Source organism: Cololabis saira, chromosome 11, assembly GCF_033807715.1.
Source record: "Cololabis saira isolate AMF1-May2022 chromosome 11, fColSai1.1, whole genome shotgun sequence".
NCBI classification, from domain to species: domain Eukaryota; kingdom Metazoa; phylum Chordata; class Actinopteri; order Beloniformes; family Belonidae; genus Cololabis; species Cololabis saira.
Genome location: NC_084597.1, coordinates 37,645,750 through 37,789,928, shown reverse-complemented (window position 1 = coordinate 37,789,928; position 144,179 = coordinate 37,645,750). Strand labels below are relative to the sequence as shown.

At 41.2% G+C, this 144,179-nt stretch overlaps 3 protein-coding genes and 2 long non-coding RNA genes across 7 annotated transcripts in view; all 5 read left to right on the top strand.

Annotated features, from left to right (window-relative positions):
* Nucleotides 1-2,012, top strand: part of LOC133454748 (uncharacterized) — a 2,257-nt gene extending 245 nt beyond the window's left edge. The window contains exons 1-3 of one of the 2 annotated variants that reach the window (XR_009783437.1): nt 1-123; nt 478-565; nt 1,397-2,012. The exon at nt 1-123 is cut by the window's left edge and continues 245 nt beyond it. This is a non-coding gene — a long non-coding RNA (uncharacterized LOC133454748). Of the gene's footprint in view, nt 124-477; nt 580-1,396 lie in introns of both variants that reach the window. The other variant, XR_009783438.1, reaches the window with a different exon arrangement.
* A 17,657-nt stretch (nt 2,013-19,669) lies between these two features.
* On the top strand, nt 19,670-20,209 carry LOC133454747 (uncharacterized). Its single transcript, XR_009783436.1, has 3 exons — nt 19,670-19,747; nt 19,846-19,993; nt 20,082-20,209. It is a non-coding gene; the product is annotated as an uncharacterized LOC133454747 (long non-coding RNA).
* Nucleotides 20,210-53,525: 33,316 nt separating this feature from the next.
* On the top strand, nt 53,526-65,503 carry LOC133455412 (serine/threonine-protein phosphatase 2A 55 kDa regulatory subunit B alpha isoform-like). The gene is made up of 10 exons (XM_061734444.1): nt 53,526-53,735; nt 55,371-55,439; nt 57,647-57,744; nt 57,958-58,123; nt 59,667-59,779; nt 60,795-60,972; nt 61,185-61,349; nt 61,501-61,670; nt 63,098-63,189; nt 64,033-65,503. Exons 1-10 carry the CDS (start codon nt 53,729-53,731, stop codon nt 64,310-64,312), a joined length of 1,338 nt encoding a protein of 445 aa, XP_061590428.1. The 5' UTR covers nt 53,526-53,728; the 3' UTR covers nt 64,313-65,503.
* A 1,976-nt stretch (nt 65,504-67,479) lies between these two features.
* Nucleotides 67,480-80,471, top strand: bnip3lb (BCL2 interacting protein 3 like b). The gene is made up of 6 exons (XM_061734443.1): nt 67,480-67,757; nt 71,490-71,718; nt 75,342-75,420; nt 75,791-75,894; nt 76,387-76,536; nt 78,161-80,471. The coding sequence occupies exons 1-6, from the start codon at nt 67,691-67,693 to the stop codon at nt 78,207-78,209; spliced, it is 678 nt and encodes a 225-aa protein (XP_061590427.1). The 5' UTR covers nt 67,480-67,690; the 3' UTR covers nt 78,210-80,471.
* An 11,224-nt stretch (nt 80,472-91,695) lies between these two features.
* On the top strand, nt 91,696-133,292 carry dpysl2b (dihydropyrimidinase like 2b). Of its 2 annotated transcripts, XM_061734441.1 has the most exons (15): nt 91,696-91,803; nt 92,073-92,449; nt 111,519-111,607; nt 112,987-113,171; nt 117,510-117,674; nt 118,798-118,859; nt 120,862-120,942; nt 121,314-121,382; nt 123,226-123,346; nt 123,463-123,619; nt 123,726-123,867; nt 125,113-125,283; nt 127,717-127,896; nt 128,049-128,214; nt 130,255-133,292. In XM_061734441.1, exons 2-15 carry the CDS (start codon nt 92,183-92,185, stop codon nt 130,344-130,346), a joined length of 1,947 nt encoding a protein of 648 aa, XP_061590425.1. In that variant the 5' UTR covers nt 91,696-91,803; nt 92,073-92,182; the 3' UTR covers nt 130,347-133,292. The 2 variants fall into 2 exon arrangements, with proteins under 2 accessions (XP_061590425.1, XP_061590426.1); XM_061734442.1 differs by lacking the exons at nt 91,696-91,803; nt 92,073-92,449 and adding an exon at nt 99,437-99,741.
* Nucleotides 133,293-144,179: the final 10,887 nt, after the last annotated feature.

The window sequence follows — 144,179 nt, the reverse complement described above, 5'->3', positions numbered from 1 at the left end:
CGTCACAGCCCCCGTCTGATGAAGAGGACGCCGCCGTGTCTCCTTGTCCTCCACTTGTCCTCCACAAACAACACAAACCAAGTTGTCCTACAGACCAAATCACTGAACAAGGAGCAAGACTAGGTGAGTGAGACATAATAAATTATTATAGTTTGACTGTCTTTGTATCACGTGAACCCCAGTATCCACATTTTTTGGGTGTTCTGTTGATTGATTGTTTGAATAATGTTTTAGAAGAAATTGCATAGGAACAGACCAGTTTCATGACAGTACAGATTCACTGGTACAAAGTCAATTAAAAAGCTTTACTCTATGCATTACACTTGGTTACATTTTGTTTACATTGAGGAGGGAAAGGCTTTTGCAGAAAATAGCAGCTTGAAAAGCTCTGTGATGTATTGAAAGCTTGTCAAGCTGCTAGCTATAGTTATTAATTATTGTAAACTTGTAGATAAGCTATTTTCTTCTTGTAACCAGGAGCTGCTGAAGAGGACACCATCCGTGTCCGCCTCCCCTCCACTTGTCGTCCAACCACAACCATCAAGACAAACTACTGAACCAGGAGGTGAGGCCGCATAAGTGAGTTATGGTTTAACTCAGTAACTTTAACCACTTGAACCCCAGCATCCACATTTTTTTCTGGGAAAGGCTTTTGCAGAAAATAGCTGCTTGACAAGCCCTGTGTATTGTAAGCTTGACAAGCTGCTAGCTATGTTTATTAATTAACTGATGGGCCATAATGACTAATAAAACAGAATCTCTCAACTGCAATGTCTGTGCCTATCTGCGCTCAACAATGACTGAGAGTCGTCTCTCAGATCTCGCAATGCTTTATGTTGAGAGAGAGGTTACTGCCTCCATTACATTGGATAATGCTATTGAAACATTTGCCAGGATGAAGAAAAGAAAAACTAAGTTCTGAATAGTTTTTCTTCTGAGAGCAATGCTCAAATATTGGCAGTTGGCATAAAATATGCATCTTCTCCTTTTCTCCAATAGCCCTTTTTGATACTGCACTTTAATGTTCATCAATAAGTATCTTATTTTTGGCATCCAGATTTATTATTGTTGGGATTGTAATGGCGCCTTAAGTTGTTTTATTGTAATTTTATTGAGTATGTCTTTGTATTGGGACTGAGTTGGGAATGTTTAATGTGAATTTTATTTATATGCTGCTATGTTGGTCAGTCATGTGTTTTTTCTTATTTATTGTATTTATTTATTTTGCCATTTTGTATAAAATACCAGTCTGAGATGGTGTTACATCCCTTTAAATTTGCTATTTTTATTTACTATTTTTGTTTATTATTTATGAGGATCTGCTACTGGGGTGCAGAGGTTTGGTTGGGCGAGTCTGTTTACTGTTGGAGGTGGCCTTTACTAAATCACCTGTCAGCTCAGGTCCACTGGTGTGGGAGGAGTTGGAGCTGCTGCAGGTGTGCTGATGGAGAGCGACGCCCACCTCTACCGGGAGCCAACCAGAGGAAACTTCTCCCCTACAAAACTGCTGCTGGAGCAGTGCTCTTTGGCAGTCGTCTCACACCACCTCATGTGTAAAGACGTGCTGTCCGTTCTGTGTGATGTTGTGAGAGCTTTGGGGCCAAATGTTTGGTTTCCCTCAGCCTATCTGCCCAAGCAGTTTGTGGCCCTGCTAAATCTTGTTGGTTGATTAACTTGTGAAAGTAATGGAAGCAGTAAGGTAAATATTAGATGGCTCCAACGCCTGAGTGATGTAAAAGCCTACTTTGATGAGGATTGGTTTAGAGTAGTTAGTATAGTTAATATTATTGTAATTTTGTTTTGGTTAAATGTTAGGTTTAGTTAGTGGATTTATTATTTTAAGGTTAGGGTCCAGTTCCTTATGCTTATTTCTTTGGTTTACGTTGGAGTCATTTTCTTTATATAAACTTTAGTTTTGGGGTATAATTTGTAAACTGCTTTCCTTACTGTTGTAAGCAATCAACTGTATTTCAACTTGAACAAAAGAACCATTGGGTCAAATAAAAACATTTTTACTCGCAAAACCTGCCTTTCATTTGCGTATTCTGTGATCCCTAGTAGCAGAGTACGTAATAGATGATGTTTGTTTAGCCCTATATGATGCAGTGAGTTGGAACTTGGAGGTCATTGGTATTTTGCTGAATGCAGCAATAAAATGAGGATAATAATTATAATTGTTGTCATGACACTTTCTTTGGCTTTCTCGTTTCTCATTCAGTTTTTACTCCTTATATTGTCTAAAATTGAATAGGGGAATACACAGAGCTTTGCCCTGTTGCACTATTCACCACCCTGCAGTTATTATTATCCTGTGCTATGCATTCATCTGCTGATCTGGAATGGTCTTTTTTGTTATAATCATTGAAGCTGCTTGTGGCTGTCAATCTGTTTCTAAACGACTTAAAGTCATGCAAAGTTAACCGATCCGACCCGTAAGATCCCAAAAATTTCAGTTTAGGCCTCCGCATAGCGGAGGCCTACGCGGGCGCCCGGTGTGGCTCCGGGGCGCATCGCCCGTTACCGGTGATCAAACCGACAGATTTCGCTGAAAATCTCGGAGGGTGAAGCTGGTCCAGCCTGGGACGTACCCCAGAAATCCCTGCTCCCAAAACAATTTAGTTGGACGGACCCCGCTTTGGAAACCAGGAAGTAGGCTGGAGCAGCGTGCATCACCGCGGCTTTAACCAGGGAATCTGACCGGTTCCGACCGGCCGGGACCGCAGGAACCCGTCTGGACTGGTAGCAGGGACTCCCGGGGACCGACCAACGGAATTTCAGCCGGATCTGCCCGGCGGATGCTGTGCGACGGGCGCCCGGCGCACAGATCGGCTCCGGGGCGCATCCTATGCGCATCGACCGTTACCGGTGATCAAACCGACAGATTTGGCTGAAAATCTCGGAGGGTGAAGCTGGTCCGACCTGGGACGGACCTCCGAGGACCCAGCTCCCAAACCACCCGGGAACCTGGATGATTTAACCTGGATCCGCGGCGCCGCGTCCGACTGGCTCAAGGAAGGACCGCTCCAGCCTGCGGAGAGAGCTGTTTGTGGGCGTGGTTTCAGCAGCGGAGGCTGAACCTATGGAAATGAGCGCCTATGGTGACGTCACCATAGGCGCAGATTCTCATCGGCTCAAAAAAAGGTCACGTGACACTGGAAGACTCAGTCAGGCGGGGGTCAGACACCTTGCAGAATTCCATGGTATTTTGTCTCCCCTGTGTTGGCAGGGTGAGGGGAGACCACTTTATGTTAAAACAGGAAAAAAACGTGTTTTTCATAATAGGTCCCCTTTAAAGCAAATGCACCCAGGTCTAAAGTTATATATCATGCATGTTGGTGATATTCCAATGTATAAAACCCACATGAATCATTTAGCTAAACATTAGCCTGTAGCATGCAGCTAGCCATGTTTTGTCAAAAAAGTAGCCATGGGGTAAGTTGAACCAAAGCCTTGGGGTAAATTGGGCCAGTGGTTCAACTTACCCCCAAATTATTAATAAAAATGTATAAATTATACATTTCTATTCTAACATAAATTTATGCAACATATTTATTTTCTCCATATTTCAAATATTGCAGAAGACCTACCATGGTAAGAACATATAAAAGAAAAACTGAGAGGGCCAAAGCACCCCGATGAGATACAGAGAGCAGCCACTGCAGTGATTGATGGAAGATCCATCAGATCAATGGCAGCCGAAACCGGCATTAACAGGAATACCCTGCAAAGGTGGGTTTTCAGACTCAATCCCGGCCTTCCTTTCTAAAAACTCACCACTTCAGACTTACTCAGTCCATAGCACTTATAGTACCAACCTAGGTATCCTAGATAGAATGTTTAAGTAGACTTAGATAGCAGTTACCTTTATAGTATTCATACTGTCATGTGTTTAGCTATATGTGCAGTATGATACACATTAACTACTTTATACGCATGATGTTTTACCAAGTTTTAGAATGTCTACATTGTGAACTAAATTAAGTAAATTCAACTTATCTGTATACAGTATACTGTATGAATTATGATGTATTGCCATGTTTTCATTTTGTTTATGCTTACTGTGAGTCTCTCTGGATTAAGAGTGTCAGATAAATGACTATGAATTGTAAATTTTAGGTAAATGCAGAGGAAGGAGAAGGGAATAACCACCATAGCGTATGGTGGAACAGCATTGGCGAAGAGGGTCTTCACACCCAAGATGGAGAAGGAGCTTGCTGACCACATAAAAAAGCTGTCTGACCAGTTCCACGGCCTTACAGCTGAGAAATGCTGCAAACTGGCATGTGAATTTGCCAAAAGGAACAGCATCAGTGTCCCCATCAACTGGGAAAATGGCTTAGCAGGTAGGCTGTATAGGAAAAACAATTGTGTATGTTAGGCAAGTCTACCTGATCTTGTGCATCTAACTAGGCGACTTTATTTTAATCTAATTAAATATGTTATTTTAGGTAACGATTGGTTCAGTGCATTTCTAGCACGCCACCATCTTTCCTGCCGTATTCTGGAAGCAACTTCTCTTGGAAGATCTACGGCTTTTAACAGAACTACTGTTGGGGAATTCTTTGACAATCTGGCCAATGTGATGGACAGGTACAGTAAATGAACTCTCTAGAACTATAATGGATGACTACACAATAATGATGTTTAGTTTACCTAATGTTTACCGGTATGTATTATTCTGATTTGTCTTGTATGTCTTGTCTCTCTTGCAGGTATAAGTTTCCTCCAAACATGATCTATAATGTAGATGAAACAGGTGTCACACCAGTACAGACTCCGAAGCAAGTCATCACAGAGAAAGGGAAGAAGAGGGTGGGTGCTGTCGTTTTTGCAGAAAGAGGAGACCGTGACTCTGGTCTGTGCAATCAGCGCAACAGGACAAGCAATTCCACCAATGTTCATTTTCCCTAGAGTAAAGTACAGAGACTACTTTCTTACAGGGGCTCCAACAGGCTCAGTTGGCACAAGCACCAAATCCGGCTGGATTAATGAAGAAATCTTTGCAGATTACCTGGAGCATATGGTTAGGCACACCAAGTGCTCCACTGACGAACCCATGCTCCTCATCCTCGACAACCATGTGACCCACATCTCACTGAGGGCACTGGATTTTGCCAAGGAAAAGGGAATAGTTATGTTGACCATTCCACCCCACACGTCTCATAGATTGCAGCCATTGGACACGTGTGTTTATGGGCCATTTAAGACGTACTACAACAGATCTCTGGACGGTTGCCCAGGTAACCCAGGCAAAACAGCCAACATCTACCAGGTCCCTGCATGCGTGAACGAGGCTTTCTTGTCCGCAATGACACCCCGCAACATTTCCTCAGGATTCCGGAGCTCGGGAATCTTCCTTTACAACAGGGACATTTTCCCTGACTCAGAGTATGAGCCATCCATGGTAACAGACAGACCAGTCCCGGATGATGACCCGGTGGTAGCTTCAAGCTCCAGCACTGCTGATCTGCCTACTGCTGAGCACACGGTTGTTCCAAGCTCCAGCACTGCTGATCTGCCTACTGCGGATACAAATGCAGGTGTGTCATCAAGTGACATTGACTTGCCTTCCTGCCCTCCTGGATATGTGTCACTGTAGTCTACTGTACAGTATGTAGCACTTTTGTTTTGTGCTTGTTGTTTTGTTTGTTTTATTGTTACATTTAAAAGCTAAATGCTGAGCTATTTGTTTTTTGCACTTTTGAATTTGGTTACAAAGAACCAAGGATTTATTGCCATTGTTTGAAATGATAGTCTACCTGTATTTTTGTTTTTAGTGTACATTGCACTGTTTTATATAAAAAAAGGGGGGGGGGGGGGGGATTGGGAACATGGAACCAAGTAGACAAAATTATAAGATATTGGCTACATGCATTTTCGTTTTAGTTTGTTCTTCAGAAAGCTACCTCATTCTCTGAATGCATGGGGGAACAGTAATTGTGCCACTGTAGCCTACTGTATGTAGCACTTTTTTGTTTGAATTTGAAATTTTATCACTTGAATAATAAAATGTTTTAAAAATAAACGTCATTGTTTTGTACTGTTTAATCTGGCCTATTTTATATGGCTAAATGATGCCTCTATGAAATGCTATGCCTATTTCTAACAGCTAACATCTATTAGTAAACTATGTTTGATGAATTAATCAATTATATTAATAAACTATACTCTGGATTTAGCTTGGGAAATCCAGCTGACCCTATAGGTTCAACTTACCCCATTACATGGTTCAACTTACCCCGTGCTTGGGGCAAGTTGAACCACTTGGAAACTTTTTTTTGAGAACCTATATTTTCACAACCCTTTGTTATAAATGCACAATTATTGTTTCAACTGAAAGAAGACATCCTGAAATATCCGTAGATGTATTGATTTGACTTCTATCTCATTTTGCCTTGCCTTGAGGACAGCAGAAGTAAAAAGTGGTTCAACTTACCCCGTTCTCCCTTACTTCCGCTTCCGGTCTGTCCGCCGTCATATTCATACAAAAATTAAAAAAGGAATTTACAAAAACCAAATTTCGGCCATTATTTGATTTGGTTGTTTGGTTTTTAGTTTTTTTCAGAAAGTTTTCCCGTTTTGAATTTAAAAGGAAAAAACTAAAATGGGGGCGCTGTTTCCGTTTTTGGTTTTAATGGAAAAACGAATTATACTTTAATCCCCGGACCGAAAACCTGACAGATTTTAAATTTTCTAAATTTTGTCAATCTTCATATTTAAGTTGATATTTGGTGTTCCAGGGTCCCTAAAAAAATTTACAAGCTAAAACAAAGCCTTCAGTTCATTTAGAAAGTTGCGTCCCCATGTGCGTCCCCAGCCGTGGGCTTAATCGGGTCCCCACGGTTCGGTAAAAACAAGTGTGTGTGTGTGTGTGTGTGTGTGCGTGCGTGCGTGCGTACGTGTGTCTGTATGTTCGCGCGCGCGTTTGTCTGTATGTGGGCGCGCGCGTTTGTCTGTCTGTGCGCGCGTGTGTGTGAGAGATGAGGTGAGACAAGGTTAGTTCACTTTTTTAAATGCAAACTACCTGAGTTGTGGAACAATTCTCACAGCTAACTCACATCTCTTTTTTCTGTTGTAATATCTCAAAAGCATGCAGGTAAACAATATTTCTATATAGCCTAAATAATATGATAAAATTGATCACAGGAGATTAAACACAAGTAATGTAATAGCAAAGATGAATTGCCATGTGCTTATCATCATGCAATTCATAGTGTTTGGTTGCTATGCAATGAAATGCCATGGGTTTAAGAGTTTTATCATGCATTCAATATTTTCAAAATCTGCTTTTCAGCATTTGAAAACAACTGTTAAAGAAGAGTGGAGAGGTAAGTTGTTAATAGTAGCAAAGCATACCTTATTTAGTCTAAGTCAGGGGTATTCAACTAGATTCGGCCGGGGGCCACATCTGCAAAAGGACTGTATGAAGAGGGCCGCACAATTTGAAAATGTGGGGGTTTTCAAAATGTATTTTGCACTCAAAGACGAAGACTTATGTAAATATAATACATTTGTATTATACATTTGAATATATCTAGTTTACTTATGAATTATGTATTAATTGTCTCCAGATTTAGTAATTGTGAATGTTAAATATAATATTCAGATAAAGAAATATTTTGAATGCAAGTTAATTTTGAAACCATGCATTGTGCAAACTTAATGAAATTGATATTGACCTACTTTTAATAAAACACGCCATAATGACAAAGCACCACTTTCCACCAAGATTATCTTATTTGAATATTATATTAAGCATTGAGCACAAGCATTTTAGTCCATAGTAGCCAGTTTGATGTTATAAATAAGCAACCAAAATATTAACCATAAGCTCCTTTATTAATGACACATCTGTGCATTATATCAGCAAAACAAAACAATCACGAATTATAGGAGGCTTAGAAGTTCCATCTGAAATGCAAAGTCCTCACTTATTCAAATGAAAAAAATGTCAGGCCAATCCTAGAAGCCTAATGATGTAAACAAGTCCTCTATACAACGAAGGTTAATAATAATGTGACAAACATTCACACTGTGCAACACTGGCAAAAAATCCGAAGTAAAAAACATCTCCAACAGAGATTAACATGTACAAACACTATGCATCGTTAACCAACTAAAAAAAGGCTACCAAGCATCTTAAACTTAAATGCGATATGCATTCTCTGCACACATTACAAATAAAAATCTCACCTTGTGTGAACGCATTCCTGGCATGTCTGTCTGCCTGTGTGTCTGCCTGTATCTCAAGGCTGCTCGTCAGCCAGCGGTGTGCAGCGGGCCAACAAAATTACACGCAGCGCAGTTGGCACTCTCTCAAAATCAATTTAAATAAAAAGAAAACAGCTCGAGCTCGGAACTGAAGTACAGTAGTGCAAACTAATGTGTGCCATATTGTCATCTGCTTTTTCCCCACATCCAAGTAATGATCTGACATGCTGACAGGTTTGCTGCATTTAACACTGCTCCCTCACTCCAGCTGTTTTTAACTGTTCGGTTTTTTCCCCACTTATTCCACCGAACACCGAAAGTGTTTTTTTTTGCTATTTTCGTCCGAACATTCGGTGCATCACTATTATATAAAAAAAAAAAAAAAAAACATGTTTTTTTTTTTTTTCAACAAACACCCCCTTTTTTGAAATATGACCAGGGGCCACATAAAAGCTCCTCGCGGGCCGCCAATTGAATATCCCTGGTCTAAGTTGTAGATGTTAGGCTATTTGACTATAATCTCTGAACTTGCTGTCTGAGATTTTCATTGTGCTCATTCTGATTTTTTTTATTTTTATTCTTTTCTGTATGTTACAGAAATACTGTTGGAGCCACAGAATGCACATATGAAGGAGAAAAATAGGAGGACAGCAGGCCACACTTGAACCCAGATAGCCACCACCAGCTTGTTGGAAGAGCTTTGCCCTGTGAGCTACTGCTGCCCCCCATTATTAAGGTAACAGTGTATGGAATGGGAGTGCAAGCTCTGCAAATTTGTGGCATCATCAAAAGGGGGACTTCTTAAACACTATAGACTGAAACATGGACATTTTGGCCATGGAGATTTTCTGCCTTATATTAATTTGATTGACAAGAGTTCACAAATCAGAGGAAACCAAAAATCAACAAGAAGGGATAGCCTTTAAATGTAAAATCTGTGACTCATGCTTTCCAAATACCTAAGATTATTTTCACCACATTAATTCTCATCTTAAAGAACTAGAAACAATAGTGTGTGTGTTTGATGGCTGTGAGTTCAAAACAAATATGGCACTTATGCTACTCACAGAAGTCGAAAGCACAAATCTTACTCGTTTGATGACTTAAAGGCTGATGTGATTGTAAAACTTTCTACCAGTGCTCAACAGAATGAAAGCCATGTTTTATCACTGGAATCAAATGATGATGCTGAGTTGGATCGTACTGTAGATTTGGATTGTGAAGAACAAACCGGTGCATATGAAGAAATAATTGGTTCTCTGTTGTTAAAATTAGAAAGCATTTATAATGTCACAGGTAAATGTTTAGATGACTTGGTTGAGCAGCTCCAGTTTATATGTGCATCGTCGTCTCAATACATTCCAAATTTAGTGAGAAACATTTTGACAAAGAATAACTGCACTGTTGACGAAAGTGTTATCAGTGAGGCCACGTTTACACGTAGCCGGGTATTTACAAAAACTGATATTTTCCCCTCTACGTTTTCAAAAATATCCTCGTTTACACGGACTCGCATGAAAACGCTGGTAACGTCATGCCAGCCAATCAGAATCCTGGAAAAAACATCAACAAATGACACGAGTAACTTCCAGTTAAGGCTGATTTATGGCATCGGACTCTCTCTGTCCTGAAACACTGAACGCGTTATCGGCCCCACGTTCTACCACGTTCTTTTGATTGACAGCGGAGCCTCGCCTTTTAAAAGGCTGATTTATGGTTCCGCGTTACACCAACGCAGACCTTATGGCGTAGGTTACGCGGCGCACTCACCGAACGGTGCGTGTCGCCGCGTACCCTACGCAGTAGGCTACGCTGTCGATTTTACGCGGAACCATAAATCTGCCTTTATTCACCCGCCCGAGACTCGCCTTTTATTCGCCCCACCAACTGCCCTGCGCTCCTGAAAGAAACTCCTAAAAGAACTCCTAGACAAGGCGGCAGGAAGAAAATAGAAGCAGGTCTAACGTCCGACCAAAGTGGGGAAAAAAACGAACAAAATAACGGCGTGTGGTGACGCAATCAAATAGCGAACAGCGTGGAGTGACCGGCGTGTTCGTGGTGTTAAATGCAGCAAACATGTCAACATGTCAGATCATTACTGGGATGTGGGGAAAAAGCAGAGGACACGAGAAATGATCAAATAGGTACCAGATCTTGTTGGATCCGGCACAAATTAAGCCCTAATAAGATTAAGATAAGATTCTTATTATATCTTATTATCTTATCAGAACCTTCCAGCTCCCTGGCGATCTCCCTCCAGCCAGCTGCCACTTTATTGAGGTTCTTGTATTGAAATGACTGTTTCCTACAGCGCTTTCAACTTGTTTTTTCAACTTTCAACCGGCTTTCAACGCGAGCGACAGGAAGAAAATAGAAGCAGGGCATGCGACAAAAGTCCAGCTCAAAACGGCGCTGCGTCGCTCACAACCAGTGTAGACAGTGCAAATAAAAAATAAAGCAAAGGAACTGTTTTTGACGCTGACGCTCGCTCGCGTCGCATGCAGGGTGGACATGGTGACGGAACGAGAGTCTGAGAGAATTTAAAAGAGGTAAAATAAAAAAATATTGACGGTGGCCAAACAAATTGTAAACACAGGTCGCACTCATGACGCTGCTGGTGACGTTTCTGTCGCATAATGTGACGTAAATCTCTGTTTTCCTCCGTTTCCTCTGTTTAGACGCAAACGTGAAGACGGAGTTTTTGAAAATCTCCACTTTGGCCGGAGTTTTCAGAAATGATCGTTTTTGGGAGCTTTGACCTCCGTTTTCGTGTAAACGAACGGCCAAAACGCATGAAAACGCCTCAGTTTTTGCCCCGTGTAAACGGGGCCTGAGTTAGTTGAAAAATTACAACTCTGTAACCCTCTAACTAAAGCCTTTGCTCCTGACGGGCCTTTTCATTCTAAGTACAAGAGGGGGAAATACTTAAAAGAAAACTTCCACTTTATTGAGCCAGTTGAATATTTATTAAATCCACTTGATAGTGCTACTTTTCAATATTACGTACCCATCCTACAATCTTTTACAGCAACTGTTAAACAAAAAAGACATTGTAAGTAATATACTGACAAGACATTCAAGCAGTGAGTCACAGTTTTCATCCTTTAAAGACGGCAAATATTTTAAGTTAAATGAGTTTCATAGAGATGGGGAGCTAAGAATCTCACTTATACTTTATGTGGACGACTTCGAGATCTGCAACCCGCTTGGGACTTCCCGAAAAAAGCATAAAGTAAAAGCAGTATATTGGGTACTTGCAGATGTGCCATCAGAACAGAGGTCCCAATTAACATCAATAAATTTGGCACTTCTTTGCAAAGCTAATGAAATTTGGTTACAAAACTGTCCTTGAGCCTCTTTTGAGGGACCTTGTTACATTAGAGGAAGAAGGCATTTTTTTCCCTGCCAGTGGCAAAAATATCAGAGGAACAGTTTTTTGTATTTCTGCGGATAATCTCGGAGCCCATTCTTTGAGTGGCCTAGTGGAAAGTTTTAATGGGCATTACATTTGTAGATTTTGCATTGGGGACCATTCAGACTACCAAGAAAAAGAGGTGCATACTGGGTGTTTTCCTCCAAGAACTAAGGAGAATTATGCTTCACACGTTCAATCTGTAAAGGAAAACCCTGACCTGGTTCATTGTTATTAGGGGTGTAACAATATATCGTGCCACGAAATTTCGCGATACAAAAACGTCACGAAACGTGTCGTGGACGTGACAAAGTGTATCGCGATATTGGGACAAATTTATCCAGTCAACACAAGCAGACGCTGATTTCTTTTTCAATGTAGTGATTTTTTTTTAACACAAGAGGGCGCTCTGAGCTAGTGGGTGAGTAACGGCGCCCCCCTCTCCTTACATTACAATGTGGATTACAATGGAGGAGAATGTAGCAATAGAAGACGCCCCCGCAACCTTTAAGTCACCGGTATGGCAGCATTTTGGCTTCCCAATTGTGGATAAAAACGGCGACCGAGCGGCTGACAAGTCGCAGACAATATGCAAGCATTGCAAGAGAACCCTGCCCTACACCGCGGCCAACACAAGCAATATGCAAAGCCACGTGCAGCGCCATCACGCTGAATTACATTCAGCGGTGCCTGGGAAGAGGGTAACGTTACCTAAAGGTCAGGCAACGTTAACAAAGGCCTTTTTTCCGAAATTTGCACAATCTAGTGCACGAGCCACTGCAATAACCAAGGACATTGGCATTTTCATGGCAGTGGATATGAGACCATTTTCTATTGTGGAAAATGAGGGATTTAGGCGACTACTCCATACACTGGAGCCAAAATACACAATCCCGTCACGCGTCCATTTTAGTCGGACAGTAGTCCCTAAACTGTACGAAGAGTCAAAGGCTAATGTTGTACAGACCCTAAAAGAGGCAGAAACCGTCGCCATTACAACAGATGGTTGGAGTTCAAGGAATACCCAGAGCTACATCACGATCACAGCACACGTCATCAACAACGACTGGGAAATGCAAAATGTTGTTCTCCAAACGCGTCCACTTTTCGAGTCTCACACAGGCTTAAACATAGCTGAAGTTCTACTTGCAGCTGCTACTGAATGGGAGCTTCAAAATGAAAACCGTGTCATCGCTATTGTCACTGACAATGCTCACAATATGGATGTGGCTGTACGCGAGGCAGGCTTGGAGCTGCACATCAAGTGCTTTGCACATACGATCAATCTGGCTACTCAGGCTGGCCTTCGTGTTGTGCGCATCAGCCGTTTGCTCGGGAAGGTGAGGCGCGTGGCCGCTTTTTTCCATCACAGTACCACAGCTGCAGCAGTGTTTACTTCCAAACAGAAGCAGTTACAGCTGCCGCCACACAAGCTCATCATGGATGTTACAACTCGGTGGAACAGCAGCTTCGACATGCTTGAGCGTTATCTGGAGCAGCAAGCAGCCATCGCAGCAGCTCTCGCTAGCCCGCAGATCAAACGCAATGCGCGAGACATTGATACTCTGGACAGCTATGACATCAGAGTTGCAGAAGACCTGGTGAAACTCCTCAAACCATTAAAAACCGCCACCACAGTCTTGTGTGACGAGAAGACTCCCACTGTGTCTCTCATTGTGCCACTGAAGAGCATGATCCAACAGGTAGGCATATTTATAAATTATATTTATAATACCACTGCTTTGTTTATTGTTTGCTGCTTGTTTCCCCTATTGTTATTGCCCCATGCTTGTGTTGTCTGTTTGTGTTCTACTCTACATTCTACTGTAGGAGACTTTGGGTTATTGAAAAGCGCTATATTCATAAAATTAATAATTATTTTTAACAGAGCATGGCACCCGACCAAGATGATTCAGCTGCCATAGCCAACACAAAGAGCGCAATCCTCAATAACTTCTCAGACAGATACAGGGAGGATGTGTACGACTGTCTGCTGCAGTGCACAGCGCTGGACCCCAGGTTTCGGGCTCTACCCCAGCTAGACCATGACCAACGTGAGGCTGTCTTCCTCAAGGTGCAGGACAAGGCAAAAGAGTTGGAGCAAAATCAGGTAGGCCTGTATGGCTTTCTTCCTTTCATCTTCCACATAATAATTTAAACAATTCCTGTGTGTGTGTGTGTGTGTGTGTGTGTGTGTGTGTGTGTGTTGAGAAGGGGCCTTGTTGCTTGTTTAAAGGGTCATTCCACTTTATGTTGTTAGATCACAGATGAGGAGACTGGTGCCAGGGGAGTAGCAGGTGAAGATCCCACAGATAAAGAAAAGGGGGCTGCAAGAGCTGAGCTGCAAGTGGAAGACCCTCCTTCCAAGAGGACAGCACTTGAAGATCTACTTGGGGACTCATTTTCTGCTGAGCCAGCAGATCAGCCATTACAGGGAGTACAGAGAGAGATTGATATGTACAGAAGAGAGGCCTCTATTCCACTCACTAGTTGCCCTTTGAAGTGGTGGAGAGACAATCGTTCTCAGTATCCTTTGCTGTCTCAACTTGCCAAAGCATACCTCTCCATCCCTGCTACCTCAGTTCCAAGTGAACGTGTGTTTTCAACAGCAGGGGACATAGTTACTGCCCAAAGATCCCAACTGCTGCCAGAAAATGTGGATATGCTAATATTCCTGAAGAAGAATATGTCCATCTCTTAGGCTGGGAGCATGTGGCTGAAGCTAAATAACAGTCATGTTTCATTTTGAGTTTGGGACTTTTCACAGTTTATTTACTTTTATTTATTTATTTAATTTAAGTTGTTCAATTTCTGGAAAAGAAAAAAGTAAGTTCAAACATGAGAGAAACTTTCAGTTTGTGGCAAAATATTTTTATTTGTTTGAAAATGAAGATGCATAATGCATAACTGACATTTACTTTTAGTTCAGTTTGTTGAAAATGGTTGGCCTGGCTTTGTTCTTTAAAACAGTTATAAAGTGTACTGTAACAATAGCACAGCATTGTTTTGTGTCTTTCAAATAAAAGACAATTTTTTCCAGTCACATTTTCCTAATTCATGGTTAAAAAAAAATACTGCTATAATATCGTATCGTATCGTTATCGTGACCTCAATATCGTGTATCGTACCGTATCGTGAGATTAGTGTATCGTTACACCCCTAATTGTTATGGTGTAAAGAAGGTTCGTCCCTTAACAGAAAAATTGAAATATTTCCATTTTGTGACTGGCTACCCTCCAGACGTGCTCCATGATCTTTTTGAAGGTGTAATACCACTGGAGTTAGCGCTGTGTTTTAACCTGTTTGTAAAGAAGCAGTATTTCACTCTGTCACAACTGAACAGTTTAATTACAAAGTTTCCGTACAACAGTACTGACAAAACGGACCGCCCACAACCCGTCCCACTTAATCTTTCTTCTCGCAGATCTATTGGCGGAAATGCTCACGAGAATTGGACACTACTAAGATTATTACCATTTATAATTGGTACAAAGGTGCCACTCAGTAATGGCAAATCCTCTCGACCTTAAAAGATATCACTGAACTCGTGGTATCCTCTATTCATACCGAGGACAGTATTAGTTATCTTGATAAATTGATTTCTGAACATCGCCACAGACTGCTGGAAGTCTTTCCTGACTTTAAGTTAACTCCTAAGTTTCATTTTTTGGAACATTACCCTGACATGATCAAATGCTTTGGCCCTTTGGTTTCCCTTTGGACGATGCGCTTCGAGGGGAAGCATAATTCTTTCAAACGCATTGTCAGACACACAAATAGCTTCAGAAACATTCTGCTCTCTCTTACCACAAAGCACCAGCTGATGGTAGCATATCATTTACATGCTGATGCTTTGAAACCTGCATTGTGTGTGAGTAAAGTAACCAGTATTCCATTGGCATTGCTGCATGAGGAGATACAGGAGTCTTTTAAAAAACTATACCCAACACAAACCACAGTGGAACTGACAAATGCACTGTCATATCATGGAACCAGATATGCAGTTGGGATGATTCTGCCTTATGGGTCTACTGGTGGTCTGCCCAATTTTGTGGAGATTTCACAAATTGGGATTGTTGACAGTGATCTAGATTTCATTGTTAAATTGCTCAACAGCTGGTATTATGAGCACTTTAGGGGGTTTGTTTTGGAGCACTCTGGGAAAGTGACGCTGTTGAACATACAGCAACTTAGTGATACATACCCCCTGGCACCATACTGTGTGGGAGGGAAACGCATGTTTAAAACGGTTTCACAGTTTAAAACGACACATTATTTTCCAATATTAGGAGAGTTCAAAGACTAAACTATATTTGTTTTTGTACAGATGGACCCTATTGTTGTGAAAGTGATAATTGATCATCATAGTGAGAAGCTCACACTGTCATCAGGGATCCCACATACATATCATACACTCATATCATACTCATACACATCAATTGCATAAGACTGTGAAAGACACTTTTCAGATCCTTGAGGAATTCACCCTTCATTACTTGGACGAAGACTTCGGGGATTTCTTCACAATTCATTCTCCAAGCGACGTTAAACATAAGGGGACAATAAAAGTGGTCATGATCCCATCCATAGTGCTCACGTTGTCAACATCAGAGACTGAAAATGTGTTAGATGCAAGCGATGTGAGTGACACTTCCAGTTCCACTTCAACAATGTTGCCTTTACAGTCATCTTCTGGTTCTGCAGACTACCAGTCAGATGGCACATCATCACTGTCATCACAAGACACTATTTTGTTGAGCCCGAAAACTAGAGTATTGTGGCCAAGTGAAGTTGAGATTCCACTTATTTCAGTTGCAGCAGAGGCAGTACTTCGGAATGCGAATGAACAATTTTTGAAAGACGGCACTATCCTCAACAACACTCGGGTCAAGTCTGAAATAATGGAGAAGCTGGCAGATTACATGTACAGTTACACTGCCTATCCCACAAGCCTTCAGGTTTCACAGATTGCAGAAGCCTTGGTCCAAAAACACCCATGCCTAACGGAACCTGGAAGTCGCAACGGGTGGATTGGATGGATGTATTCCCTAAAATACAAAATGGGGAATTATAGGTCCAAGTTAAGAAGTCTTGGATTTCCTGAGGTCATGTGCAATTCTCTAAAAAACAAGCGTCCTGGTGAGAGGAAACCAGCTCAAAATGTTAAAAAAGCACGCGAAGGGGAAGTGATGTATCTTCCACATTATCCCTCAGGAGGAAGCAGTGAACAACAAGAGCAACAACGACTCAAAAGCCTGTCTGAATTAAAGAAGAGAGAGAGGGCGACTGTCGGTGAATTGATGTCCAACACTTTTGCTCATAGAAGACAAGATGTTGTCAGCCTTCAACTGAGCATCAAAGAGATCAGAGAAAGATGGCCTGCTTGTTTAAATTTAAGTATGTAAATTGGGCCCTGTCCCTGTTTGTCTTTTTCTGCTTTTTTCAGGTCAATGCTGAATTCCATCGAATTACCACTGTAAATCTTGAGGCCAAGTTCATGTCCATGTTGGACCACTACACCCCTAAACTGCTTAGTATCTTCCAAGCCAAGAAAGGTGCTGCTGGACAGAGGCATCATGCAGAGATGAATATTCTACTCCAGGTATTTTAGTTTGCTCCTCTGTTTATATACTGGTAATTCTTTTCCCCACCCGTGTTGTCACCACCACTTTTTTTTTTTTTTAACTATCTCTGTACTCTTGCATTCAACACAAGATTATATACTTTTGACTTTAAGGTTGCACTGACCACTACAGATAAGGGGCGAGGGTAACGTTACTCTATTTCAAAGTCATTAGGAGCATATAAACGCGAAGCCAACGTGTACGTGATTTAAACATGACTTTTTTTTATTCATCTTTACAGATCTCAAAAACACAGAGCCAGTGGGTTTGACCGACAGTGGCTGAACCTATTTACCTGGCTCAAGCATACTGATGAAGGTATGATCTGTCATTTATGCCAAAAGCACTCTGCCCCCACGCAGCAGGCACTTGCTGCTGGCCTTGTTAGACAGCCGTCTACCAACTACAGGCTGGACACATTAAAAAGGCATGAGATGACAGCCCTTCATAAGGCAGCAGAAGAGAAGGAGAAGTGCATTAAAGAAGGTAGCACCTGCTGTAAAAAAAAAAAAAAAAAAAAACATTCAACTATGAAAGTTACTACAAACTAAAATTAAAGTTTTTAAAACAAATAATTGGTTTGTGTTTTTAGGGAGGACACTGCACCGTGCTATTGCTGCACAGGTGGACATGGACCACAGAGCTCTTGAAGGCTGCTTCAAGATAATATATGAATGCCTCAAGCAAAAGTGACCCCACCACACAAGCTATGAGCCCATTATTCGCTTATGCAAGCGCTTGGGCTGTGCTTATTTTGATGGTTTGAATGTAAATTCTTATTTAATCACGTCACTGTACATTTTTCACATAATTCTTCTACTATAAAGTAGGCCAACCTTATTACTATTTTGCCCCCAGGTCAGTGCCAACACCAAATACACCAGCAGCCATATTATTGATGAGATGGTGGAGATCATCGGCCAGATTTTGGATGACCAGTTGGTGGCAGAGGTGTCAAAATCCCCAGTGTGGGGATTAATGGTTGATGAGACCACTGACATCTCTGTCACCAAGCAATTGGGTCTAGTTGTGAGGTGAGATTACTTTGTACAATTAAATAAAATTGATGTGTAATAAAATTATTTCAACCACATATACTTCAACTAAATATTTGTTTTTATGTTTAGCTTTTTAGGACCGAACCAAGTGGGAAGCACAGCAGTTCAAACCAAGGTGCTGCATTTGGGTGAAGTGTCTGCTGGGGATGCTGCAACTTTATATGACACCATACTGCGGGTCATCCATGATAAGACGCTGCCAACCAACAAGCTAGCCTCCTTCGCTAGTGACGGAGCTGCAGTAATGATTGGTGAGTTTTCTTTTTTGATTTTACCTTAGATTGACATAGTGATTATTTTTGAATTATTCTTTTAGGGAGAAAAGCTGGAGTTGGTAAGAGACTCCAAGACTCGTTCCCTGGCATGATAACAGTGCACTGTGTGGCCCATCGCCTCAATCTGGCAGTGTCAGACTGCATTAAGGGGCAGAGGGGAGTACCATACCTCACCAGATATGCCAGGACTGTTGGTACAATCTTCTGGTTCTACCAGGCCTCAAGTAATAATACCAACAGTCTAAAGGAAATGGAGAGGCTTTTTGAACTCCCCCAAATCAAACTGCAGGTTAGCAGTATTCAGCGCTAGATTATTCAGATTCATTTTTGCTTTTTTGTCATTTACTAAATTCAATGTATTTTGTAGGGAGGAAACACTACCAGATGGGAGTCGAATAAGGAAGCAACAGATGTGATGCGCCGGATTCTGCCTGCTCTCATCGCAGACCTCTCACTCCAAGCCCGGAATGAGCCAACAGCTCAAGGACTGTACTCCTTTGTAAAGGACCAGTTCTTTCCCCCTGCCCTGTGCCTCATGCAACTTGTGCATGAAAAGATCCACCGGCAGTTTTTGGTTTTTCAAAAAAGAAACCTTTTCTTCTCCCAGGTGGAGCAGGAGGTATGAGATCAATACCACAGTCCTTGGTTTTCCTGTTAATTGAAATGCTATTCCTAGCTGAGCTGTTATGTTTTATCTCAGGTCACAGTGCTGAAATCATCCCTCACACAGCTGAAGGAGAGCAACATGGTCAAAGACCGCTGGCAGGCATGGCTGCAGTCTGACGCTGGTCTGAAGCCTCTGCAGGAAGAGCTCCCTGCATATTTCCAAGAGCATGTGTGGGAGAGGTTCAAGAACACTGCAAGTATTAGCAATGTATTTGAGTAATGTGGACAGAAGGACTGTTTTTCCAAAATGTGTTTAATCTTCTACAGGTGATGGAGCCATTTTTGACTGCACTGACAGAAAACATTGAGAACAGATTCCCAAACAACAGCAGTTTGTCTGTCTTCGGTGTATTCTCTCCCAGACAAATTCAGACAAATGGTAGTGATTATGGGGATGCTGAGATGAGGACACTGGCAGAGCAGTTTCCAAGACTGGGGGAATCTGACCTGCTGTCTGAGTGGAGCTCCTACAGACTCAGAGTGAGGAGTCCTGATCTGAAGGTACGATATATCAGTTACATTAACTGTATTATTTACCACCATGACAGTCTGGTTTTACAGAATAATTTCATCTTTGTTTTCACTTTGCTCTTCTTCAGACCAAGTCCCTGGAGGAGGTGCTTCTGTGGCTTGTATCTCCAGAGTCCGCTGAGCTGTATCCCACCCTAAGCCTTGCAGCTGCAATCGCCCTCACAGCCCCTGTCCAGACCGCAGATGTGGAGGAGGCTGTTCTCTGCACTCAAAATTGTAATATATGATTGAAAACACTATCACTATTTATGTCTGCATCAAAATAAATACAAAAATATGTAATACATGAATTGTTTTGTTTAAGGTGAAGACACCTCTGCGCAACAGACTGAAGGAGAGGAATTTGGATGTGTGCTGTAAGGTGGCCATCGATGGACCAGACCAGGAGGCCTTGGACTACAAGGAGTGCATGAGGAGGTTCTACAGGATGAAAAATAGGAGGCTGAAATGTTCTCTGTCTGGTTGCGAGATTTGCCGGTAAAATTTTCACTTGTTCCATTTTTCTTTTGGGTAAGTTAGAATTTTCATATTTGTATATTTGTATTTTTTTTGTTAATAAAATAATGCTTTAAATAAACATGATCATTGTCGTATTTTTTATCATATTAGAACTCCCAAACTACAAAATATGTTGCTCGAAAAAAGTGTTTGCTTGAGCCAGTTGAAGGCACGGTATACCCGCACGCGTGTGGGCATGATCAGGATGGTGCCACCTCCGCCTCAATTTGAGCCAGGAAAAACCCTGTTTATGTTCAATTTTCAATAAAAAAGTGCTCTGAGAACGCATTATAAGGCCTTTGTATTTATGGGGTCAGAGGTGGGCCGCCAACATTTTTGAGACATAAAAGTGGGCCCTGAGTTGGAAAAGGTTGGGAACCACTGCTCTAGAACAACAGTACAAAGAGGAAGGCATAGCACTGTGGATAGCCCGTACAGGCCTTACCTCACGCATAGTGGATGATGAGGATTTTGCCATTATGATTGATAAGATGGATAGAAGAGTCACTGTACCAAAAAGAAAAAAAATTACAAACGCAGTGAACAAAATCTACATGGACGAAAAGGACAAATTCAAACAACGACTGTCCAAGGCACGCAAAATAAGCATTGGCTTAGATATTTGGACTAAAAAGGGTCTCACAGCGTCCTTTCTTGCCGTCAGTGCTCGTTATTTTCATTCAGAAGACAATAAGGCAGAACATATACTTCTGAACCTAAAGCAAATGGTTCACCCACACTGCTCAGGCTATTTCCACTCTTGTGCAGGAGTCAACAGAAGAATGGGGCATCCCAAAAGAAAAAATCCTCACCATCATCACAGATAATGGGAGCAACATGGTTGCTGCCTTCTGTGAATGTCGCGATGATGATGACAGTGACACCAGCTCTGACGAGGACGAAGTAGAGGGAGAAGTGGTCAAAGTCCTTGATGAAAGGTCAGGCTGTGTGCATGTTTGGTGCCATTAATTCTATAACTTATTTCAGTTTAGTTTTTAAAATGCAAGTCTTATTATGTCAGACCTGGTTTGTGTAAAACACTGCTGCAGCAGTAGATGGATGGATAAGATGTGTTTATATTCTAAAATTGAAATCGGCAATGAGCCGGTTTTATGTGCTGATAAGTGTGTGCTAATTCAATGGTTATGAAAAGCCTGTTCTGTGTTACACTTTCTTTCCATTAGGTACAGAACCTGGGAGAGGACCCCCTGCGTGGTTCACACCCTTCAGCTAGTTGTCAACATGGTCCAGAAGGAACCCACAATCAAGAAAGTTCTGGACAAACTCAGGCACCCGGTGAAACTGTTCCGCTAATCATCCATTGCTCTGTGTATAATATGACATGATGTGAACTAGTTTGCTACAGGACTGTCTCAGAAAATTAAAATACTGGATTTTCTGTAATGCAATTACAAAAACAAAAATGTCCTACATTCTGGATTCATTACAAATCAACTGAAATATTGCAAGCCTTTTATTTTAATATTGCTGATCATGGCTTACAGCTTAAGAAAACTCAAGTATCCTATCTCAAAAAATTAGAATATTCTGGGAATCTTAATCTTAAACTGTAAGCCATAATCAGCAATATTAAAATAATAAAAGGCTTACAATATTTCAGTTGATTTGTAATGAATCCAGAATGTATGACATTTTTGTTTTTATTTTTAATTGCATTACAGAAAATAAAGAACTTTATCACAATATTCTAATTTTCTGAGACAGTCCTGTATATATACTTTATTTGTGAGACAGACACACAGTGGGTGACGTGAGTGTTGAGCTCTGAATTAGAGGTCTGGCTCTTGGCTTGTAAGAATTGAACATAGGTCCTGCCGTAAGTGCCGTTTCTAGGAGAAAATATCAAAAACAAGAAATTGCCAAAATGCTGATGTTTACAGTAGGCTATTTTGTTTTATCCATGAGTTTGTTTTTATTTTCTTAACACTGACCTGAGATACATTTTGCTTGAATGTGAACTAGCCCATTAGGCACTTTATTTTATTTTTATCAAAAGGATGAGAGAAAATGCGATGGAAAATATTTTTCGATTTGATCTAATGACAAAAATAAATGTCTAAAATAATTGTCAGACTAAAACTAGACTAAAATGCCAATAGTTATTGTTGACTAAAACTAAACAAATAAATTCACGGTTTCATGGACTAAGACAAAGACTAAAATGCTCGACTTTTAGTCGACTGCAATGTGACTAAATAAAAAAAGGATGAGTTTGACTAAATATGACAAAAAATAACGGCTATTGAAACAGGACTAAGACTGAAACAAAATTTAAAAATAGCCGACAAGAACAACACTGTCATGCAGTAAACAAATCATTTTAGCTTGTCTAATTTATTCTGTCACCAGACACACAGCTTGCCATGAAGCATCAGGCATTTTTCAGGCATGTCCTGACAAACTGTGTGTCCAATAACAGAAGAAACCAAACAAGCTATAGTAAAGATAGATAATACGAACTTCATTGAACTTATATAACGTTTTGAAATTTAAGCTGAAATATCCAAAACACTGAACACTGGTTGTGCACGCGTGGGGGTGTGTATGAGTGTGTCTGTGTCCGTGTGTAACTGTCTGGCGATTCAATGATCTGCAGGTTTTGCCAGCACACAGTTGACTGGAGATGGAAGGATACATGCGAAAAAAGATCATGCAACAGCGACGTCTGTAGTAGGTGTAATAATCATAATTTTGTATTACAGTACGAGGCTCTCACATGGAGCGAGGTCCGTTTAGAGCGCAGGTGGATGTCTGTGTGAGTGGACATTAACGCATATGGCAGCATAAACACAGGCTCAAACAGCAAGTAATTTCCAGCCTTAACGTTCCTGCTCAGCCCGCTGTCTGACCTGGTGGTTCTGTATTTTCTGCACTGGTTTCTCCGGTGGCCGCTTCCACATGTTTGTTTTGTTCACGAGGGCAGCGGGGGCGGGAGGTGCAGAGAAACGCGCAGTGTCCCCGGCTCTTAGTGACCCCTCTTGCAGCATTTTCTCAAAAGAAAACTTAATTTAGTTTGAGTTTTAAAAACCAGCGCTTTGTTAACGCTACCGCTGCTCTTCGACGCCGTGTTCATTGTTTGATAGTTTCACACCATGCGCATATGTGAATTAAATGACGTGACTACTGGTTCCCCAGTCTCTGAGAAGTCAAGGCTGATTTATGGTTCCGCGTTACACTAACGCAGAGGCTATGGCGTAGGGTACGCGGCGACGCGCACCGTACGCCGTAGGCTCTGCGTCGATTTAACGCAGAACCAAAATTCAGGCTTTACAAGTCGGGTCTTAAGAGCAGGGGCGAACCCGCCCTCCTCTGTTTCTAATTGGCTAATACCAAGGCTCTGGCTAGCTTTATTGGTTTACAACAGTGTCAGTTTAATCCCCAACATGATTTCATTGGATAGTCTTAACTTAACTTTTTCCCCCCATTTTCCAACTGACGGAAATCCGTCTAGAGACGGAGAACTTTAATCCCTGTATATTTGAGTTCCATTGGGTAACTCAGGCTGAGTGCATAAGTCAGGCCAAATAGCATGGCACAAGCCGATGCAATGGAGGACAAGTGGTTGAGTACCTCAACACCATCGATGACAAGGCCAATGTCATTTGGAGGGGAGAGAGCGTCACCATTGTGGAGGACAAAGATGGCCATGGTGGCTTGTTCCAGTTCTTCCTCCGCCTCTTCCTTTTGGACCACCTGAAATCAGACAATTAAGTTAGTTTGGATAATTGTCCCCCAGGGAGGGGAGAGATTATTCATTCAATAATGATTACAATTATTGACACTCAGACAATTAATCATGCAAGTAGTACATAATATGTGCCCTCCTCTGATCACATTCTAATTTTAACCCTCCAGTGATATGCCTTAACATGAAATGTGTTGTCTAATTTCGACAGGACACTGGAATAGAGGTTTAACAGATTATGACAATGATTCAACTCATACCTCCTCTTCTTGAAACATCGCTGGCCATCGCTCCTGGAGTTCTTCCACCCTGGGCTGTTTTTCCACAATTTCTTGTCTACGGAGGGCAAATGTCTTGGCCATTTTTTCTCGGATGAGACTCCCGTTGTTCCGTTTCTTCACCTCCTTCAAAAGTACCTGCCTCTCCATCTCAAGATTATCTGCTGTCTCGCCAGCTGGATAGGACGGCACATGGTTGGCCTTACCGCGTTTAGGACGCTTGACATTTTTTGCTGGATGGGCGTCATCTGTAGCTTTGGTCTTTAGAGAATTGACAGCAAGCTCAGGGCATCCAAGTCCCTTTAGTTGAGTACGGAGGTTTCCCATCCTGGTTTTAAGTTTCTGTGTCCACCCATAACAGCCCTTCCAAGATCCTGGCTCTGCCAAGCAGGGGGGCTTCTTGATCAGTGCCTCTAAAACCTCACAAAAGTCTGAGGTTTTCGGGTAGGCTTTATACTTGTAGAACTGATCAGACACCTTTTCAAGAATGTCTGACTTCATCCTAGGACTGACTGTCAACCTTGTTCCGTTTGTCTAAAAGGCAGCATTTCCTCTCTCTAACTGGACTTCAGTGTCATACGCAGGGCTTAAAGTAAAAAAAAAAAAATCCTGAGCCTGAACTTTTTTCCGGGAGCGGGGGCACATGCCCTCTGCAATTTTTTTTTTTTTTTTTTTGGTCCTTTACCGAATTAAATGGTTGGTAATCAATACTTTTTTTTTTTTTAATTCTGGTGCTATGCCCATACCTGTCAAGTCTCCCGTTTTGGCCGGGAAGCTACCGTTTTTTTACCCCTCTTTCCCGCCGTCCCCCCGTATTAGTATTTTCCTGTAAATTTCCCATTTTATGATATAATAATTTATTTAAAGGGTTATTGTGCCTCTACAAACTGAATTGTCACTAACCTCGCGAGAGCTGCCCCATGCTGTAGCCTGGAGGGCAGTTCTCACAAGGTTAGTGGCAACAACGGGAAAAAAAACAACAAATCAGATGGATGGATGTAATGAGAAAGGACAAATTAAAAGAAAATGTTTCACTTGAAGACAATCTATTTGTATATAAACTGAAAATATTTAAAATAAATAAATGTGCTTTAATTCCCCTTTGTTTTCATTTAGACTCTTATAGGAACTACATACACAGCATTTCAGTGTCAACAAAGGTACATAAAGAGCACATAATTGTAGTTTGTAAGTGATTGACAGGTAGATAATTTAAATATTTTGTAAACCTGTCTTAACATGTACATGTAATACTGGACCTCGGTTGGGCTGGTTGGACAGCGGGTGGCGGAAAATTTCCCTTATTTTTAATATTTATATTTTAAATCCAAAACTTGACGGTATGTATGCCATGAGTATTCATATACAGAAATCCCTTGTTTTTCGTGGGGGTTACGTTCCAAAAAGAACCCGTGATAAGTGATATTCGCATAGTAGCAACCCTTTTTTTTTTTTTTTTTTTTTTTTTACAATTATACAAGGCTTCAAATTGCGGAGATCAGCACCGCGTCGCACGTATTTCGCTGCTCTTCTGATGCCGCTGCATCCTGACTCGTGCTGTAGCGTCTTTTTCTCCTAAAGCCGCGGTGCTATGGGCATTTTTTTGTTGCTCTTTTTTTCTTCTGGGCAAAAAGATTCTTATAAACCGACATTCATTCATTTTTTTTTTTCCATCTTGAAGTCGGTGATTCGTATTCCAGCAGGTTGAAACACCGCTCTGCGACCTGCTGCCGTCAAAGACGCTCTACTTCTGATTGGCTAGTGTTAGTTTGGTTGAGCGCCAGAGCTGCTTTCCTCTCATTCCATTGGTAGACGAACTTGGTTGACTCAAACTGACAATATCCCGTAGCCTATCAACACATACCGTTAAAGTTACTCATCTTTTCATTTTTTTAATTTTTTTTTTAAAGCAGTCAAATACACACGCCGAGAAAAAAACTCTGTACACCGGAGATCCGGCACGGTACCGGAATACTTTAAGCCCTGCATATGAAAAGCTTGGAATGGGAAACTCTCTTGGCCATTGCTCGGTCCTTGACGAATGACTAGAGGAGGGTGAGGGGAGAATCAACGTGTCATCAGTTTCACCGGAAATGGAAAAGGCGTCATCACTACTGAGGCTGACATTGACAGCTGTCTGTGTCTGTGCAGGAGCTGCGTCTTCATCAAGGGATTACTTTGATGGTGCATAGATCCTCAAGGTCTCCAGTAGATGTCAAATTTACAAATGTATCACCAAAGTCTTTGTCCTGAAGTTGCCCCTCAATCCACAAGCTCTCCTCACATCATCAACAAGCTCCTCCACGGACTCTGGAATCCCGTTTGGCAGCAACAACTTTCTTTGTCATCTTGACTCAGAAAAACCAGCAGCTTTGCAGACTTCTTTCCAGCCATGCTCAAGAGTCTGAGAGACAGAGAAAGAGAGCCAGAATAAGATAAGTTCATGTCATACTGGCTTTGAGTATAAACAGTATACACATCATTTTAGCAGTTTTCATGGAGCTACGTATAAAATTCTTTCCCTCCTCCTCGGGGTCCCTGGTACCCCCCCGCCCCCTCACCTCAGCTCCCCTCTCCCTTCCTCTCCTCCCTCCCCCCCCCCCCTCCTCCTCCTTTCCCCCCTCCCTTCTCCTGGAGGAGAAACAGAATAAGATGTTTCAAGTCATAAAAAAAAGCTTATTTTAGATAACTGATGCAATAATGCCAGTAATAAAATTAATTGTACAGTTGAGACAGTAATTTCCACAGTATAATCATGCACATTTTAGGCATAAAAAAGGCCATAATGTAACCTTAAATGTGGATATATCTTTTTGGAACCACCAGGCGCCTCCCCTGAATCGTGTAGTCAGCCAGTGGGTACCGGTCTGTAAGACTGTGGTGTTTCAAGAAGTAGAATTCCCCTAGCCGACATGGTGAGTATATAGGCTCTGTAATGTTCAGTGTACCACGCATCAAGCCGTTTGACAACAAAAAGTGGCTTCTCTCGGAGAATGATCATCTGAATGATCTCACAAAACTCTGGCAGACCTGCAAGCTCCCCGTGTGAAATGATCATGCCCTTCCTATAGTTATAGGCTTCATAAGTCACATCTTCCGCCATGCACACAAGAGAAGCTGTGCTTTGCCTCAAAACTAGGGCTGCTACGAATCGTCGACGTTGTCGACAAAAATCGATAGTCAAAATTGTCGACAATGAATTCCATTGTCGACAATTGTCGCCAGACGTGTTTTTCCAACGGAGTGAGGCGTCTCACTTCAATACAATCTCTGCCGAGAGTCGCGCGTGTACGATAGCGCCTCAGCGCAGCTGCGGGTAATAAAACTTCAAAAGTTTAGGAGCATTTTAGACTCGATACGGCGAATAAAAAGATGACTTGCAAAGTTTGCAAAGCCGACCTTGCTTTTCACGGGAGCACGTCAGTGATGCATTTGAAGCACATTGAGTCCATGCTCATAATATGAAATGTGCTTTATAAATAAATTTGACTTGACGAGAAAGCACGTCGGAGTGTTGAAACGAACTCGCCTTGGTAAGATATTAAGCCTATTTTCATTTGTAAAATTAATTTGTTTCATTCGTTAACTTTGTTTATTTCATGTTATTTATTAGTATTATTTGAGCCACTCACAGCTACTCTCGTTGCTATAAACTCAATCACATAAAAGTGAAAAAGCTTGTGTGATGACAATGATGGATTTGCATCTAACTTTCAGTCAGGTGACCTACGAACTGTCAATTATCCATCAGTCTAGGTTCAGTCTAGGGTGGCTTCTTGGCAAATGGCTCTTAAGGGCATTCCAGGTAGTAAAGGAACAAGGACAGGTTGAATATGTGCAAGGGTACCCACGGCGGAGTCCAAAATGGCTGCACTGAAGTTTGTAATGCTTCAGAAGTTCTGATCGTCGTGATTTGGTGACACCACAGTCTTTCCATTTCCACATTCAGCAGATGACTGAAAAGGGGAGGATGGGGGTGGTTGGAGCATAAGAAAGACCCAAATTACATTGGCATTGTTGGTAGAAGTGGAAGTGACACTTAAAACTCAATTTATAAATATATATTATGAAATAGATTATAATAAAAATATATATAAAAATGTAATAATCTTTCTGTGAGTCCTGAGTCCTCATGATTATACAGTAATATAGGGATACACTTCTCTCTTATATGGTAGGCAAATCCTCACAATTACCACTTGAACTGACAAAATGAAGAATGAAAATTATAATGACAACTTGAAATTTTGAGTTTTCTTTTACATCACGCAGGATATTACCATGTGGTATGATTTTACATGTGACTTAATGCATATGTTGAACATATGGAAGGATATACAAAAAGTCCTTTTGATTTTTTTTATTGCTTTTGACCATATAACCCTGTCTCTCCTCTATGGAGCCAAATCAAGGCCAAAAGATTTGCTAATATGAAAATAAAATTGTAATTGAAAAACTAAGATTGGAACCTGAAAATTCAAGTTTTGATCATGAACTTATTTTTTTTTACAGTTTCAATTATTTTTTTTCAGTTTCAGATCTTTTTTTTTTTAGTTTCAGATCTTTTTTTTCCAGTTTCAGATCTTTTTTTTTTTAGTTTCAGATCTTTTTTTACAGTTTCACATCATTTTTTCCAGTTTCACATCTTTTTTTTTTACAGTTTCACATCTTTTTTTTTTACAGTTTCACATCTTTTTTTTCAGTTTCAGACTTTTGGCCCTGATCTGGCGTAGGGGGCGTGGCATCAACTGAGAGGGGCGTGGCATCATGAGTGACAGCAAAACAGAGAAGGCTGGGGACGTTCCTCAGTCCTGTTGCCTTCAGGAAACGTAGGTTGCAGAAGATATCAGTAGAAGTATGATTCAACACTGTATATACAACATATTCACGTGATTGGAAAAGTGTGGAAAAAACTGATGTTAGTGACACATTTCTGTTTAAAAAGCTGTTTTAGACCGTACTTGGCACCAATCGCAGTATAAAAGCAATAAACTATGCCAGACTGTACAGTTCAACAGCCACACTTTAAAGTTTGACATTTCCCACTTCCACATACTACCGTGAACGCATCGCAGTATCGTTTGCGATTGGCGTCCGCTCCGCCAGGACAAGCCGCGGGCCCCAGCACTCATGTAAGAAATGTTAGCTACTTTTTCTAATATCAGTTTTTTTCCCACACTTTTCTAATCACGTGAATATGGTGTATATACAGTTTTGAATCATACTTCTACTGATAACTTCTGCAACCTACGTTTCCTGAAGGCAACATGACTGAGGAACGTCCCCCGCCTTCTCTGTTATGCTGTCACTCATGATTCCACGCCCCTGAGTTGATGCCACGCCCCCTACGCCAGATCAGGGTCAAAAGTCTGAAACTGATAAAAAAAACTGAAAACTGAAAAAAAGATCTGAAACTGAAAAAACAAAAAAAAAAAGATCTGGAACTGAAAAAAAGATCTGAAACTGAAATAAAAAGATCTGAAACTGAAAAAAAAATTTAAACTGTAAAAAAATAAGTTCATGATCAAAACTTGAATTTTCAGGTTCAAATCTTAGTTTTTCAATTACAATTTTATTTTCAAATTAGCAAAACTTTTGGCCTTGATTTGGCTCCATACTCCTCTCCTCCTTCTCCTCCTAAACTCCCTATCACAGGTGATGAACAAGAATAATACTTATCTCATAATAATCATGACCATAACCTTACACCTGATACTCAGCTGCATAACTCAAATGGCATTCAAATGTGACCACTTACCGATTAAACGTTGCTGCTTTTAACTAACGTTATATGAGATGATTGTAAGCCTAGAAGAAAGGAGACATTTGTTAATGAGAGCAAACAAGTGTTTTCCATTGGAACACATACAAATAGTCTTTCCCCTTTTGTTTACACAAAAAATAAGCTTCAACTCACTGAACATTTCGAGAATAAAGTTGAAATACATTTCGACTTTTTTCTCGAAATTTTACTTCAACATTATTCTCGACATTTCGACTTTTTTCTCGAAGTGCATAATGAGAAGAAGTGACTGAGTATTCTGTGGAAGTGGGTGTAGGGTTGCCACCTTTCAGAAATAGAAATAAGGGACGCCCTGATTTCAGCAGCGCAGGAGCCAAAAAAAAGCCCCAAAACTTCTAAACTGCATAAAAATGCGTTTATTTTATATGAAAAAACAAAATGCTTTGATTTAAAGTTTAAAGTGCTTTAATAACATTGAACCATACTAGCAACTGAAATAGCCTCCTATGCTATGTATGTCCACATCAGCCAAGATGTATAATATAGCCTTCAGGTGAAGAATATGGTGTAAAAGTTAATTTATTTCAATAATTCAACTTAAAAGGTTAAACTAATATATTACCTAGTCTTATTACATGCAAAGCAAGATATGTCAAACCTTTATTTGTTATAATTTTGATGATGGAATTGTTTATTGATTTCATAAAATATTCTCTAATTTATTTTTTATTTGGGGCATATAAAGATATGGGCACAAAGCGCTGCAGGTCCTGTTGTCCAGTACTCGAGTTGTAAAAAAGAAATCAGGGGGGATGGTGGATTTTATCATATGGGGACAGATAATTTGTGCTGATTACAAATAAATATATTACAAATAATAGCAGTGACCAAAACATCTGCAGAAATACTGCAGGAATGACATAGCAGCAGTTAAATGCAGCCTTCTGTAAGCTTTAAATATCCACTGGGCTTACATCAAATACATCAAAACACAACAATAAAAAACACTTTTCTGAACTTATCAATATGACTCTGTCCTTCACAGGATAAGTAAAATGGATCACTGCAAAAACTCACAATCTTAACAAGAATATTTGTCTTATTTCTAGTTAAAATGTCTCATTTTAGTAAAAAAAAAAATCTCATTACACTTAAAACAAGACTCATCACTGGGAAAAAAAAAAACACAATTTTCACCCGTTTCAAGTAGATTTTCACTTAAAATTAGCAGACAAATCTGCCAGTGGAACAAGATTTTTTTGCTTGGAATAAGAAGTTAAATCTTGTCCCACTGGCGGATTTTTCTACTTATTTCAAGTGAAAATTTACTTGAAACAGGTGAAAATTGTCAAATAAGTTATTTTTCTGGTGATGACTCTAAATGTTGAAATAGCAGTAAAACCACATTCATTGATGAAATGACATAAGGGATGGAAAGGGGGGATGGCAGTTTTACAGGGGGATGATTTTGACCGTTTTCATTTCGAGGGGGATGATTTTGACCTTTTTTATTTCAGGGGGGTTGATTTTGACCATTTTTATTTCGAGGGGGATGATTTTGACCGTTTTTATTTCGAGGGGGATGATTTTGACCGTTTTTATTTCAGGGGGGGTGATTTTGACCTTTTTTTATTTCAGGGGGGTTGATTTTGACCATTTTTATTTCAGGGGGGATGATTTTGACCGTTTTTTATATCGGGGGGGGGGGGTTTTGAGCATTTTTATTTCAGGGGAGGGTGCCATCCCCCCTCAACTCGAGTACTGCTGTTGTCCCGCCACAAAGATTTTGCTGGCCTTAATGTTTCCTGTGTTTTATTCTGTTCATTATTGATAAATGTAGTGTTGATGTGTGTGTGACAGACGTGTGTATGGGGCGTTAATGAAAATACGGGACAAATCGCGTCCCGTAGTTCAATACGGGACGCAACATTTTTTTCCTCAAATAAAGAACAGCTCTTTGACTGTGGTCACTGAAGCAGGAGCGCTAAAGCCTGAATTATGGTCTGCGTCAAATCGACGGCGTAGCCTACGGCGTAGGGGACGCGGGGACGCGCACCTACGCCGTAGGCTCTGCGTCGGTGTGACGCGGAACCATAAATCAGCCTTAAGACACGGGCGCGCTGCCGAGTTCACAAAGCGCGGCGTCTGCTAAACAGTCACGGCTAATCATCGACGTCGTGTGATAAAAGACAGCGTAAAGTTACCTTGTGTAAGAGTGGTGTATAAATGTATACACATATTCAAAGGTCATGCATATTTCTTACCGATCTTTTTCCTCCGTTCCCCCGCGGAGTCTTCCTGCGGCAGGAGAAAAATGGCGGAGAATTGGAAGTTGAAGTCTTATGTAGCGTGACGTCAGCACGTACGCACGTCACGTGACATGCAACGTTTATACTCGAATGTAAAATTGTTGCTTGATTATAAATCTGTCAACAACTTTGAACCAATGAGGCTTTGATCTACATTTAGTGAAAGTGATATGATACATTAAACCAAATAAAAGAAAGAAACTTAGCGATAATGGGTCAGTTCAAGTAGAAATCCCTCCTTTTTTCAGTGCTCGTGACGTCACACGCGCATGGCCTTTGTAATGAAGCACGTTCCTATATGACGTCAGAAACGCAAGGCATAAATACGCAACTCCACACAGGTTAATTCAGTTCATTTCAGAGAGAACGAGTCAGCAACATTCCAAACAAAGATCCTGAAAAGCACTGACGAGATGCAAGAACAAAACACTTATCCGGTCTCAGAGGAGGTCTTAACTCCTATCATCCAGAAATATCTGGACAAGCTGACACCAGCACAATGGACCATGACGACGGCCGATGAATGGGACCCGGACATGCAATCCATCATGGCTGAGATGGTAAGCGAAATAATTCAAACCGTGTCAGCAGACATCCTGAGGGTCTTATTACCCACGCTGCCACAGCTTCTAGCAGCGGCCCGCCCCCTGGAGTACATCAAGCCTCAGCTGGGAGACTCGCTACACAAAAGCTTTTCTCAGGTCCTCAGCGTCTCACTGGACCAACATGAAGCTACGCAAGAGCTGAAGGACCTGATGGAAAAAGAAATAGCGGAGAAGGTGACTTCTAGCATCACTGCAGCCATGAGTGAAGACACGGCGCCCCACTGTGATCTTTACGTGCCTGGCTTGCTCTCAAATGTGAAGCGTCTGGGCTGCATGGTGTTTCAAGCTGGCAGGTGCATGAGAGCCCACTTGGCTGAGCTGAATCTCAAGTGCAAACCAGCGCGGATCACTGGAAAAACTGCCATTGACGTCCCGTTGGCAGTTGAAGCAGTGACTGACATCCTGGTGAAAAGGTCTACGAACTACCATCCAGAGGATGAATGTTCTGTTATCCTTCCAGGCAGCTGTCTCTCAGAAACTAAGAAAGCAGCCACTAAGATTGTTAAGATCTTCAAGAAAAATCTCAAATGTCGTACAAGGAATGTTTGTCGCAGATCAAAGATCTCGTCCACCACTTTCAACATGGGCCTAGTGGTCGGAGAGGTGAAAAATTATTTCCTTTTACACACCGTATGTCGAGAGGATCGCGAAAAGCAGTTCCTGAACTTTGCCAGGAAACAATTTGATGTCATGTTTTCAGATCTGAACGATGGATTTGAAGCAAAACAGGAGAAATTTATCTTGAGCATCAAACGCACCTCCAGTCCCCCTCTGCTCGGAGATGACTGTTTACCAGGGAGTGTGCCTGAAACGGACAATTCAGAGGGTTTATTGTTCAAAACAACAAAGATCAGTGTCAAGAAGCAAAAATATTCTCATCTGAACTTTGACACAATTGAACTGGATGTCCTGAATTTGTTAAGATCTATCACAGAGTCGAGGGACTCTGTAGCTTTCTGCCTTGAGAACATCACGTCCTCCTACCAGATGAAGAGGTTAACCAAGGAGCTGACTGTCAAACTTTGCAAACACTGCATGCCTGACTGCAAGTATACGCTGCCCCTCGGTCAGGTGGGAAAAACCCTGTCAGACTCAATGGTCTTTAAAGTCAGAAGCACGCTGGCTGACGATGACATCTCTCCTGAGATGGTGTACGCCATCACAGAAGCTGCAGTGGGCCAGTTCCTCCAGCAAGTCGTGCTGTGGTTGATGACGGCGTTGGATCAGCCAACGGATAGTGAGAAACTAGCTGGAGCACTAATGGACATAGAGAGCTACTTTACGGTCATATTAAACCCACCAAAAAAAGTGGTTTCTGAAGATGTTACGACAGCATCCCAAACGGGTAGAACTGTCGACACGTCACCACGTCCCCATGGAGCTCCTGAAGTCACCGGCACAAATGAGGAACAGAATACTGAAGGACAAATTCAGAAGCTGACTGCTGATTCTGTGGCTCCAAAATTAGAAGAGACGGCGTCCTCAGAGGAATTGTTAACTTCTTTCTTCCAATTTATGGAAGAGTCATCACCTGATGTACTCGTTGGAGAGAAGTCAGATGATAGCCTGCCGTCCAAAGCTGACCGTTTGAGTTATTATCTGGTGACAGTGTTGGTATTAAGGCTTCTTAAGAAATATGAAAGGGAAAAAGGACCCCGAGTGCAGAATTTGAGAGTAGAGGACATCGATAATCGTCTGATGTGTCTTTTGACTCCTGAAGTGGAGGATCCAGACCACGCCATAGCCGACGAAAATATCGAAGATCTGGCACACGTTTTAGCGAAGGACCTCCTCAAAAAGTTTGGCTCCCCAACGAAACTATTTCAGGCCGCGATGGCGTCAGAGGATTCGTCTTTTGATGACGCTGTTCTTACCTGTTTACGGTACCAGCTGCTGATAAAAAGAAGACCGCGCAAGAAGAACTTCGTTGCCAGGTTCTTTTCAATGGTGCAGAAAGGTACGGAGAGGTTCATCAGCTCTCTGCTTAGAAAACCATTTTATTTTTTTTAAACTTGATTCCTACTGGATCAACGGAACCATATTTCAGGCTTTACTTTTGACAAAGTTGGGTTTTGAACTGGATGGGTATGAATTTAACTATATGAACAGAAAGAATAAGACGGGAGGAGGAGTGGCTGTGTATGTGGATAAAAACTTGAACTGTAAGGTGGTAGATAGTATGACAACTGTGATTGATAATGTATTAGTGCCAGTTCTCCCAATCAAACAAAGAACACAGTTGTGTGTCGTCTCTTATTATGTGTACCCAGTTATCCAGCTCTATATGATGGCTGCGCCTGTTATGTCTCGGTAGGCGTTGGGCTCAAGTGCACGACACAGGATGGCAGAGATTTGGTTTAATGCCCGGGAGGGCCTTTATTGCTGTTTGTGGGGGAAAAGGGTTAAGGCCTGGCGGGCTGGATCCAAGGCAGGCTGGGGTGACAGCAGGGTGAAGGAGTGGAGTAGGTGGGTAAGGGGTCAAGCCAGACTGCAGCACAACGGTGAGGGTAAAAACAGGCCATTCTTAGGGAAGATCTGGCGATGAGTGGCTGGAAAACCGGGGGTTTAAGTAGGCAGAGGGATCTGATGAGGAGTGGCTGCAGCTGTGCTGGACCTGGCTGGAAGCTCCTTCCCCAATCACCCACAACTCACATCACCTGCGGCGAAGAGCACGCTGTGCACGAGCTGTGGGGGTGGGGCAGGCTGGTTGTTGTGGAGGGTGAGTGTTAGGTGGAATGAGTGGAGGTGACACCGTAACAGGACAGGGTAAGTCCTTGCTCCAGGATGATGGGTGAAGGGAGGACATGCAACGAAGTGCCGATTCAAGGCTCTGGTTGGCCCTCTCAGCCTGCCCATTGGTCTGAGGATGGTACCCAGAGGAGAGGCTGACAGTGGCCCCAACCCCTGAGCAGAAGGCCTGCCACACCTTGGAAGTGAACTGGGGGCCACGGTCAGAAACGACATCCTGGGGGAGCCCATACAGCCGGAATACATGGGTGGTGAGGAGGTCTGCCGTCTCCGCAGCCGTCGGTAGCTTTGCCAGGGCCACCAACCGCACGGACTTAGAAAACCGGTCCACAATGGTGAGGATGACAGTGTTGCCCTGGGCTGGAGGGAGACCAGTAACAAAATCCACGGAGACGTGGGACCACGGCCGGCTGGGCACAGGGAGAGGCTGCAGCAGGCCAGACGGCGGTTGGTGGGATGCCTTGCTGCAAGCGCAGGTGGAACAGGCAGAAACAAACTCCCTGACGTCCTTGACCATGGTGGACCACCAAAATCGCCGACGTAGGAAGGACAGGGTACGTCGGATACCAGGGTGGCAGGCAAAGCGGCTGGAGTGACCCCATTGCATCACCTGGGTCCTGACGGAATCTGGGACGAAGAGACGGCCCTGTGGACCCGTCCGGGGGTCGGGCTGGGTAAGCTGGGCCCTTTTTACCACCGTCTCGAGGTCCATGGTGACCATGCCGATGACCCGGGAGGAAGGAAGGATGGTGTCGGGAGTGGTCACCTCCTCCCCTGCCGCATGAAGCCGCAACAGGGAATCAGCCTTGGCGTTCTGGGCCCCCGGGCGAAACGTGATGGAGAAGTCAAATCGCCCGAGGAACAGGGCCCAGCGTGCCTGCCGCGAGTTCAGCCGCCTGGCCGACCTGATGTACGTCAGGTTCTTGTGGTCTGACCAGACGGTGACGGGATGCTGGGCGCCTTCCAGCCAATGACGCCACTCCTGGAATGCCTCCACGACAGCCAGCAGCTCCCGGTTACCGATGTCATAGTTGGCCTCAGCGGGGGTATAGCGGCGGGAGAAGAAGGCACAGGGGTGCATACTCTCGTCCGCTGACCGCTGTGACAGGACGCCGCCAACGCCAGTGTCCGAGGCATCCACCTCGATGATGAAGGGCTTGGAAGGATCCGGGTTGACCAGGACTGGTGCCGAGGTGAAGCGCCTCTTCAACTCAGCGAAAGCAGCGCTGGCTGCAGATGTCCAGTGGAAGGGGCGCAGAGAGGAGGTGAGGGCAGTGAGTGGGGCAGCCACCCGACTGTAGTCCTGAATGAATCGCCGGTAAAAGTTAGCGAAGCCGAGGAAGGACTGCAGCTGTTTCCGGGTGGTGGGTTGGCTCCACTCGACGATGGCCTGGATCTTTCTAGGGTCAGGCCGAGTCTGCCCACCCTCCACGATGAACCCCAGGAACTCCACAGAGGGGGCATGGAAGGTGCACTTCTCAGCCTTGATGAATAGGAGGTTCACCAGGAGGCGCTGGATGACGAGTCGAACATGCTGGACGTGCTCCTTGGCATTCCTGGAGAACACCAAGATGTCATCCAGGTAGAGGACCACAAAGATATCCAACATGTCCCTAAGGACATCGTTCATTAGGGCCTGGAACACTGAAGGGGCGTTGGTGAGGCCGAAGGGCATGACCAGGTATTCATAGTGGCCACGGGGGGTCTTGAATGTCGTTTTCCACTCATCCCCCTCACGAATCCGGACCAGGTGGTAGGCGTTCCGGAGGTCCAACTTTGTGAAGATGGTGGCCCCAAGGAGGGGCTCGAAGTTGGAACTCATGAGGGGGAGAGGGTAGGTGTTCCAGATGGTGATGGCGTTGAGCCCACTGAAGTCAATGCAAGGCCGGAGAGACTCATCCTTCTTTTTCACGAAGAAAAACCCTGCTGCCACCGGGGAGTGTGAAGGACGGATGAGTCCCTCGGCCAGACAGTCAGAGATGTAATTGTCCATGGCCGCTTTCTCAGGGGGAGCAAGGTTGTAGAGGCGACTGACCGGGAGTTCGCTGCCAGGGCGAAGGTCAATGGCACAGTCGTAAGACCTGTGAGGAGGCAAGGTGCGGGCTCGCTCCTTGCTGAAAGCCTCTCCGAGGTCGTGGTAGACTTCAGGCACCAAGGAGAGATCAGGGGCAGCAGGAGGCGGATTGGGGGGTGACAATGGGACTGGTGCGGCACGGAGACACCGTGCGTAACAGGCCGTGCTCCAGCTCAGGATGCGTCCCTCACCATAGCTGACATGGGGAATGTGGAGTTCCAACCAAGGTCGACCCAGGATGAGAGGGGAGTGGGGGGACCTCAGGATGTAAAATCGAACCTCCTCCACATGGTTCCCAGACATGGTCATGGTGAGGGGGCTCGAGCGATGGGTGAGGGGTCCCAGATTGTGTCCATCCAGTGCTGACACAGCGAGCGGAGACTCCAGGGTGACAAGGGGAATTGCCGCTGAGTCAGCCAGTTGAGCGTCCAGAAAGTTGTCATCTGCCCCCGAGTCGATGATGGCCTCCAGAGGGAGAGTTCTGCCAGGCCACGAGAGGGTGACTTTAAACTTGGCTGGGTTGGTGGTTGGTGGGGAATGAGTAACACGGCTCACCCGGAATCCCCCCTCGGGTGGCAGTACAGGGCAGGTGTCACGGAGGTGTCCCTTCCTCCCACAGTAGAGACACAAGCCCTGAGCCCTTCTCCGTTCCTTCTCAGCCCCTGTGAGACGGGCCCGGCCTAGTTGCATGGGTTCTTCACCAGGGGAAAGAGTGGCGCTCAGCTCCGCTGCAGAAGGGGGATTAGCTCTGGGTGTGGACCGTGGGCCGAAATCCGGGAGGCGAGGTGAGGTTGTCTGGTGGCGTCCTCTTTCTCTCCGGCGCTCCCGGATGCGCCTGTCCACATCGATGGCCGTGGCCACAAGTTCATTAAGTGTGGTGGACTTGTCCCTGACGAGTTCGTCCTTGACAGCCTCACTCAGACCCTGGCGGAAAGCACACTTCAGCCCGGCATCATTCCACCCACTGCTGGCAGCCAGGGTGCGAAACTCGATGGAGTAGGCTGCAACTGTCCGACTTCCCTGGTGGAGGGACATCAGCCGTACCCCGACATCCTGTCCTGCAGTGGGGTGGTCAAAAACCCTCCTGAACTCAGTGAGGAAGGCAGCATAGTCATTGAACAAGTCGGGGCGGGTGGAGAGGATGGACTGCGCCCAGTCCAGGGCGTCACCGGTGGTGAGGTTGGTGACGAAGGCGACACGGGATGCAGGTGAGAAGAAGTTGCTGTTGCTGTTGCTGTTTGTGGGGGAAAAGGGTTGAGGCCTGGCGGGCTGGATCCAAGGCAGGCTGGGGTGACAGCAGGGTGAAGGAGTGGAGTAGGTGGGTAAGGGGTCAAGCCAGACTGCAGCACGACGGTGAGGGTAAAAACAGGCCATTCTTAGGGAAGATCTGGCGATGAGTGGCTGGAAAACCGGGGTTTAAGTAGGCAGAGGGATCTGATGAGGAGTGGCTGCAGCTGTGCTGGACCTGGCTGGAAGCTCCTTCCCCAATCACCCACAACTCACATCACCTGCGGCGAAGAGCACGCTGTGCACGAGCTGTAGGGGTGGGGCAGGCTGGTTATTGTGGAGGGTGAGTGTTAGGTGGAATGAGTGGAGGTGACACCGTAACAGCGCCAACAGGCTATGGGCCCAGGAAAGAGATTGGAAGTTGATGGAATCGTTTATGTTTTGATGGTGACGAGAAAAATTATGAGTTATGGGAAACTAAGTTCCTCGGCCATCTACGTTTGCTCGGACTCAAGAAAACCATCCTCCATGAGCAAGATGAGGGTGAGGATGGTGCAGAAGAAGATGCCGAGAAAAACGAAGAAGCGTATGCCGAGTTGATCCAGCTCTTGGACGACAAGAGTTTGTCTCTTGTGATGAGCGATGATTTCTACGATGTTTCTGTGATTAAATCTGCTTTTAGAATGAAGTCCAGGAAAGAACACCGTCCAGAGAAACATCCAGACCAGTGGAGAGAACAGCTGAACAGTCCAGACCAAGAGCTGAGTGTCTTTGTCCATGAAAATAAACATCTTTACCACTACAGCACACTTTGTTTTTCTGCAAATTTTATTGGTCTTTGTATATTTGACTTCTTATTTAACTATTCAATTTAACCAACACATTTAATTAAGATTTTCTGCAAAATGCAATAGCTTAAAACATTTATCTTTTTTGCTCTGTTTACATAGCAATGCTGACACCTATTGGTGATTTACTGGTACTAATACCTTAACAATGACACTCGCAACCGATAAGATAAGGATAATTTAATAGCATTTAATAGAGCGGTGTAATAACGTATAAATAATAAAAATCTAAAAATAGTCTGATAGACTGTTAATACACAACACATGACTTATTTTGGAAGACAAAGAACCAACTTGACTATGACTATGCTATGTAAAATGTAAATGAACTTTTATTAGTAACTTTGGTAAGTTTAAGATTTCAATTCATAAATAGCATCGATGGAGGGGGGCCAAAAATCACAGTCTGCGGCAGCAGCGAGCAGAGCCTCACCTCTGATTGCGCAATCCATCACAAACTGGGCTGATACGTGTGATTGGCGCGTGCTGGTTGCCGTATCTCTGCATGTTGCCAATATAATGTTTGCAGATACGTTTATTTCCCTGATTTTCCACAGTCTGGCTAATGTCTTTAACCATTAAAGTTTAATGTTTGTTAGTGAGATATTTAGTTTCGCTGATGGGAAATAAAACCGCAGTGAAAAAGGCACAGGGTGAGGCAGACAGTACTCTGCCTCACCTGAAGGGGGCGAACGTGAGTCAACGCCGTTCGCTCACGTACGAAAATAAGGAGGACTTTTACAGCAAAGTAACGGAGGTTTTTGTGGCGAAGGACAGGCGCATGGACTTCATTTACAAATAAAAGTAAGACCACAAACACTTTCAATCTTATAAAAAAGAGATTAGACTAAGAAAAATACAATAGAATATTTAAAAACTAAATTTTGGCCTTAAATAAAATATTCTTTGTTTTTATTTTCATGCTTTTTGTTGAGCAATCTGTATTAAATTGATTAAAGTATCAGAATTAAACGTTTTAAAAACAACTGAATATTTCACTAAAGGTCAAAATTTGAATCTGTGGTTTTGTACACCAGTCTATACTAGTACGTACACATGCAGCGATTCAACATGGTTGCAGATCTGATCAGATAATGACATGCAGAAGATTGGATCAACTTGTCTGATTACACATGCTGTTCTGAGATCAGACTGAATCAGATTGAATAAGCCACTGTAACCAGAGCATGGCTGACTCCGTGACGCTAGGTGGCGCTGTACCCGAGGTAACCATGGTAACCATTTCAACAAAGAGCCACTTCCGGTTGACCTCCGCTTAACAACAAGGAAAGGAAAAAGTGCATTCTAACTGCTTTCCTATTCATAATCTGTCTAAAACAGCCTTTCTCAACCTTTTTTCAGTCATGACACCTTTCAAAAGTGAATAAAATCTCACGACACCCCAGAGTAAAATATAATTAAAAACCGCACTGGATCGCTCTGACTGTAAATGCATAAGTCCCGTTTATTTTGTAGCAATAACTTGAACACGTTAACTGCACCAGAGTAGAAGTCATCGTTCACTGTTGTGATTGGTTGCCACGCTGATGGACAGAAACTATGGTGACTTTTAAAAGAAAAGACTGCCTAAAGAGACTTTTCCAGCCGGCTTCACGCCGGCCGTTCAAAGTGAAGCCTGATTTATGGTTCCGCGTTAAATCGACGCAGAGCTTACGCCGTAACGTACGCGGCGAAGCGTACCGTACGTGTGCGTCGCCGCATAACCTACGGCGTAATCTCTGCGTTGGTTAACGCAGAACCATAAATCAGCCTTAAGGCTGCAGCGGCGTGAGAGCGACGGATGACTGAGAGGGAGAAGAGTTTCTCCAGGAGTGGAAGGCATCGCCAGGCAAGTTATGCCACAGTTTGCAGATGGATTGTTGATGCGTGGGCTAACGTGTCTGCTGGGATTATTTTGCGAGCTTTTGCAAAAGCGTGCATTTCCGAGGCGCCGCACGGCACGGAACGTGACTCTGACAGCGAGGAATTCGGACTGGCACAGCTGATTTAGCGGAGCTCTTTAATGCAGAAACAGAGGATTAGGACTTCGATGGGTTTGATTAATGTAAAAACTGAAATAAAGTAGCCTACAATCAAACAAAGTTTTGCTCCCGCTGTATTTTTAAATACGCACACTCCTGTGCTTGTGCGTGTGTGTGTGTGTTCTTGTGTGTGTGCCGTTTCGGTCGGTGCGCCGTGTGTGTTTTAAATACAGAAATGACACAAGACTGAGGCTATGCCTTTCCACACGGCGCCCGTATGGTCGCGAAAATACAGTATTTATATATGAAATGTCAGAATAGGAAATATTTTGACGACACCCCTGAAGCAGTCACACGACACCCCAGGTGCTACTACTGAGCAGCATCGCGTCGTCTCCTTTCACTTCCGGGTGAATCCCCTCCCCCGGGGGAAAACCCCACCCGGGGGAAAATCTCCAGCATGCGCAGACTGTAATATCCATGTTATTAAATAAATGGTCTCTGGTCTTGACCACCGCTTAAGGCTCAGTTATGGTTCTGCGTCACACCAACGCAGAGCACACGCCGCAGCCGTGACGCCGTGACGCCGTGCTGAACCCTTCTGACTTCTCCGTCTCTCCGTTTGGTCGCGGTGCAGTACCCCCCGCGGCCACTAGTTAGCGATCTTTTTCTGAATGGTTTATCCGACTTTTTCCGGTCACAGTAAATCAAAGAAATAAGGACAACTATTGTGCAAAAAACAAAAACAAAAAAAAAATCACACATAAACGAAGAAAAGAGCCCTGGAAGTTCACTACTGATTCAAACCGGAAACCGGAAATGCTTCGCTTTCAAACGAACCAATCACAGCCCTCTCGGTCTGCGTCTGGTCTGCGTCTCCTCGACGCGTAGTTACAATTTTCAGGAGGTGCACGTCAGTGACGGCGCAGGTGACGGCGTGTCCTCTGCGTCGATCCAAACCACACGCCGTAGGCACGGCGCCATTTTGACGCAGAAGCATAACTGAGCCTTTACTGCGTTACACCGACGCAGAGCCTACGCCGTAGGGTACGCGGCGACGCGCATCCTACGGTGTAGAGCCCGCGGAGCCCGTGGTCGAAAACGCAGATCTTCGGTTATGTGTGGAAGGGTTTTTTTTTTAAAACGATGTAATGTGGATGCAAATTTTTTTATAAACGGAGGGGGGGAAATATTCGTTTTTAAAAATACCCGTCTACGTGTGGACGGGGTCTAATTTTGCTTGGCGGGCCGGATTTTACCAATTTTTTTCTCGCACACAAAAACGGTGCGAAAATTTTTTTTCTAATCCTTTTTTTTTTTTACTATTGTTATCTAATCCAATATCAGTTTAGTTAATTTTAAAGGAAATATGCACTTTGTTTGCACTCTAATTATGTAAAATATATTTCTTCAGGATCTTTTCTTGAAATCTCTCGTTTTTTTTTCATTTTACAAAGATAAACAGAAACAAGTATGTTTTTTTAATATTTCGCTTTTTTATAGGAAATTTAATTAAAAGCAAAATCTTTCTTATTACATCCGGGATTTTTTCTTTGTGATTTAGAGATTTTTCCAGTAAAATTAAGTGTATTTATTTTAAAAAATTGGCGCGGATATTTATGCCAGTGTACTGAAAAAAAAAAAAGCACTTCTCTTTTAACTGTTTTACTTTGTCACTATCCTCGTATTCAAAACTGACATTCTCCGAATAAATATCATCTTTTTTAGCAGTGATATTTTTCCTGCAAAAATATATAATAGTATTCAGTTAATAAAAATAAACGACCGTCTACAAAGAAATAAAATCGGCAAATGCATTCTAGAAAACTAAAAAAATGTCAAAAACTGCTCTCTTTGTGGAATAACGATGGATTTGTAGAAGAAATATATTATCGGATATGCTGTGATTCATGGCAATTATTTATGCCTTTATTAACATTTAGTTTTTTTGCGTTGGAAACTTCTCACGGGCCGCATGAAAATCTCTCTCGGGCCGCACATTTGACACCCCTGGTGTAGAGCAAATGCACGTTTTTTCTTACCTTTACGTATCTGTAATATGTACCGTGTGTGCGCGCGTGCGTGTGTGCCCGTGTGTTTTTTTGTGAAGAATGCTGATGAGAGATGAAATAACCAGTAGCCAATTGAATAAGCTACCCCTTTTGGTTTATATATTTGTAAATCTGACACTAAAGGAGTGAGTGCCTCACCAACCATGAACCTCGCCGCACGTCACTGGCTTGCCACATGTATTTAAGCCGTTTTCCATTTATGTGTATGACATCTGTGCGCAGTCTGATGCAGCTTGCAGTACAGCCTGGCTTAGAATTGCACCAGATGGATGTTAAAACTGCATACCTGCATGCTCCTATTGATTGTGAAGTGTACATGGAGCAGCCTGATGGTTTTGAAGTCAAGTCAGAGATGGGTGAGAAACTAGTCTGTAAACTTAATAGATCATTGTATGGTCTGAAGCAGTCGGGACGAAATTGGAACAAAATGCTTCATGATTTTCTATGTGAAAATGGTTACAGTCAAAACCCGGCTGACCATTGTGTTTATAGTAGACAGACTGCAAATCAGAGGGTTATATTGTTAATCTGGGTTGATGACCTTATCATTGCTGCTGATGACAATCAAACTGTGAAAAATGTAAAAGAAATGTTGGGAGCAAAATTTAAAATGAAAGATCTTGGTGAACTTAAACATTTCTTGGGTATTGATTTTGTGCAAAGAGGAGGTGAAATAAAAATCAGTCAAAAAAAGGTACATTACAAAGATTTTGGAGAGGTTTGAAATGATCAACTGTAAACCTAGATTTACTCCATGTGAAAACAAACTGAAATTTGACAACGAGGGTCAACCTGTTGATCAAAAGAAATATCGTGAGGTTGTTGGCAGTTTGCTTTACATCATGATATGTACAAGACCAGATCTAAGTTGGATTGTAAGCAAACTGTCACAATACCTGTCTGAACCAAAAGAACAACATTGGGTAACAGCGAAACATGTGTTGAGATATTTGAAGGGAACTGTAAATCAGGAATTGTGTTTCAAAAGAAGTGATGTAAAACTTAAACTTGTGGCATATAGTGATGCAGATTGGGCAGAAGACCAGAACGACAGGCAAAGTACAACTGGGTACTGTTTTAGTTTGTCTGAGACAGGGCCTGTTATTTCCTGGAAGTCAAAGAAACAGCCCACAGTTGCTTTATCCACATGTGAGGCAGAGTACATGGCCCTTGCAGCAACAACTCAGGAAAGCATGTATCTCGTACAGCTGTTGAATGGAATGGACTGTGGCAGTGAATATGCACCAGTGTTAGTTTTTGAGGACAATCAGGGTGCTATTGCTTTGTCAAAAAATCCTGTACTGCGTCAGAGATGTAAGCACGGTGCGTGATTGTGTGTCTGTGTCGGTGAGAATGCGGTATGGAAGGGGCCTGCCATGGAGGATTTGGGCCTCCATTGGCAGGACATCAAAACTTAATAATTTATCAATATTATATTATACAAAGATGGTTATTATTATTATTATTATTATTATTATTATTATTATTATTATTATTATTATTATTAGTATTAATAGTATTATTAGTATTATTATTATTATTAGTATATCATATTATTATTAGTATAGATATCGGATAGGTGAATGGATGAATGAATGGGATGCCTGGGTCTGGGGCCCTCCATTGTCGGGCCTGCACGGGTGTCGCCTTGTTGGGGGGTTCCCTCTCTCCGGGCCCGTCTCCGGTCCCCCCCGCTGCCTCTGCGGCGGGGCGCCCCTCTGGTCTTGGAGGGCCACTTTCGTGGGGGGCGGGTGTGCCTGCCCGCGTCGGCGGCCGGGGCGGCTCTGTCTCTCCGGGCAGGCTGGCCCCCTGCCGGGTGGGGGTCGTTGGCCTGAAGGGTGAGGGCCTCCTGGCCGCGTGTCCACACACACGCACACACACGCACACACACACACACACACACACACACACACACACACACACACACACACACACACACACACGCACACACACACACACACACACACACACACACACACACACACAGACACACACACAGCCACTTAGTCACATGCATATACACAAACATACACAGCCACACAAACGTATACACACACACACACACACACACACACACACACACACACACACACACACACACACACACACACACACACACACACACACACACACACACACACACATACACACACACATAGACATACACACTGGCTTGTTCACCTGCATGCTGGCTCTCTAGTTTTTGGGTTTAGGTAGCGGTAGCGATAGCTTAGCTCAGACTGCGATCAGATCTCAAGATTTAGGTCGATTGCTGTTGTTGTTTTGGTTGGCTCCGTGCCGGTTTCGTGTTTTGTTTGTGGTTTTTTTTGTTGCAGATTTCCAGTGCTTGACGTGTGTTTCCGTGTGTTCCTGCTTCCTGGATTGGCAGTGGATGCCGTCACCCCCTCCCCCCCTCCCCCCCACAAAAAAAAAAAAAAATCACTGGGTTTGTATGTGTATATTTATGTATGTGTACGCATATGTATGTGTATATATATGTATATATATTAATTATAGTAATAATGCACTTATATATGCTTTTGGTTTCTACCGTCATGGTATCAATCATTAATATGTGTGCAGACAAGGGAAAAGAAAAAAAAAGAAGAAAAAAAAAAAAAAAGAGATGTAAGCATGTCGACATCAAATATCATTTCGTTCGAACCGCTCTCAGTGATGGGAAAATCTGTATCGAATATTGCCCAACTGTTGACATGGTGGCAGATGTATTAACTAAACCTGTAACAAGAGTCAGTATGCATAAGTTTGTGTTTTTTATGTTTGGGATGAAGTGAAATGTATATGTTACTGTAGATCTTGTTGTCAGTATAAGATCAAGTGGGGGTGTTAAACTGTTGCAATGTCTTCTACTGCTCTTGAATGTGCCCCATGCTGACACCAGTGCACCAGGGGAAGCAAATCACAATAAATGACTGATGGCTTTCCTCTGTGCCAGTTCTCCCAGTCAAACAAAGAACACAGTTGTGTGTCGTCTCTTATTATGTGTACCCGGTTATCCAGCTCTATATGATGGCTGCGCCAACAGGTTGCAACTAGAGCCTCCAACATTGACCCAGTGGCGTGTCATCATTCAAGAAATTTACTGTATGGAGAGACTTACTTTTGTCTTAAGACTTCAGTTGGAAAAATGGATGGAATGCTGGGAAAATGGATGGCGTGTGCACCCTTGAATAGTGTGACATTAGGCTAGAATGCATGTGTAAAACATTATTTAGATTTGACCTGTATCACTCATGATGACGTCATGTTAGTTGTATATGTAAATAAAACGTTTTAAAAAAAAAAAAAGAAAAAAGAACTGGTATGTCATGGGCCATGGCAGACTGGCATGCAGTTTCCTGGTTGGACTCTGACTTTCATACACAGCTGTGCTGTCACCAGACAGCAAAGCCTGTGGGTTTTCAGATTACTATTGACGGGTAATTTACAATCATATAATCATCAGTATATAAAATAATAACAACTTAGAAAGAGTTGTAAATGAATAGTTTTTAATTATGTGCTAAATTTACATAGAATATCTGCAGCAATATGCTGATATTTAAAATATATACCCAAATAAACTGATCCAACTAACTGGTAGCAATTCAATTTGATGCTTGATCACCCTCTAGTGTCTCAAAGGGAGAAGAACAATGTTCATTTTTCATTCGACACTTTGTCACACGGAACCAGCATTCTCGCCCATATGGTTGACAAGACGTGACAATGGAGACTTGTTTTGTCAAGAATGTATACTAGGAATGTACATATATACCAAATATATATCAAACCTCAAATGCAAATCCCCTTTTTCTTTGCTTACACATCTTCAAATGTAGAAACTGTATGCTGTTATCAGGAGCATGTACAATTATGTATTCCAAACTGTTTAAGTTTTCAGTGTTTGCCCTTGATGCATTGCTAATAATATAATGGATATAAACAGCAGGAAAGCATTTTTATGTTCGGGACAAAAAATTCACATGTACCATCCGACGGATGCTGCATACTGAATTACTCTCACTGAGGTTCTCCAGTTTCTAAATTTAGGTGCTTTAATTCATGCACACACTGAAGGGCTCCAGTCATGGATGAAAACATCCCAACAAGAAAGTCTTGTTTTTGTGCAGTTCAGGATGGGAAAACATGCTGCCCTCAATTTCCATCAGCAGACAAAGCTGACATGTGGGGACATCGTGGCTGGACATGGCTTCGAGTAACAATCATATTAGATGTTTCCTAGCACCACCTGAAGCCAATTTTTTTTTTCTTGTCTTATGAACTATCTTCTTCATAGACTTGCACACATATCTTTTTTTCTTTCCTTTTAAAAAAAATAGACATTCACGCCTCTGAAGAGGATGAATTGTTTTAGTTCTGACTTCTCCTTTTCTTTTTCTCCACTACAAGGTTGATATTTTTAGGTGTATTGCTAAATATTTCCTAGTTGCTTTATGACCAAAATACCATAAAAACTAAAGTCAGTTCTGGGAGCATCTGCCATGTTCCCTTTTCTGATCTCATTAGTGACACACTGTACTATAATGAACACTAATATCTGCACATATATCAACTGTGTGCCATTTTCAGTGTTTTTTTTCAATATTCCAGTTTGCATTTCTAATAACTTCTGTCACACCAAAGAGGCCTTTGGCAAAAATTCATTCACCTAAATGTATTTGCTTTTGGTCCTTGCATTCGATGATCTCCCTCACATTCCTGCATCTATGAGCGAGGTGCAGTGTGGGAAAGCCATGTTATTCTTGTCTTCAGTGGGCATACTTCCCTTGTGGGAGATAAAGGATCTGACGTGTTAGTGTGGGTGGTGAAGCTATTGCTTGCCCAAGTCAAGGTCTTCATTTTTGTGCTGTTCAGGCAACATCTGGGAAGCTCTTCAGTCTCCAGATACCACCAACAGACAGAGGATCCTTCACAGCATGAAAATACTGGAAGAAGAAGAAGAATAGTGTGTTCAGAAACACTAAAACAGAATAAAAGACACAAAAAGTGCAAGTGCCTATAAATATAAATGTTGTAATCAAATCACTAATTAATTATTGATTTATTTGTAAGCTTAATTCATTTCAGCTTCTAGTTTTTATTTAGATTTAATTGTCCCTTTTTGTTGAATCAGCAAAAGTGTTTTTTGCTTATGTGCTTTTAAACGCATTGTTAATGTCCTTACTTGTTTTCACTTGCCTTTATGTGGTTCTGGTTGTGTTGTGTCTCCACTGATGTTTTATCAACTATTTTCATTCTTTTTTTTAAATGTCCATTCTTAATTGGGTTCTGAAAATCTTTCTTCTTTTTGTGACTGACCTCTTTCTTTTCATCGGTTTGTATATCATTTTGTAAGCTGCACTTGTTTGCCTGTTTTAATTCACTTACATGTTTTATGTCTTGATGTGGGTGTTGCTGCTTTTTTAATATACACATATACACATTATATACACATTATTATTATTATTATTATTATTATTATTATTATTATTATTATTATTATTATTATTATTATTATTATTATTATACACATTATTACCTGAAGTGGCAGGTATAATCATGGAGTACTATATACACTTATTTTTCTGTCCGTAATGATATAAGCACTTCTCAGTCCACAAAGATAAATTGAGAATAAATATAATAGAAACATGAAATAAAAAATACTCAACGAACTTGTGAGTGTTGCAGAGTCAGAGGCAGAGCTATTTGCTGCTGCCACTGTAAAGGACAGGAGCAGCTTCAGCGTATCATCCGCTCTGCAGAGAAGGTGATTGGCTGCAATCTTCCATCTCTCCAGGACCTGCAGCCTCCAGGACCCTGAAGCGTGCAGGAAAGATTGCAGCGGACCCCTCTCACCCTGGACACAAACTGTTCCAGACTCTTCCCTCTGGCAGGAGGCTGCGGCCCATCAGGACCAAAACCTCATGCCACAAAAACATTTTTTTCCCGTCTGCAGCTCCTCATCAACAAGGCCCCGGTCCCCCCTCTCCCCCGTCTACCACGGACGGCCCCCCCATCCCACTCTACGTTACATTAACGTAAAGATTCCAATCCTGACCTTATGCGTTACATTAACGCACATCCTAAGTCACTTTTGTACAGACTAATATCCGGCACTTTAAAAACCTCATATTGTACATTTCTGTTTATACATTTTATCTCTTATATATTTGCTTTTATATTTGTATTGTATTGCACCAATCACCACAACAAATTCCTTGTGTGTGTTTAACAAACTTGGCAATAAACCCTTTTCTGATTCTGATTCTGATTCTGATATTGTACATCCCTATACACTGGCCGCTTGTGGTGTCGGTACAAGAAAAGCAGCATGCAGAGGCTAAACTGTGGCTTATAATGACTGTATGAGGCTGCTTCTTAAAGTCCCAAGGAGCTGTAGTGCCAGTCATCTGTTTGCTGGTGTTGGAGTACCAACCTGTGCTGCTGTGCTACAGAATTTGATATATACATTTATATGTAGAGTATCTAACTCTTTAAATAGCATTATTACCTGCTTAATGAATCCTGCACTTTAGCTCAGTCAGGTTCATGTCTATGTTGTGGAACCACTGGCGTCCATGTACACTTGCGCTTGACACTGTTTTCTTTTTGTGTCACAGTTGTTTTTTATGTTCTCTGTATTGTGGTTGTTGTTGTCTTTTATATCGTGTATGTTCTATGTATAATTTGATGGTACTATGGATCTCTTCTCGAGATGTCTCTAGTTAATGTAAACTCTAGTGTGTTAGAGTCAGTAGTCATAGTTGCAGCTATAGAACAAGACTATAATAGTTAGTCTCAAATATAGCCTCGTGGTAGATATGCTGCTATAGGCTTATGCTGCAGGGGAGCACCGACATGATCCGCTGGGCGGTGCCTTTCACCCTTCTACTCTTCTCCTCTCATCTCCTCTTCCCTTCCTCTCCTCCTTTTCCATTTTTATTTATTATAAGTATCTCAAAGCCATCATTGTTGTCCATCGTTACTGTAGTTTCTTGTGCTGGCCCCCTTTTTTCTCTTTTGTGCACGTTTGCAGGCCGGAGCTTCAGGAGCTGCGTGCTGGCCTGCTGCAGGAGGGTCCCCCCTTATGAGCCTGGTCCTGCTCAAGGTTACTTCCTTCCTAAAGGGGAGTTTTTCCTTGCCACTGTTTGGCTTAAGGCTTTTCTCCAACTAGGGGAGTTTCTACCTGCCATTGTTTATGTAATAATTGCTCGGGGGTTTATTTTCTGGGTCTCTGGAAAGCGCCTAGAGACAACTTTCGTTGTATTAGACGCTATATAAATAAAATTGAATTGAATTGAATTGAAAATTGAATGAATGAATCCTGTACTTAGCTCAGTCAGGTTCACGTCTATGTTCTGGAACCACTGGCGTTCATGTCTGTACACTTGCGCTGGACACTGTTTTTTTTTGTGTCACTGTTGTTTTTTTAAGTCTTCTGTATTGTGGTTGTTGTTGTCTTTCATATCGTTTATGTTGTATGTATAATTTTATGGTACTATGGACCTCTTCTTGAAATGTCTCTAACCCTCTGATGCACAAAATAAGTACACCCCTTTTAATGCACAACATGGGTCAAAAATGACCCGCATTCATATCCCATGGTATCTCATCCAGGCTGAGTTTTTCTTTCCTGTATCTTTTTAGATCAATGTATTTTAGTATTCAATAATCCACATATTCTTTAGATATCTTGTTTTTGAGTACCATGCATCATTATTTATATGTTTCCAGCCTTATTTTTTTTTTATATACTTCATTTTTGTATTACTATATCAAGTTTACACACAGAAAGCTCTCACGTGATAAGTCCTCAGGTGCCTGCGCAAAGTCGACAAACTAACAACAATACCATCATTCATTCATTAATTTGTTTATTTGGAAGGGACAGATACAGAAAACATAGACATAAATGGCTATCTGATGCCTGTATCATAGAATTTATAGCGAATGCTAATTTGCAACACTCGTCCCTATATCTATATCTATCTATCTATCTATCTATATAACTTAAAGACAAGAGTATCTCCCAATGTTATTAAACTGCACAGGCGGAACATGTTTGCTTTCATGAAATCCAGCTCTCAAGTGAATGACAGCTTCGTGCAAGTTGTGAGGAATCTCGTTAATTCAGAAAAACAGAGCTGATTTTTTTTTTAATTAAAACTTTTCTTGGAATTCTGAGATAATTATCTCGTTAATTCAGAAAAACAGTGTTACGTTATTCTAAGTGTATCTATCTTAAAATAACGGGGTACAGAGGGAGTGACTTGCCGTTAAAACGTTTACGTCAGCGTCCATAGCAACAGTAACCATTGACAACCATTCCGGTTCCTACATACTAACAACCAGCCCTCTGATTGGCTGAAACATAACCAGGCTTATACTGTACTGTAAAGGGTTGGATTAACTTTACACAACATCTCCCCCTTTTAAGTAAGAAACGTTGAATTGAATTGAATTGAAGGCGTGTGCGCGTGCACCTCCGCATCAGGGGTGCAGATCCGATGTCAGGATTGGGGGGGGACACCAACGTGATTTTAATTTTTAATTTTTTGCCAATATGAGACTCATACCATGCCATAAATTAGTAAAGGCTCGCCAAAAAATACTGCACAGGGAATCATTTATTGTGCTTACCTTTCTTGTTTATTTGTCCTAAACAGCCAACAGTAGCTTACTTAAAGGATGCAGCGTCATGTGACGTCACATCCGCAAGACAGCGCGGGAAACTCGGCCCCAGCACTGCAGCACATTTTGCAGCACACAGCCTGTTCAAGGCAACGGAGAGATACACTAGAGGGCTCATTCGTTTTGGTTTGGAACGCTTCATCTGACCTTATTACTAGAAAACTTAAAACGTATACAAATTTTTTTCATAAATCCTGCCTCAAGCTCCTTTAACTGTTATATTCGTAAATCATAATTTTAAAGGAGCATGAGGCAGGATTGAGGCAGGATTTATATAAAAAATTCGTATACGTTTTAAGTTTTCTAGTAATAATGTCAGATGAAGCGTTCCAAACCAAAAAGAATAAGCCCTCTAGCGTATCTTTTCCGTTGCCTTGAACAGGCTGTGTGCTGCAAATGTGCTGCAATTGTGGGGCCGAATTTCCCGCGCTGTCCTGCGGAGGTGTCTGCAAATGACGCTGCATGTGCGTTCTCCCCGTTCTCCTGTGCCGGCTTCACTGTTGGCTGCAGTACCCCCGACGGCCGTCGTGGTGAAGGGTGGCGCTAATGAGTCTCATTTCTTAAAAGGAGCTCATGCTCCTTTAAGGGTTTGTTGACAAAAAGTCATTGTCGAGCTCGTCAAATATTTAAAAAATATTAATTCAGACTAAAAAAAAAAAATGTATGGAGTAGCAATACTTTCATTCTGTACGCCTCAAAACGCACCGTGGATGTATTATTTTTTTAGAAATAAACTTTTAATAAATATTCTACATATTCAACCTTTAAGTCTGATAATACATTTGTTCAAGTTTGAATAATTTAGGGTATTTTTATAGCGGGGGACAATTCATGTTTTTCAGAAATTGGGGGGGACATGCCCCCCCCCGGGATCTGCGCCCCTGCTCCGCATCATCCCGCTGGGCCACGTGTGCGCGCGCGCATTATAAAGAGCCCTCGGCTCACGTGCGGAAGATCTTCTCCCGGAGGGAGTGAGGTGAAGAGAAGTGAAGGGAAGTGAAAGGAAGTGAAGTGGACTGGACTGCCGGCCGGTGGCGGCAGCGGCTCACAAGGCAGGAGTCGGGGGGAAGAGCGGCTGTTGCTCCTCAAACACCCGGCAGGACGACGACACCTCCACACCAGGGGAGGTCGTGACTGCCCGAGGCGGAGCTCCGCGGTCTGGCCATGGCAGGTGAGGCAGTTATGAGCATTAAACTGAGCAGCCAGCAGCGACCGTGCTTTATTTCACACCACCGGGTCGGCTAAAGCCCGGCTAAAGCCCGGTTAAAGCCCTGCTAAAGCCCGGCATCCGCGCTGCCCTGCAGCACGGTTCACTGACGAGGTCTTATTAAGGCTGATTTATGGTTCCGCGTTAAAGCGACGCAGACCTACGGCGCAGGGTGCGCCGTATGCTCTGCGTCGTTTGAACGCGGAACCATAAATCGGGCTTATAGCGTGACCTGGTCCACATGCAGTGCTAGCAGGCCGGCAGCATCCGAGCTGCTAGATAAAAGAGGATTATTAAACAACTTGTGTTTAGGAGAGACACCGAGGTAGAAAGCTATGTAGTCGGTCTTGATTTGACAGCAGCCTGCTATGATATGACAGCAGGTGTAGTTGTAGTTGCGGTCAGAGGTGCCTGTTAACACTGATTTATATTTACAGGTAAAAACGAGAATCAAAATAAATATATATTTTGTATGAGTCTGGTCCATCTGGGTGGTGAAATAATGGTGCTCTTTCTTGTGTGTAAAATAAAGTAATTGATTAGACAATTTTCTCATAAAACACTACTTTGTTGTTTAGAATGTTATTATTCGGATTCAGATTCAGAAAACTTTATTCATCCCCGAGGGGCGCAAGACGTTGAAAATCTCAAATAGAACAAGACCTAAAATAGAATAAAAATGAACAGGGCATGTCTCATTATGTACAAAAAAATATATACGAATGTCAAACAAATCTACAACAGAGTGACTGTAGTGGTATAAGTATTATTTTTATACAGCGTAGTCATGATATACTACAGTATATCAGCCCTCTCTTGGGTTATTGTTTCAGATCATTATTGAATATAGATGTCATGGTTCTGTATGTGTTCCAGTGTGTAGGACATCATTATTGACAAGACACGTTTCTATTGTGTGAAAACACAAGATCATGTGTTTAAAGATGGCAGGGTTCAGTTCTCTCCTGCCATGAGCTATGTTGTGGTGAGTGGGTTTTATCAGATAGGGGACATGGTGTTTTATGTGTGATTGTGCTCAGGTGATGTCTTTTTATCACAAGAGCCTGGTTTCAAAGCATCTCCTTTTTTGTAATTTTACTAGACTTGACTGACTTCACTTATTGTTTCATCAGTCTGGAATTCATTTGGCATTATGGATATGATTTGTACTAGTCTTCCTGTAACATAACTGGTTTAGCAAGAATCACCTGTGTGTGGAATAACATCTCAATGTTTGTACTCAGAGAGTTGGAAATGTCAGTGTTCTACTTTGAGGGTAGAATTGCAGAAATTGTTAGAGGATGTTACCACATGTATAACTGCGTGCAATTTTGCAACAGGATTTTGACTTTAGTTTGAGAATCATTTGACTTATCCCTCACTGCCTGGAGGTACAGAATCAAAGGCTTTCTGTTTATTATTCTGAATAACTTGTATACAGTATAAAAGGGGGGATGCATATTTGGTGGTTTGATACATAACGTCATGAAAAATGTTAAGCATTCGGTTTAGTCTGTGTTTTTCTTAGCTTCATAAGCATGTAGGTAGGTCATGAGTGCAGTTGCATAAAGATGATTATTCTTATTATTTTTCCTGCAGGACTTGGAAGTGACATGCAGTGGTCTTTCTCTCAGGTGAAAGGAGCTATTGATGATGACGTTGCTGAAGGTATGAGCTCTGTTTAAAAAAAAAAACAAAATACACAAGTGTTAAACTTGGTAAGTAAGGTTCCAAAAATGCATTAGTGTATGATTTAATGTTCAGTGGGTTGAAGACATTGAGCAGGCAGCTGTTTAACATGCCTAATTTTCTTAATTTAACAAAACGTAATGCTTTTGCATTTTTATGATAAGATACCATTTGTGAGAAATATGAAGGCTTGTATTATTATAGGAAATCCACCCTGATCCTAAGGGCATTTTGTGTTCAGAGAAACCACTTGTAATATTAGTTGTGTTTAGCTATTTAATTTGTTTGTACATTTTGCCAATAAACCTAATTTGCAGTAGGGGTCGAATCATTTTGATTGCACTTAAAATGCAACCTGGAGGTACTGGTTACTTGTAATTTAAAAACATTTAGCCAGAACTAAGTTTCCACAAATGTGTTTTTTATATGCACTACTACAGTTTTGTTTAGATGGGGTTGCAGACATTTTTTGGATTACTTTGTTTCAAGGTGTCATCCCTTCACACGCCATCAAATATTTTGCAAATTGTTTGGACTGTCATTCTGGATGACCCAAATTTAAACGCTAAAACCAGGAAAATAGACCTTGTGATTGAAAACGGCTAAAATACACATGTGCACATAGTACAATATATGGGTTATTCCCCTACATCGTGGATCAACACAAAACATATTCTTCCACACTTTTACTTGAATGTTACTACATTTTTATAAATTATTCCTTCAGGTAGTTTCTTTGGCTAAGAGCTTTTAATAAATGTAGTATGTTCTTTTATTTTCTTTCTTGTTTTTTAAATTGGAGACGGTATTACAAAAGGAAACAACTCTGTGATCACTGTGTTTATAGTTGGGCCACCAAAGCTGTTTAAGGAGAAGGTGTTTCATGGACAAGGATGTGGACGAATGGCAGAAAGTAGAAAGCAATACAAATTGCACAAACGCACCAGTGGAGGATTAGGACGGCATGCTCTTGGGTTACGGATGGTGACAAGCTATCCGTGGGCTGTTTATTTGCGGGCTATGAAATCATGCAAAAAACGCCACCGTCATTTCCAAGGATCAGCCGGTGGGTTGTTAGATGAATGCATCACACACTGTACAAAAAATTAACAGTGTTTATAATACAAGAGGTGGTGCTTAAATTTGATAATATGTGAGAGAAAGTATTACCGTGTACAGTTCCTGCACGTGTTGAGCTGTATTTCTCACTGCTCTGTGTGTTGATCTCCAATGCTCGTAAACCGCAGTGTTGGCAGAGTTGTGACCTGACAGTATTTTGATTTCCACGTGTCATCTGGTACTTCATCAAATTACTGTGTCCTCCCGTCTTAAATAAGTGTGTGATTATATTTGTAAGTAATGAAGAATTGTGAAGTTCTGTCTCTTCACCTGCTCAAAGATGCATTCAGGCTGGAAAGCTAGCTTAGTGCCTAAATAAAGGTAGCTTGATTTCTTCTTTTTTTTTTTATTCCTCCTTTTGGTTGTTGAAGTAGTTTCTCATCAGTTTGGGAGTCGCTGACTTAAGATGCCTTTTGAGTGAGAAGTGAGCCATTTAATGACCAGGAAGAAAATTAAGAAATGCCGTCTCAATTATTTAATATATAGATGTCTCACCTAACCGCTGACCACCGTCTCGGTGTGTGGCAGCCAGTCTTTTTGAAATTCTGCAGGAGCTTCTGAGGGTCACTGCTTGTTCTGAGGAATTGCAGACACGGACACCGAGGGTCATGTCATCACCATGTCAGCGCTATGAAATCACGGTGCATTAGAAATCATTAACACATTGACAAATACATTCATCCGCATCATCAATCTACAATACAATTTCAACGTTATTTCTGCCCACTTGAAATCAAACTGTGATTGGTCAATTTGTCCATCACTCTCCACACCAAAACGCATAGCTTGGCCTTCCCCGGGATTCGTGAAGTCCTAACCAATGTTTTCTTTTGGGGGGGGGGGGGTTGAAAGTAAAAACTGTTACAGATCATTTTCAGGCTGCTCTACATACTGTGACATTAACTGAGTTGTTTGTCGGTGTACTCCATTATAAAAATCCTTGTTATTATCGTGCACCAGTTTCAAAGTATTGCCAAATGGAAGTTTCACCCTCTCATCCCTCATATTTCTATCACTATTTATTTATTTATTTATTTATTTATGTATTTATTTTCCTCTATCTGCAGCTGACATTATATCCACAGTTGAGTTTAACCACACAGGGGAGTTCCTGGCCACTGGAGACAAGGGTGGGCGTGTGGTCATTTTCCAGCAGGAAATAGAGGTACAGTTGTATGTTGGACTTCTTTAAATGAGTATATGGGGATTTAATTCAATAGGGGGTCACCCAATGATCATAGTCCTTCAGCTCCTTAAACAAAGGTTTTAACATAATCAAATGATGAACAGTTGTTTTTGCTTTTGAGAGTTGTTTGCATGATTTATTTTCATACTTGATTATTTTTCTGTTTTTTCCTTTTCGTCATGATCTTCACAGAATAAGAATCACCCTCAATTACGGAGCGAGTACAGTGTTTACAGCACCTTCCAGAGCCATGAGCCTGAGTTTGACTACTTGAAGAGTTTGGAAATTGAAGAGAAGATTAACAAAATTCGCTGGCTTCCTCAGAAGAATGCCGCTCAGTTCCTGTTGTCAACTAATGGTAAATCTGTCATTGGATACTTTTTCAGTGCAAAACTCCATGCTCACTTGGATTTTAAACAATTATTTTTATTAGGACCATTTATTCAGATAAATTTTCTTTATTGTCCTTTTAACTTCAAATATGAACAAGAACTTGACTTGATATGTAATAAAATAAAGTGCTGCAGTTGGCTCAGCACAACTGCATGTCTCATATTCAACTTAATGACATCATCAAATTGGTTTTGAGCTTCTTTTTTTTCCAACCACTGGCTTAATTTCTGGGACCATTGCGTATCACATTATTTTATACTGACATTTATAAATCCTTCAGTAGATGGGGTGTAACGATACACTAATCTCACAATACGGTACGATACACGATATTGAGGTCACGATAACGATACAAAACGATATTATAGCAGTATTTTTTTAAACAACCTTGAATGAGGAACATATGACTGGAAAAAATTGTCTTTTATTTGAAAGATACAAAACAATGCTGTGCATTTGCCCTATTGTTACAGTTTGTAATGCTTTATAACTGTTTAAGTTTTAAAGAGAAAGCCAGGCCAACCATTTTCCACAAACTGAACTAAAAGTAAATGTCAGGTTTGCATTATGCATCTTCAGTTTCATACAAGTACAAATATTTTGCCACAAACTGAATAGTTTCTCTCATGTATGATTCGACTTTTTTCTTTTCCAGAAATTTAACAACTAAAATTAAATAAATAAATAAAAGTAAATAAATACATACAATTTTACATCATAAAAAAGATTGATTCATGCTCACCTTATAAGTGTAAGAGGAGATTTATTTTTGTTAAGAAGGTTATTTCTGTAATTCAGGGTTCATTATTTTATAAATATATTCTGATGTAAATCAGGGACTATAATGACACTAGTCAGTTTATCTGTAGTGATTAGTCTGTTTTAGATTGGGCGGAGTGATACGCCACAGTACGGCACTAGCTGCTGTGTTGATGTTCTAAAATCCTACACTGTTGAGGGACATTAAAGTACACTGGAACTCAGCAGAAGTTGTCCCCGTGTTTATCCTACTCACGACCCGATAAAGGTTTAATTTAATAAGGTAAGGCTTAACTCTACACCAGACTTACATAAGTAAAAGTTTAGAGCTCAAAACGAGACCGCAAAACTGTACTAGTTTCTTCTGAGCGTAGTAAGATTTTGGTCCGCGTGTCGAGGCGTGGTCGGATGCGCGTTACTAGTCAACACAATAGATTAATATTAATAACCCAATATCGTGATACACTTTGTCACCTCCACGACACGTATCGTGACGTTTTTGTATAGCGAAATTTCGTGGCACGATATATTGTTACACCCCTATTCAGTAGTGTTCAAAAGGTTATTAGATATGAACATTGAAAATCAGTTTATGGAGGTCTCAAACCACTTAATAAAATCTGTGCTGTACATCAGCTACTGAAGAAAAAACAAATTATAAGGTCTCCACCTCCCAGAATAAAAAAAAAAAACAAAAACTGGAGTATTTAACTATTTGTCACTAATGCACTTTTGTTCTCTTTTAACAGATAAGACTATTAAATTGTGGAAAATCAGTGAACGAGACAGGAGACCGGAGGGATATAATCTCAAAGAAGAGGATGGACGAGACAAAGATCGCAACACTGTCACTTCACTGCGGGTCAGTCAAAATCACAAAACGTAAGGGTAGTATTTCAAGTATTTTCAAGGTAGTACATTAATACGTCTAGGCTTTTATATCACATTATATGCTTTCACAAGAAGTTTTACATAAGATGTAAGCAAAGACAATGTGATTGAAAGTCGATCCCCTGGCACATTCCAGAATGTCCCTTATGTAATTGCCCCGAACACTTACAGTACCGGTCCCAAACCTAGATCAATGAGGAGGGCATCCGATCCGACATGAAGGGCATCCGATGTAAGACCGAATACAATGACCCGCTATGGTAACAACTCCAAAAGGGAAAAAAAGATAAATCTGTATAGTTTTATGAGTTCTTTAACGTTGCTAGGTACCCAACAAATTCAGTACAAACTAATTTCACACCTTTATGCTTTTGTTTCTAACTTTTTCTAACTTTATCTTATTTATTTGAATATCCATTGCCGGTTAATGCCTGAAAAAGACTATTGAGAGACAACCAGGATTCAAAGGTTTCTTGTACCGTATTTTCGAGACCATTAGGCGCTTATAAACGTTTAGTTTTGTTTTTCAAAATGTGCAGCGCGCCCAATGACGCAGTGCGCCGAATGTGTGTTGTCGGGGGCTCTCACTGCGGCTCCCTCGGGAGCGCTTTGAGAAACACCGTGCGTTCCGGAGGAACCGCCGCCCGAGCGGCAGCCGATGCCTCCCCGCGGGCGAGGAGGTCGGCCTGCCCGGCGGCGAGCTCCGTCATTTACTGTTGATGGATTGTAGATGCGTGGGCTGACGTGTCTGCTGGGACTGTTGTTCAGCTTTCGCAAAAGCCGGAATCATTTCCAAGGTGCCGCACGGCACGGAAAGTGACTCGGTACTTGCTGCTTGTTCTTCACTTTAGGATGTTCAAAGACAGACTTGCTATTTGGTATGGTTAAGTCCATGAAGACAAAAAGAACAACTTTCAGCCACTCGAAACTCCTTTCTTTCATCGTGACGTGAGATTATGTTTCATTTTGTTTTTCTCTTAACTCAGGTACCAGTTTTAATACCTATGGACCTCATGGTGGAAGCCAGTCCTCGGAGGGTGTTCGCCAATGCTCACACTTACCATGTCAACTCCATCTCAGTCAACAGTGACAATGAAACGTACCTGTCTGCAGATGATCTAAGGATCAACCTCTGGAACCTTGAGATCACTGACCGCAGTTTCAGTATCCTTTAACACGTGAGGATGTTTGTCCGTTCACCTCCTTATTCCAGTAACTGTTTACGACATGTGAATGGGGTCATCTGAAGACAGATTTATCACCAGTAAAATAGATAAAGGATCATGAGTTTCATGAGCATGATGCTTATGTTCTTGTATGATAAAGATAGTTCAGAGCATGAGAGCTGTACCCATCCTAAACTACATGCTCCTCAGATATTGTTGATATCAAACCGGCCAACATGGAAGAGCTAACGGAGGTGATCACAGCAGCAGAGTTTCATCCTCTCCAGTGTAACACGTTCGTCTACAGCAGCAGCAAAGGAACAATTCGTCTGTGTGATATGAGAACTTCAGCACTATGCGACCAGCACTCCAAGTGTAAGTACTTACTGTGGAGTTTTTCCTACCACAATGGGTAGATAAAGTACTGCATTTGTTATGCTAAACTCTTAAATGTACATTCTCATACTAGATGTTAGGACAGTGCTGCAGTTCTGATGTGTCTATAATTCTGTTTTCTTTTGTTCAGTATTCGAGGAGCCAGAGGATCCTAGTAACCGCTCCTTCTTCTCTGAGATTATATCATCAATCTCGGATGTGAAATTTAGCCACAATGGACGCTACATAATGACCAGAGACTACTTGTCTGTGAAGATTTGGGACCTGAACATGGAAAACAGGCCAGTGGAGACCTATCAGGTGAATGATGGGCACATGCATAGTACTAGTGTGTTATGGTGGACCCATGAATAAAAACCGATGCATCAAGAACTATATGGACCAAACTCTAACAGGACCGTTTAATGATCCTGTTAACGGATAGACCACAAAGCATAGCAGCAGTTCCCCTGGTTTTCAGTGGCAGCCTCAGTTTCTGCTGCACCATATTTCAGATGGCATATTGTTTTGAGAGATTTCTATAAATTATTGAAGACAGAAGTTTTGTTTTTCTCAGCTTTGTTCATGTTTCCCTACATATGCAACAATTGATTAATTGCAGGCCATTAAACATGTAAAGGATAGGGGGTCAATAGGTCACACAAGAGTTAATTTTATTCCAATCTCTTCAAAATGCATCATGTGTGAAGCCGCAACAGTCCTTGCAGTGCCATAAAGTGACCACTAGGAGACACCACAAACATAGTTTGTGTTTTTGGCATTTGTGTAGAAGAAACTTGGATTCAATCACGTAGGTTTGCAAATATACTGCCTGTTCAGAAGAAAAAAGAATCCCCAGCTGGACTGAACTAAATAATAGGTTAGAGCGTCCGATTGAATAATTACTGCATGGATGATTGTTCCAGCTGGCAACAAGTTATTTAACTCTTAAAGGATACAGTGATTACAGAATTACTTAAGCAATCATGTCAGAAACCTCAAAACAAGCCTTAAGAAAACCACTTACCAGTGAGGCTAATTGGACAAAGTGGCTTCAGTTTGCTAGGAAGGATAAAGACTGGACTCTCGAGCAATGGAAGGTCATGTGGTTTGAGTCCAGATTTACCCAGAATTCCAGAGTGATGGGCGCATCAGGGTAAGAAGAGAAGTGGATGAAGTGGTGCAGCCATCATGCTTAGTGCCTACCGTACAAGCCTGTGGGGGCAGTGCTACAATCTGAGGCTGCAGCTGTTGGTCAGGTCCAGGTTCAGCAGCGTTATGAGCCCAAAGAAGGAGATCAGCTGACTACCTGAATATAATGAATGACCAGGTTTTTCCATCAATTTTTCCCTTCCCTGATGGCAAAGGCATATTCTAAGATCACACATGGATAGGCCATCAGAGTCCAGACCTTGACAACATTCAGATTCTGTGGGATGTGCTGGATAAGACTGTGCAGCGGGCCAACTTTGCCACCATAAATACAAAATCTTGATGGAAATAAATGTGGAGTTGCAGAAGCTTATCGGAAGGATGCCGGTGCAAATGTTTGCTGTAACTATAGCTACAGGCAGCCCAATGAATAGCCTGACTTTTTGGGGGGAGGGGTGAGGACAGGCACTGCATTACTTTAAATTTTTAAGTAGTGAGAGAGTACTCGCAGTGAAAAGCATTTTTTTTTGTTTTTTTTTTTCACCCAACTGGTTCTCATTATGTAATGAAATCATGATGTATCATTGTCGTTACAGGTTCATGATTACCTGAGGAACAAGCTGTGCTCGCTCTACGAGAACGACTGCATCTTTGATAAATTTGAATGTTGCTGGAATGGCAACGACAGGTACATGCACATCACCTTTTGAAAAATGCTTTGATCTCCAATAATGCCTTCCTTTTGACATCTACAAGTTGGAACCTAGTTGGATCTTTCAACTTTCGTTACTCTGGGTATCATTTAGATATACATGTGGGCAGGGCCGCCGCAAGGGGTGTGCGACCCGTGCGACCGCACGAGGCCTCGCGCCCCAAGGGGCCTCGCGCTATGGGCGTTTTATTTTTTTTTTCAATTTTTTTTTTCTTTTCGTTTTTTTTCCCTTTTTTCCCTTATAAATATCAACAGTCACGTTCCATTACAGACCTAAATGTACTAGTCTGTGCATATCAATAAATATATGTGCAATGATGCGCGTGTCTGTTGTTCAATACAACTGATCAGACCAAGCGCAGACACAAGCTGCTCTGATCCAGACGGGTGGAGTTGGAACAAACTGTCACACAATGTCGAGAGAACGAGACAGATTCAGGAAATTTCCATCGGGGGATGAAAAAAGAAAAAAAAACGAAAGAAAATGGAAGAGTTTAATGCCTCTCTGAAAGGCTCGTTTGATAAATTTGTTACAAAAATCACCGATCCGACCGGGTCTCAAGCAGCCGTGGGGCCCTGCGTCGAGGCAAGAGATGATGATGAGGCAGGGGAAGGTAGCCAGTATTTTGCTAATTGGAGAGTTAAAATTGCGCATATAGACACCCGATCCGACCCGAAAAACCCCAAAATTTTGCGAGGGCCCCCCCCCCCCGGCCATTTCGCACAGGGCCTCGCAAATCTCCCAGACGGCTCTGCATGTGGTATATTGTTTAGATTGTATAAACAATTCTAACACACACTTCCTGTCCCTTCTGCTAGTGTGGTACTGACCGGCTCATACAACAACTTCTTCCGGTTGTTTGAACGTGGCCAGAAGGGGGACGTTATGCTAGAAGCATCCCGCGAAAACAGCAAGCCCATGCAGATCCTAAAGCCCCGCAAGGTGTGTGTGGGCGGCAAGCGCAAGAAGGATGAATTCACCGTGGATAGTTTGGACTTAAACAAGAAAATCCTTCACAGTGCCTGGCATCCCCAGGACAAAATCATCGCAGTGGCGACGACAAACAACATCTATATATTTGAGGATCAAATAAACTAACAACTGAGTGGGTTCATGTGAAATCAGGCGCAGGAGTTTTCACCTGTACCATTTGCAGCTTCACCCAGAGGGATCTGTGGCGATGCTGACATCCTGCATCCCTGTCCGTTGCTACTGGGTCACCAGACTTTGCCACTTTGTTCTACATGTGGACGGAGGAATACTCCCTTGCCCATGATTAGTCAGTCTGGAGCAGAGATTCGTCTGCCTTGTCGTTCAAGTGATGTGCCAACTTTTTCCTTGTCTTTTCATGTTTGTTTTTTGTTTTTATTTTTGCTTTCCCACATACCCTTTACTTTTCTAATGTGTGTAAAACTAGTCTGAAATTAAACAGACATTTATTTTTATAACCCCCTACCAAATTGCTCTGTAATACAAAATAAAGACTTATTGTCCTGTACTGTTGAAGTGTTTATTTTTCTAAGAAGACTGACCTTTTTTGTGTGTTTTAGTCACTCATCCATTATACAGTCTGTTCTATTGAAGTTCTTATCGCCCTTGGTTATCCAAACAGTTTTTGACATTCACACATCAATGCGAAGCCGCCTTTTTTTTCCCCTCTTTTTTTAAGCACAAGTTACCTGTTCATACTGGACAGCCACGCCTCAACAGTACCTCCAAGATTTTTTATGAAGGTTTTCACAGCTTTTGACTTAATGAGTTCTGTTCATGCTCTGGTGTTGCCCAACCTGGCCCAAATTATGGAAGAAGAGCTGTTTTGTTGTTTTTCTTTTCTTTTCTTTCTTCTTTGAGATTGACTGTTTTGTCATTTGTGTGTTGGCTCCTTTCTGCCTTTGGTTTGATGTTCAATAATAGTCTGACATGAGAGATTACTTATACAAAGATTATTATGATTGTCATGTTTATATTTAAGGTGTTTAACCATCACCAGAGATGTTCCGTCCTATTTTGTGCAATAAACGGGTTGTAAGGATATCCTTTGTGATCAGTGATCTTAAGTATTTTCTTCCCATGGTGCACCATAACTCCCGAGCAGTACTTTAACAGCAGGGAAAACTGAATTTAACACTGAACTCACTCCACCAAAGTACATGGATGTCTGTATAAGGCTGCAATTATTTTTTTTTAAAAAGAGGGGGGGATTATTTGAGGCATTAAGGCAATCGAAGCATCTGTTTCAACTACTTGCTTGATGTGATGGTACAATAAAGCTGCACAACCATCTGCAGCCTTTTGTGACTATACACGGTATTTAAAAGGCTGAGAATTTAGAGATTTATGCCTCTGGTAATAACTACACTTTTACTCTTGAGATTGGGGTGGGTAAAATAAAGGACTTACTTTTGCATCCTTGTGATTGCCTTACTGATACTGAGCTTCTGTGTATACATTTTTCGTCCAATAGTAGCTTTTGTCATGATTAGTTAAGAGCTAAAGTCAATTTATAGAACACTAAGGTCATGGACAATGAAAATTAAGTTAATTAACATCAGATGATGTGGTGTCTCGTTGCAGAAAACGTCTGACTGTGACGTCTTCTGTGTGTACGTGGAGGCATCCACGCAAGCGGTCTCCGCTACATGCTCACCACCACGAACTACAGATGCCCGGGTGTTCTGCCAATCCATGCTCCCTGCCGAGAAATGCTACTTTGTGGTTCTGCGCATGCGCACAGTCTATTTTCCAAGTTTGCGTCATTTCTTGCATTTCTTGATGTAAAATGGATAATATGGGATGTTGAGTATTTGATCCTTCAAAATACACTACCCATGACATGAATTGCATTACACTTTGTGAACATTATACGATAAAGAGAAAAAGAACACTATTCTATCGCTTTATTTGATATTCATTCATGACAGTCATTCGCCTTTATTTAACCAGGCAGGTCATTAATAACACATTCTTATTTACAATAACGGCCTGGCAAGCGACAAGGACCACTTAGGGGGAAAGGAAGTGGGCTAGGGAGTAAAACACAGTAAAATTGTAGTTCTACAAAGGTAGAAAACCATTAGGTAGCATTTTTTGGCAAAGCAGCAGAAATTGGCAGAACACCGGCCCAACCTCGCCCCTCATTGCAATATATATATATTACCAATTATAATTCTAAATATTATTCTTGGCATTATCGTGATATATTTATTGATATAAATTCTTTATTCAGTCACTTCACTCTACAAACATTGAACACAACATTATCGAAAAAATAGTGACTGAAAAGGCACAGGCAGAAGCACAGTGCTTATATTAATGCCTGTCCTACATACAAACAAGCAAACAATAGCAAAACTAACCCAGAAAAAAACAGAAAAGGAGGACCAATAAGGTTAAAATATATACCGTAAGTTTACATATATAATAGCAAAGACTTTTTATATATATATATATATATATATATATATATATATATATATATATATATATATATATATATATATATATATACACACATATACATATATATCCTTCATACATATCCTTTTATATTCTTTCATATATATATTGCCATATATATTGTCATATGTATTGTACATATTGTTTTATAGTGTATTATATTATGTTATGAGATCTCATGGGATGTTATATTATAGTATTATTATATTGGTTTATATTATAGTATGGTGATATCATTTTGTTATGTTATATTATGTTATATTAGGATATATTATTGTATACTATTATAGTATTACATATATTACTTTATATTATATCGTGCTATATTACATCACTCTGTATGACAATTATCTATTTATTTATTTTTCAATTTTATTTACGTTCATTACATTATTTACACACACACACACACACACACACACACACACACACACACACACACACACACACACACACACACACACACACACACACACACACACACATCATTGAAACTCGACGTTGTCTTTTGTTGTTGTTTGTACTGTATGTCCACTGTCTGTATCTTGTATTTGTATTATGTCCACTTGGTGTAATAAAAACAGAACTAGAGCCATAGCTGCGCTACCATACGTCAGTGCTGATAATCGATCCGAGGGTTTGTTTTCAATTGCACTTCGTTACACAACTCCACTCCTCCCTCTGCTTGACTCTGGGCTGATTTATGGTTCCGCGTTACACCAACGCAGAGCCTACGCCGGACCCATGGCGTAGGCCCTGCGTCGATTTAACGCAGGACCATAATTCACGCGTATGACGTGCCGACGTCATCGCCGTCGAGGGGGCGTGTCCGGCTCCGTCTGCTTGTGTGTCAGTAACACACACAGGCGACCAATACCTGCTTTATTAAAACACAGCACCAGTGTACGTGCCTCGGACCAGCGGTTGCAGCGCACGCCTGAATGTGCGCAGACAAGGCAGTGTGCGTTTTGCACTGACTGGAGTCATTAATGCGAGCCGCCCTGCTCACCAGGAGACACAATGTCCGACGCTGCTAGCGCTGCTAGTGCCGCTAGCGCTGCTAACCACGGAGACGCGGGGCTGAACGGTGAGCAGCTGATGGCGACAACTGTCGCTTTTGTCTATATACGTCTGACATAGGATTTTTTTTTTTTTTTAGGGTTTAATTACTATGAGTAATTTTATTTTGCTAAAATGATGTTTTTTTCAGAGGAAAGCTCCAGCAGACTGGGAGGTTCAGAACGCTATGTTCCACGGGTTTATTGACAGTGATTGGACCAATGACGTGCCAGAAGACTTGATTGACAGGCAGCTCGACCAATCAGGGGAGGGGGTCGGCTTGTCAACAAGGGTAGAAACTGTAGATAAAATCTTTTTAAATCGGCGCAATTACATTTAGGAAAGCAGGCATAGTTATGTATTGTAATCTAGATAAAGTAATTTCTCCTCATCGTTATTTCAGATTTCAAAAATTATCGCCACGACAACGTTTTGAGTGTTGCTATTAAATAATAATAGATAAACAATTAATTCATCATTTAAGAAAGCGGCTTTATAGCTGGGTTGGTTGTGTTGGCTGTTGAATTGGTTTTATTTGAAAATCAATGAGCTGTATGTAAGCCCCTGTTTTGTTTTGAGGACTGAAGACGTAAACAAAGGGGTTTTATTTCATAGCTATACTGACTCAGCGCCTACAGAGCTTTCTAAGTTTACAAGACTGGGCAAAGGGGGGGGGGGGACATGACTCCACATACTATTTATGGTCACACAAGGACAGATGTTTGGACATGAGTATGAGGGAGGAGAGGTGTTGAAACACTCACCAAATTAAGGGTTAGGTAATCTAAAGCCAAAACTCTGGGGACTTTTAATAATGAGATTTAATGAGGTCTTTCCATTTCTATAAGGTAAAAGGGAACGTATGTTTTTTTTCACCATTTCCTGTTATGTTTAAGTATCTGTAGTCCTGATGTGTCACATCCAGACACCCATATTTTGTATGAATATTGCGTTTTGATGCCTGGAGATGGCTTGTAACCTTACTCTCTGGCACAGAGCATTAATTAAACAGTAGTTTTGATCAGTTCGCCCCTCCATTTGAATCATGAACTGTTCATTTCATTGGATCTGACAGAATCAAAATACCTTATGAGCAGTTCCAGAAGATTTTAACTCTTGCAAGTGGTCATGTTTTTCAAATTCTGACATCCTAAGACACAGCTTTAATGACAGCAAGCCCCACTCTTATCTGATGGGGAGGATTGCAGTTGCTGAAGCAGCAAGATGTTTTTTTTTTCTCATATTCAAATACATGGCGTCTTCAGGCGACAGGCAGCATTGGTCCACTCTCCACTTCGGTGTCAATACACGAAAAAGGCTGCATCATGTCTCCCTTCTCTAAGCCCAAACCACATCTGATAATGTCTCTGTGGCCAGAACGTTCGGAGGCACGGGTGCCGTGGCAGTGTGGTTTTAGTCCATGTAGAGAAAACAATGGGTTGTGGTCAGCAGCTTGGCTGGCGGTGCGCTGGGTAATCCGCAGGATGAGCGCTAGTGCTGAGTCGATGCCTGTTTTAGGTGGGGAGGAATTCACCATTTGGGTTGCAGGTACAACTGGCCTTTTGCCCCTTATTGTGATTGTTGCGTTGACTTACCCTTTAAGGGCTTTAAGGACGCCTTGGTTATTTTTTATTTTTGTGAGGAGAGAGGAGTGTTTTGATGCTGTACGATGACTTGATATTAAAGACTTTTCCCCACCCTGTAGCTAATCTGCCCCTCCTCCATATTTGTAACTCAACTCTGACGTGTTGTGCCTTTTTAGTTTCCCAGTTCATGCTAGAGCTCACGTACAAATGAGGAGAGCGTTATATATCCCAGTCAAGGTCTACAAGCACAGCAAACACACACACACATACACACACACACAAGTATTTGCTGCCCTCTCATCACACAGCAATAAATAGAACTTTACTCTTCAGCGTCTTTCACTGACTGTCTCAGACTTTCCATCAAGTCTTCCTCTCTTTCTCACCTCCTCTTTGTCCTTCTGAGTAAAGGCTTTTTTGCTCCATGTTGTGAAGGTGCTGTTATATATGTTTTGAACCAAAATATAAAAGAGTTCTTAGTGCCACTATTTTTTTCTGCTTTAGAACTAGAGGTCATCATTTCTTGGGATATTGCCAGTATCGTAAAATATCCATTATGGAAAACGAATGGAGGTACTCAATACTTCCTATTGAGACACTGAGTGACAGTTGTAAGGAAAGTCCTGGTCCTTGTGGATTTCTTTTTGTGTTGTTGTCTGAACAGGATATGAGGCCACTGGTTTATTGACACAAATGACAGTGTCTGTCTCTTATCAGAGCAAGCGGACACTTGTGTTTGGCCGTGTTTAAACAGAGTAGGCCTTTTCAGAAGTTATACAGAATTCTGTCTTGTGAGCGTAATGTTCAATTACTTGGAAAAAGTGCTCTCATGTCCTCTTGGACCAGGAGTCTAGACATAGTTTTTCATAAATACACTGGTAAAAAAAAAAAAAAAAAAAAGGTTTAAGCACAAAGAGCAGCACTGTTTAAGTCAACATTTCCAGCTATTTCACTTTTGTGTCTATCTGCATTGGATTATTCTTAAATTATTGTTTAATAAAAATATAATTTACAAGTGACCAAATTTGTTTTATTTTAAAGGAAAGATGAATGAACTAGTGTCTTAATAGGGATTAAAGGGTTATTTAGTTATATAGTGTCATAATAAATGAAGATGGCAAAATCATTTTTGCTTTTTCCTTTTTTCCTGTTGGATATTGTATTCTTTATGAAATAATGATTTTGGAAATGCACATCTAATAAATGTGAATAATAGTATTTATTTGGCTTTGGACTTGAGTTACTGGGATATTATATCTCTGTCTGTGATCTGCAGATGCGTTTCTATCAGTTTAATGTTTGAAATCGGTCATTGCAAGCTTTTTCTTTACATTATATTATTTATTTTTGTTATTTCAGTCTGTAGTTACAATTTAGCTTTTAGATGCTGTGCAATTTGTCAGTCCATCTTCCCAGTGTAGTTGTTTCTGTTGATCTGGCGCTTCATGAGTGATTGTTGTTTAAGGTTTTAAGTCAAAACTAGTTTTCCAACTAATTTTCAGCATCATCAACAGCTAAACAGGAAATACGTATTATGTATCCATCTGCTGACGCCTATTGCAGAGAGGCAGGAACAAGGGAGCCACGTAAACAGCGTCTTCAAATCTTTCCGCTCTGGAACCTGGTTTCAAATAGAATAGAATATAGAATAGAAGACTTTATTGATCTCCCAGAGGAGAAATTCAGTCGTGATGGTTTATAGACCCCACAAATGTGGTTTCGTATGGATGATATTCTGGTACTATAACATACTTCTGCGTTTAGGCCTGAGTTTGTCTTAGTGTGGATGGGGCTTAAGCCTCGTTAGAGATCTGAAGCCGTTACAGGAGGATCTGAAAAGACTTTGATTGTGAAAATTAACCGTTCCACTGTTTCCACCCTGTGCTGTAATGCTAACGATAAGCTTGTGTTAGTTCTCTTTCACACTCTCACAGGATCACTCATGACATACCTCATGATGTTTCAACAAATGTATAACGATAATCAAAACCACTGGTGCTATTTCCACACACGTTAAAAATTCTGCAGCACGGCATCAGTAACTGTCTGAACCTCTCTTTCTCATCAGAACCATTTCACATTTGCTAATTCAAACTGCACATTAAAATAACTCTGCCACCAAAGTTACTGAAAGAAATTCACATTAAAATGTATTCTCCTGCTTGTACCCACAGGGTCCTGGGTAGAGCTGGAGATGAACAGAGGCCATCAAGCCCAGGAACCGTCCTCAGCAGGTGATCCGGCTCCGGGAATGCTGCCGCTCCCTCAGGTGGAGGAAGAGGAGGCCATAGTGGGGGGGCTGGAGCATGTCCCTTCCTCGTCTTCAATCCACAATGGTGACATGCAGAAGATCCTGTTGGATGCTCAGCACGAGTCAAGCCGCAGCAACTCTTCCTGTGACAGGTAATGTTAAAGATGTGTAGCTGGCTCACGAGATGCCCTTTTAGCTCCACTGCTGCTGATATGTGTCCTCGAAAGAGAGAGGGTGTAAATAAAGACGTGAAAATGCAACAAGCTAATGTGTTTATAGTAGTAAAACAAGATTATCTCAAAAGATTACCAGATTTCCAAATCTGTGTAGCACTGAATATAAATGAGTACACAGGAGATACCTAGGCAGAAGTAAGTCTATATGGGTTTTTATAGAAACTTTAGTCCCTGTTGCTAATGACAGGTGTAATACTATTGATATGCTCTAATCTGGATCTGAGTTTGTGTTAATAAGAAGTTTAATAAAAAATTCAAATATCTTTTGTAACACTGATTTTTTTTTTTTTTTTTTTTTTTTTTTTTTTTTTTTTTAAACCAGGCATGTAGTTGATACCCTGTTTTATTCCATTTCTCTTTAACCCCTATATTATTTTGCATGCACTTAAAAGTAGTGTACTTTTTTAGAGAAAGCTGAGGTATTTCTTCTCAAAAAGGCTCTAACACGGACTCCCAGATGGCTCTTGATTGGGTAATCATGCATTAAGATCTCACTAAGAAGGAGTGCACAGGAGTGGACCATTTTTGGTATTGAATCACAGTGTGCAGTATAATTCTTTCCATAGATATAGCTGAGTTTGTATGATCTCATAATAAGTTGCGCATTTGTTCAAAGGCCAAATTTAAAAAAATGCCTTCATGTACTTTTTTTTTTTTTCATCCTGAAGGTTTGATCCTAAATGGTGTTTCTTATGAGGATCAGAGGTGTCAAAAGTATTCACATTCATTACTCAGGTAGAAGTATAGATACTAGAGTTTAAAAATACTCCTGTTGAAGTATCAACTCAAGTTTTTTACTCAAGTAAAAGTATAAACGTACTGGTTTCAAAACTACTCAAAGTATAAAAGTAAGAGTAATGTAAGGGGGAAAAAAGCCATTAAGGACAAAAGCCATTGAAAATGAATGCATCTTAGTATAATGCAAATATATTAAAGAACCATATATGTGTACTATTGAGCATTAACATGTGTTTCAGAGAGCAGGAGATATGATGACTAGTTGCCTATACGTATTGTAATGGTGCAAAAAGTCAAACTTCAGAGGCATGTTATCATTTATCCTAACCTTTATTGGAATGTACATCCAAGTTTAGTTGCAGGAATCTGAGGGAACGGATGTAAGAACAAAACTGGACAAGAACATCTGAAACAACCACAACCAAATTCACTCTATCCGGATGGAGCAATTTAACTGGATAGTTTTATTTTAAAGGCCGAAATGAAATATAGTAACAAGGCTGTTTTTAAAATGTAAGGAGTAAAAAGTACAGATAATTGTGTGAAAATGTAAGGAGCAAAGGTAAAAAGTCGTCTGAAAAATATTTACTCCAGTGAAGTATAGATAACCAAAATTTCTACTTAAGTAAGGTAACAAAGTATTTGTACTTTGTTACTTGACACTTCTGATGAGGATATTGGTTTGCCCATGGCAATTCTTTGTCCGCCATCTGCAGTCTTCTGTTTACAAAATAAGATAACATGCATGAGATGCGTGATGCTGTCCAGTTGTCACCACCATGGCTCATGTAAGATTTTATTCTGCTTCCACAAGTAAACTGACTCTTTATCAGCTTACTTCACATCTTATTCAGCACTTTACAACGATCCCGGCGCTCTAACCCAGAGCCACATCATGTGCTCATGTATGACTCTCAAGGCTGCGATAACACAAACCTTATCAGTGAGCTGAGCTGTCGCTGAGTAACCTGAGGATGTTTTCAAGTATTTGAGCAAAAAACATTGTTTCAGCAGGTTACTCTTAAATTCACATAAACATCAACAAAGAATCACCGTAGACATTTTAGAACAATGCAGACGTCACACTGCTCAAAGTTTTTTAAAGGTATTGTGACATCATTTTTAACATGCTTTTAACACTATTAAAAGTCTTGGCCAACATCCCTCAACTGTGTCTAAAAGAGTGTAACAAGAAAAACTTCACTCTAGTACTCTTTTCCTGGCTTCTTATTACAGTGTTTTTTTGCCCCGTGAAAAACGCTTCCTTTTTCCCCTTTCCTGTCAATCATTGCTCCGCTCCTCCTCCAAACCTCCTCCTCCTCCAGCCATACGCTCACAGCGGCGTCGGAGAGTTGGGAGCGACAGGCGAAGCATGCACGGAAAAGCAGGAGGGCGAACCACAGCAAACAATCATAAAAATAAAGGCATGCAAGCAGCACTGTCCCCTTATCTTAAGTCCAGTCAGTGGCCGCGGGTCTTCTTAGCAGTTTTCCTCCGGTGATTAGAACAAAAGACGCTCTAAACAGCTCCGTGTTAAGCCTCATTTATGGTTCCGCGTTAAATCGACGCAGAGCATACGCCGTAGGGTTCAGCGTATGGTGCGCGTAGGCTCTGCGTCGGTGTAACGCGGAACCATAAATCAGCCTTTATGGTGCGCTGGAGAGGAGAGGAGGCAGGGAGCTGGGTGGAGGGGGCGGTGATTTAGCGGATCGTTACGTAACGATCCGCCACCAAACCACATGCGCCGTTTTTGCATAGTTATGCGCAAAATCCCAGAAAGCACACAATACACTGAATGTTAAAAGTTTGTTGTTTTTTGGGTGTAATTGATGTCAAGACACCCAACAAAACACAAAAAATCAAGAAAAATTTGTTTTTCATGTCACAATCCCTTTAAGAAACAGTCTCTTTACTGATCCTTGTGAGACACGCTTCAGTACACATTTCATCAGAAGGGTCAGGGTACACAAGCTGCTGGACCTTTTCTGAGTGAAGGACTGCTCAAACGTTGAACTCAGCATGAGATTTGTAGGCATTACTAGATGATAACGCGGTTACAGTCTGCATTATTACTATGATGCAATATTTTTATTTTATTTTTGTATTGCTCAGTCCAACTTATTGTGAATTAAAGGCAGAACCATGATAATATCTCAGAGCCGTGTCAGGCAATTTTCAAATGCAGACTTTCCCCCATAATGCTTTGTTGTTATTTTTGCTGCACTTAAAGCACTCAAAATATAATAATAATAATTATAATAAATATATATAATTATAATAAATATACTAATTTCATGTTGTTTATGTAAGGTTATTTTTTTGTTTGTAGCAAAATTATTTTATAATCTGGTAACAATACCCAAATATGGTTCCCAATAGCCAAATATGGTTATTTTTTCTTCTTTTTTACAAAAATTGCCTTTTGCACTCATCTCTAGCACTAGTAAATGTTGTGTTGTGTTGTGTTGTATTTATTTATGTGAATCTTTTTAAGAATGTCTGTCTTTCTGTTGTGCCTGCGCACTTTATACGTTTATATGTTTCACCGTGGGAAGTGGGAAACGTCCTCTCGATTTCTTGTATGTCTTGACATGTCAAGAATCGACAATAAAGCTACTTTGACTTTGAACAATGGGTTGAAAGGGCTGTTTTTGAAAGCTGTGGATCTTTCAGGTTTGATACGATTTAACACATCATGTTAAAGGGGGGAAATAAACGCCACAAGTGGATTTCTCATGTATAGGAGAAATCAGGATTTTTGCTGACAACAAGGTGTCTGGTTCATTTGTTTGAAATTGCAGCCCCCCACGGCCCCACTCTCCACAGGATGAGGGACAGATCATCTTTGATGTGGACGTGACCAGCAGGAGAGACAGCCAAGTAAGATCTCATTTTGCTCCTCAGGTTCTCCATCATCTGTTACCATGGCAGCACTGCCTCTCGGCTACGTAGTGTGAGCATGTAAACGACAACTGCTGCCTGCCTGTAGTTTCTATGGAGATGGCTGGAAACACAGGGAATACTTTTGATAATGATTTGTGAGTTATAATTATTTTGAATAGTTTATGCTGCCATCTTTGCATTTTACCTCTCATTAGACTGAAAACTAATCTTATCAGGAGTTTAATGCTGATTTCTAACCGTCAAAGTCTTTTACAAATATTCAGAACATGTTTTTTTTATTCTGAACATATTCTTTGTTATGCACAAATTTATTTCGGTCGCTAAATAACTTGTTTGTTATTTTTAGTCTGAGGAGGAAGTCCTAGACAAGGAGAGGGACATGGACATCCTGATGAAGGACGCAGACTGGGTTGCTGACTGGTCCAGTAGACCAGAAAACATTCCCCCCAAGTAAGTCTCAACTCAGTAAACACCAGCCTGTATCCATGGCAACTGAATGCACTTACCTGCTTGTTTGCGTAGACAAAGTAGTCAGTCATTTTGGTGATGAAGGGGAAACCATCTGCCTCTAAACTGTCATGCTAACAAACAGTTGGAGTGTTCGTCATCGGTAACATTTTATATGAATGGATGTGCATAAAACTGACTGATGATTAATTTCAGCTGTGTTTAGTTATTCAGCCAATTATTTTTTCATTACAGATTTTAAATACAATGTCTTTAAATACCTTAAATATTTAGCCAGACCAGGGCAGATCATTGTAATTGTTCACAGTACATTGCCAAAGATATCAAACAAATTCTCTGAAGTGAGAAGCTTGAAATGTTTGACATCTTTGCTTGATCAACTGTAAACTTGTTAGAATGCATTTTTGCCTTTTACAGGTTCCCACCTGTCCAACACCTGTGCTGTATTTAAAGCTAGCGATTGTTATTTTTTAGGGAATTTCACTTTCGTCACCCTCGACGCTCAGTTTCACTCAGTATGAGGAAGACTGGGGCCATGAAGAAAGGAGGCATCTTCTCTGCAGAGTTCCTCAAAGTCTTCATCCCCTCGCTGCTGCTATCGCACATCCTCGCCTTGGGCCTGGGGTAAGGCTCAAAGGCCACATATCACCTTTCCAGGCACTTTCCAGGTTCTCGACGTGATACACAGACACTTGATCAGGGTTAGCCTACCAGCCTATGGTTTCTAAGTAAAATAGTTTTTTTTTTTTTTAATACATCGGAAACTTTTTAGCTGACATGAGGATCCACATTAAGGCCCCCTTCAGGCTTATTTCAATTAATTCAACTGTGTCCTGAAAGATCTGATTGCAAGAGGCCAGCGCTTAATGCATGCATGCCCAAATACTGTACATACCCAAATGCTTGACCTTCCAGCTTTATATACCGATGAACTAATCATTTTTGATTGCAGACAAAAAATATCTTGCTATTTTTAACTGCAACAGGCAGCAGATGGAAGTAATTAGGCTCAATTCGTATAGCAAAAAAACTAAAACCAACTAAAGTCCAGGAAGAAGCAGGGAACATGATTATCTACCACAAACCTTTTTTTTCCTCAATCATTATTCCATAAAGGAATTTCATATGTTCAGTATTAATCAGGTTGTATACGATACCAGGGAAGACAAAGATGAAAACAATAAATGACAAGTTATTTTATTGTGGTCATTCACTAGGGCTGTGCGATGAATCGATTTTAAATCTAAATTGGATTTATTAATCCAGATGATGTTAAAAAAAGGAAAAAAGGAAAATCGATTTTCCTCTCTCTTTTTCATATAGCTGGAAAAGAAGAAGAGAGCTGGCTGCATTACAGACAGAGCTCGTCTAGTTATCTTTGTTTGGTCAAGAAAATTGTAAATGTTGTCACTTTACTAAACTCAAGGAGGATTTACAGTATCTTTCAATTGCACTTCATTCCCAATAGGGAAATTGGTTTGCTATTTTTCTTTAAAAATAAAGATAAAATATTTGAAACAATCTTTCCATTGTCTTCTTTTGTAGTTTTACCAAAAAAATTGAAATCGAAATCGAAAATCGGGTTTTCCGAGAAAAAAATCGGGATTTTATTTCTTTCCAAAATCGCCCAGCCCTATCATTCACACACAAGATCAAGTCCAAATCAAGGCCAGCAAAGCCGATGATAGTTTATGGTCCAGGAGGCCTTCATCTGTACCTTGTGATCGGATCTCCTAGCATATATTTAACTTTCAAGTCCGAACTGAGTCTTAAAGACCAATGTGGTGATTTTTGTGTGATCTTCATCTGTTGAAGATGTGGTCAGTAAAAGTCACTCCAGTTGCCCAATGTTTTGTAATGGTGCCTTTTAACATTTCCCAGTTGTGCATGAATCCCAACAGGGGGCGGCGTACACCCACGACTGGGCCGTGTTTGCTCCTCGGAGCAGAGCAGCTGCTCCACACCTGCTGTGATCCCTGACACTCCCAGCACTCCTCTGTTTGCCATAACAGATGCTACAATAATAAGGACTCCTCAGTCGGATCATGTACAGCAGTCTTGTTAAACATGATAAGACACAGAGTGAATCATCAGTTATTGTGGTGTTCTTACCGAAGCCTAATTTCTATTTCTTGATTTTAATTCACAGATTAAGGGTTGTTTTCTGTTTGTTTTGTTTTTTCATTACTGAAATCATCACCAAATTTGAACCATTTTAACCTGCTTCTCGTGTTTGCCTCCCTCTCAGTGTCTACATTGGAAAGAGGCTGACCACGCCACCTGCAAGCTCTTTCTGAACCTGAAAATGAAGAAAAGTGCCTGAGAAGTAGCCGTGAGCTGCTGGAGAAAGTTTTGCTTTCGTGAGAAGAATACCCATCTCTCCCTGCCCTCCCTCTCAGTCCCGCCTGCCCCCGCTTCCCCTCCTTCACCCTGAGATATGACATGTTCTCAGGAGAAATGCATCTGCCTTTTCCCCCCGTCTTCCTTCCTTCTCCTCTCTATTTTTCTTGAACTGCTTGTTTTATGACTGTATGTAGATATCTTATGTCCTTCACTCATTTGTATGAGCTTTCAAGACTTAATAAGATAATACTCCTTTCCCCAATAATTGGGTGTAAAACTTTATAAGGGGTGGGTTTACAGAATGGGTTGCAGCAATAAACCAAACTCCTCTATCAAATGCTATTTCAGTGCCCTTTGATTACCTAGCAGTTGTCAACTGTTTTAAAGTGACCACAGATTGTGCCACCTGCACGAGTAGCCCAGCATTCGACCAAATTTAGAGTCGGCTACGCAGACTGCAAATGTGATCATGCCTTTTTTGGGGGGGGGAATGAGATATTTAGTTTTTTCTTCATAAGTTTATATCATCCTTTTTATTTATTTTACACCAGTGGTTGTTTATAAAGAAGGTCTGACAATGAAAGGAGTAAGCGTAGTGGCCAACCCAAACTATAAGCGTTGACGAGGCAGTGTCTGTGAAGGTCTTAGTTTCAGTTCTAAACTGAAAGTAAACTGTATTGCTAAGTGGCAGTGGCTGGAAACAGGGTGTTTTGTCGATATATTGATGTGAGTTGTACGGGCAGGAAGTGAGATCTGTTCTGTGAGAACTAACAGTATTCCCAAATTGGATCTTTGAAGTTTTTTTGTTCATTTTGTCCTTTAAAGTGAATCACCTGGGCTGTCTGCAGCTTTACCATCAACTCCTGAGTACTTTTACTTCAGATGGGCCTGAGTTTTTAGTATTTTGTAAGTGATTATCATTTGAAAAAGTCTAAAGTATTTATTGAAGTTAAAATGAATTTATAGAAATGTTATTCCAAGATATGAAACTTTTATTTGTAGCCAAACATATTAAGATTAAAACAATCTGTGGAGAAATGGAGCGTGACTCCAACAGGCAGGAAGCAGCAATACTCTCGTCTGTATTTGCTTCTGAACTGATGGAACTAAAGAGCAGCAGCTTCTAAGTGACTGAAGAGGGATTATAGATTCTTGACCTCACGCAGTGCTGCTCCAAAACTTATTATCTTACTGTGGCTTCAGTGTAGTATCTCTGACACTGGACTGTAGTAGAACAGAACCTGGGTCACTGTTTGTAGTGTAGAGGCTCACATTTAGGTTTATTCAGCATGGAATGCAAGGGTTGATCAAACTGGCTTTATGCAGAGCTGATTCCTGTAGATGACGTGTGCAGTGAGGTCTGAACCCACACGGTTCGGGGTGGCAGAGCACTGCGTTTACAGATGTGCAGACTTGGAAACGATGCACCGAGTTCTAGAGAAGGAGATCATTGCTGCCTTTCCCAGTGGCTTGTTGTCTTTTTATTATTTTTTTTTTGCATTAAGTTGAACATTGTTGCCTGCGATGGACTGGCGACCTGTCCAGGGTGAACCCCGGACTCTGGCCTGAAATTAGCTGAGATAGGCTCCAGCAGACCCCCGTGACCCTGCAGAGGATAAAGCGGGTATAGATAATGGATGGATGGATGGATGAACATTGTTGCGGAGCGATAAATCTCGGCATGGCGCCATTCTCTTGTCAAAACGCACCCGGTGTCAAATTTCCCAGTGCGAGAAAAGAAAAGGTAAAGAATTCTGGCTGGAACAAAAAAAAAGCACCTGACCAGCAGCGACCCAGCAAAACAAGCCTCCTCATTAAATCATATGTAGCACATACAAGTCGAAAAGGCTTTTTTCTCTGAGACTTCTACTAAACTCTCTCTTGGTGTCGCTCTCATGCTTCTGTACAGGTTTGAACATGCGGTTTTGGAAAATGGTATATTGGATCATTTTTGTCTTGTTCAGTTAATTTTGATCTTTTTCTTTTCTGATATTGAGTTATGAACGCACAGAACAGGAGTGTGGTTTGACACAGATCATGTTAAACACAACTCCTTCTGCAGGGGCTGCAGTGGAAATAGAGGGTGCACAAAGACGGTCCCCTCTGACCGCCATGCTCTCAAAGTAGTTAGTGTAATAATGCTTTCATTTGAAGTTTTTTCTCACTACATTGGAAAAATTGATAAACATTTTGTCATTAAAGATGACCTGAATGAAGACGTTTTTTATGACTTGTCTTTTATTGTGAAAGAATTCTTCAGTGTGAAACTTTTCTGGGGATTGAAGGATTAAACTTTTCTTCTGGTTATAAATTTCAATAGTGATGCACCGATTGTTCGGTAACCGAAATTGTTCGGCCGAAAATGGCAAAAAAACACTTTTGGTGTTCGGTGGAATAAGTGGGGAAAAAAACCAAACAATTAATAACGGCGTTGTAAAATAAGGAAATAGACTGGCCGCTCCCGTACCGGTTGCGCACCACAAACATAAATCGTTGGCCAACCAAAAAGTAACCACAAGAATTTTGCCTAACATTCACCAGGAGGTGGAACCAAAACAACATAATGCTGGGAAATTAAAACATTTTCATTTTTTTATTTTCAATAAATATTTTCTACCTTGTAATTTTGTAAACGATTTTATTCTTTGAAAAGCATGCCTAAATCAAATTTATTCAATTTATGCAATGGTGAAAAAATTGGCAAAATAAATGAAAAACTGCAAAGAACCATGTTCGGTATTGTTCGGTATTCGGCCAAGTGTTTATTATTAGTTTCGGTTTCGGCCACAAATTTTCATTTTGGTGCATCACTTAATTTCAATTATGTTTCAGGACAGTTAGAAATCTAACTGACAAGTAAATCTCACCCTTATCCAGTCAATAGTGCCACTGAAAATGTTAAAGTAGATGGAAAATTTATATTAAAAAAATCTGTCAGATTTCTTCTGCTGAGAAAGCTTTACAAAGTCAGAATGAAATGACAGCAGTTTATGTACAACTGTGTACAACCGCAGACATGAAACTTCTCAGAGTGACTTTTATTTCACTGTCAACAGAAAGGACCTAGTATCTTTTATGCTTCGTCTCATCTGTCGTGGCCTGTGGCCTGTCCTTAAAACACTTGGTAAAACAAAACAGACACTTTTTCTCACAATTCCAACGGTTCCAGCTCGGTGATGGATACTGTACCCCTGCTGTCACAGGAAGAAAAAAAAAAGATGGAAAATTCTGCCTATTTTTTTTGGAAGTCCATAACTTTGATGAAGCGACCCCAAGCCCACAGGCTTGCACGCTAGGTGCATGGCATGTGGATGCATTTGCTGCTCTTTTTTTCTCTAATGGGCTCATCCGTCTGGAAGAGGGTGAATCTAGACTCAGCAGAACACATGACCTTTTTTCTGTGCTCCACAGTGTAACCTTTTTTTTTTTGTTTTTTTTGCCTCTCTAAGTTGTTATGGCTATTCATCTGTTTAGTGTTTATTACCAGTACTGTGAGTTTTCTCCTTCCGTTTTAAACTCTAGCTCTGGGTTAGACATCCATTCTCACCTGATCAGGACCACTTTTTCTTCCTGCTTCACTGCTGTCCTGGTAGGCGTTAATACATTTGACAGTTCTCAAACTAGTTTCAGAAGTGTCATCCATCTTTTTAGTTCCATTTGCTAGTTCAGACCAATAACATGCTACATCGCCTGCTTGAAATGATGTCATACTTTAATATTATTCTGTAATTTTGACCTTTTTTGAAAGAATTTCTTCTGTCCTGATTTTTGCAAGCCTGAAATGGAATAATGGGTGTCAATTAAATACAAATGTAGTTCATAAGACAGGAAATACCTTCAGTTCATGTTTTCTATAGAGAATTAACTGTCAAAATGCACATTAGGACCAGTGCTTTTTTTTTTTTTTCATTTTTTCAAAACAAATATGATCAACATTTCACATAAATACATGCTCTTACAGTACTTTTTCTTCACACTCGGCAGCTGCCTTGGCCTTCAACTATTAATTCTGGCTGTAGTTCAGGTCCACAGCAGCAGATGTGACATGAAGGTCTGGTGAGCGAGCAGCATATCTGAGACCTGACGCTCCAGAGATTCTCAACGTGTCGTTGAATTCGTTTGAATGCTGCTGATGGCGTGAAAAGGCTCAGCTCATGTAAGGTAAGACCAGGTTCAAGAGAGGATCCTGGCTTTGATCAATGTGCTTAGAAGAAACTGAATATAACTTTTTTTAAACGGCACCAATATATACATTTGAATGGTTATTAATAAGACTGCACCTCATTTGAAAAGTAAAGAAAAAAAGTGTTAAATACCACTTTGAAAAGATCCCCATCATTCAAAGACTTGGATGTTTTAGTGGCTTGAAAGCAGCGTAGGAGGAGCTTCAGGACAACTCCACAGCTGTTTTCAGTTGCTTGAAGCTGCTCAAAGAGGCTCTTCATGAACAGACCTTTAAAAGTCCCAGAGAGCAGATCCAATCAGCGTTCAGAGGGGAAGTACTGCACTCCAGTGGCCGACACTCAGCACTTCATCCTGCTTAGTTCACATCCTCATCTCAAAAAATGCATACAGTAATAATCAATTTAGGCTTATCATCCACATTTTTATACTTCTTTTTTTTTTACACTGTCTACTTTTAAGGCATTGAAGAGTTTTAGGCTGACCTGCAGGTTCACAGAAATCTCTCCTCTAAATGTGCTGCAAAACCTTGTAACACTTTGCGAGGTGAGCACTTTCTCCCAGAATGTCAAACAATCCAGCTCAACTTTTGTTTTTAAACTTACATGAAAGTGCTCCTGTTGGTCGCAGTTAAACAATATGTGCCAGTGCCTTATAGACATTTGAGTTATCCCAACACTTGTCAGAGTGGGAAATAACTTCAGATGTATCAAGCATTTCAAGCTTTGAATAAAGTCTGCATTAGCACCAGTAAAGGAGATGAGATCTTAAAGTTACATCTGCTACATCTATGGCTCTTACTCGACAGTACTTCCGCCACTCCTGCTCCATCTTCCCTATAAGGATGCTCAGAACACCTGTTCCTGTCCAATCCAGAAGCTGTGAGATCAGCGTGGCTCCTCCCACTGCAGCTAATGGCGTTACCATGGGTTACAGGGTGGTGGCCAGATCTATCTCCATCCCCAACCTGCAGCAGCTGAAGACACTGAAACACAAAAGGAGAAGCAGTTTCCTGTGTTAGATGGTAGAATAAAGTCAATACGGTGCTCTGTTTGGTGTAAATGCTGCTCCCTGTGTGTTTGTATCCTGCAGCTCATTTGTTTCCTAGTCCCACTGAAATCTATTCATTTACTCATTTTTATTCTTTAAAGACATCTGTAAAGTGAAATGAGGTTGACTTGTTCTCAGCAAGACAAACATCCCTCATTGTATCTCATGTAAGTCAATGATTATTGGTGTATACAAAGGGAAATTGATCTTCTTACTGCAAATTATTTATTTGTCCATTAGGAGAAACAGCTGATTGAAAAAAAAAAAACCCAGAAAACCTCAGTTCATATAACAGCACAAAACATCACACTCAACATTTCTTATTACACAACAAGAAAACAGTAATCACATCTATATTTTATGAAACAGAAAACTCAAACACAGTTCTCACATGGAAATGAAAATGAAGCAATCAACATTTCAACACAAACACCACAACATTTGACACAATATACAAGAGCTTTTTAACAAACTACAAAACTCACAAAATATAAATAAAATGCAACTTATACAAACTAATGCTTTTAGAAAATACATCAAAACAAAAAAAAACAACAGAAAAAATAACTAAGAGACATGACATGAGCTTGGACATTTCTGTTAACAGAAAAAAAAAAAATATATATATATTATATATATGTATATATATATATATATATATCACTCACTCATCACTCACTCATCTTCTCCCGCTTTATCCGTTCCCGGGTCGCGGGGGCAGCAGTCTCAACAGAGATGCCCAGACTTCCCTCACCCCAGACACTTCCTCCAGCTCTTCCGGGGGGAGTCCGAGGCGTTCCCAGGCCAGCCGAGAGACATAGTCTCTCCAGCGTGTCCTGGGTCTTCCCCGGGGTCTCCTCCCGGTGGGACATGCCTGGAACACCTCCCTAGGGAGGAGGGACATGCCTGGAACACCTCCCTAGGGAGGCTTCCAGGAGGATCCGGTACAGATGCCCAAGCCACCTCAGCTGACTCCTCTCAATGTGAAGGAGCAGCGGCTCGACTCCGAGCTCCTCCCGAGTGACCGAACTCCTCACCCTATCTCTAAGGGAGCGTCCAGCCACCCTGCTGAGGAAACTCATCTCGGCCGCTTGTATCCGCGATCTTGTCCTTTCGGTCACTACCCAAAGTTCATGACCATAGGTGAGGGTAGGTGCGTAGATTGACCGGTAAATCGAGAGCTTCGCCTTTCGACTCAGCTCCCTCTTCACCACGACGGTCCGGTACATCGACCGCATAACTGCGGACGCTGCACCGATCCACCTGTCAATCTCACGCTCCATTGTTCCCTCACTCGTGAACAAGACCCCGAGATACTTGAACTCCTCCACCTGAGGCAGGACTTCTCCACCCACCCGGAGAAGGCATGCCACCCTTTCCCACTGGAGAACCATGGCCTCGGTTTTGGAGGTGCTGATTCTCATCCCTGCCGCGTCGCACTCGGCCTCAAACTGCCCCAGCACATGCTGGAGGTCCCGGTCTGATGAAGCCAACAGGACAACATCATCTGCAAAAAGCAGAGATGAAATCCTGAGGTTCCCAAACCGGATCCCCTCCGGCCCCTGGCTGCGCCTAGAAATCCTGTCCATAAAAATTATGAACAGGACCGGTGACAAAGGGCAGCCCTGCCGGAGTCCAACATGCACTGGGAACAAGTCTGACCTACTGCCGGCAATGCGAACCGGACTCCTGCTTCGATCATACAGAGACCGGACAGCCCTTAATAGAGGGCCCCGGACTCCATACTCACTGACCCCCACAGAATGGCACGAGGGACACGGTCAAATGCCTTCTCCAGATCCACAAAACACATGTAGACTGGTTGGGCAAATTCCCATGAACCCTCGAGCACCCTGCGGAGGGTGTAGAGCTGGTCCAGTGTTCCACGACCGGGACGAAAACCGCATTGTTCCTCCTGAATCCGAGGTTAGACTATATATATATATATATATATTATATATATTTGTGCTTTCTGAATATTGTTGCATCTTGGAGTTGTCTTGTTTGGTACCTCAGTTTCACTCTATCTTCATATTTTGTAGTGGAGGTATTTGGTCCTGACACAACACCCTGAATAAATATTATTTTGATCTCATGACTGCACGAAATAAAAAGTGTCCCTCAGTTATGGAAAGATTTGAATGTTTCTGCGTCCAGCGATGGAGCAGGCATGAAGAAGACCAGGAAACTGTATCTGTCCAGTCCACTGCTGGAAGAAACCCTGGGAGCAACACTGGAGCATACTAGTTAAGTCGCCACCTTGTATTTTAGCTTAAAGGGGATATGTTATGAAAAATAAGTATTTCCGTGTGTTTGCGCACGTGTTCCAATGTTTGATGTTACAACCTATTCAAAAATTCAGACTGTCACTGTTTGTGTGGCCCTTTAGATCTAAAGAAATGTGTCTTTCAGTGATCCATTCAGATTTGTTGAGTGCGGTGACATCACAGATCTAGGTAAAACTAGAATTAGCCACCCTTCCCTGATAACTCTCTAAAAGGAAACGTTTTAAGGTGAGAAAGCTGTGAGACTGAATTTACATGCTGGCTTGTGATTATGCTGCATTGGATACTGTATATGAATAGAAAGCCTTTTGATGACTTAAAACAGCCCAGCGGCTCAGAGCAGAGCAGTAAAGAGCTGTTGTTTTGTATCTCTGCTGTATTTTAGAAAACTGATTCATTATGGCTTTGTATTATTGTTTCAGATTGAAAAAGAAGAAGAAAGATCAAATCATGTCTCTTTTGTCACGGGATAAATGCAGCCTGTTTCTGCTTATTTGCTTGTGTTCTCATATCCACACACTTCCCTAACAAGTTACTGTAATACGGTCAGGGATTTCACTCTCAGGCTATAAACGTGTAAATTGGGACGAGACTAATAACTTAATGCAATCAAAAGGTCACCCATGTTTTCAGTGGGAGTAGCCGAATAGAAGATCCTCTCATATTTAGCTGATCTGGCCGTTTGTCCTACATCTGTTGTGGATGCCAGCGCCGTGCCCTTCCTGTCCAGAGACCACACACTCCCTCGGCCTCTTCCAACTATGTGTTGGGCATGATGCCAACTTTCCCCTCTAATTATCTAATGTCCTCCCCTGCTTCTGCTCTGAGGATTGTTTTTTGTTTTTTTGGGGGGGGCAACAGTTCAGCTAGAGAGATGAGGGTGCAGGGGTACGCTCGGGGCTTCTGGGCGTGGTCACATCCTCCACCCTTTTACATTTTACATTTCTGACTTTGTTGTCCCTTCCTGCAGGTATGACAACACACTCACTCACACACACACACACACACACACGCATGCCCGAGCAACAGCCCCCGCGTATAGTCCTCTGGGAGAGGGAACGATAGTGGCAAAGTCTTTTGCTATCCACCTCGTTGTTATGGTAACTGGACCGGAATGGGCTCAGTGGTGAAATGTTTTCCACGGCCTCTTGTGTGCAGCAGAGCTTTTGTCTGTTGTAATGCAAGTCAGGCTTCGACCATTAGTGGGTCTTTACTGGCTGTACTCATTGATTACCATGTAAGCCTATTCATTTCTACCTCACTGGAACACATATCTAAAATCTTGTTGATTTAAAAGTTTAAAAACATTAAAATATTATAATTTGACACCTGATTATTGACATTGACCCAGTTCCAACAAATATGGGACACTTGAAAACAAAAAAGGAATGCAAGGGTTTGCAAATATCAAACATCCATATTTTACAAAAAACGGAAAACCTATCAAATGTTGACAATGAAAAAGAAATGACCATTTGCTGAATAATATAAGGTGTATTTGAATTTTATGACAGCAACACATCTCAAAATTTGGGATGTGCTGGAGAAGTAGGAGGTGCTCGAAAGAAATGGGAACATTTTGCAATGGTAAGGTTAATTGTCAACAGCCCAGTGGCATGATTGGATATTTCAAACAAGTTTCCTGAAGAAGCTGGCTCTCCCAGAAGTAAAGATAGGCAGAAATGTACAAATATGCAGAAGAAAAAACATTCATAAACTATAAAACAAATTCCAAATATTTTGAATACCAGTATATAATAATACAATAAAAAAAAGAGAAAATATTTGGAGAAATGTCTGTGCATAAGGGACAAGGCCAAAAATGAAACCTAGATACCTGTCATCTTTGGGCCCTCAGGCAGCACTGCAGTAAAAACAGGCTCAATTCTGTAGTGGAAATCATTGCGTGAGCTCAGGAGCATTTCTGGAAATCTCCATATAAGAACACAATGTGCTGTGCTATCCACAAATTCAGGTTAAAGCTCTATCAAGCAATGAAAACGCCAAATGTGAACACGCTCCAGAAATGCCTCCATCTTCCTTAGGCTGACTTTCATTCAAAATGGTTCAAAAGCCGGCATTTCTGATGGTATGAGTGCATGAGTGGAATGGGCAGCTTGTACATGTTGAGACTGATGGTTGAGATAATCTCTAATCAACCGTCGATAATACCTACAATGATGACACAGAAAAATGCAGCAGTGTGTTGCTCTACATTTTGAACATTTTATTGAAAGTGCAGTGTGTTACAGAGATAATAATGTAATAGTCTGATTTTAATTAACTGCATTTTATTTAAATATGATTGGAATGAATGGACTTGTTTTGACTCAGTGCCCTGAGAGGATTTTTGATTTGAACTGATGCTATACAAATAAAACAAAAATAAATTAGACTAACGTGCAAACCGGGACATCTCTTGTCTGAACAACTGAGAGTGAGCGCGCCGGATGAATTATGAGTGAAGACAGTGTGAAGATGTGCACAGCCTGAAAACGCTTGCATAAGCAAAAGTATGCAGTGTGGGGCTTTGCAGGAGTTAATAATCAATACCAGGTTAAGACAAGGAACAACACGACTCTGAGGGAATTTTTAGAGATCTGAACATTTTCACATTTACAGTGGTAGTGCTTTTAGTCAAGTAATAAAACTATTTTTCTGTATAGCATAATGGACAAAGTGATGTCTGTGTGCCAACACCATGGACTTGGGTTGTAACTAAAGAATCAAAGTCAAGAAAAAATTCAAACTCACCAGCACCACCTCGTATCCCATAATGCAACTTTTGTCATCATTTCATGTAGAAGTCTTTGCTATATGTTCATGTGTTTTATCAAACACATCCCCCATGCAAGACAGAGCGAATGTTTTCTAGTTTCAGACTGCAATGGTACCTCAAATTAAGTGTTTAAACCAACTAAAGGCTAAATTACATTTTCCAAGTGGACTTTGTCAATGATTCACCACTTTACACATCTCTGTGAACTTCATGAATGCTGAGGCATGTCATGATCTGTGGAGAGCTGAAGGCTGATACCAGCTCAGCGTACTCTCTGCGTACTGGATAGAACTGTAGATAAGAAGCTGAAGGAAGTCAAAACCCATCTCAAATGTAAAGCGTTCTACACTAATGACTTTGTCATGGGTTTTATAAACAACTGTAATTTTCTTTTTCAATATACAGTACTTTCATATTTACATGTTGGGCCTTCAACACATTCCAGAAGATTTTAACTTGGTCACACAAATATGTTGGAAAATCACAGAATTTAAAAAGAAATAAATAATCCTCAAAGAAAGATTGGAAAGGTTTTGTATATTACTCCTTCTACAATGGACAAGATCAATACATTATTCCAGGAATCTGGAGAAATTTCAGGGCAAGGGTACAAGCTAGAGCTTCTGATCATTCAGAAGCCACTGCATGGAGAACGGTCATCAATATAAAAGATGATATAACTATATGACGAGTACTGACAAGAATTAGCAGGAGAGACCACGTCTCTCCAGTGTTAGCGTCGCTCCATTGGTTACCTGTAAAATTCAGAATCCAATTTAAAATTTTATTACTTGCGTATAAAGCCCAAAACGGCTTAGCTCCGCATTATTTGCAAGACCTGATAGTACCTTATGTTCCTGGCAGAGCTCTCCGTTCTCAGAGTGCAGGTTTACTCGTAGTTCCTAGAGTATCCAAATGTAGATTTGGAGGGCGGGCGTTCTGCTATCAGGCACCACTACTATGGAACCAACTTCCAATCTGGGTTAAGGAGGCTGACATCACCTCCACCTTTAAAACTAAACTTAAAACATTTCTGTTTAGTAAAGCCTATAGTTAGTGTTTAGTAATCTTCTAGCTGGTGTTGGTAAATCTCTAGGTAGTGTAAACTCTAGTGTGCCAGAGTCGTTCCTGTAGTTTCTTGTGCTGGCCCCCCCTTCTCCTCCCTTTTCTCTCTTTTGTACATGTTGCAGCATCCTTTGCCGGACACCGGAACCTGCAGCGTGGGAGTGAGAGGGGCAGGGTAACTGCCCCTTTTGGGCGGGGGAGAGGTTTGTCCGTCAAGACTCCTCTCCCTGGCCCTGCCCCTTCTCAAACCTTTCCCCGACCCTGCACCCCAACCTGGGACTTGATGATTGGGCCGGAGCTTCTGGAGCTGCGTGCTGGCCTGCGGTCCCCACCCCCGGTCGTCCCGCTGCTGCTTCCACCTGCCTGCGGTCCCCACCCCTGGTCATCCCGTTGCTGCTTCCACCTGCCTGCTGTGCTGCTGCCGTCCCTGACCCACCAGTCTGGCCCTCGGCAGGAGGGTCCCCCCTTATGAGCCTGATCCTGCTCAAGGTTTCTTCCCTCCTAAAGGGGAGTTTTTCCTTGCCACTGTTTGGCTTAAGGTTTTTCTCCCACTAGGGGAGTTTTTACCTGCCATTGTTTATGTAATAACTGCTCGGGGGTCATGTTCTGGGTATGGGTCTCTGGAAAGCGTCTAGAGACAACTTTTGTTGTATTAGACGCTACATAAATAAAATTGAAATTGAAATTGAAATTGAAAATGACGGAGGGATTTGTCTTTGAAACCTTTGCCTTAGAGCTACATTCACAAGTGCCACAAAACTTTCCCAGGCAACAGTTATGCCCCATATTAACCTTGTCTGGACATAACAGATACAGTGTCTTGCAAAAGTATTCACCTCCCTTCACTTTTTACGTATTTTGTTTCATTATATTCTATTTCATTATAGCCTTTAGTTAAAAATTTTTTTTAATCTGAATTTAATCTGAAACCAGCACAGCAAACTACAAGAACTGTGGACAACAATGATGGCTATGATGAGATAGTTGTAATTAATAAATGAAAATGGAAGAGACGAAGAGAAGAGAAGGAGGGTTGATGAGCTGAGGAGTAGAAGGGTTCAGATGCAATGACTTCCTACTGTTGCAGAGCTTTATTCATTATTGCAGAAAGGATAGGGTAACTGAAACACGTCATGGATTGGTACCCTCCATGTCTTTTAAGTACTGTAAGAAGGAATGACAACAGAGTGGAACTAAAACATTTGGTGATGCTGCTTTTAGCCACTATGCTCCAAAACTGTGGAACAGCCTGCCGGAGGATCTGAGAGGAGCTGGAAATGTGGACATTTTTAAACGTAGACTAAAAACTCATCTCTTTGGTCTGGCTTTTATGTAGCATCACATTTTATAGTTTTATTCTGTTTAACATTTTTTAAAGGTATCTGTTTTATTTATTTATCTATCTCTTATAATGTTTTTATTATTTTTTATTGTTGTGGACTGATTATTTTTTAGCCTTAATCCTTGAACTTTTATCTTTTTTTTTTTTTCATTTTAATTAACTATATTGTATGTCAGGGTGCATTGGTCTCCCAGTTTTTATTTTTTGGTCTCCCAGTTTTTATTTATTTGTTTTTTTATGCTTATTTTTCAGTCAAAATGTCAAAGCACCTTGTATTTCATGTACCTGGATGAAAGGTGCTATATAAATAACATTTGATTGATTGATTGAACAAAGTGATAAGAACTGTATTGTCAAAAGTATTTCATTTGAATGTGCGTAGGTCTGAAATGGAAAACATACCAAAGAAATAATCTAATAAGCGTTTTCCCTGCATTTTAGATATTTTTTTGAGGTTGCAAGAGCTTAATTGAACTTTAGAATATTAGCAATCAATCCCCTGCTCCCTTCTCATTTATGTTAATCCTGAAATGTTATTACTAATGGAGTGCTGAGTAAAATGAGCTAAAAGCAGCTGTCAGTAAAAGTTGACGGACAGCGCCTTCATGGTTGCACTGGGTGTGACTGTGAGGAACTCGCCGTGGTGCTGATCTTCACCTCCAACATCCGCCTGAGACGTTTGCAGAGAGTATGCCACACATTCCCCAGCTTTAAAGAGACCCTGCCAGACAGTAGCGGGGGTGGATTAGTGCTGTGGTGGACAGGTCGAGAAGGGACTCATCATTACACTCGGATCTACATTCTACTCCAGCAACAGTCTCTGGACGGGTTCCCGCAGGCTACAGGTAATCCATCATCAGGAAATATCCTCCTCCCACAGCTCATTGGATCGCTGTTTTGACAAAGCCAAGCTGTAAGTCTCCCCCTCATATGCTGACTTGTAAGTCGCGCATGGATATTGGGGTTTGTTTAGACACATGAGTAAGCAATTCAAGATTGTTGCATCGGGAGATTTTTTCCACATATCTCCCTCCTAATATCAGCCACGTAGACGTATGGTGCATTTCTCTCTGTAGTGTGGGGGCATCATCAGCTGTTCTGTCTTTTGTCACAGTGCGACCACCTGCGCTTGAAAACCCGGCAAAGGCGGTGGCTGCTGCCCAGAGAGGAGACGCACCGAGACAAGTTGAAGAAAAGCTGCGACACAGACAGACAGCAGCAGGCATGTCAGCCGCCGGGGAAGTGCCAGGCTTCTTTCAGAGCATGGGCTCGGACAGCCCGTCCAGGCCCAGGCAGAAATTCTGTGGCATGTTCTGCCCGGTGGAAGGCTCCTCGGACAGCAAGACGCTGGACTTTGACGCGCTGTCGGTGTGCAGGGGCAAGAGCGGCGGCCGCGTCATCGACCGGCAGACCGACATCTCCCAGCCCAAGAAGCTGGAGATCCGGCACAGCACGGGGAAGGAAGCCCTGCAGAACCTGGATGACAAACGGGTAATTTTATATTATATATATATATATATATATATATATATATATATATATATATATATATATATATATATATATATATATATATATATATATATATATATATATATACCTATATCTATATATTAGACAGTTCTATGTGTTTCAATCGTCCTCTCTTTTGCACCTAAACAAATATGCATGTTACAACCACTTGATTAATGTTAGATGAAGCTTACGCCGCCTGAGTAATTCAGACATGCCGCCACGACTACATTTCCCAGAAAGCATTGCGACGTAACGGAGTGAACGGCGGGCCCCATCGTGCAGATCAGCCAGAGGGAGTGGCTCTCCCAAAGCTTTATAATGTTTATTTTTCATTTTTGTGTCTGACAGTGAAGTGAACACCTGCAGGTGTGAAGATGAAGCATAGGTGCAAAGCTGATTATGTGTCCTCGTCTATGTTACATTGTCAATGAGCTGCACAGGCTGGAAAACACAATATTAGATTGTGTTTTCCATTTCTTGTGAGACATGGTCGCACCACTGCAGAATTAATGTCCTTGATGTTTTCTGTGTTCTTTTGGGCTCTTTGACAGCAGATCTAAGGGCGTGGAGCCGGTGCACCAGAGATGGCAGCTGCCTCTGGTGTGCATGACTTGCAGTAAAATTGGTCCACTTTTCTTTTGCCATTGCACATCCTTATTCAGGTTTAGTGTTGGCGGTAGACCATGGCACCAATAGAACATATCAGTACATCCTTTACTTAATTTTCAAGCACTCAGAGTCATGTTAAAAGCTTTTGGTGGTGTTGAACCTTAGTATCATGTTACATATTGATTGGTAACATTAGCAACACGACCCACTCTTTACTACCTCACCCCTTACATTTAGTCAAGTCATATGTGTATATCAAATTCACTCCTACTACCTGATTCATGAATAAACATGTGGAATTAACTGATCTGATCCTGCATATCGTACAAGAAAGATATGGAATGGCTTTGATGAGATGTTTAAAAGGAGGTTGATATCTCAGGTACTTGTTTGAGAAAATAAAACATGACACGACTGCAGTATCGGAAAATACTTCAGAAGATCCCTCTAGTTCTGTGTGTAAATATGGGATCCAGCTATTTGCAATTAAAATGACACTACTTTGGGAAAACTCACAATTCAGACAAAGTTAGTAAAAATCTTTACACATTATTAAAAAAACAATACCATGATAAGCATTTATGTGAAAAATAAAGCACACTCTTCTTCAGTCACAAGGTTTTCTGTATCAGGACATAATTAAAGAAAGAAATCATATGGTCTGAGGTCTTAAAATGAGATCAATAGGTTAAATTGCATAAAACTAAAAACTATATCCGAGTATGTCTGCTCCTAGGTTAGCATGTTAAATGTTTATGCTCAAGACAGGACGACTGAGAGAGTATGGCATTTATGGAACGGTTGCCAGAGGAAAATCACTTCTCCGTAAAAAGAACATGGAGATGTTTGGCCTTCACCGTATAAACACTTCATATAATATTTCAAACACAGTGCTGGCCCCTCCACCACTGGAGGACCTGGGCTTGTTTTGCAGCCACAGGACCCGAGCACCTTGTGGTTATTCATTTAACAATAGAATCCTCTGTATGTTAAAGTAAATCTGCATCAGAAAGTTGAAATAAAAAAGAATCAGGGTGTTTCCATCTCCCAAAGTCATGAGCCAGAGTGAAAAGCTGTGGTGGAGAGAGGTGTACATAAACAAAAGGCTGCAAATGGGTATAAAAAAGATTCCTCCTCAGTGATGTGAGAAAGTAATAACCTACTCCAGATAATAAAAATGTTATGTTATTGCTGCTAACAGTGGATCTGCAACCTTTTTCAACACATAGCATTTGTTTTTTGGATAAGTTTCTGTTTTATGAATAATGACAAAGTATAAAATGTTTTGTGTTGTTGCTTAGCTGAGCTTGTATTTGCATAATTTGAAGTTGTGTATAACCATTTTTTTTTATATGTGTAAAACCTTTGAATTAAGAGGGCGTACTTTTCTTTCTGACATGTCTGCCGGTTAGCTGCATTATGCTGAACTGGGCTGGGCCACTCCTCCCTTATCCAGTACAATAAGATAGACCTTGATTGTATTTTTTATTCAGGTATGGGTTGTTCTGCCTCTGTTTTTTTAATATGGACGTTTGATTTCAGATTCACTCAGACAAGTTGGTGTAGAAAAGCAACAGTAAGAGTAATAACATATCATTTTAACAAATTAAGAGTCAAGCTGAGAAATACAACGTCCCTCTCTGAGGAGAAAACACACTTGTTTCTATTCACTTTTTTCACTGCTCCACTTGTTTCACTGCTACCACTTTTTAATATTTCACAGATCAGTGAAACAAGAGATAAGCAAACAAAAACTTCAAATAGGAATAAAAACAATATCTGCAAAGTATTGGGGTATTTCTTTGGTACATCCTGGAGTAAAATCCTCTCTGCTTTCTTTCAGTTTATCTTCATCCATGTTTCATTTGCTGTTTATTCAGATTTTGTTCATCTCCTAACAGAAAAACATGAATCTTGATATGCACTTAAGAGCCTTGCTTTCTCTGACCCTTTAGCCGGCAGTTTCTTGCCTCACGTTGGAGCTGTCATGCTACTTGACATGATACTTTAATCCATCAGGACTGAATGAATGAATGAATGAATTGTCTTTATTTCAGTCATTGTACAAGTTATTTTACAAAACAAAATGAAAAAAGTAAAATAAACATTGCTTTTGCCAAAAAGGTGTAGACTGAAGCCGTAGCTTATACCCTTTTTCTCTTGTGATCAGCTTAAATCTGAAACATTAGCATTAATCCGTGGAAACAAACAATGCATAAAGAAGACAAAAAATAAATAAGACAAAATATAAAATTGACGTTTCACATTCTAGAATGTTTTTGATAATATACTTTATAGTTATAGTGTTTAATATTTATTTAAAATATTTTCTTTAAACATTTTCTTAAACTTGTAGATAGAACTGCACATTTTTAGGTCGTTGTCACAACTATTCCATATTTCTCTTGCCTTAATTGATGTACATCTCTTTAATATTAGTTCTTACTGTCGTCATCCCAAACATGAGTTTCCCCCTCAGGTCAGAGCGGGTTTCTTTTATTTGGAACAAATCCTGAATGCAGTTTGTGAGCAGTTTCTGCTGGGCTTTAAAGGCAAATAAAACAGTTTTCTGCTCTACTATATCATGGAATTTTAGAGTATTAAATTAAATAAAGAGATTATTTGTTGGTTCATAATAGTCAGGACCCCTCAGTCAGTGAAACATGTTTTAGGCCAGACTGTGGAAGAGATCTTCCCTGCTTTGATACCAGTGGCGTCAATTCAGTCAAAGCTAAGGTATGGCAAGGTTACGAGTCACAAAATTTAACTAGAGTATCAATCAACACGTCCAGCAAATACTCATCACAGAAGTCTGCTATGGAGCTTATCTGTGTGGTCAAGAAAATTGGAACTTTTTCAAATGCAGTCTCGCTCACTGCAAAAACTCAAAATCTTACTAGGAATATTTGTCTTATTTCTAGTAAAAATGTCTCATTTTTAGTCAAAAAATCTCATTACACTTAAAACAAGAGTCATTACCAGAAAAATAATTTGTTATTTGACCATTTTCACCTGTTTCAAGTACATTTTCACTTGAAATAAGTAGAAAAATCTGCCAGTGGAACAAGATTTATCTTCTCATTACAAGCAAAACAATCTTGTTCCACTGGCAGATTGTTCTACTTATTTTATGTGAAAATCTACTTGAAACAGGTGAAAACGGTTGTTTTTGAGTCTTGTCTTAAATGTAATGAGATTTTTTTTGACTAAAAATTAGACATTTTAACTAGAAATAAGACAAATATTCTTGTTAAGATTTTGAGTTTTTGCAGTGTATAATAACTAGTGAAATCTATCATGTTGTTCTGATTTGCACTTGTAGTTATTCTATATGTATTAAGTAATAGAATAATCAATACAAAGAGACCAGAGTAATTCCATAAATGTATTTGAAAAACAAACATTTACATTTAACCCTTGAAGCCAACGTGTAGCGGCTGCCATACCTTCATACCCAATTGACGCCCCTGTTTGATACAATTCTCACTTTGAGCTGCAACAGATGACCTGAGTTAAAATGGCTGCTGGCTGTTTCTTTTTCTTCGTGGGGATGTTTTTTGCAGGATATACCCCCCCCATAATCCATGAGAGCGGTTGATGGCATTAGTGCAGGGGTGTCCAAAGTCGGTCCTCGAGGGCCGGTGTCCTGCATGTTTTACATGTGTCTCTTTTTTAGCACACCGTGATACAAGGAGCTGTGTCATCAACAGAACTCTCCAGACTTTGATGACAAGCTGGTGACGATGATTAATTAGAATCAGGTGTGTTAAAGCAGTGAAACATCTAAAACATGCAGGACACCAGTGTTCTGCCATTCCATGCTCCCTGCCAGAAAATGCTACTTTGTTGTTCTGCGCATGCGCACAGTAGATTTTCAAAGTTTGATTGCGACGCCAATCATTTCTTGCACGATGTAAAAAGGATAATATGGGATGTTGAGTATTTGATCCTTTAAAATACATTACCCATGACAAAATTATACGATAAAGAGAGAAAAAAAAACAATTCTATCGCTTTATTTGATATTCATTCGGCTATTCACCTTTATTTAACCAGGCAGGTCATTAATAACACATTCTTATTTACAATGACGGCCTGGCAAGAGACAAGGACCACTTGGGGGAAACAGGACGTGGTTTAGGGAGTAAATCACAATCAAATTGTAGCTCTACAAAGGTAGAAAACCATAGGTTTATTGTCTATGGACTGTTTTGTTTTGGTGATTTTGTATTGAGGGGAGGATTTTTTATAAGCCCTTCGGGCTTCTTTTCCTCTCCTGCACAAATTATTTGTCCTTGTATGATAAAAAAAATAATTATTGTGTTATCACTGTGCAAATAAATAAATAAAATAAATAAATAAATAAAAAATAGGTAGCATTTTTTGGCAAAGCAGCAAAAAATGGCAGAACACCGGCCCTCCATGGACTCAGTTTGACACCTGTGCATCCATCAGGACCCCCCAGTGAAACCTGTTTTAGGCCAGACTGTGACAGAGATCTTCCCTGCTTTGATACAATTCTCAATTTGAGCTGCAACAGATGACCTGAGTTAAAATGGCTGCTGGCTGTTTCTTTTTCTTCGTGGGGACGTTTTGCAAGATAGCCCCCCCCCAGCCCACCCATATAATCCATGGGAGCGATTGATGGCATTAGTGTCTCTCTCCTGTCAATGGAACAGGGCGAGGCTCTGCGCATGCGCCGTGAGGCTCTTGTTCTGGGAAGAGGCCAGGCCCCCAGTCTCGCGCTCAGAAGGCACGCCGATTTTTTCCAGTGGCCAGCCGCGGTACTGCAACAAAAAATCCCATGGGGCCCAGAAAGCTTTTTTCCCATAGACCGCAATAGTAAAAGAGAAGCCTCTAAAACTGTTCACAGGACACCTCCAGCTGTAATCACCGGCAATTACTAATCTTTGTATTCTATATTTTTAAGTCATGGACTTTATATCCGTCAAAAATGTTTTATAACGGCCAGAAAAGTCAAAGAAAAGTCTCTTTCTGGGCGTGACGTCACGGCTTTGTCCGTGCACTCGCAAAGCGCGGTCGTGTGTGTCTCGGGAACGAGCATGGCTGAATCTAAACCGTTCGGCGGAATAATCACTCAGAAAAGTGGAAAACACGGCTCAAAGGTGTGTTTTTGTGGTCTCTTAATTTTTTTATCCATGACAAAAGACATTGGGTTTATAATAAAACCTCAGTAAACGAGGGGGAGCTGCTCTGATCAGTGTTGAGCAGCAGCTGAGCAGGAGACCCTCTGTCATTCATTGAGCTGGAGCTGCGCGCTATGGCACAGAGCTCAGGTGGGACGCTCAGTCACACTCGGTCTAAACGCCCTGACCAGGGGGATCACAGACGGAAATGTTTAATAGCAAGAATAATAATGGTTTGTCATTCTTGTACTTAAACATTTCCGTTGTAGCCAACGGTGTATGGTTTGTGAAAATAAGATATCAGGCAGGAATAACACTTAATGTGAGCCCAGAAGCTGTAAAAGAATCAGAGAAAATGCAAAGTTAATTACGCCTAACATTCGGACTGCACGATCATTAATAGACAAAAAGATTTACCCAAAGGTATATAGATAAATAGCATATGACAGCTTGTGTTATTGTGGGGAATCCCATGTGTTTTTTTGTTTGTTTGTTTTTATAAAGATGACTCGTTTTATCCTTACTCAAAAAAATCAAACTCCACAAATTAACCACATTTAAACATAATATTTGACATATTTAAACATAATACTTGACAAAACTTGTAATACAAAAAATATTTGTCTTAATGTAAGTAATAAACTTGGGAAGTTTCATGATGATACCTGCTATTTACATTTTTACCCTATTTTAGCCTATTAACCTGGGGTGTCTCATCTTAAATAAAAATGACTCGTTTTATCTTTAATTAAAAAAAACACACAAATGAACCATGTATAGTCTATAACCATGAGTTTGAGAACAGCATCGGTTGATTTGCCCTATAAATCCCTAATTTCATTGTGTACATCTATCATTACTGGTCTGAAGGACTCATGAGCGCGCAGCGCTTGTCCAGAGCGCGCAGCGCTTGTCCAGAGCGCGCAGCGCTTGTCCAGAGCGCGCAGCGCTCGTTCACATTGCCCCGGGGCATGATGGGAGGCCCCAGAGCATCATGGGAGGTGACTCAACTGCGCATGCTCTATGGGCCCGTGTACCAGGAAGTAAACCAGGAAGTCAGAAATTTTTTCGGCGGATGCGCTGGGTGAGCAAACTCCATTGAAATGAATGGGCGGCCATTTTCGATCCGGTATCCAGTTATATAATACATCCATGGAAGAGGCTCTCTAGCGGTCCCTCCCTCCTCTCCTCCCTCCTCTCCTCCCTCCCTCCCTCCTCTTGTCTGACTCCGTCTGGGAAGGAAAAGGAAAGAAGGCTTGGTGCATCGGCGGAGATCTGGAGGGCTGTGTCCGGCCGCGAGTTGACAGATAGTTGGGACTTCTTTACAAGCTTCCGCGGATCCGCCAGAGCCCCTTCCCCCCCCGGTCACCATCTCCGTCCTCCTCCTCGCCCCGGCAGACACAGCAGACTCCCCGCAGCGGCTCAGCGGTCCCACAGGCGCTCAACGCGACACGAAGCACCGGCAAAAAGATGTCTGGCTACCAGGGAAAGAAGAACATCCCCCGCATCACAGTGAGTGCAGCTCCCCGCAGTCAGACTGCAGCTGAGGGCGGGCAAGCCCCGCATGTCCGGGGTCGGCGTGGCCGCGGCGCCCCCTCGCTCCCTCAAACACATGTTTGAAGGGCTGATTTATGGTCCTGCGTCACATCGACGCAGGGCCTACGCCGTAACCCTACGGCGTAGCCTCTGCGTCGATTTAACGCAGACCATAATTCAGGCTTTATTTACCCGTGCGTTTGAATGTTTTTGTCGTGAAATCCGACAAAAACCGCTGAGGGCGAGGTGTTCCCGGCAAGGCAATGTCAGGTTGTGTTAATTTGGGGGGGGCAGCAGCATCTTTCGCGACAAGTGTCTCCGAGCTGGATGAACCCGAGCCGTCTCCGCCCGGACTGAGCATGTTGCTGCTGCTTCTGCAGAGATTCCCACACAAGCAATAGCCTGCACCAGTCTTTGTTTGCGGCTGAGCTTTGTTACACCAGCGGGGATCTGCACACCAAACTGGTGGAGCAAAATGCTTTCCTGCATCCGCTGCAAACCCGGTTGTGTTTTTATGTATGGTAATCCCAAAGCTCCACTTTAGATTTTGAAAGTCATCATAATACATTCCTTTTTCGTGTGTCTTTTAAAGTCATAGTAGAATCGCAGTAGGAGCTTGAATACTGATCTGTCATTGTGATGCTTTTTTTTTTTTCCTTCCCTTCCCTGGATTCATTGCAGAGCTGCAGAGATGGCTCAATGGAAAGCAGAGAATAGGGAGGAGGAAGGGAGGGAGGGGGGCTAGGTGAAAGGAGGGGGCAGTGGGTCCTATTTCCTTCCATGTTTCAGCTGTGTAATAATGAGGGGAGGATGCATGTAGGCAGAGCTTATTGGGATGTCAGGGAAGTGAAACAAGTGAGATTTGAAGAACTACCCCAGTGGCGTCAATTCAGTGGAAGCTAAGGTATGGCAAGGTTACAGTCACAGAACTTAAGTATCAATCAACACGTCCAGCAAATACTCATCACAGAAGTCTGCTATGGAGCTTATCTGTGTGGTCAAGAAAATTGGAACTTTTTCAAATGCAGTCTCGCTCACTGCAAAAACTCAAAATCTTACCAGGAATATTTGTCTTATTTCTAGTTAAAATGTCTCATTTTTAGTCATTTTTAGTCTCATTACACTTAAAACAAGAGTCATCGCCAGAAAAAGAACTTATTTGACCATTTTCACCTGTTTCAAGTAAATTTTCAATTGAAATAAGTAGAAAAATCTGCCAGTGGGACAAGATTTATCTTGTCATTACAAGAAAACTTATTTTAAGTGAAAATCTACTTTAAACAGGTGAAAATGGTTGTTTTTTGAGTTTTTGAGTCTGGTCTTAAATGTAATGAGATTTTTTTGACTAAAAATTAGACATTTTAACTAGAAATAAGACAAATATTCTTGTTAAGATTTTGAGTTTTTGCAGTGTAATAACTTGTGAAATCGATCATGTTGTTCTGATTTGCATTTGTAGTTATTTTATATGTATTAAATAATAGAATAATCAATACAAAAACATTTACATTTTCCCTTGAAGCCAAGGTGTGGCAGCTGCCATACCTTGCCATACCCAATTGACGCCCCTGAACTACCCCAGAACAAAAAGAGTACAGGTGGAGCGTTGTATGACCCATCACTGTCCAGTGAGTTTACCGAGCGCATGTGCAGGGGAAAAAGTTAGATCCTGACTTAAAGAAATCAGGATACAGTGGTTGTTCGGGTCAAGCCGTTAAATGTTAATGTCAGCCAAAAGAAAACCAGGTCTAACAATGATGTTCTTTTAGTCACATGGTGGAGTTTGCCATGAAAATGCCCATAACTGGAAGTATAGTTCTGCAAACATACATAAATATCACCACACACAAGGACATAGATCAGTTTAATTTAAACAATCACGACTTGCTGCTTCATTGAGAGAAACCAAACTACACGTAGATGTTTTCTCTAAACAATGCTGTCACTCAGGAGTAGGCTGTGCGATTAATCGATTTTAAATCTAAATCGGATTTATTAATCACAATCGATGTTAAAAAAAGGAAAATCGGAAAATCGATTTTCCTTTTTTGCAGCTGGCTGCATTACAGACAGAGCTCGCCTAGTGTTTGGTCAAGAAAATTGTAAATGTTGTCACTTTACTAAACTCAAGGAGGATTTACAGTATCTTTCAATTGCACTTCATTCCCAATGGGGAAATTTCATTTGTTTGCTATTTTTCTTTAAAAATAAAGATAAAATGTTTGAAACAATTTATTCCATTGTCTTTTGTAGTTTTACCAAAAAAATCGAAATCGAAAATCAGGTTTTCAGAGAAAAAAATCTGGATTTTATTTTTGTCCAAAATCGCCCAGCCCTACTCAGGAGTGCTGCAGATGGAAGAGAGAAACATACTCATAGAGTAAAAATGAGTATTTATCCTGCACTAGAACCCACTGAAATCATGTGCTTCAGTTTGGATGCCAGCTCAAGTTTCATATGTGTCTCGATTCATAATTAGAAGCATTTTGGACTGCAGTGATGTCATGGACATGCTGGTGAAGCTGCAGCCTCTCTCTCTCTCAGTGCTTGAGGAGCGGCAGCTGGTTGGTGGAGAGATCAGAGTATTAGTAGGTGCTGCAGTCAGACCTAAGTGGATAGACCGCTTATTCTTCAAAAGCGCTTGAAAGAAGAAGTAGGTCAGAGACAGCTGATTTCTCCAGATCATTTTAGATGCATGCAGGGTAGCATTCATGTCTGGAAATAAACGTGATGTGTATGTTGGATGAGGCCGAGTGGCTTGAAAGGGCTTCCAGTTGTGCAGTTGGTCCCGGATCTCTGCGAGCTTTAGGTAATGAAGCTACTTCTGTGACCGCAGAGTTTCCCCAAATTAATGTGCAATTGGATATAAACCAAACAAGGAAAGGTCAAAAGCAGAGTCAAAGTGTCTCGGTGTGTCGCCTTGGTTCACTTTAAGCTGCATTTTACACTACATTTGGATGTTTAAATCCTTGTTACTCACTCCCCTAGCAACCGTGGGTGTAGTGCTGGTGGTACAGTTGGCCAGATGGAGTCGGGTCATCTGCAGAGGCGTGGACGTACCTCAGGCAGCTCGCATTAAATATGGATGAACCTCTAAGAGATCACCACCTGGACCTGGAGTGGCTCAGGATTTATAGATCAAAACCTCAAAGGTGTACCTGAGTAATGAAAATGGAAGTCCGGGGTGCAGGGCTGCACTTTCCTTATAGATAACTGAATTTTATCTACAAATTGCTTCTTTGTAAAAAAAACAAAACAAAAAACAACTCAAATCTACTACTAAATTTCTTGTGGCATTTTTTTTCTAACTGTCTTTACAATTACTGTGAGGATAAATAACTTAAATTGAGGAAAAGGGGTTATCAATTTTCTTTATTAAAACATTGAAATGCAAACGATAATGGTCTAATTTACCATTTTCTAGGCTTTTTAGGTCCTAAACAGATTAAATGACTGATAATTTAATCAGAATAACATTCAACTGAAGGAAAGAAAACTTACCATTTATATACCAAAAAATAAGCCAAATAAATGTAATTATTTTTCTCTTTATTTCGCCATCTAATCGGTTCTTTTTACTTTCAGCTTTCGATTCAGCTCAAGTTATTTTGGTCCCAATCAAAAGTGGTCTGGCATGAGATGTTCGCAGTGCAGCTACAGTTAAAAATACGCATGGAGTGATGCAAGAACAGAACAAAAATGCTGCTTGAGAAGAGCAGAAGCACCTCTAGTGTGCTCTGGAGGGCTAAAAATAGATTCCTGCTATTTCAAGACTGTCCTGGATTAAAGTCTGTGTGGCTCCAATCCCCCGTGGATCAGGGATCATTAGGCAGTCTGCTAGTTTACCTGTAGGACAGCGGTGGTCCTCACCCGTGGGCATGCAGCCCCTGCTGACAGCGACCTCAGCTCATGCTGCCGTCTCACAGGGCAGAGCAGCCAGGGCTGCTGTCTCTTCACATCTCACACAAAGCACGCTGCCACCCGATCACACACCCTGGGGTCCGCTTTGCTTTAACATGTATTAAGACAGAGGTTTCTGTCACAAAGAAGGATACTGTTAAGTAATCCTCACAGTGAGTAACAGGGCCTACAGCTGCACTGTGTGCATGGGAGAGTGTAGGAAAAGGTCAGTGATTGCAGTTTGAGATGGTTGGAAAGAGAAGCCCTGCATTCTCATTGAGAGATTTTTTTTTTTCAGAATTTAGTAATATTACTTGAGGTCTTCTTAAAATGCCTGTGCCATGCCTTCCTTAAAGGACCACAGGGATACAGTACAAAAGCTTCATTATTAACCATATCTTCACAGGAGCAGCTAGTTTTGGGAGGGGGAATAAGCAAACCCGACTCAACCCCAACCTCCCCTTTTCTGAGAGACGTGCAAACATTTTGGATTTGTGTCACGGTTTTGCACTGCTTCAGCACACCGTGATACAAGTGGCTGTGTCATCAACAGAATTGCGCAGACCTTGATGACAAGCTAATTAGGACCATTAATTTGAATCAGGTGTGTTTAGTTTAGTTTATTAAGAATCCCCATTAGCTGGTACCGTAGTAACCAACTAGTCTTCCTGGGGTCCACAAAGAACAACAACAAAAATATAAAAACAGTCAATCACATCATCCACAATATATCATACATTTACAAATAGAATTATAAAATATCTGATGTTAAAACACTTAAGACAAACATTTAATAATTATATGAACCTAAAATTAATTTGCACTAAAACACACAACGGAACCATTCGACATACAGCCAAGTACATTATAATCTAAAATAAGATTTAAGTTTCTTTTTAAATACTTCTTTACTTTCTATAAGACAGAGATAGTCAGGCAGATTATTCCATAGGGTTATTGCTCTATAGGTAAAAGATTGTGATAAGGCATTTGTTCTTGGGTGAGGCAGCTCCAGCTGACCTTTGCTGGACCCTCTAGTGTCATGATCATGCACAGTACATCTAAAAACAATATGTTTAAATAAAAAGTCAGGAGTTTTACTAATCAAGACTGACTTAAACATTACAGCTGTGTTTAAAGCTAACCTTTTTACTACTGTCAACCATGAGAGAGAATCATGCATGCGGCTAATATTTGATCGGGGTAGAGCAACCCAATACCAGGCGTGCAGCCTTATTTTGGGCAATCTGCAGCTTTCTGAGCTCACCTTTAGCAGCAGATCCCCAGACCACAGAACAATACTCAAGGTGACATAATACTAAACTCTGCACAATCTGACACAAGAGGGGTCGAGCAACAAAGGAAGCACATTTCCTAGAGATACCAACAGCTCTTCCCATCTTTAAGATTGTTGGTGAAGGGAAACATCTAAAACATGCAGGACAGTGGGCCTTGAGGACCAGGGTTGGGAAACACTGCACTAAATTACTCAGAGGTCCAGAAAACGCTGCCGGATGTGAAGTCAGGCGGAAGAAAAGACGAGGAATACGGGTGATAGTGCTCTGCTCTGGGCCTGTGATGTCACCGAGCAACTTACCAAATCACATATCTTGGGACGGCAGTGGCCTCCAAACAAAGTAGCAAAGTTTTTGAGTTTGCTCTTAAACAAAAAAGCTATTTCTTCTTTCATTATATGCTTAAAGACTTAGTAAATCTTTCAGGCAGAGACTCAGCTTGACATTGACAAAGACACAATAAAATTGATTTATAGTTGCAGTCATAGAAAATTTCTGTAAAATTTTAAGCATCAAGAGGAAATTTTATGGGACGTTTCCAACTTCAACAAATGGAGATGATCGTTGTTAAGCCAGCGAGGTTAGTTTGACATCAGTTTATGGAGTATGTCCACCCAAAGCTCCACGTATCTGTTTTAAAGATAAAACAGAAACGTCTTTTTTTTTAGACTGTCTTATTTTTGCTGCCAGGGTGTAAAGTTTGATTTTTCTCCTCTCCCAACGCTGTGTCAGAGAGCGATTGGTTTGTGTGTTTTCGCATCTGTGGAGGTGGTTTTGGTAACTCGCAGGTCTTTGCCCGATCCGGCATGCGCATAAATCATTGCGCTGACTGACCTGGCAGGGCTCTCCACCTGACTTCAGCAATGTTCCCGGGATATTTTCCATGTGGACATCAACACACGACGTTGCTGGGTTACATTTGACTCTGGCAGACGCTTGTTCTGGGTCCAAGCTCATTTAGTCTGGATTTTTTTTATTCTGAATCTCAGTCAAAAAGCTTCCCTTTCATTCGGCATTGAAGCTTTGTTTTATTTAGAATTGATTTTAATGATTGCCGCTCATCGCTGATCTGCCTGGCTGTTACAGGTTATTCAGTAACTCCGTTCACGTTGCTTTAAGGACACTGTATTCTAATCAATACGTTTATTTAAAGCTGCTGCAATCCATCATTTCATTTTTGGAACAGGTCACATTCGGTGTTCCTTTGCTCTGCGGGGTGTTTTAGCACTTTTCAGCCATTGCTTTGGTTTTACAGCCAGTTGTTGCCGTTCTCTTTCATTACTCTGATGAACATAACCAATCAGCAAAGCCAGATCAATGGCAAACTAAATGCCCTGCAGCGACCTGACCTCAGCACAGACCCACTCCAACTGCATAGAGGATTATTCCTGCTTGCTCATGGTGTTTTTCCGCAGCGTCTCTGAAGCTGAACTGGGACCACCAGCTCTATATTCCTGTATTATAACTGAGGCAGTTCAGACGGGCTCAGTCAGGGCAACTACTGACTACAATTTAGCTTGACGAGAACAAAACACTGTATTGTGTCTAAACTAATCAACCAATTCCTCCTGAGCAGCACTTTCTCATGTCTGATAGTGAAATTCAATTCAATTTTATTTATATAGCGTCTATTACAACAGAAGTTGTCTCTAGGATCTTTCCAGAGACCCAGAACATAAACCCCCAAGCAATTATTACATAAACAGTTGCAGGTAAAAAACTCCCCTAGTGGGAGAAAAACCTTAAGCCAAACAGTGGCAAGGAAAAACGCCGCTTTAGGAGGGAAGAAACCTGGACCAGGACCTGGATCATAAGGGGGGATCGTCCTGCCGGAGACCAGCCGGGCAGAGCAGGAACAGACAGAGAGAATGAATCGGAATTTGTTTGGCGTGTCAGTGAAGTTACCCGTCTTAGTCTGGAATTGAAACATAGCGGCTCGTTGAGAGTGAACCCACTGAGCTCCGTTCAACATCCTGTTTGTGAGCTCTCTAAGAGATTCCCATGCGAGTGAGGTCATTGTCTTGTTTGGCACAGATCCAGCGCATGCACACACGCTCTCTGACCCCCATGGGCTAAAAAAAAAAGAAAAAAATACAGCATTACACCAAAGCCTGAAAACTTCCCTGACCCCCACCGAATCATTATAACCAAATCAAACCAGAGTGATTGTCTCATGATGATATGAACATTGATTTGATAGATGGAGTGGTGTCCCGGCAGACTCCGTAACTAATGCGATAATGACAGTCATGTTGGGCCACATGATTGAACGGCATGTTTCAGAGTAGCGGCCCGGATGAAAACACGGCGGTGGTGGGAGGGAGTCAGGCCAGTCACCGCGTGATCCGTACGCGTCCGCTCCATCCCTGCTGTCACAGTGTGGCCACACCTTCCAGAAAGACAACTGCAGAGCATTTTCTAGGCCTGCCGCAGACAGCTGAATCGGATGTGCTGTGAGATGCTGCATTGAAAATAATTGAATGCGTGGCTGTAAACATGAGAAGCTTGTGATCAAGTGCAGCTGCACTCGCACTGAAGCTGCTCCCGTTCATGTAAGAGTGCTTCAAAAGCAGAAGTCTGGAAATATGGATGGAAATTATTGTCACCCCCGTCAGCTGTTGTTCGAGGCCTCAGATTAAAGAGGGACTCTGCTGGTTTGACACACCAGTCGGAGCGGTGGATTGAAGTCTTATCTGGAGTCGGCTGATGAATATCCTCCAATGATGCTGTGGGAGTTGGTTCTGAGTGGGGACAAAGTTCCCAAGAGAAAGCAAAACCTGTGCCAAGGTGTGGAGTTGGAGAGAGGCATGCTTTATTAATCTAGGTTTTCAACGAGGAATGTGTTGCATAAGTAAAAGAAGTCAATTTTTATACCACACCCATCAAACTTCCAACAATTTTAAAAACTAAAATGGCAAAATGGCCCATTTCACATTTCATATATGAAATCTTGTGTTTGAGAACCTGAACCATAACATCTGGAAGTATGTGACTTTTTTTGTTTATGAAATTGTGATGTATGGATCATCAAAATTCATAATGGAAACACACATTTTTTTCAAAAGCAGGCACAGAATACACATGGATACAGTACAGAAGCTCTCCTTCCAGCCTTGTCTTTGCAGTTCAGTTCAAAGCAGCTGGTTTTCTTCCTAAGCTGTTCTGAAATCAGTGTTACAACTTTATTCCACATACTTCTAGAGTAAATGCAGTACGATGCAGAGTTGTCTGGAAATGGAGATGGCAGAGGTGGATAGGTCAACTTTAAACTGGCTCTGGGAGGTCACAGTATCCTGCAAAAAGAAGGAGATCTTTTCAGACTTGAGCGATTGTAAAGGTGGAGGTTTGTGTTCGTAGTCAAATAATCCCATGTGTGCTCTCAAGCAAATTATTTTTTTCCGTAGCATGTTCCTTTTAAATCTAAGATGTAAAGTGTCTGTGAGTCAAGAAATAGCAAGAGTGTTCAGAGGGCATCAAGGTGAGTGTTGTTTAGCAGGTCCCGTCTACACAAGATCTCCAATGAGCTTCTAGGCATTCGTCATGGTAGCATCCGAGTAATCTGCTCAACAGCCAAACAAACTCAAACGATAACAAGCCTCCTCCACAGAAATTACCTTCAAATGACTTGATGGGACGCTTGAAACATCCATGTCCAAGGTCTTGTCCCACCATTTTTAAGCGGACAGTCTGGAGCTGCACCAAAGTGTTCTTCCTTCTACTCGTTGTCCACCTCTCCAACAGGTTTCACCTTCATAGATTTTATAACATCCCGCTAGATAGACATAGAAATGTTTTACAAATAGTATTAAGGACATGGTTCACTCCAGTCAGTCCATGTCATTTTTACACCGATATAAGAAGTAGGCCTGTGTTGAAAAGATCGATTCTCCGATTTTAATCGATTCTCATATTAATTCATAAAAATCGATTCATATGTCTAAAGATCGATTTAAAAAAAATAAATAAATACATTTTTTTTTTCATCATTACATTACAACCTTTGGTTATTTTTTGTTTATCCCCAAAAAAGGAATATTTTGTTGGACACAAGAAAAACTGGTACCATGTTTTTGCCTTTAAATATGTTTAAAGGTATGAAAACATTAAAGTTTTCAGTTATAATTGCATAAATTGTCTATATTTCTTTGCTTTATATACTGTCTTGGTGTTACATTTGCATAAATGTTAAAAACCAAATTCTCATAAATGGGGAAAAAATAAAACCGATTTCATCCGTCTCTGTTTTCTCCCTGGATCTGTTTGGTAATTCTGACCCACACGATGTTTCTGAAAGCAGTTCTATCAGCATTCTGGGAGGTGATTGGTCCTTACAGCATCATTAGCTGCCAGTACTTGCTGTTGAATCTCAATATAATACTAGTATTAATATGTTGCATAACTACAGTCATATAATTAATGCAACAGCTGAAAAAACAGTTTTATTAACAGTAACCCAAATCAATATCGGATCGAATCGGATCGACTCGAAGCGCGATAATCGATTCTGAATCTTAAGAATCGGAATCGAATCGATTCTTGATATTTGAATCGATCCCCAGCCCTAATAAGAAGAAAGAGGTTCTTTTTTCTCAGATACCGTCGGATGTCTCACCTGCTAAGCTTGCTGTTGCTTGAAAATGGAAAACCCGCCTCCTCTCCGGCCTCCACCTGTGAGCTCCAGTTGAGTAATAAATGATGCCTGAACGGAGCCTAAACGGCAAAACTCAAGTATGCTTTTTTCATGATTGAAGTGTTTTCATGGCGTGAGTTGTCTGACTGAATGTATGTAACTGTACGAGGGTCATGGGGTTAGAAAAGCAGGGTGGGGGTTGGTACCGGGGCAGTTGCTCTCTGGGCCCGAGCTGCAGCGAGGAGCAGCGCCGCAAACAGAGCTGCAAACAGAGCAGCCTTTGTTAGCCATGGAGGCTGGTGTCCTTGTGACCAGAGCTGCCACTGCCCTTTTCTTTTTTTATTGGAGAGAGGGCCCAGGCCCCCATAGTGACTAGGGGGAGAAACAGGGAAGGGGAGGGAGAGTACCCGAGGAGGGAGTCTCCCCTGCAAAGAGACAAATGCTGCAGCCGCAGACACGGCTGATTGATTGCACGGTCCGCCCTTTTATTGGTCTCTCGGTGGTGTTTGTCACTGCAACCACGTGAAGAGGACAGTTGGGCGTGTCCAGAGGTGGGCTGCTGCCTTTGTTGCTCACACAGCAAATATAAAAATCCCCATATTTTGTTGCTATAGAGAGCAAAACCGATCCAACAGCAGCTTGGAGATGTTCTGATCGGGTTCCTGCTGGGAAACAAGACAACCAAGTAGTTGGTTTGGAGCTCATTTTACACCTTTTTTTTTTTTTAGCACTCCTCTGCTTAACATTTATTCAGAGATTTTCAATTCCTGCATCTTGCTCATCTTTTTTTCTGTCTCCTTTATTTTCTTTCTGCATTCCCCTGGCATCCAGGAGAACCTTGCTGGTCCAAACGTCTCACTTCTCCGTATCGCTGCTTTTTATCTGCTCCATTCATATGTGAAGAGTGTGTGCAGTATATTTAAATACATACACCTTGTTTGTGTGTGTGTGTTAGGGCTGGGCGATATGGACCAAAAGTCATATCTCAATATTTTCTAGCTTAATGGCGATACTCGATATACATCGATATTTTTTCTGTGCCATAATTGGGGTTTCCCCCAAAGCATTATAGCATAGCATCTCTGTTAGCTTCATTTTTTTCTGAGGCAAACCCTTAAAAAAACAATCAGTTTTAATACAAAGCCTCGTGCCAAATGCCACACAGGTTCCTTTATTAACAGAGGTCTGCACAATATCAAAATGTATAAAACAAATGAAATAAAAATAAACTGCCTGCATATATAGAATAAAAATGCTTCTTGAATAAAATAAAACAAATATCCCTTTCCTGCATAACAATTAAATTAAAATACACTGTGCAATTAATACAACGTAGACAGTAACAGGCAGACTTTTCCACTGAGGTTGACAGTTGTGCAAATAACAAAACATTTGTGAAAATCTCAAATAAAACATTCAAGTCAATTTGTCACAAAATAAGCTATATCAAAATCATAAAACATTTTTTATTTTTTTTTTAAATCGATATAAACGATATTGTCTCGTACCATATCGCGTTTGAAAATATGTCGATATATATTAAAATCTTGATATATCGCCCAGCCCTAGTTTGTGTATGTGTGTGTGTGTGTGTGTGTGTGTGTGTGTGTGTGAGCCAATATCCTCAGAAAGGCATCACACACCATCTGCTCTTCATCAGAGTGCTGCCTAAAAAGGTCAAGCTGTATAAATGCAGGAGGTTTTGGATTATTATCTTTTTGCCACGAGTGCCAATCCGCTCCTATGCGACATTTTCCTAAATGCCTTTTATTAAAAGCCCTTGATCCTCCATTCACTTGTGCCAAATCAGATGCTCACACACATAAGTGTATATTTATAAGCTTCTAAAAAATCCCAAAATCCACTGCAGCAAGTGGTTCCTGTTTTTAAACGTGCAACAACCAATCGTCTTCTTTCCCTCTTTCCAGAGCGACCGCCTCCTAATCAAAGGGGCCAAGATTGTGAATGATGACCAGTCCTTCTGCGCTGACATTTACATGGAGGATGGAGTCATTAAGTGAGTCTAACGGTTTTTAATTTCAGCTGCTGATAGTTTGTGAAAAACTTCCTTTTTTCTAATTGTGTTGACGGAGTAACCTATTTTTTTTTTTTACTTCCCTCTCATTTTTGAATTTATGAAGGACACAAATAAACAAAAGCAGAAATGTAGAAATGAACCCTTCAGCATGGAGAGGGATTAAAAGTATATTTATTTTTAAACTGCCTTTTCTGATTGTAATTGGATCTCATCAAGTGTGTTCTTTACTTCCAAAAGAATGTATAAACAATAAAAGGAGAGTTGCTTGAGATAATAAGGTTAAGGTTAACTGAATATATCTGGACTTTTTTAAAAGTCACATGTGACGTTCACTCAATGTTTCCCAACGAGATGATGTGATGAACTATCTGTGAATTCATTTGCACAAAGTACCAAAGAAACACAGTTAAAAGCTTTGTTCATAACGGCTGGATTGAAGGGGGCGGAGTCATCATCTTTAACACAACCCTTTTCTACAGGGTGTGACTTTTTTCAAAACTGCATTTGCACCTTAGTGCTTTCCACTTCAGAGGTGCTGCAAATGCTACAAAATGGGAAACTGAGTGGAAACAAATAAGGATGGAGGAAGCTGGAACATTGGGTCTGTGATGTCACAGTTCCATCTACAAGCGCCTCCCTAAAAGTGAAAGTGTTTTACAGCTGGGAGTAGGGCTGGGCGATATGGACCAAAAGTCATATCTCAATATTTTCTAGCTAAATGGCAATACTCGATATATATCGATATTTTTTCTGTGCCATAATTGGGGTTTCCCCCAAAGCATTATAGCATAGCATCTCTGTTAGCTTCATCTTTTTCTGAGGCAAACCCTTAAAAAAACAGTCAGTTTTAATACAAAGCCTCGTGCCAAATGTCACACAGGTTCCTTTATTAACAGAGGTCTGCACAATATCAAAATGTATAAAACAAATGAAATAAAAATAAACTGCCTGCATATATAGAATAAAAATGCTTCTTGAATAAAATAAAACAAATATCCCTTTCCTGCATAACAATTAAATTAAAATACACTGTGCAATTAATACAATGTAGACAGTAACAGGCAGACTTTTCCACTGAGGTTGACAGTTGTGCAAATAACAAAACAAGATACTAACAAAATAAGCTCTATCAAAATGGTAATTTTTTTTTTTTTTTTTTTTTTTTTTTTTTTAATAATCGATATAAACGATATTGTCTCGTACCATATCGCATTTGAAAACATATCGATATATATTAAAATCTCGATATATCGCCCAACCCTAGCTGGGAGTGATGTTAAACACCCACGTAGCTTTTGCTATGAACAGTTATAGTACTGTACTAGTAGATACTAATATTACTGCTCATTAATTCACAGACAAATTGGAGAGAACCTCATCGTTCCCGGAGGGGTGAAAACCATCGATGCCCACGGTCGCATGTTGATGCCCGGCGGCATCGACGTGCATACTCGTTTCCAGATGCCTGATCGCGGCATGACAGCTGCCGATGACTTCTACCAGGGAACCAAGGCAGCGCTGGCCGGGGGCACCACCATGATCAGTAAGTCAGGGTCCCAATGAGTGCAGACACCCCCCCCCAAACCCCTCCCAGCCCCCACCTCCTGGCCCTACATGGCAGTGGATCCACGCTGCTGAGCATTTTTCACCGCAGTGATTCCTCATCTGCTGATTGGATCCAAATGAAAGTGTCTTTAATGGGAGCAGGAAGGAGGCCAAGACTGTTCACGGCTGAATCACAGTCTGAAACAAACCATCTGGTTTCAGGAGCACCAGGTGGAGATAATGAGTCAAGAAAGAAAAGTAAAGCCCTCAGATTTATTCTCTGCTTACATAAGAACCGTTGATTATTATCTGTTTGAAAACGGATGCTCTTAGTTTCATCGTCTTGTGTGATGACATACTAACATTTACCATCAAAGGCTGGGCGTGGCGCCGGCTTATTTTGTCAGCTATCATGATGCTTTCTTAAACGCAAAGCGATTCCAGATTCTGGTAATTTAAAGAGGTAAGTCAGTCAAAGTTATTTGTGTAATACTTTCATGCACAAACACCTGGACGCATGCAGATGTGAGACTTCAAAAAGTCAAGGAAAGTAAGATGTTACAAAAAAAGGAAAACTAGTGAAGATTGTGATCTAGATCAGTGGTTCCCAACCTTTTTTCCTTGGAGCCCCCCCTACTTGTGTCTAAGACCAGCCGGGCCCCCCGACCCGTACGTACTAGCACCAAAATAGTCTTTAATTGAAAAAATGAACATTAATTATGTTTTTTTGATACATTTCTCTTTGGTTTACTCTGTATATATGACTTATATGACTTTGTTTTCCTCCAATGTCACCAATGTATAAAATACGCACAAAAGGACATAAAAGGAAATAAAAATATTTCTGAAAAATGTCTCTTTTAATATGAGACCAAAATTTTTAACATTTTTCCTTTAACAACCTGTCGGAGTAGATTAAATGTTGAGTAATGATATAATAATAAGGAATGAAATCATTTGCTGTGTTTGTCACCAGTGTATAAAAAACACAAAAAATATTCAAGACATTCATAAATTATTCCTAATTATAGTCTGCTTTGAAATTATTCCATAATTTCAAAGCAGACAAAGTTTCGCGCCCCCCCCAGAGATCTCTGGCGCCCCCCCAGGGGGGGCCCGGACCCCAGGTTGAGAGACACTGATCTAGATGATAAAGGAGAGATAGAAGATAAAGTTGTATTGCAATAAAATAATACTGAACCATTAAATCCCTGTCACCAGAAGAGCTGAGGGTCCATGGTAGTACATTAAATACAAACAACTCTGATCAAAAAGTAGGTTAGAAACCACACCGTTTTAATAAACTAATAAAAGGATCTTCAAATCAATTCTGAAGGAATCTGGAGTCAGTGCAGGCACTTCAAATGTGGTGGTCTATGGAGACCGAAAAGATGGACATTACATCAATCTGTTCCAGCGTCTCTGTTGTCTTAAAAATGGGAGGATCATATTCTGGAAATGTTACACATTTGGATAGTTTTGTTGTTCCATGATTGGTTGGGTTCAGTGCAAAAGCTTGAACTTGCTGGTTGCATATCATTGGGAAAAAAAAAGTAATGGAAAAGCTAAACAAGTACTGCATTTTCCTAATTTCCCAGCATCCCTCCCTGTGCTGACTCAGCAGCTACGCCATCCTCTCCCTGGCAGCAAAACAAACTCCCCCTGCGTGCCGTTGTCACCTTGGGCTGAGATCTGGCTGCCGCAGGCCTGGCCGAGGGTGTGCAGGTCAGGAACTTGAACGTAACACACAGCAGCTGCCGACGACCGGCGCTGCCTCACGGAGGGACAGACACAACTCTTTAGATTTAATTAGATTACTCGCTGTGCTCCATCTGCTATGCACTTAAATATGTAGCTATGTCCACCTAAACATGGAGCTAAGGGAGCGTTGTATCCTATCGTCGTAACTACAGTATCCAACAATGCACATGAATGCTTTCATTTCCTCGTGCATCTATGCTGCAGCCGGATCGTTCATCAAGTCCTGCTTCTAGAAGTCCAAACACTGGCTTCCCGTTATTTAAAATCTTCACCACTAACGTACCGTCTTCTGCATGGCCAAGTTCCTGCTTTTGTGTCAGATTTATTCCACTTCCACGCTTCTGCACCCTTAATGACATCCAACAAACTCAAACCTCTGTGTGTCCCGAGCGCCTGTCCAAAAACTTGTGGTGATACGGCGTTTAAGGCCATTTCTCCAACCCACAGCGATAAGCTCACGTCTTTTTATCAAGGTCTGTAGGTAGTTAGCAGTCATTCTTGGTGTATATTGTTAATTAAGCTTGATTATTTGTACTTTTAAAGGGATATGTCCACAAGCAGCGTAGTGCTTTGTCAAAATATAGTCATTAGGCACAGCTGTTCACTTTATACGTTTATCTAAGTTGGTTAATAATATTATATAAAATATTGGGATTGATGACAATTAACCTAATTGCTCAAATTGTTGGTGTGTCCCTTCGATGGATCCATTTGTATAATAATAGGCATGTTTATGTGAAACAGTTTGTGACTATATTAATACATTTTACTTTCAAACTTATTTGGTTAATATTTAAAGATAAAATGGCCCTGAAGTGGTCACGTTTGGCTGTCCAATGTAAACTAAACAGTCTAGGATCGGTCCAGGCACATCCACAGAGCTGGCTTTGAGGTAACATCAGTCGATGACTGACAGTGAAAACTGTAACTTTTTATCAAAGGGCGTCGCCATGAGAGGGAGGCAAAGTTCGGTCACATACTTTGTCCAATCTGACCCAAAATATAAGCATTTAATTGGGCTTCTATTCTGAACAAGTGGATATGACTATCTTGGATGAACTCCATAGCACCACCTTTTGGTCAGGTATACATTTTTCATCACATTATGTGCTCTATTTCCCGTTTCGTTCATCCGTTCACAATGAAATCCGCACATATTATTGTCATAAGGGTCCTAATTGACTGTGTTGTGTATCGAGGTCATAACTTGAATGTATCCGCCATCCTTCGCCTTTGAATGGGAACTCTTGATTTCCGGTACCTAAATATAAAAAAAAAATCATTAAAAATCACTGGTTGGTTCTAGGACAGTTAAATTGTAGGATCAGATGCCTTTCGACAGGACAAAAAAAACATACACTTTAACACATGGTGTTTGGAGAAGTCCGTCACTCAGTTTTTTTCAAAATATGAAATCATATCCAAATAAGTCATAACTTTGACATAATTTGTCTAATTAACTTCAAACTTTGCATAGATGTTGTTTACCGTGATGTAAAAACATCTTGTTGATTTCAGGTTTCCTCCCACTAGGGGAGTTTTTTACCTACCAGTGTTTATGTAATAATTGCTCGGGGGTTTATGTTCTGGGTCTCTGGAAAGCGCCTAGAGACAACTTTGGTGTGATAACGCTATATAAATACAATCAATTGAACCTCTTTTGACAGTCTGTGACAGTAAATGGAATATCTTGTGATTGTGGTCCGTTGGTTTGTATAAAAATAAGACATTTGAGGATGTCTTCTTGGGCAATTTATCACCATTTTATATTCCTAAATCCAAACAGATTGTTTAGTTTTGTATCAGTAGCAGCTAAATAGCAGCAGCAAAGTTGATTAAATCTTTCTTGTGGTTATTTTATTCACAAGGAGTCGACTTCCTAATTTTCTGTTAAATTCACTATAGTAATCTGGCATTTAAATAATTTAGACATAAAATAATACAGTTATGTTGAGTCTTGTTGTGAGTTGTGTGTGAGAGAAAAGCAAGGTAGCTTATAGTTTTGTGTTAATGGATTCAATTAATGTAAAGTGTGTGGATTCTTGGTTGTGTGTGTTGTGGCTCCTTATATTCTGTTTCTGTGTGTCTGTCCCTGACCGGACCGTGGTTCACCAGAATGCCATTAGTAAATAATGTACACAGAGGCGACATAACTTTGTGCGCTCTGTTTAGTGGCAGCTTTTCAACAACATACATGAGGCAACACAGCAGCAACTGGAGCGCTTCAGACTGACATAGTCGATCAAATATACCACATCATGCTTTTCCACAAATAGATGTGTTGATGCATTTAGCTGGATCAACTTCATTAACGTAACACTGTAATGTGCCCAATATCATACATATCAAATAAAGTAACACATATTTCCTTGAAGTATAGTGTTTATTCAGTGTCAACAAATTGATTTAGATATCCATGTAAACATATCAGATAAACATGTCTCATAACAGAACAACCTGTTTTCTTTCTAAACTTTCTTTAAATATCTATCTTTTTTTTTTGAGTGACCTCCAGTCATTAGACCTAGAACGAGTGTTTGAACCCGACGGGACGTCTCTGTGTTTGTGTCTCCAGTTGACCATGTTATACCTGAGCCCGGCATCAGCCTCATCTCGGCCTTCGAGCAGTGGCGTGAATGGGCCGACGGCAAGTCCTGCTGCGACTACTCGCTCCACGTTGACATCATCGAGTGGCACAAGGGAATCCAGGAAGAAATGGAAGCGCTCGTGAAGGATCACGGTACAATCACCTCAAAGTCCCAACTGATTCCTTCAAAAAAGTGGCTTTGATCATTTTTATTTGGCAGTCACAGATCATTGCAAAGGTTTTCAGTTCAATATGAGCACTAATCTTTGCACCGTGTGCAAACATATGAAACATAATGGGATGGTTTATATAGTGACCCTCAACTGTACGCTACATTTCAAGATGCATTGTGGGATACATTCAGTGCACTATATTGTGTTGCTGCTGTGCATATTTTAGCGGTTACACTACTTCAGCGCGCCTCACTCAAATGACTGCATGGCCATCAGCTTGCAGTCAAGGTCTGCACACGTCTGTTAATGACTCAGTCGCTTGAATCGGGTGTGTTGGAGCAGCGAAACATCTCAAACATGCAAGGCGGTGGCCCTGGAGGACTTGGTTTAAGTGTTACTGATAAAAGGTTTAACAATTCTCACAATATGTTTGGACAGCGCTTGAAATATGGCAATGTAGTGCACCACATAGTGAGTAAGGATGATTTCTGCCATGGCCATGCGTAGACCTGTCCACCCACTCCACATCACACCTGTTTGAAATTATACTAATGGGGAACGGGGGAGGGACATAGAAAATATGATATAGGATTGAATTGGAAGCTAAACTACTAAATGTGTTTGGATGCTGAGTCAGAAACTGGAATATGACTGAAATGTAAAGCGATACATATATTTAAAAAAACTGGTATCAGACGTTTCATGCTTGCTTAATCGCATGTATTATGAAAAGTAAACTGAAATGATCTTTGGCAGAGGAACAACAGCAGAATCAAAGATAGCAAATGCAAGATAGACAAAAAAGAAGAAAAAAAAAGAGCCCACTAGTGGCCTCTAGAGGCTGCAATGTTTATCACACCCATTGAACAAGAGAACAACAGGTTTGACCATTTTTAAATAAGTGAAGTCAGAGAGATGGCCTTTTTTTCTTTTTTGTTTCAGCTTCAGTTTAAACGTGTTTTGCAAATAAAAACAAAAGTATTATCTGAACTATCAATATCAATCTGTGTGACAAATGTACAGGTTTGCTTCATCCTGGCACAACATTGCTATATTATGCAGATTATACTGACGTTTTTATGTGTTTGTTTCATGTTCCTCAGGTGTCAACTCCTTCCTCATCTACTTGGCTTATAAGGATATTTTCCAGCTTACTGATGCTCAGGTGGGACTTTTTCCTCATCTCCTTGACTTTTAAATCTAAAATATTTCCCAGAATGTGCACACACTCTTGATCTGCAAAAGCTTTGCATTCTCTCACCTTGATTCATGTTTAAGGTCAATAAATAGCATTTTGTCACATACAAAATAAGGTCCAGTATAACAGGGATGGGTGGGACGACTAAAACGAATGTGTTTTAGTGTAGTTTATAATCTCCTGCCACTTTGATGCTGGCACGGTTCACCTTCCTTCCTAAAAGCATTTAAAGCTACATTATATGGCAATACCATTTCTGACCAACTGGGGGTATATGTTGTGATGAGAAAAGCCACTGGCTACACTAATGAGTGGGGATGGCCTGGCACAGCTTGCAGTACCACCTTTCCTCCACTAGAAGTGCACTTCATTTTGTCTGACACCAGAGTCTGACACATGGACATTCTCCTGTTATACCGCCTCCATGTGGTTAGAAGTAGTATATCTACATAGAGTTGCTTTAACCTACAGATGTTGGCGCGGCACACATGAACCAAGCCCAGTAAATTTTAATTTTCTTGCATGAAATAGTCCTGAATAATAACTGCGAAAAAAAAAGAGAAAACATAAGCGCCCAAAGTGTTCCTGTCATCATACCAACATGTTCACCACATGAATGTTTATATCTGTTTATCCTGGCAGCTCATAGACACAAAGTAGTAACTTGGAGAAGCAGACACTGGTAGCCTGCAATCAGTCTGACATTATAAGATCATAAAAATCACTTCTCAGTCTTAATTTTGGTTATTACATTGAGAGCGCAGCGTTTGTCCTGGTGAGGTGTTGTCTCATCGTGTGTTTCGTCAGGAAAAGACACATCTCTGATTCTTCATTAAAATGAATTAATGCCAGTTGAGAGCAGCTTTCTTTGCACCTAGGTGAGGAATGTTGGTGGCCTGCTGCAGCCTGAGTTTATAATCTGTTTGCGCCCCTGTCAAACTATGATGCCTGTTGTTTGCTCATTTGGCAACTCGGAGATGTCAAATCTTTCTGCAGACTCAGTGAATTGCATAAACACTGGAGACTTTGCATATGCTGTGTAAATATCCCAGCATGCTTCTTGCTTTCTTTTTTTTCTTAAATCCCCCGACAACTTGATTTCCTAAGTTCCAAGTTAAAGATGGCATTTTTACATTTTTCCCTTTTTCCAAATGACTTAAAGGAATAAATAAAATAGAGAAGAGCTGAGGCAGAGGGTTTCGCCAACAGTTGGTAAAGTGGTTCTCATAGTTCACAGTAATTTTCAGTCCATTGTATCTCAAAAAGGCTTCTTGTTTTGTTTCTCTTCAGATGTTTGGGTTTTGCCTTGCATGCATCGATATATATCATCAAGTTTCGGAGGAATCAAAAAAACCTTCCTTTTTGTCCATGGTGCATATTTCTTTAGTAGATCCTATCATCCTTTAAATATCACATTTGTTTTTCCAGGTTGTACAATATCATCTTGCAGAGACTGAAATCGACTCTTTCCTTTATGCGTGAAATTGAAATATTTCTTGTGAAACCCACTGTGACCCCCCCTGCCCCACCCCATTTGTAGGGAACAATTAAGATTATTTTTGCATAAAATACTGGATAGGGTGTTAAATCTGTTACTTCATGCCTTTTCTTGCAGATTTAGCTCGAAATATTATGTCCTTTTATCACAACTTCATTGATGAAATGTCTGCAACAGCCTGCGGTGTTAAAAACACTTCAGGATGGCACTCACACATCATGCTAGCTGATTTCAGGTTTGTGCTTGTTAGGAGATTATTGCACAGCTTTCAGCCGCCATGCAAGCGTAAATTTGGACACAAATGACAAACATGACCTCCAAACTGGTCATTATTGCGCCTGGACTTGGAGCTCACAACAGAAGGAGCCATTTCACGATAAGAAACTTTAACATGAAAGTTTGGCCGGGTCAGGAGGTGTGCACAGAGACTGTGAACGAGGTGGGATTTAAACGTGCATCTGTGTGTCGCAGGTGTACGAGGTGTTCGGGGTGATCCGAGACATGGGAGCCATCGCCCAGGTTCACGCTGAGAACGGGGACATCATCGCTGAGGTACAGCATGTCTTAATGAAATGAGAAATGGAAACAAACAGACAGGATTTACAGTAAGATTTTTCTTTTAAAGTCAGGATTAGCTGGAATGTGCAGTCTGAAGCCCTGAGCCCGTGAGGGCGGTGTGTTTCACCAACACCGTGAGCACAAAGGCTGTTACGCATCATTTCCCCAAAAAGTCTCAACAGTCATGATAAATTGTTCAGTGCTGGGGTCTCAACGGTCCACAGATGAGGAGAAATATTCACTGATTTACGTTTCACTGCCAAGACTGCTCACGAGCAACATGTGAGCGCCTTCACACAACTCACCGTTTCACGATTCCCCACGATAGTTGTTTACGCTTTTGTTTTACGTGTGTGTGTGTTTAGGAGCAGCGCCGGATGCTGGAGCAGGGGATCACGGGACCTGAAGGACACGTGTTGAGCCGTCCTGAGGAGGTGAGACACCCACTTAAAGCTCCTCTCCCCGCTGTGTTTGCAGAAGTCATTACTCTGCTTTTACGGCTCCTGGTGTTAGACGTGTTTGACAGTTTTACCCCAAAGTTGTGGCCGTTTTGTTGCTTTGAGAAACGCCATCCTTTTCAGACTCTCATTTTACTTTGTGAACATGAATATCTTTGCCCTTGTAAACATGAAGCATTCATGAACATGAAAAAATACATAAAATTTGCCAATATTCTCGGATTAATCTAATATTTGTACCCGATGTTTCAGTAAAATGTCAAAAAAACAAGCTGAACAAAAACAAAAAATGACTAAAAGCTTCCCAAACAGTAATGTTTGACAGAATTGCAGAAAGACTGACGAGTGCACTGTTCCAGTTGGACCATATCGTTGGTCATTTGTCATCCGCGCTCCTAAGCGATCTAGCTTATTTTGGACGGGGAACAGATTTGAAGCAGCTGCCAACTCTCACGCTCTGAGCACAGCTCGCGCTTTGGTCACGCCCTGACGTCACACATCAGGGCCATGAGGGACATGATGTTGCAGGTCAAAAATAGGAGACTTTTGCAACAGCAACAAAAAAAACTACAAAAACCTGGACAGCAAGGTTTCCAGATCTGAGGAAAGTGATAAATATTCCCTGTAAATAGCCGCTGGTGCTTTTATTCACAGTCTAGAAGCAGTCGCCGGTGCTGCGTGCCCCGGAACCTGTTGCCCATAACTCTTCTTCTCTGTCCGTGTAGGGAGGCGGCACATGCTCTGCAGGAACTCATTTCTAAGAAAGTAAAAGCCTTGTTTCAATACAATCAAAGAACTATTTTAGACTATTTGGGTAGTTATAAAGATTTTAGTCAAGAAGCTTCTGCGCACACAATTTTGACTAGATTTATTAGGTTTAGGTTCATCAGGCATGTGTGGCCATAGTAACGCTACCGTGTGTCTCTGCCCCTCAAAGTTACAGTTTATTCATCTTTTGTTTGATTAATGGCCTTTGCCTTGACGAGACCCGGCCTCAGGTCTAAAACTGTTTAAAAAGGTTTTCTTACCTACGTCATATTCAAATCTTATTTAATTTATACGCAAGGGCAACTTTCTCTCTCTCAGCTGGAAATCCCACTTAAAACAGATTCCAACATTTTACTAATTTTACTTATTAAACCAAATTGCCTGACTATTTTTTGTGCGTAAACTTTATTTTGAAAAACAATTTAGAAAAACCGAGGCACTCAAGAAGTTAGAAAAATATAAAAAGCATTTATTGAATCATGGCTTAGTAAAAGTTAAACATTTTTTTTTTTAACTTTTACTAAGCCATGATTCAATAAAGGCTTTTTATATTTTTCTAACTTCTTGAGTGCCTCGGTTTTTCTAAATTGTTTTTCAATCTTTTGGATCCCCATGCCGAAGAGCACCTGAAGTATACTTTTCATACACCCAGCAGCACTCCATGCGTTCGTAGGTAAACTTTATTTTGTTAGGATTGGGCCTGATGTTCCAGTGTGGTGTAGTTAACAAAAATTCTTTATACTTAAAATGATTATCCTTACTTCATACATTTTAAACTGCTTCCAGCCATCCTTGATTGATATTTGTATGGGATCTGGAATACTTGGCTTGTATTTAATCACATTAAAGTCCCAAACTAACATCTCCTGCGATGCTTAAGAAATATGGCATTCAAAGTTTGGCCGTGTTGTGGTAGGAAAGTGTTGAAGCGTTGATTTTTGTACGTACAGGAAGCGTGATGCGGTCTTCTCGCTGGGACCGGACTTGGAGCGGTGTTTCAGCTAAGTTTCTATACGCGCTGTTTCTCAAAGAGGACGTCTTTGTTCTCCAGGTGGAGGCGGAAGCTGTAAATCGTGCCGTGACTGTGGCCAATCAGACAAACTGCCCCTTGTATGTCACCAAGGTGATGAGCAAAAGCGCTGCTGATGTCATCGCTCAGGCCAGGAAGAAGGGTGAGGAGCTCTTTCCATTTACACTTCCCATCCTCAGACGAGCTGTGGTGCTAGACCACACCAGAGTAGCTACAGTCGTAGCGGCAGCTCATGTTGCAACGCCGTTGGGCTTTCAGGCACCGTGGTCTTTGGAGAGCCCATCGCTGCTAGCTTGGGAACAGACGGTTCACACTACTGGAGTAAAAACTGGGCCAAAGCGGCGGCTTTTGTCACCTCCCCTCCCCTGAGCCCTGATCCGACCACACCAGACTATCTCAACTCCCTGCTGTCCTGGTAAGGGCGTGATCCCAATTCCCGAAGCTTAGACGCACCTGATAAAGTCTGTGTGAGCAACACAGTTAACAAACCCCGCCTTCCTTTCTGCTCTTATTTTTTGAAGTGGTGACCTGCAGGTGACAGGAAGTGCACACTGTCCCTTCAACACGGCCCAGCGGGCCGTCGGGAAAGACGACTTCAGCTTGATCCCCGAGGGCGTCAATGGAACCGAGGAGAGGATGTCTATCATCTGGGACAAGTGTGTCGTAAGTGTACTCTGTAGTAAAAAATAAAGCTCATTGTGTGAAAAGTAGGGGTGTAACAATATATCGTGCCACGAAATTTCGCGATACAAAAACATCACGAAACGTGTCGTGAAGGTGACAAAGTGTATCCAACCACGCGTGCCGACCGCGCCTCGACCCGCGGACCAAAATCTTCCTCCGCTCAGAAGAAACTAACCGTTTTGCGGTCCCGATCACGGGACTCTTGCAGGGTTTTGAGCTCTGAACCTTTACTTATGTAAGTCTGGTGTAGAGTTAACCCTTACCTTATTAAATTAAACCTTTTTTGGGTCGTGAGTAGGATAAACACGGGGACAACTTCTTCCAGTGTACTTTAATGTCCCTCAACAGTGTAGGATTTTAGAACATCAACACAGCACCTAGTGCCGTACTGTGGCGTATCACTCCGCCCAATCTAAAACATGCTAAGCACTACAGATAAACTGACTAGTGTCATTATAGTCCCTGATTTACATCAGAATATAAAGAATATATTTATAAAATAATGAACCCTGAATTACCAAAATAACCTTCTTAACAAAAATAAATCTCCTCTTACACTTATAAGGTGAGCATGAATCAATCTGTTTTATGATGTAAAATTGTATGTATTTATTTACTTTTATTTATTTAATTTTAGTTGTTAAATTTCTGGAAAAAAAAAGAAGTTAAATCATACATGAGAGAAACTTTTCAGTTTGTGGCAAAATATTTTTATTGTATGAAACTGAAGATGCATAATGCAAACCTGACATTTACTTTTAGTTCAGTTTGTGGAAAATGGTTGGCCTGGCTTTCTCTTTAAAACTTAAACAGTTATAAAGCGTTACAAACTGTAACAATAGGGCAAACGCACAGCATTGTTTTGTATTTTGTGTCTTTCAAATAAAAGACAATTTTTTCCAGTCATATGTTCCTCATTCAAGGTTGTTAAAAAAATACTGCTATAATATCGTATCGTTATCGTGAGATTAGTGTATCGTTACACCCCTAGTCCTAAGTGTACTCTGTAGTAAAAAATAAAGCTCATTGTGTGAAAAGAGACAACTAATAAAGTTGTTTTGGGTAAAAATGCACACGTGAGAAAACCAAACTGTAACACTACAAGACACATTTGTTCAGCGATAATTGAATAAACATGCGGGAACAAGAACAGAGGAGGAGAGAGTAAGAAGAGGACTGTGACTCCTTTGTGCCGTCCTCAGTCTGGGCTCTGATTGGTTCCAGGTGACGGGTAAGATGGACGAAAACCAGTTTGTAGCTGTGACCAGCACCAACGCTGCCAAGATCTTCAACCTGTACCCCCGGAAGGGACGCATCGCCGTGGGTTCGGATGCTGATCTGGTGCTCTGGGATCCAGACGTCACAAAGATCATCTCTGCCAAGAGCCACAACTCGGTACCTCTCTTTTCTTTTTAACCCACAAACTAGTATTTAAGCTGTTTTAATGGATCCCACTGACATTATATTTTCCATTCATCACATCTTGACATTTATACAAAATACAAACCATCCGACTATGATAGGTGAAATTAAACAGCAGTCAATGTTTCTGTAATCAGCATCAGCCGGAGCAGCTGGTTTGTTTTGATGTTCTTGTTGCGTAGAGCGACCGGTGGCTGTCTGACTTCTGAGCAGGGCGTTGGCCTCATGCAGCGTTCAGGGAGTGATGTCATCCATAAGATCTGCCAGAGAACTGAAAAACATACTCGCTAGATTCGTAGTACATATGTGTGTGTGTGTGTGTGTGTGTGTGTGTGTGTGTGTGTGTGTGTGTGTGTGTGTGTGTGTGTGTGTGTGTGTGTCAGACGGAGAGAGTGACTATAGCTTTGTATGTTCCTGGAGTCTGTTTGCTTAATCTCGTCATGTCCGTTCCATTTCTTTGTACTCCATTTGGTAAGAAAACGGCAGACCCTGGGGAGATTGCTCATATTGAGCGTGCGTGTGTGTGTGTGTGTGTGTGTGCGTGTGTGTGTGTGTGTGCGTGTGTGTGTGTGTCTGTGTGTGTGTGTCGTGGGACAGCCCAGCCTACCAGTGATCTCATTTTGGGCTCTATTTCTATGAGCTCAGCTTTTGCTCCAGCAGCCTTCAGAAGAGAGCAGTCATAAGGTTTCCAGACTGGTCACACAGCAACATCCACCCCCTCCCGGTTCAAACAAACTACTCTAATGGCCCTGCTCCTGCTTCTTCTTCTTCTTCTTCTTCTTCTTCTTCTTCTTCTTCTTCTTCTTCTTTTGGCACAAGGGCCGCTGCCTCTGTGTCCCATCAGCTCACCATTCCTGCATTCCCAACAATTAGCTTTATGAGCGTAAGGCCAGAGGGAGCTGTACGCTGAAGCTCCTTTCACGAGGGCACTCAAACGCCACACATCGTGTTTAGATTACATGACGGCGTGTGCCGGTGCATCAGCGCTGCACCGGTAAACCCAGAGTGAGCGTTTCATAAACCTGTGCAGGTTGCATCATCTCTGCGATGATTGTACAGTATACGCACCGGCATCTGGAGGCATGAGCATCACGGGGGCGCGGCTTCTGGCTGACAGACACGAACGTTGAGTCGTTTGAAACCTAAAAGCAGAAACTAAGCAATAACCGTTTCTTTTTAAAATATTTCATTTTACTGAACTGTACCCTAGAGTAGGCCTGTGTTGAAAAAATCGATTTCCCAATTCTAAATCGATTCTCATATTAATTCCTAAAAATCGATTCATATGTCTAAAGATTTTGATTTTTTGGTTGTTTTTTTTCTTTTATTTATTTATGTATTTTTTTTTCATCATTGTTGCCTAAATCGTCTATTTCATTACTTTATATACTGTCTTGGGGTTACATTAGCAAAAAATGCTAAAAACCAAATGCTCAAAAATTAAAAACCAAAATAGACCGAACATGGAACAAATAAAAACGGAATGTGAGAAAAAATAAAACCGATTCCATCCGTCTCTGTTTCCTCCCTGGATCTGTTTGGTAATTCTGACCCACGATGTTTCTGAAAGCAGTTCTATCAGCATTCTGGGAGCTGATCCTTACAGCATCATTAGCTGACAATACTTGCTGTTTAATCTCAATATAATACTAGTAGTAATATTTTGCAAAACTACAGTCATATAATTCATGCAACAGCTCAAAAAAAAGTTTTAATAACACTAACCCAAATCAATATCGGAATCGAATCGAATCAAATCTTGATAATCGATTCTGAATCTTAAGAATCGGAATCGAATCGATTCTTGACATTTGAATCGATCCCCAGCCCTACTAGAGAGGTCTCCAAAGCCACGACAGAACCTACATGAATGGTTTCCTTGGCTCAAGAAAGCAGAAGCTTTGCTGAAGAAGACTTGATAAATCGGATTAAAGCGGATTGAGAGATGGGGCCACATAGACATATAAAAGACTGATATAACCACTGTGACATAAATTATTTATTCGTGAATAGCTTCAAACCTTAAATTTGCCCTCAGCAATCAGTTTTTAGGAGCCACAGTGAGCGATGGACCTAACAGCCCAGGGAAATCCAGGTGAAGGCCGCGAAGGTGCGTCTGAAGGGACATTTAATTCATTTTTCATACAAGGAAGATGGAAGTGCTAGTTCAAATTGAATACAGCAAAGTATCGTGATGAGGAAATTATCTCCACGGCATCAGCGTTCAGCTTTGTTCATCCACAGATCTATGTATCAGCTCTTTTTTTCACGTACATCGGTTTTCTGACATGAGTAGGTGTCTCTTCAGCTGAATCACTCACTTGTTGTTAGGAGTGTAGGGGTGGATTATTACCCCTTTTCCACTGATTGCTGTCATCAACATCACTGCTTTCCTCCCCCTCTCAGAATGTGGAGTACAACATCTTTGAAGGCACAGAGGTGCGCGGCGGGCCTCTCGTGGTCATCAGCCAAGGGAAGATGGTCTTAGAAGAAGGGACTCTGCACATCACCGAGGGTTCGGGTCGTTACGTGGCCCGCAAGCCTTTCCCTGACTACGTCTACAAGAGGATAAAAGCTCGGAGCAGGGTACAGTACTTCTTTCTTTTTCTCTGGTTCATGTTGGCATTGGAATGATGTGTCTGATGTTTGTCCATGCTGTTTGATTTGGTATGTTACCCAAAATGTGCCATTATCCTTCTGAAGTGATGACGTCAGTTTTCACTGGTTTTTCTTCCCAGCTGGCTGAGCTGAGGGGCGTACCCAGGGGACTGTATGACGGCCCAGTCTGCGAGGTGTCAGTCACGCCTAAAACCATGACTCCTGCGTCCTCTGCCAAGACCTCGCCCGCCAAGCAGCCCAACCAGCCCGTCCGTAATCTGCACCAATCTGGCTTCAGCCTATCTGGTTGGTAACAGTCTCTCCACAAACATTAGTGATCGGGAGCGCTCTCATAGGAGGCGTGGCTCCGTTTCACAGACATTATGTAGTAGGTCTCAAAATGAGGTGAATGCAACCTCAATGATCAAGCGCACAGGACATAATGCAATGCAGCATTTTAGCAGAGACACCTCCCCTGTGAAGCACGGCGGTGGAAGCACGATTGAGGTTGCTTGCAACAACAGGACCGTAGTTAACTATAGGGGTGTAACAATATACTAATCTCACGATACAGTACGATACATGATATTGAGGTCACGATAACGATACCATACAATATTATAGCAGTGTTTTTTTTAACAACCTTGAATGAGGAACATATGAGTGGAAAAATTGTCTTTTATTTGAAAGACACAAAATACAAAACAATGCTGTGCATTTGCCCTATTGTTACAGTTTGTAATGCTTTATTACTGTTTAAGTTTTAAAGAGAAAGCCAGGCCAACCATTTTCCACAAACTGAACTAAAAGTAAATGTCAGGTTTGCATTATGCATCTTCAGTTTCATACAAGTACAAATATTTTGCCACAAACTGAATAGTTTCTCTCATGTATGATTTGACTTTTTTCTTTTCCAGAAATTTAACAACTAAAATTAAATAAATAAATAAAAGTAAATAAATACATACAATTTTACATCATAAAAAAGATTGATTCATGCTCACCTTATAAGTGTAAGAGGAGATTTATTTTTGTTAAGAAGGTTATTTTGGTAATTCAGGGTTGATTATTTTATAAATATATTCTTTATATTCTGATGTAAATCAGGGACTATAATGACACTAGTCAGTTTATCTGTAGTGATTAGTCTGTTTTAGATTGGGCGGAGTGATACGCCACAGTACGGCACTAGGTGCTGTGTTGATGTTCTAAAATCCTACACTGTTGAGGGACATTAAAGTACACTGGAACTCAGCAGAAGTTTCCCCGTGTTTATCCTACTCACGACCAGAAAAAGGTTTAATTTAATAAGGTAAGGCTTAACTCTACACCAGCCTTAAAAGTTCAGAGCTCAAAACCCTCCAAGAGTCCCGTGATCGGGACCGCAAAACGGTCCTAGTTTTTTCTGAGCGGAGTCAGATTTTGGTCCGCGGGTCGAGGCCAAAATACTAGTAAACACAATAGATTAATATTAATAACCCAATATCGCGATACACTTTGTCACCTCCACGACACGTATTGTGACGTTTTTGTATCGCGAAATTTCGTGGCACGATATATTGTTACACCCCTAGTTAACTATGAACTCCTCTTTACACCAGCGTCTTCTAGAGGCGAATGTGAGGCTGCCCATTCAACAGCTAAAGCTTGGTTGAAATGAAATTAGACATTTCTGAAGGAAAGCAGCTAATCTACATTGGGGTGGATGAAAAATAAAATGAGAATGTTAAATAACGCAGTTTAGGACTCCAATGAGTACATGAGTTTTTAAAGCTATTTGTCCTGCATCGTAGCTGAGCGTATCCTGGAGCAGGTAGAGAGAAGGTGAGTGCAGTCAGGTGGCCGTTCTTCTCCGGTAACTATGGTCACGTGGGACAGAGTCCATCCAAATGTTTGCCAGCAGTCTCACGGCACATCCTCACAATGTAGTCCATCTGCTTGTTTTTCAGAGAGAAAACCCCAAACCAGCAAATAAAAGTTAAAACAGGAACGATGTTGTCAAGAAGAATGGGCCTAAATTCCTCCACAATGATCAGACGGCTAAAATCATCTAGTGGGTGACATATTATAATTGCTGCTGGTTAAAGTGGGTCTTCAGGCGATTGAAGCAGGGGGTACTTAGTATTTTTTTTGGCTTCACTTTTGTTAAATATATGATGGATTAAATTATGAGACAAAAAGTTACATATGTTCATTTGAGGTTGTATTTGTCTAATACTAAGACTCCACTACAATCAGATGATTTTTATCATGTATTTACACACACACATACACACATGACTGCATGATGTCCCGTCAGGTATAAATAAAGTATTATTGAACTATTGAACTTCTTTGCTCTCACAGGTGCTCAAGTCGATGACAACATTCCTCGCAGGAACACCCAGCGCATTGTGGCGCCCCCGGGCGGCAGGGCCAACATCACCACCCTGGGTTAAAGTGCTGCATCCTGCTGCAGAGGAGGAAATGCAGGTTTGTGGAAGGATGGCCTTCAGTAGCTGCGGAGGACCTGAGGCGACGTCATCACCCGAAGCCTTCACAGCACCTGGGCGAGCCATCTTTCAGCCCTGATCTAACAATTCCTCCTTTTATTTGGTTGTTTTTTTCACCCAACTACCCTCTTCACCAAAACCTGATTCTAGTGGACACAGTTAGAAAGAAAGAAAGAAAGAAAGAAATAGACAAAAAAGAGAAAGTTCTGCCTCATGTGATGGGAAAAAACATTTTGAGTTTTGTGTTGGTGTTGTTTTACATTAAGGGGTCAGGTGAGACTAAACTGAACACAGTTGAGAAATGAGGATAAAAGTTCATGCCGGATGTATATCCTTTCATTCTTTTCATTTTGGGAGAAGTTGAAATGAAGTATGGGTACAAAACAAGTGTTATGTTGTTTGAAATTGAAACCTTGCAATTTTGCAGCCGCGTCAAATCTACAAGCTCTTGACTCACTGAATACCTGTGACTTTAGTTATGTTTTATCGTAATTGTTATCCTTTTTGAAATTTGATGATTTGCTATGAGGGCTGCCTTAAGATTTGAGACTATTAAACACAGCTTATTTTTTACTTAATTGCAGTCGCTTCACGTTTTCCCGCCTGCAGTTTTGCAAACGGTACACGAATCGCAATCCGGATGGAGAGTTTTGCAGAGCAGAGATCTTCAGCATGTAGTAAATAGAGCTTTACGTGTTATCTCTAAGTTTTAGGTCTAAGTAGCAGAATAAATGGGAAGGATTTATGCAGGTTAACGAAAGTTTTACTCACTCATGTCAAAGCCTTTCCTCGTCTCACTGTCTCTCAAATCCGTCCTTTATCGAGAGCTTTTGCGGGGAAAGTGCCGTTCACTACACAGCTGCTCATTTTCCACTTTTTTATTTGTTTTTTCTTGTCTCGATCGACAGCTGGAGAGTTATTTTACTAGCCGTTCATCACCAAGCAGTGCATTTACATACTGAATGTTTCACCTCTTCCACATGTGACTGTTTTACACTCATGACACTCCCTCCTTTACTTTCTACTCTTTATGTGCCTGAACCAACAGGAGCTGTACTGATACTTTGATTTGATGCTTCTTGTTTTGTTATTCCTTTGGGGTAAACGAAGGATGTAAGATAAAAAAAAAAAAAGATGTAAAATAGCCAGGATTAACCGATTCAAAGGTGCCAGATTTTGCGCTTTCGTAGGGCCTACTCTAGAGATAGAGCCCCTGTAAAGACGAAAAATTGCTCAATATCTTGAAATGTTCTAATGTTTGAGTTTTTACCTTGTTGTCAAACTGCTTTTTAGTGTCATTCTGTAACTAGGTGCCTGAGGGCTGAGCACTATTGATTTATGCTTGAAAGTAGACGAGCTGTTGTACTTGTGACTCGTGTGCAGTGTTGACGTGGGAAGGATGGGACACTTAACTGTGGTGGATGTCAAATCGCTCAAGGGGCTCATCAGGACCATCTTTTATCTCTTAACAGCCTTGTTTTCACGAAACCACCGTCAAGGCTCCATCACGGGCAAAAGGAGGAGTTATTCCTTTAATTAAGACCAGTTTAAGCTTCTGACATTCTGAGACCAAAGTTTGTTCTTGCCTCTTAACGTCAAATTGAGTCGTTCTTTCTGCATTTAGCCCACAAATCATTCTCTAACTTTTACACATTAATAATGTAGATGTACAAACGGGCACCACCACCACTCTGTGTTTGTGCTTTCAGACTCAGTTGCTCCGGGCAACCGACGCTAATGCCCCCACTCCCAACCCCAACCCCTAGAGATAACTGGATGCCTGTTGAAGGCAAAGTGTCAGTGTTACAAATGCAGCATGCATTTAAAGAATCCAAGGCGGGCGGGATGTAGCAAAGTTATGTCTCCAAAGCATTTGAAAGATGGGAAATCACCTCAACCTCCGGGTCAAATCCCACACCACACAAGGTTTTGTTTGGTTTCTATAACTGTTTGAACGAGTGCTGCTTCCCTTCTTTTTTTTTTTTTTTTTTTTTTTTTTTTTTAAGCATCAGCTATGGCTGACGCTGTTAGTTTGGTGGCAGCGCTGATGAGGGTGAAGTCCACCAACACAGCTTTGCAGCTGCTGCTCTGTCCACTTTCCCCCTTCCTTTATTTCAACTCCCTCCCTTGGATCTTTTCGTTGTTTCAAGCTGTTGCCGTGGCGACAGACCCTCTCCACTCTCCTTCCCTTGGTTTTGTTTGTCGTGGCAACACTGGGTAGATTGGACGTTGTCCCTAGCAACCTGAGCAGACACATGCATATTTTTTTTAAATGATCCTGTCACGGTGCAACAACATCCCTACAAAGTCCTGCGCCGACGTTTGAGGAATCCAGACTCCGCTGCACCTTGAAAAGAATCCGTTATAGCGCTGAAAGCACTCCGGAGAAACACACACACAGTTAGCCACATCAGTCGTTGCTGTGACGCAGCACGCGTGTGTGAAGAATTGCAATCGATGCCATCCTCACCGTGTCCCATGCCTCCTCAGTCGACACACACGCACACACTTATATCCCTTTGATGCTCTGTCAGCTTGGATGCTTTTTTCTATACCATGTTATGCTAATGATATGTGAGTGACATGTACGTATACGACGTGCTGCAGACTGAGAGGGACTTCCTTCTATTCTCAAGTTGTTGATGCTGTTGAACACCTTCTTTGCCCCCCTGAGCCCTGTCAGTAGCGACTCTGTAAGCCTTTCTCCCGTTTGTGAAAGTGAACCTGTGTGACGGTGTTTGTCTTGGTGGCTGCGGGGCTTCTGGGATGCTTGCTTGTTATGGAAAAAGTGTCAAATCCCATGGATGCTGATGTAAGAAAAATAAACGGAACAACAAGGACTTCAAATAATTAAAAAAAGAGGAAAAAAAAGGAAATGAAATGTGTTCTTCTTTTTCTTTCTTAAATGAACAAGTGAGAAATAAAGAAAACAAAATGTGCAAGATGATTTATATTGATCTGCCTCTGTTGTAAACCCTTTACAACAAAAACATTCACGTACACAGCTTACACAAGAATAAGATCTTGCTATGCTTTGACCAGAGTCTCTAAAGAAGAAAGCAGGGTCAAAGGGACAGAAACATGCAATGTGCAGCATGTGACGTGACCGTGGTAAAATCCACAAGCCGTGCTGAAGAAGACATTTCGCGGTGTCTAAGGTGAAAATACAGAAACTCTTCAACAAAACTGAGAAAATACAGAAATGAAAAGCACCACCAGCACCTAACTGACTACCGAGTCTGATTCTACAATAATTGAATATCTATACAAACTTTATTTACTGTAAATAGCACATTTCACAGAGAGGATATCCAAAGTGCTATGAATTAAACCAACTGGCAAACATAATTGACAACATGTTGCATTAATAATCATAATCTCGGGTTTTAAGCTCTAACCGGTGTTGTCTTACTTCTATTGCCCTTATTTATTTATTTCATTATTTATTCAAATTCCAACCAAAATCAGCAAAGCTGCACTTTATCCAACTCAAAAGCCAATATAATAGCTCTTAAATTTACTTTTATTACTTTTCATTCAGCTGTTGCTACTGTCAGTTTTAGTCTTGCCTCGAGACTACATACAGTAGGTGAAATGTTATATATTTTAAGCTCTGGATGAGATAAAGTAAAGTTTTTGCAGGAGCTTCATATCTTTTATTTAGTCAAAAATCACAGATTTGACACAAATGACAGATTACTGATTGAATTACTGATTGTTTAGGCGGTGTAAAGCTCAACAGACACTTTTCTAGGAATACATATACTTCTTTTCAAAATTATGAAATACATTTGTGGTTTTACTTTTCTAAACTTCCATATGATTATTCAACTAAGCCGTTTTAAGAACGAAATTAGTTTTTCCCTGTCAGTGTCTAAAAGTTTTAACAGGCACGACAAAAGGTAAATATGAGGGAATGTGAGAGAGAAACATTGCAAACATTGAACAAACAGGAACGCAAAATAAAATGCTCTAAAATAACAACCAAACATAATATGAGAACTTGAGGAAACGGTTCTTCAGGAAAAACATGCAAAGCCAGTGAAATGCCCAGCAAACGGGATTGCAATGGGACCTGAAATTTATAGGAAATATAAAACAAAAATAACAAAAATTGACTGTTAACTTTATAGGAGAAAGTTGAACCTGACTCATGAAACATTGATTTCCATTCCTTAAGTCCTTAAATCCATATTTTCCTGGCAGAGGTTGTAGTTGAGCAGTGCAGAGCTGTGGTTTACTGGAGGAGCTGAAGCCTTTACTTTCTTTGAATCCAGATCCAGGACCCTGACATTGCTGAGAGGTCAGCACCGTTGCCACCTCCTGGTTCAAATCTGCAGGAGCCTTTATGAGTGGAGCTTGCGAGTTCTCCAGGTACTCCTACTTCCTCCCACGGTCCATAATAACACACAGGAGAAAATGTGTGTACCGTAGTCGTTGTCCACATGTGGCCCTGCAATGAACATTCAGCTTGTCCTGCCCACCTTTCACCTGTACAGAGCTGAGATCAGAGGTGTCTTCAGTATTCACATTCATTACTCAGGTAGAAGTATAGATACTAGAGTTTAAAAATACTCCTGTAGAAGTTGAAGTATCAATTCAAGTTTTTTTACCAAGTAAAAGTAAAAAAGTACTGGTTTCAAAACTACTTAAAGTATAAAAGTAAAAGTAATGTAAGGGGGAAAAAAAGCATTAAGGACAAAATCCATTGAAAATGAATGCATCTTAGTTTAATGCAAATATATTAAAGAAGCATATATGTGTACTATTGAGCATTAACATGTGTTTCAGAGAGCAGGAGATATGATGACTAGTTGCCTATAAGTATTGTAATGGTGCAAAAAGTCAAACTTCAGAGGCATGTTATCATTTATCCTAACCTTTATTGGAATGTACATCCAAGTTTAGTTGCAGGAATCTGAGGGAACGGATGTAAGAACAAAACTGGACAAGAACATCTGAAACAACCACAACCAAATTCACTCTATCCGGATGGAGCAATTTAACTGGATAGTTTTTTTTAAAGGCCGAAATGAAATAGAGTAACGAGGCTGTTTTTAAAATGTAAGGAGTAAAAAGTACAGATAATTGCGTGAAAATGTAAGGAGTAAAAGTAAAAAGTCGTCTGAAAAATAATTACTCCAGTGAAGTATAGATAACCAAAATTTCTACTTAAGTAAGGTAACGAAGTATTTGTACTTCGTTACTTGACACCTCTGGCTGAGATCCATATAACCCTTAGTAGGAGTGCATGGATAGTGCATGGATAACGCTGCTGACTGCCTGCATAACTGTTTTTGCTCTGTTTCAACAAGTGTAGATTAACATTTTGTGTCTTTCTACCCTCGGACAGACATCTGAACGCAGCAAGAAACAGCTCAAATGAAAAGTTCCAGTTAGCAAAGGGAACTGATTGCTGGAATAAGGGAAAATATATTTACTGAAATCTGAGTGACTTTATTAAATGATTCTGTGTCACAGTCATGCACATATCTTCTTATCTCAGATCTACATGTCATGGACGCACGCGTCAGATGAACACTTACATCATGCATACATCTCCATACATACCCTTACACAGTACTCGAGTTGTAAAAAGAAATCAGGGGGGGTGGTGTATTTTATCATATGGGGACAGATAATTTGTGCTGATTACAAATAATATAATATATTACAAATAATAGCAGTGACCAAAACAGCTGCAGAAATACTGCAGGAATGACATAGCAGCAGTTAAATGCAGCCTTCTGTAAGCTTTAAATATGCACTGGGCTTACATCAAATACATCAAAACACAACAATAAAAAACACTTTTCTGAACTTATCAATATGACTCTGTCCTTCACAGGATAAGTAAAATGGATCACTGCAAAAACTCAAAATCTTAAGAATATTTGTCCTATTTCTAGTTAAAATGTCTCATTTTAGTAAAAAAATCTCATTACACTTAAAACAAGACTCATCACTGGAAAAAACAACAATTTTCACCTGTTTCAAGTAGATTTTTACTTGAAATAAGTAGAAAAATCTGCCAGTGGAACAAGATTTTTTTGCTATAAGAAGATGAATCTTGTCCCACTAGCAGATTTTTTACTTTTTCAAGTTTTTTCAATTTCAAGTGAAAAGGTAAAAATTGTCAAATAAGTTATTTTTCTGGTGATGACTAAATGTTGAAATAGCAGTAAAACCACATTCATTGATGAAATGACATAAGGGATGGAAAGGGGGGATGGCAGTTTTACAGGGGGGATGATTTTTTTTTTTTTTTAAGATTTTTTTGGGCTCTAGTGGCCCTTTATTGAAGATGCAGACTGGAAAGGGGTAGAGAGAGAGAATGGGGACGACATGCAGCAAAGGTGCGCAGGCCGGGATTCGAACCTGTGACCGCTGCAGGAGGAGGACTGTAGCCTCAGTATATGAGCCTCTGCTTAACCCACTACGCCACCGAGCGGCCCACAGGGGGGATGATTTTGACCGTTTTTATTTCAGGGGGGATGCCATCCCCCCTCATCCCCCCTCAACTCCAGTTGACTCCCTTACGTACACATACACAAAAACATGATATTCCTGCTTTCAAGTTGGTAAGTTGCTTATGAATCATTAGATTGTGAGCCGGGTCCAGGGACCACCCACAAGTGAACATGTTGTTCTATAACCTCTGTGTAATCACTAAATAAACTGAGGTTCTGGCAATTGCTGCACTTGTTTGTGAGTCTCCATCTGCATATTGCTCATTCTGAGACCAAATCATTGTTTTTGTACTTTTAATATTACATTATGATCTCTATTAGACTGAATGCCTTGTTTTGGCCCTGACCACCTGAGAGCTTTCTGAGTTTCAGAGGTGTCAAGTAACGAAGTACAAATACTTTGTTACCTTACTTAAGTAGAAATTTTATGTTATCTATACTTCACTGGAGTAATTATTTTTCAGACGACTTTTTACTTTTACTCCTTACATTTTCACGCAATTATCTGTACTTTTTACTCCTTACATTTTAAAAACAGCCTTGTTACTCTATTTCCCTTTGGCCTTAAAAAAATAAAACTATCCAGTTAAATTGCTCCATCCGGATAGAGTGAATTTGGTTGTGGTTGTTTCAGATGTTCTTGTCCAGTTTTGTTCTTACATCCGTTCCCTCAGATTCCTGCAACTAAACTTGGATGTACATTCCAATAAAGGTTAGGATAAATGATAACATGCCTCTGAAGTTTGACTTTTTGCACCATTACAATACTTATAGGCAACTAGTCATCATATCTGCTGCTCTCTGAAACACATGTTAATGCTCAATAGTACACATATATGCTTCTTTAATATATTTGCATTATACTAAGATGAATTCATTTTCAATGGCTTTTGTCCTTAATGGCTTTTTTCCCCCTTACATTACTTTTACTTTTATACTTTAAGTAGTTTTGAAACCAGTACTTTTATACTTTTACTTGAGTAAAAAACTTGAGTTGATACTTCAACTTCTACAGGAGTATTTTTAAACTCTAGTATCTATACTTCTACCTGAGTAATGAATGTGAATACTGAAGACACCTCTGCTGAGTTTCAGATCTAAAATATTCAGATGAAATGACCCGGAAAGACTCCAGCACATGTTTATTATTTTTACACTAGGTGGCAGTGCCGTCATGCATTTCTCTCATCGACACACAGTTTCCTCCTGATTTCCTTCTGTCAACTACACAAATGACAAATGATATGGACTTATGCAAAACTGGCTAAACAATTCAAATGTGCAGATAATCAACTAAACAGCCTATGTCATCAACTTGACAGGCCTGTTCTCATCGGCCTTAAAGGGAATCCATCCTTTTCTTAAACATAAAAGTGTTCTTTTACTTCAGAGGCGCTTTCATGTGTCTCCTTCAGAGACATGAAAATTCGTGCGGGGGCAAAAATATCCACTATATATGAATGGGCTGTTTGAGATTTAAATGACTTTGCCTTGGAGGGTTTCCTCCCGGGGTTCAATAGTTGCTTGAATTTTAAAATGAAAGTGTTTTAAAAGGTCGATCTCTGGTTCACCTGCATTTCCACGAGGACAGATCAGATGTATCTCCCCATCTATGTAATGATATTGTAGTATGTTCACGTGGAAACTGTGGGGAGCGTTGCATCTGTTTTGTGTTCACACAGAAGCAATACTTTTCTCACAACAGTGGCCCTGAGGCTTTTGTGAAAACTCACGACCACTTAAATGTAAATGTGAGCGACGAGGACAATGGAGACTCACATACTGCAGAGTAGAAAATGTCCAGGAGATCAAGTTTCACTTCCCCACACTCCCTGTGCTGTCCTTCAGAGAATCAAGAGAAATAATAGTTTATGAAGGATGTTTGCAGTTCACGACGCAGTAAAACAGCAAAGGATCTCCAGTTAAGTTAGTGAAGTTCAGAACTAGATTGATTTTCCTAGCCGTGGTTTGAATGTAATACAATGAAAAATGCTATAAAAATGCATGGCTTGGTTTGATGGTAATTATTTCTATAAAACACGTTTACGAGAGGCTAAAATGATCATTGATGGGTGGAAGCACTCTCTTCCTTTGCGGTTGTAGAGGTGGTTTCTCTGAGACAACCAATGCTATTTGACAGTTTAACGCATTTTTCCTGTCGGTTGCCTTCCATCCATTTTCTATTCCCTCTTAATCCTGCACAGGGTGACAGGTTTCTGCTGGAGCCTATCCCAGCCCATCGCAGGTGAAAGGCAGGGGTCCACCCTTGACAGGTCGCCAGTCCATCGGAGCCACATACAAACAACACGATTTCACGCCATGTGCCCAATTTTGAAGATATGCACACTTGAAAGACCCCCAGCACAGGAAAGAAGATGTTTGAAGAAAGTGTTCAGCTTAAAAGCACAAAATAAACCATAATCTCCTCTTTAAGCATAACAGTGCCTCTCTTATTTCAAAGTTTATTTAGACGGGACAATGCATATTCATGAACACTACATTAAGCAGTGTAAATACACCGGGTTTAGCCGAAATGCTAGTTTCCACCCGCAGTCCCCACAAACAACCAGACAAACTCACACATACGGGCAATTTAGAATGATCAATTTACCTAGCATGCATGTTTTTGGACTGTGGGAAGAAACCGTAGTACCCAGAGGAAACCCACGCAAGCACGGGGAGAACATGCAAACTCCACACAGAAAGGTCCTGCTGGGCCTGGGAGTCGAACCGGGAACCTTCTTGCTGTGAGGCAACAGTGCTAACCACTAAGCCACCGTGCTCTGACTTCCTTATGCAGCTCTCGCCTCTGCTGCATGTCCGTGGTCAAAGTTATTAATCATGAGCACTTTTTGCAATGAAACATCACTTTGCTAAGTCAACTGATTAGGTTAAAGCCTGTCTCTCCAGTAATGGGACTCTGCTTCAATTCATCCCGACAGCGTTTGCCTTAATGTGATGGCGGCGCAACACTCTTTGAATCATGCTCTGCTTCTTGAAAATGAGAGCGGCATGTTTAATAGGGAGTCTGGTGCATTTATTTCCATAAATAATATGGGGAGTGATGGAAACAGACAGAACACTGCTCCACTGCTCCTCACGCACACAAAACACAGACCCACTCTGGAAACAAATGTGGATTCACACACACGGATGGACACAGACTCACTAAAGCATGAACTTCCACCAATATCCAGACAGTGTTTTGATTTGTCTTTTTCTTTTCATTTGCATGCACCCCTTTTGCACTGATGTTCTGCTATGAATCATTACCTGTCAGGCCCCCCTTTGTTTTTCCATTGGGAGAAGAAACAATTGTATAACATCAACATAATTTGAAGCAGAAAATGTTAAACTGGATAATAAATTCTCACCGCTTACCAAAATTTTTCATGTCACATTTATATAACTAATGTGACAAAAGACTATTTTTCCAAAAAAAAAAGGAAAACAAAAAAAGAAAGCCCAACAGAAAGGGGTTCTCCACGGGGGGCAAAGCCATCAGAAGCCATGGCGAGAACAGAGGGGCTTGACTGGATTGCCAGAAAACATCCTCCAAAGCCGGTCGTCATTCCTCGTGAAAGGTGAGGCCTACATCATTCCTTTGAAAGATGAAACCAAAATGTGAAGAAGTGGAATATTTAAGAATGGTTGTGCACCTGACGGCATGGAAGTCATTACAAGAATGCAAGAAATATCTGTTGTTCATCTGTTTTCATTTCAATAAAGGACTTTTTGTGGTATTTACTGTCAAATCTTAAAATGTAATTTCACAAATGAACATAATTCTTTTGGAAATGCTAATCTTTAATTAATGGTACTGGTGTGGGATTTTGGTGGGCGGCCTTTTCTATAATATTATGTTCAATTGTGAAGTGACATTTTAAGGTTAAAGCCAAGCAATTCTGCTTTAAATCCACTCATATTACAAAACCGGAACCTCAATATCCTGCCAAACAGCTAAAATATCCAAAAATGGGTTCAGTATTAAAACACAGTAGGATTAAATACATTCACTTACACAGTCACAGTCAGATATTGTTATGAGGACGTCAGCAGCACTTTTCTGCTTATTGTTGCAAAGAATTGAACTTCCAGCCATTTAATTCTCAAGGATGAGAGCTGCATTCATGATTAGTAAACTGAGACAGTTTAATGGCTACAATAATACAAAGCATGAGATGTTAGAGAGACTGCAGGAATCGGGAGTCGATGCTAGAATACAAATCATGAACAGCAAAGATGGGTGAAGGAAACTCATTTTATTGAGTGGCAACTTTAGGTGATTGTATAATGGCAAATGATTTGTCTTCTCTCTGCATCCTTCCCGGAGGCAGATGTTCTCAGGTATTCATCACCACTATGATGTCCGTAAGGCACAAAATATGAGCAGAATGAAGAAAAAATACCTGTAACTAGGAATCAAAGAGTAAAGGATGGATAAACTGAGCTTTATGGGAACTTAAAAAAAGAAAATTAAACACTTTCACTATGATTAAACACTTTCACTATGACTAAGAACCCAAATTTACAACTTATACAGTACAAAGTTCTTCATAGAATACATTATACAGGACAAAGGATGTTCCAGATGGGCTTTGTCACTTGTAATATCTGCTCACAGTGCACAGAGAACACCCCTGATAATTATATGAATGCTTTATGGTTTTGTACACCGGTACGGAAGTTCTGGACGGGGATTTGTGAGGATTTATCCACATAGATCAACTACAGAATACCAGTGTGCACCACGATATGCATACTAGGTCACTTGGGAGATATTCACATGGAACCTAACTTGGTACACTTGGTTCTCACTGCCTTATGTATCGCAAAGAAAACATTCTAATGAATTGGAAACAAAAGTCCAGCTTATGTATTAACCACTTTAGGAATCTTCTATCAGATCATATTAGTAGTGAGATCTCGGGACCTGGGACGGTTGCTGCTCGTGTTTCTGCCGGTTCTGTGCCGGTTTCGTGTCTGTTCTGTTTTTTTTTTGTTTTTTTTTTTGCAGATTCCGTGTTCGACGTGCGCCTCCATGTGTGTTCTCGCATCCTGGATTAGCAGCGGATGTCACCCCCCCACACCCACCCCCCCAAAAAAAAAAAAAAAAAGAAAAAAGAAAACTGGGTTTGTATGTGTATATACAGTATATGTATGTGTATGCGTGTGTATGCATATGCGTATATATATATGTATATATATTAAATATAGTAACAATGTACAATATGCCTTAGGTCTCGCTGGCTGTGGGTTTCCTCCCGCCCTCTTCTCCCCTCTGTGGGGTTGCCGGTGGCCTGGGTTCCGGGTTCTTCCTTGTCGGCCCCTGGTCTCGCGGGTGGCGGGGTTGCCTCCCCCCCCTCCCCCACTATAGATACACTTCAGGTGGAGCTTTGATAGGACTATTACACACACACACACACACACACACACACACACACACACACACACACACACACACACACACACACACACACACACACACACACACTCATTGAAAATGTTTTCTGATTCATGTTCCTCACAGAAAATGAGCCACGGCCAATGAATCTTAGTTAATACAAATAATTATTTGCATCATTTTTATTAAGCTAAAATCTGAAAAGGGGTCCCACAGACCCGGACACCTGATAAGGGTTTTAATACTGTGCAGTGTTTGTATTTAATCAAATGTCTTGTTTTATTTCTCCAGCTTTCCAATCTGCCTCTCTGTGATGATCTTTACTGACCTGTTGTCAGTTAACCTTTGTTGTGAAACGCTCCCCCAGTAGTTTTTTGCATTTGTGCCATTTACTTTTCCAGCCTTTTGTTGCACCAGTCTAACACTTTTGAAATGCATCCCTGCTATCAAAATGAGCATATATTTTCCATGAAATGGAAAAATGTCTCAGTCTCAGCATCTGATATGTAATTTACATTCTACTGGGTCCCAACTTTTTTGGAACTGGCGTTGTAATTTACACACTAAGCAGAAGTTAATGTGTAGCTTTCCTTCAACTGGGCTGACTGTCACAGTCATGTCTTCTGTATCTTCTACTTCCTTCTGATTCAAACTTTGTGGCTTATTAAAAGCCCCATTTGTATAACAAGTTTTTTTCCAGTCCTGGAGGACCTCGCTGTGCTTTGTGAAATGCATACAGATGTGGAGGAACATTTTGTTCAGCTTTCGTTCTGCCTTGGGAGATGGTAACAGAGGAGAAACGAGTTCGCTCTGAAATGGCAATCAGGAAAGATGTAACGATGTGAGGATGATAGCAAATCCAAATCGTTCACAGGAGCTTAAAGTCTGGCTACGAAAGGGACACGGCCTAATTGACAAAGACGCTAAAGATCCCTAGGAAATGAAAATATCACTGGCTTTGTGACCACAGTGGCCAGAGAGGGAGAGGCTGCTTAGAGTTTGTCACTCGACTTGGAGCAGTAGGCATCTGGAGAACTGTGTTATTTTCAGGGCTGCACATAAGTGGGCCGCCAGAGCGCATGCGCCGTCAAAATCCACAGTGCACTGTCAATCTTGTGCTGCGAAGCGCTTTTGCGTACCAACAGCTGGGGCTCATATTATTGGTTGTGGCCAGACCAGAATACTAATATTAAAAAATCTATTGCGAGAGCTTTTCCCCAGAACTGCCACTCAAAGTTGGTACTGGCCAATCACAGCGCGTCCTTACTCCCCCTCCATGCTCGTTGCGGCGGTGGGTTGGGCAGGAAGAGAGGTAAGGATCCGCTTTACTGAACAAACCCCGACACGTCTTGTCAAAATGTCCAAGAAGCAAGCGCCATTAAGTAATTATTTTGGCGTTCCACCACCACCAACTACAAAGAGACGCCAAACTGAACCATTACCCGAATCGAACAGAAAACATGTGTTCGCCGAGAAGTGGCTGCATGATGTTACGTGGCGACGCGTACCGTACGTTCGTGTTCCTGCGTATCCTACCCCGTAAGCTCTGCGTTGGTGCAACGAACCATAAATCAGCCAGTGTCCATCACTGCGTGCAGCAGTTTCCTGCACCAGCACGACGCTGCTCTCTGATTATGGCTCACAGTTTATGAAAACCCCAAATAAAAAATAAATTAGAGAATAATTTATGAAATCAATAAACAATTCCATCATCAAAATTATAACAAATAAAGGTTCAACATATCTTGCTTTGCATGTAATAAGACTAGGTAATATATTAGTTTCACCTTTTAAGTTGAATTATTGAAATAGATTAACTTTTACACCATATTCTAGTTGAATTATTGAAATAAGTTAACTTTTACACCATATTCTTCACCTGTAGCTTTATTCTACACCTTGGCT

Excerpts from the sequence above, each read along its gene's own strand:
- LOC133455412 (XM_061734444.1), top strand. Across the intron at positions 61,671-63,097 it reads GGCCAGTGGAGACCTATCAG|GTTCATGATTACCTGAGGAA; the intron begins GTGAATGATGGG and ends TTGTCGTTACAG. Across the intron at positions 63,190-64,032 it reads TGCTGGAATGGCAACGACAG|TGTGGTACTGACCGGCTCAT; the intron begins GTACATGCACAT and ends CCCTTCTGCTAG.
- bnip3lb (XM_061734443.1), top strand. The coding sequence starts at position 67,691 with ATGTCCGACGCTGCTAGCGCTGCTAGTGCCGCTAGCGCTGCTAACCAC. Across the intron at positions 75,421-75,790 it reads CCAGCAGGAGAGACAGCCAA|TCTGAGGAGGAAGTCCTAGA; the intron begins GTAAGATCTCAT and ends TGTTATTTTTAG. Across the intron at positions 75,895-76,386 it reads CCAGAAAACATTCCCCCCAA|GGAATTTCACTTTCGTCACC; the intron begins GTAAGTCTCAAC and ends GTTATTTTTTAG.
- dpysl2b (XM_061734441.1), top strand. The coding sequence starts at position 92,183 with ATGTCAGCCGCCGGGGAAGTGCCAGGCTTCTTTCAGAGCATGGGCTCG. Across the intron at positions 121,383-123,225 it reads TGTTGAGCCGTCCTGAGGAG|GTGGAGGCGGAAGCTGTAAA; the intron begins GTGAGACACCCA and ends TTTGTTCTCCAG. Across the intron at positions 123,620-123,725 it reads CTCAACTCCCTGCTGTCCTG|TGGTGACCTGCAGGTGACAG; the intron begins GTAAGGGCGTGA and ends TATTTTTTGAAG.